Source organism: Lonchura striata, chromosome 9 (genome assembly GCF_046129695.1).
Source record: "Lonchura striata isolate bLonStr1 chromosome 9, bLonStr1.mat, whole genome shotgun sequence".
Lineage (NCBI taxonomy): Eukaryota > Metazoa > Chordata > Aves > Passeriformes > Estrildidae > Lonchura > Lonchura striata.
This window is the reverse complement of record NC_134611.1, coordinates 608,907-743,286: the sequence shown is the minus strand read 5'-3', so window position 1 is coordinate 743,286 and position 134,380 is coordinate 608,907. Positions and strand designations below refer to the sequence as shown.

General features: G+C 47.1%; 5 protein-coding genes across 15 annotated transcripts; 4 read left to right on the top strand and 1 right to left on the bottom strand.

Moving 5' to 3' along the window:
- The first annotated feature begins 30,707 nt into the window (after nucleotides 1–30,707).
- Nucleotides 30,708–38,343, top strand: LOC110479013 (flavin containing dimethylaniline monoxygenase 1). The gene is made up of 9 exons (XM_021546033.3): nucleotides 30,708–30,740; nucleotides 32,178–32,342; nucleotides 32,946–33,134; nucleotides 33,218–33,380; nucleotides 33,734–33,876; nucleotides 34,502–34,701; nucleotides 35,206–35,561; nucleotides 36,126–36,198; nucleotides 37,362–38,343. The coding sequence occupies exons 2-9, from the start codon at nucleotides 32,217–32,219 to the stop codon at nucleotides 37,702–37,704; spliced, it is 1,593 nt and encodes a 530-aa protein (XP_021401708.2). The 5' UTR covers nucleotides 30,708–30,740; nucleotides 32,178–32,216; the 3' UTR covers nucleotides 37,705–38,343.
- Nucleotides 38,344–38,853: 510 nt separating this feature from the next.
- On the top strand, nucleotides 38,854–46,983 carry LOC110478982 (dimethylaniline monooxygenase [N-oxide-forming] 4-like). Its single transcript, XM_031505498.2, has 9 exons — nucleotides 38,854–38,911; nucleotides 40,060–40,229; nucleotides 41,888–42,076; nucleotides 42,409–42,571; nucleotides 42,911–43,056; nucleotides 43,908–44,107; nucleotides 44,290–44,642; nucleotides 44,849–44,918; nucleotides 46,244–46,983. The coding sequence occupies exons 2-9, from the start codon at nucleotides 40,098–40,100 to the stop codon at nucleotides 46,629–46,631; spliced, it is 1,641 nt and encodes a 546-aa protein (XP_031361358.2). The 5' UTR covers nucleotides 38,854–38,911; nucleotides 40,060–40,097; the 3' UTR covers nucleotides 46,632–46,983.
- Nucleotides 46,984–48,234: 1,251 nt separating this feature from the next.
- On the top strand, nucleotides 48,235–117,171 carry PRRC2C (proline rich coiled-coil 2C). 11 transcript variants are annotated; one of them, XM_021545882.2, is made up of 35 exons: nucleotides 48,235–48,365; nucleotides 64,243–64,410; nucleotides 65,529–65,706; nucleotides 69,086–69,192; nucleotides 72,098–72,229; nucleotides 74,136–74,308; nucleotides 74,663–74,742; nucleotides 75,346–75,479; nucleotides 75,561–75,648; nucleotides 75,903–76,044; nucleotides 77,007–77,081; nucleotides 77,665–78,280; nucleotides 79,094–79,263; nucleotides 79,861–80,107; nucleotides 81,168–81,381; nucleotides 81,988–84,351; nucleotides 84,984–85,192; nucleotides 85,840–85,913; nucleotides 86,385–86,709; nucleotides 87,169–87,254; nucleotides 88,185–88,373; nucleotides 90,563–90,814; nucleotides 95,455–95,544; nucleotides 97,243–97,344; nucleotides 101,311–101,518; nucleotides 102,350–102,553; nucleotides 103,243–103,364; nucleotides 103,902–104,038; nucleotides 105,963–106,197; nucleotides 106,817–106,939; nucleotides 108,423–108,641; nucleotides 109,401–109,475; nucleotides 110,627–110,730; nucleotides 111,957–112,083; nucleotides 115,347–117,171. In XM_021545882.2, exons 2-35 carry the CDS (start codon nucleotides 64,296–64,298, stop codon nucleotides 115,605–115,607), a joined length of 7,977 nt encoding a protein of 2,658 aa, XP_021401557.1. In that variant the 5' UTR covers nucleotides 48,235–48,365; nucleotides 64,243–64,295; the 3' UTR covers nucleotides 115,608–117,171. The 11 variants fall into 11 exon arrangements, with proteins under 11 accessions (XP_021401557.1, XP_021401554.1, XP_021401555.1 ...); XM_021545879.2 differs by having other exon boundaries at nucleotides 85,759–85,913; nucleotides 103,252–103,364; XM_021545880.3 differs by having other exon boundaries at nucleotides 85,759–85,913; nucleotides 106,817–106,924.
- A 2,547-nt stretch (nucleotides 117,172–119,718) lies between these two features.
- MYOC (myocilin) lies at nucleotides 119,719–122,939 on the bottom strand. Its single transcript, XM_031505595.2, has 3 exons — nucleotides 122,438–122,939; nucleotides 121,875–121,994; nucleotides 119,719–121,788 (listed from the first exon to the last, which is right to left on the bottom strand). Exons 1-3 carry the CDS (start codon nucleotides 122,937–122,939, stop codon nucleotides 121,004–121,006), a joined length of 1,407 nt encoding a protein of 468 aa, XP_031361455.1. The 3' UTR covers nucleotides 119,719–121,003.
- Nucleotides 122,940–123,400: 461 nt separating this feature from the next.
- VAMP4 (vesicle associated membrane protein 4) lies at nucleotides 123,401–134,108 on the top strand. Its single transcript, XM_021545872.3, has 7 exons — nucleotides 123,401–123,632; nucleotides 124,813–124,859; nucleotides 125,160–125,210; nucleotides 131,544–131,644; nucleotides 132,151–132,230; nucleotides 132,356–132,407; nucleotides 133,409–134,108. Exons 1-7 carry the CDS (start codon nucleotides 123,567–123,569, stop codon nucleotides 133,435–133,437), a joined length of 426 nt encoding a protein of 141 aa, XP_021401547.2. The 5' UTR covers nucleotides 123,401–123,566; the 3' UTR covers nucleotides 133,438–134,108.
- Nucleotides 134,109–134,380: the final 272 nt, after the last annotated feature.

Here is a 134,380-nt window from a genome sequence, read left to right as displayed (position 1 = left end):
AAAATATAGGTGAAAATTAAACTGGCAGAAGATGAATGGAAATCCAGCCAAAATATTTGAGCTAGCACAAAATAAAAAGCCCTGAATCCAAACTGGAGTAAGTTGTGCCTGTGATTGTATGCATTGTTGCTGGATTTTCTTTTCCCTCCCTGTATGGGTATTTTTGAGGAAAAAAACTCTAATTGTGATCAGGACAAAAAGCTGAAAGTCACAGGCAGAACAGGGAAAGGGAGGCAGGGCGAGTACTGTGCTTTAAGAAATCCATCATGTTCTGTTTGATCCCCTTTTTTGGCCACCTGCAGTCTGGAGAACCTCACACGTGTAAACCAAAATATTTCTATCCTGCACAGTGCAGGTCCAGCTCCTAGAGCCAAGTGATCATGTTGGAAATCTCGGGCTGCACTTAGAAACTCACTCCTGCTTCCTGTGCCTCCACAAGCACACAAACTGTTGAAGAATGTGGTCAGAGAGGACACAGTGCCTTTGAGTAGCACCACTCAAAGGCTGAACTGGTCGTTGAGTACCTTAAGCTGATGCCCTCCACTCCCCTTGCCTTGCTGCCCTCCTCCAGAGCCCACCACCATCCCAGCAGTGCCAGCAGCCTGGGTGAATTCCCCCGTGCTGGCCTGAGAGCTCACCCTGGAGTTTCAGCTCTTCCCCTCAGTCTTTGCTAGGCTTTTCTGCAGTAGAAAAACCACCTTGAGCAGCTTTTGTTGCTGTCTGTGTAGGGACACCACTTTCTGAGGTTATCACGGGGCAGTTCAGGGAGCATGAAGCTCCTGGTGCCCCGTGACCCAGCCGTGGACTCAGATCTCCATCCCCACGCTGTGATGGTCACATCAAGGGGCTCACAAATGCCAGTGCAAGCCCTTGTTCAGCCTCCTCCCTTTATCTGGGTTGTCTGGCATGGGGCTGCTCCTGCAGGGAGGCTCTGGGAGCTTCTGCACCTCCAGTTTGAGCTGGGTCTTGCCTTGGGTCGGGCTGCTTGGTCAGCGGTGCCACCACAGCTGACTGGGTATCAGTCAGCTCTGGTAAAACCTTTACATCCCCTTTGGTGACCCAATATTGCTTTGTTTACATGGATTTACTAACCAGAGTCCAGCTGGATGAACAGACATCTTCTGGTGTTTGTTTCTGAATTGCTGATGACCTCAGCCAAAAGACAGCGACTTGTCGTCGCTCAAGCCAAAGTGAAATTTAAGAACTGTGTATGTTTAATCTGTATTTTATTAAACCATGTAAATATATGTGCAAATCAAGGGCCTTATCCTCAAAGAGTGCAGTTCTCCAGGGTTTCAGTAGATTTCCAGTTGTATTGCTGGGAAGTTGCCATGGTTACCACAGTTATCATTAAGTTTGGGTACCATTCAGGGGAGAAAATGTGTCTTAATGCATTTTCCTCTTGCCTACTCTGTATGAGCACTGTTTTCTCGGGCTCTCCCTTTCTCAGCAGAGAAATAGGTGACTGGTTCCCTCAAAGTGGGAATTCTGTGCATGGCAGGGATGGATGATTAAAGAGGCTGCCATGAAGCCACGGGATTTCCAGATGGAAGTGTATCCTGTAAATTATCTCTTGCTTTCTGATGTAAAATGTACAGTGTTTGCACTAGAATAGAAATGATCATTTTCAATAAAAGGGGGAAGAGACTCCTCAAGCCTTTCTATAAGCTGCCACATGTGTGTCACGAGTTGCTGCCCTGAGGTGTCCTACAGCGCTGGCTGGGGCTGGGAATCCTCTGGAGCCTCAAAGTGGGAACAGGAGCCCGTGGAGCTGGGCTTGGGGTCAGGCAGCTGCAAGTTCAGCAGCAGTGTAAGGCAGGAGACATCCACAAAGCCTTCTCCTAGAAGAGGTGGAGTTCAGGAGTGGAGACACACCCGTGGCTTTGTCCCAGCTCCCTGCGCCCCACCAGGCTGGTGAGACACCAGGTGGGGCTGAACGTGGGGCAGAAGGGGAGCAGAGAAGGGAGGTGAAGGAGGGATGGACATCCCCCTGTGGGTGCTGGGGATGGGTGACCAGCAGGGAAGGAGGGGAGGAGGGAAAGCAACAAACGAAGAGGGGAAAAGTTGAGTCCCCTCCCTGTGCAGCAGTGAACAGAGAGCTCAGCAGGGAGATCCCTCCACTGCACAGCAAGGCAGGTGGGCAGAAAGAGCTCAGAGGGTCATCAGGGCTAATTAGTGAAGCACAGGGGTGGGAGTGGTGCTGTGGTGCTGGTTTTATCTCCTGAAGATGTGGAGCTGGGCTGGAGTTGGTGAGCTGTGCTCCAGTGCTGGGGTCTGTTGGGAGCTGCAGCTGGCTGGGGGGAGATGCTGGGGGGTTTCTGCAGCTTCCCTTCTTGGCCACTGAATGATGAGTTCAGATTCGAGCCAGCTGCTGGGAATCTGGACTGTGTCTGGCTTGGCATCCTGTGTCCCTGCTGATCTGGCTTCTGAGCCTCCTGGGCAGTAAAATTTCAGCAGGGCAGTCCCCAGAGAGAGCCTGTTAAGGGGACATGGGTATCTCTGCAAGGCCCTCAGCGGTCAGCCAAGCTTGCATTCCTTGGAAAGCTGATTATTCCCTCCTCTGAAGCTGAAATAATAATAATATCCCTCTCTTGCTTATTATTTCTTGGTTGCCAAAAGAAGTAGGCTTGTAAATAGCATCACTTCCAAGTTGATTTTGAGACTGGAGTGGTTTGGAGAGAGTTGAAATAAGCCTTGATGTCCATCCAAGCCTGCAGCCAGCTCCTCTCAGCTACATTTGGGCAGGTGTCCATCTCCTGGCCTGGCCCTGCTGTGCTGTGGCTCCTCACCTGATGGCTCCAGCTCTCAGTTGGGCTTGGATTTTCCATCAGAATCCCCAAGAAGTGTGGCCCAAGCAGGGTGTGGCAGCCTCCCCTCAGCCTGTAGGTGTCTGCTGCTGAACATGCACTGCTCACCTGTGGTGTTCCCACTATGGACTTGGGTCCTGCTCTAGAGGAAAGCCACATCTCCTTCTCACCCCTCAGCGACAGGAAAGAGCCTTCATGACTGAGGGTTTGCCCACAGGGGCTTTACTGATCACCCTTCCCCTTCCTGCCCCTCCAGTGAGATCCCAGGTGAGCAGGGACAATACCCAGCAGCTTGTCTGGGTCTCTGCAGCCTGGATTTGGGGCTTAGCATTGCTCCTGGACTCACCTCCTTGCCTGCTTTCCAACCAGTTGTTTTTCTGCCCCTCAGCTGCTTGGAACACCTCTGACTTCGTCATCTTCTCATCTTGACAATTCAGTCAGCTGTGGCACAAGTGGGTTATTCTGTGTCTCTGCCTGCTCATCAGATGGGATGAAGTCCTGTGAAGCAGCAAAATTGAGGAGAACGGGAGTGGGGAAACGCCAGGTCCTTTCACAGGCCAGGAGGGCCTGTATGTCCTACCAGCAGATGTTCACCAGATGCAGAGTGCACTCGAGGGGGTTCAGAAATTAGGTCTTGCAAAAAAACAGTCTGTGGGAGGGAAGGCAGGCAGGCCAGCAGTCACTTTTGGGGGGCTGGAGAGGACCATGTTCTATGTCCAAAGCTTCTTCCATGCCCCTGATGGCTGCTGTGGGGCAGGAGGGCATCTCTGGGGCTGCAGGGACCAGAGTGCCCTGGGTGGAGAGGTCTGGCAAGGCTGGGGCAGCGTCCAAGAGCCACTTGCTGGTTCCAAAATGGCATTGAAAGATCACTGAGAGGAGTGGTCCCTTCCAAGGTGGGGCTGGGAGATGGCTGTGCCTTGTCCTTCCCTGCAGTCTCCCAGTCCACACCTTGGAGTTCTGAGGGCATTGCTGGGATGGGGCCCCAAGGTCTCCAGCTCTGAAGACAAAGCTCAAGTGACTTTGGTGGGGCAGGAATGACATCCCTGTGCCATGGCAGGGAAATGTGCAGTGGGAGTTAACAGCAGCCTGAAGGATGATAAATGGCAACCAGCACTTTATGATGTTTCATTATTATTTTTTTAATAACTTTTTTAGGTCAAAGTTTCTCTTTCCAGCGCCTTGGCCAAATGTTGCTCTCTGTCTGGCTGCAGTCCCTCAGCACAGACACTCTTTTCCTTTGCCTCCTGCCTCTGCCTGTCCCAGCTGTGCCAGATGTTTCAGAGCAGGGCCCAGGTGGAGCCCTCCTTTCAAATGGGAGGTGCTAAAATTAACCAGGCCATAAACCCATCTTGGGACGTCCCCAAGCACCACATTTCAGTGGCCAGACAATGGGCTCGGTGCCACTTGCCCAAAAAGCTGCTGTGGGAAGGAGATGAGTGCTCTCCACGGCCACCCCCAAGGAGCAGAGGAGGTGGTGAGCTTTCCTCAGGGGTGTGAGGGGTTCTCAGTCCCCAGAGGAGGAGTTCTGTCCAGTCTGGGAAGCCCTGCTCAGCACAGACCAGCATTTTCAACCAGGAGAGCAGCCAGGGGGGAAAATGATGCCTCAGGTTTTGGCTTTTCTATTTTTCAGATTCTGTGCTGCTTTAGTGTGTGGGTCTGGGCTTCATATCAGGGCATGGTGAGCTCTCTGCACAAAGCAGGGAGAGAAAACAATTCCTTCTGTAGCTGGGGACCAAGGACAAATGATCCAGATCTCAGGCCCAAGAGCACAAACAATGTGGAATAAAGAGAGAAAAACAAGCAGGATGGGACTGCCTGGGCTAAAACTGGAATTGGACAATTAACTCCAATGTGCAAATGGAGCAGAACTTATGGAAATGAAGAGACCCCATGACGGATTGTGAATTTTGTGACCATTTTGGTTCATTTGGGTGCAGCCCTGGCTGGGCTCTTGTGCTGCCCAAGGTGGATCCATCGAGGCCTTTCTATAAATCCCTACTTTATTCTTTAGCTCTGTGTGGTCTCTGTTCTAGGTCACAAGGCATCAGGTCCATCCCACGCTGGAAGGAGGGGACTCCCAGAGCTCGTGGGACTGCACCCCACAGTCTGTGGGACTGCACCCCACAGAAGGGCCCAGCTGTGGCAGCAGTGCAGGTAGAAATGGTGGCTGGAGCAGCTGTGCTGGGCACTCCTCAGCTGAGGATGGGTTGATGTGCCTGAGCTGGGGCTCATCCTCCTGCAGACCTGGGAGCTGAACAATTTTCCAGCCAGCCCCATCATTTCCTCCCTTGCCTCAGCAGAGATGTGAGTCTTGTAGATACAGAACCCTCGGGGGACTGGGATATCTTGGAGGAGAGCTGAGCTCTTTGCTCATCTCGATGGGACAAGGAGCCAGGGAACTCTGCCACGTGCCCCCTCCTGCTGTTGCCTCCCACCAGCATCTTGTGGGAATATTGAGCCCATCCCTGGAGGGGTGGGACAGCAGCACCTCCCCAAACTGGCTGCAGGACAAAGACTTTCTGGACCATGTTTTAAGTCCTTATCTAAGAGGCTAGTACAGCTCCCCAGGCTGGCAGAAGATTTGTTGCTGTGGCTGAAGGCTGTATCTAAAGCTGGTTGAAAAATGGAGTTTCTTTTCCTGTGGCAGCTTCCAAGATTCACATATTTGACTTCGTCCCAAATCAGGCCGGGGACTGGAAATCTCTAAAAATACTGCAAGGAAAATGCAAATATGCACAGGCATGGCAGAAGAGCTGACACGATAGATTTTTGAAGCTTTGCTGAAGTGGAACATGTTGAGCTTTTGGGAAAAACACTCCAAGAAAACTTTTGTATTTCAGTGATGTCTGTGCCCCCAGTGAAGTGTCCTGAGCTTGGCAGGACCTGGGCTGTTTTCTCTGCTGTGGGCCAGTTCTGGGTGTCTCCTGAGTGCCCAGTGAGCCCTGGTGCAGCCCAGGGGATGGATCTTTACAGGAATGGTGTGCATGGACAAAATATCTTGGCAAATTCAAGGACAGCCCATATCCCTGCTCCACACCCATCACCCGGGTGTTTTAAGGCCATGACCTCCCAGTGCTTCCAGACTGAAACTCAGGGTGGGAAGAGCAGAACTCCTGGAGGATGGGCTGCCCAAAAGCACAGGAACCCAGGCTGGGAGTCATGGTGAATGTGCTAACTGCTTATTTTGGCAATGCATGATACTTCCTTTTTTTTTTTTTTTTTTTTTTTTTTTTTTTTTTTTTTTCCTTTTTCCCTTTCTTTCCTTTCCCTTTGCAAACCATTTATCAAGGTGGGGTTTCACTGATGGAATGCAGATTTCCAAGAAGATTTTCAGAGGTAAATGGGAGAATCCTTCCAATATCCTTCCAATGCAATGGCTTGCCTGTCACAAGAGGCCAGTGGTGAAGGCCCTGGTGCAGCCCTGATGCATCTCCTGCACCACAGGGTGACACCTCCCTCCTCAGTCTACCCCACTGTACCAAGGACAGCTTGCTGGCCAAACGTGGCATCTAGGAATAATAAATAGTAATAATCTGTCTCTGATTTCAGCTCCACTTTTTCAGTGATGAATGGCTGCATGGAGGAGAAGCAGCTGCTGCTGGTGGGGGGAGCAGGGTGGCTTCTCCAGGGTTTGTTGTTTTAATCATGGCCTGAGTGAAAATGACAGCCTGAAGATGAAATATCTGCTGAAAGGAAATTGCAACTCTGAGTGACTCCACTTAGCTCCATGCCTGTTAAGAACTTATTTTTGTTGGACACCAAAGAACACTTTTTCAACCAACTCTGCACTTAAATGCCACTTCTGTCTGTGTTGATGCTATTGGGTTTGCAGTGGCTCTGCTGCCTGTGTTGGGAACTCTTAAACCAACCTGGAGCCTTCTGCTGGGGCCTCCCCAGCCATGCCAGGTGTGGATTTTTTTGGTGGATCTGTGCTGCATGAAGGAATAGAAGCCACATCACTGAAGAGGGCTTTACCATCCCAAAGGAGACAAGGGAAGATGGTGGGCATGAGGCCTGCTCCCTGCTCCAGGGGAAGAACCCTTCCAGTGGGGCAGATGGATGCCAACAAATGGGGGGGATGCACTGGGTGAGCCCTGGGGAGCTCACACCCACATGGTGACCACCCTCACAGACACCTCTTTCTGTGCCCAAGCTCTCAGGTCCTTTCCTGGGTGTCTGTAGTGCTCAGCACAACAGAATCCTGCTCTTCCCTCACTGCTGGCCCAGAGCCAGCACCAAAATATGTATTTTGGGGCACACAGAGTGTCATGTCACATCCTGATGATGATGATGATGATGGTGGTGGTGGTCTTGGTGTGGGGTCCATCACAGCTGTGAAGCTGTGGATGGATGGACAGCAAAGAATTTGGTCTACAATGGGTGTGGTCATCCCACCAGCCTGGGGCTGCTGCACGTCCTCTGCCCACGGCACAGATGGAGTTAAACATTCCATGTTGCTGCAGTGTGCTCCAACTGGTGCATCTCGTATCCAAGCACCAGGAATATGGGGGAGAACGGTTAAAAATAGCATCTTCCAATGTTCCTGCAAAAAAAAAAAAAAATGTTCTCATGTGCTCTGCTGGCTGCAGCTGCTGTTATGAAACAAAACATTTCCCATCAACAATTATTAGCCTTGGAGCCTGGGCTGCGATGCTGTTTATTACTGTAAGAGTGGTTATCAAGAATGGAACAGAAAAATCAGCAAAGTTATGACTCTCCTAATTTAAAAAACCACATTGTATGTTGCTAATGGTGGCAGGAGGGGAGCTCTACTTCCCCTGCCTAAAGTGAATTTTGTTGTATGTGCTGGCTTTATTGAAACTAACAGGGAGGAGATGCTAACTATAATGCTGATTTCTCTCTGTTTTTTTGTTCAACTTTCCTCGTTAAAAAGCAAAAACAAACAAAAAAACCCACAAAACCCCCCAAACAAAAACAACAAACAAGCAGAAAAAATCTGGAGAGAATTGCTAAGAGAAGGGGGAAAAAAAAAGTCTTTCCTGGCCAAAAAATACACTGAACAAAGACATCCAAAATCTTTCAAGAGAAAGCTGAACACGTGAAAATCACCTCCAAAACTCTTATGCACTCAAATCTCACTGTTTCAGTAAGTTCTAACAGTTTATTTGAAGGTGTGATTCTGCCTGTGCTTGTTTTTCCTGGGATATTAAATAGGTGAGGGTCGTTTAAAAAGCAAAGCTTGGAAACACTGGTGTGCTGGCCAGGCTGGCAGCAGGGTTGGCCTTGTCTTGCTGTGCATGAGTGGCACAGGAGCACAGCCTGGGTTATTAGTGGCAATCTCCATGAAAGGAGGAGCTGGGTGGCTGGGCTGTGCCACTTGTGACCCCAGGGAGCCCCTGCTGCTGCCAGAGCCTGCTCAGAGCAGTTGATCTGAGAACTGGGCAGCAGGGAGGGAGATTTTTAACTTCTTGATACCCTTTCACTACTTTTTTTTTTTTTTTTTGGTCATTCACTGGAGGTGTGCATTGCTCTGTTCCATCTCTCGTCATCTCAGGAATGCCTGTGTCCATCCTGATGTTTTATGGATGTACCCACTCATAAAACAGGGGTTTTCCCCTCCCAGCTGAGCTCTGCCCGCTAAGTGAAGGATATATGAGTATCTAGAAATTTCTCCAAGCAGTAAATACTACTCTCAAGCCAAAGAATTGAATAGAGTAGCCAGAGCATGTCCTGGTCTCCTCTTGATGAGGCTGAATTGGTCATGGTGCTGCTTCCTTATAGAAAAACCTGTGCTGTTGTTTGCACAAACAAAGAGCAAACTCATCCTGGCAACAGCCAGGAGTGAAACTTCAAAAGTTAATTTGATTCCCATCAAACCTGCCCTGTTTTATCCAGTCTCAGTGGGAGCTGGAGAGCAAAGGTGATGCTGATCCTTCAGGTCAGCAATTCCAGTGCTCTGCTCTGGAGCCTTGCTTCTCCCTCCAGCACCTGCATCTTGGAATATCAATCACTTTAATATGTTGTTTTAATCACATGGATCTTGTTGATGATGTCTGTCTAGGCTGAGATCCAGGAGGGAACAATTTCAACCCAAAGAAGTTTGTCTTAGGAAGGATATTTTCTGTTGGAGCTTAAAGAAAAGCAATGCTCCAGAGCTCTCCCAGCAGAGAGAAAGATCTCCTGAACTTGCTGGACATGAGGATTTGTTCCTAACCAGCAAAGCCCAGGCACAGGGGACCTGTCAGACTAGGTGAAAAGTCACCTGCAACACTGAATTTATGTTTGTTTGTGATGCAGCTTGTCCCAAACTCCTGCAGCTTGCATTCACTAGCAGAGCTGTGAAATGTTTGGAGCACTTTTGGCCTGGATGATGCTTCTCCACCTCTTGGAAGTGGATGTCCTGTGGCCCCACTGCTATTTCCTGGGTTCCATCCCTACTCCAGGCATCCTGCTGTTCCTTTAGGCTCTCCCTGTGCTGGTTGGGACCCTTTGCAGGGAAGCAGCACAGTCCCCCTGGCATCTTCCCAGAGAGTGCCTGAGGGGATGGGCTCTCCTGGGGCTGGGCCATGGTGGCTCCCAGCCTGCCCTTCCTTGCCTGTCACGGAGCAGGAAGGAGGGGAGCACATTCCAAAACTCTTCCTATCACCAGGCAGCTCCCTTAGCCCTCATGTTTAGTTTTATTAATGAAAAACATTGTCAGGGCAGCATGTCAGCAGGCTGCAGCACCCCAGCACTCTGAGGGATTGTCCTTGGGCAGGAAGGTGCAGTGAGCTCCATGTCCCTGATGGCACCACCTGTAACCCTTCCTCTGGCAGGCCCTGTAAATCCCCCTCTGATTGCTGGGAGGATGTAAATCTACCCCAAACTGTGATGCTTACCAAAGATGATTGCATTACTGAGCCATAAATCCCCCATTAGGGAAATGTCTGGGCGTATTGAGCTAAAGCAGTCGAGACACTTAACTACTCCCAAGCATCAGCCTCAGATGCAGGCAAGGAGCAGCTCAGAGATATCTTCTCAGCAGTCATTTATCACATTTGTACAAGTCATGAACAGGTCCTGCCTTTTGATTTCCAGAAATGGAGATGTGGCCAGGAGGAGCAGACACAGCAGCATCTGTTCAGGTGCAGGGCAGGAGCTGGGGCATCATCCTGGCTGCTGCAGAAAGGACATTTTCGTGCTGCAGCAGGTATTGGCAGCTTCCACTTCTCACAGAAGAGAGAGGGCATTTCAGGTGTCTGCTAAGGGAGGCAGGAGTTTACATTTTCCATTTCCCCTGAAATGGAAAATGTAAACCCCCTCCCTCCAAATGATCATGATTTTGGAATTAAGGGGGGCTCTCAGGCAAAGATATGGGAGCAGGAATAACAGTTCTTAATAGGGAAGAAAATAATAATAAAATAAACAATGCAGTAATACAAAACCCCACTGCCAGAGCCAGAACAAGCCCTGTCCCCTGTGGGTCAGGGAGGTGGCTCAGCCCCATCCCAGGGGGGCTCAGCCCTCCTGCAGTGCCAGCTGTGCTTCTGCTGGAGCAGGATCCTGCACAAGGGGGGAGTTTTCCTCTGGAGCTCCAGGGCTGGGGGAGATGGGCCTGGGCTCCTCTGGGAATGCAGGGGGAAGGAAGCTGCTCCTCTGGGAATGCAGGGGGCAGAAAGCTGCTCCTCTGGGAATGCAGGGGGAAGGAAGCTGCTCCTCTGGGAATGCAGGGGAAGGAAGCTGCTCCTCTGGGAATGCAGGGGGATAAAGCTGCTCCTCTGGGAATGCAGGGGGAAGGAAGCTGCTCCTCTGGGAATGCAGGGGGAAGAAAGCTGCTCCTCTGGGAATGCAGGGGGCAGAGGCTGCTGTGCTGTTCCCAGGTCAGATTGGATCCAGGTAGGAATGCTTGGCTCCTCTCCTGGGCAGAGCATCTCCCCATGGATGATGGAATTTTCTCAGCCATGCAGGGACACTCAGTGGCCATGAACAGCAGAGATCTCCTGCAGGGAGGATGGGCTGTGGGAGAGAGAAAGAAAAGTGCCCCATGAACAGCAGAGAACTGCCCCATCAGATAAGAACAGAATACAGCCCCCATTTCCAGCCTAAGAAGGAGGGCTTCCCAGGAGGGGAGTAGAGATAAATATGCTTGGGAAAGGGGTTGGGACAGCTCCTACAACCCAGTGAGGTACAAGATGAAAAACCACGTACTGATATGATGAAGTAACAAATAATGGAGATTTTGACAGCTTGGGTAGGAAAAAAAAAAATAAAATAAAAGCTTTTCTGTGCCAATATTTTACCATCCCAGGCTGCAAATGAATCCTTGTCTTGAGCTGGAGTACTCATGAATCTGCCCACAGAGCCAAGGGCAAGGATTTCCAGCATCTCCTTCCTGTTACCCTCTCCTCCAGCAGGGTGCCTTTGCTCCCTTGGGAGTCTCCCTTGATTCTCACACTTGGCTTTTTCTTGCAGTGCAGGATGGTTTTTTCCCCTGCTGGAGCAAAGGAGACACTGTTATTCCACAGCAGCTCTTTGACCCACCAGTGGTGGGGAACTCCTGGGAGCTGCTCCTTCTGCAGGCACTGCAATGTGAGCCAGGGCTGCAGATCTTCTTTGTGCAAGGATCCCTGCAGGTCTCCCTCCTGAAAATGAAATGAAAATGAAAATGAATCAAACAACCCCCTTGTGTTGTGTTTGCTGGGGGTCAGGAGAGAGGAAGATTTAAACTCCCTTCCTCCAGGACTGGAAGCGCCACCAAATTAATTACTAATTTTGTTAGTAATTACAATTATTACTTTTTATCTCTCCTACCTACTTGGATTTTTGCAAAAAACCCTGCAAAAATCCTTAACAACTATATTTATAGCTCAAATAGAAAAAGGGGGAAATCTAGATGAGCTTAGCAGCTGGTCTGCAAGCCAAATGACTAAGAAATTGATAAAATATGGGTTTATCCATAGCAAGGAAGAAAGCAAGGCTGTTAGCATGGAAACCAATAAAACAGACACAAAAGGGATATTTACAGTTAGAGAATCCATGCCTTAGTGAGCAGCCTATGCGCCTTAATAATTTGCTGTAAACTCTTCCCAATTAATTGTTGACATTAATTGATTTGTACCAATAAAATGCAATGAGCTATTCCTTTGTCCAATGAATATAATGAGCTGTTTTGATGTAACTAATGCTTTAAGATCAGACTTTGTTAAGGGTATAAAACTTAACAACTTGTAATAAAGAAGAAGCCGTTGTTGGCTTCCTCCGTTGTTGGCAACCTCCAGGGGGATGCTCTTTTTGGGAGTCTCCAGGGATGGATCAGGACTGGCACAAGTACCCACTCAGGATCTCTCACCATCCTATTAGGAGCCAGCTATCCCATCCCATAATTTCCAAGTGAACACTCACACATGTAAGCCATCAAAACTAATAAATGTTTCTCTTTTGTCTGCAGTGAACCTGTGCTTCTCTCAAAAAACATTTTCAGCATTATTGGAAGACCTCAAGAGGTCAACCCATCAATTAACCTGCTCGGTAGCATGTCCAAAATACACAGGACCAGGTAATCAAAACATTTTGTGAGCTCAGTGGGTGCATGCAGCCCCTCTCAATTCCTGAAAGCAAAAAAGGACTTTTTTCCCACAGTTAAAAATAAACACAAGGGCTGCTGATAACTTAATTTGCACATGGGGCCCTATCCACTGCCTCACATCCTTTCCTAAAGGGAAAAGGGCAGACCTGGCATGTGGAAATGCCATCCCTTCAAAGATTGTGGCATAAAAGTGGAACATCTTGCAAATGCCCCAAGAGCTCCAGGAGTCTGATTTCAAAAGGAAGTTTCTCTTGGGAGACAAAGTCCCTTTGAGACAATGTGGTCAAAAATCAATTGGTTTTGAAAGTGGAACTTGGGTGTGTGCAACAGGCTGGCAAATAGCAGCCAGAAAACCACTCCCCAGTGCTGAGAATGTGTTCAGAGGAGACTCACATCATCCTGCCCCTTGCCACAGTGCCAGTCCCTGGGGCTCCTTAGTGCCCAAAATGTTGGCATCCTCTGGGCAAGCAGTGCTTGTGCTCTGTCTGGTAAAACTCCTGACAGTGCTGGGTGGTCTGTACCCAAAATCTGAGCATCACATCCAGGCCTGAGCCCTCTGTGGGGTTGGAAGGAGAGGGACAGCAGCTCCTGCTGAGCGGGATCGAGCTCTAGGTCCAGACCTGTTATCCCAAGCAAAGAAAAAGCCCAGCCTGGAGGATGTCATCAAATTAACAAACTGAGCAGTTTTCCCTCCAAAAAAAACTCTGCTGGCTTCCTCCCATCCAGCTGGGCTTTACCCTGTGGGCTTCACCCCTTTCCTCAGGGCTGGGGTTCAAGCGACCTACATCTGAATTCTCACCTCCCTCTGGTGAGTGTTTTCATAGTGCTTTTCTCCTTCCCAGAGCTGGGCACCTGCCAGAGCTCAAATCCTTCTGCTCTTTGACATCTCATTTGGTTCTCCACAGGATATTTCCTGGAGGGCTCATAGGAGCCTTGAGAGAGGCTGCCTGGCCCTGCAGTGAGAGGAGCTGGTGCTGGAGGGGTCGTGGTGATGCTTTGTGGCCCTATAAAGGGTTGGAAAGCACCTGACCTGACTCAGCCCTTGCCAGGCTTTTTTGTTTTGTTTTGTTTTGTTTTGTTTTTGTAAGGGCGGGGTTGAAAATGCTTGAGACAGTATTTTGTGTTTGGACTTAGATGTTTATTATTTATTTATATTATGGTCTTATAAGCTGTGAGTTTTACAGCATTTTACTAACAAGCTACAAAAATGGTTTTGTATTTATTTTTACAAGGTCTTTTAAGGGAAAACAATTTAATTAATAAATGACATTTAAATTATTTTTACTTTTAACTCAATAACTAATTACTCATGTCTTGTAATGTGGACTTTTTTGCCTAATTATACAATACTACATAAACTCATGAAAAAGAAGGTGAAGAAGAAGGACTAGTTACTGCTTTAAAACTTCTATCTTAGCTTTCTATATATTACTATAGCCTAAAACTTTAAACTCTAAGTTTTCTACTATGTGATATTACACACTTTTATTTAAACTACACACCTCTAATCTTAGTTTTATTATCCAATTTCGGAAGCCTTTTTCATGGCCTCAGGTCAAATGTAGTCTTCTCTTGAGGGTCTGTGCTTAAAAACACAGAAAGTCTAAAATTCTCAGCATCCAGGGTTCTAGCACCTGGGCTTTGGTGCAGGGTCAGGGTCAGTGCCTGCACCTGGGTGCTCAAGGCTGCTCCTGCAGCCCCAGCTCTGCCTTGCCCCAGGAAGGGTCCTGAGAGACTGGGAATCTCTGGAGATGCTTGGGAGGGCTGGAAGGAGAGAGGTCAAACAGCAGCTCCTTGGAGAGCAGATGGGGAATGGGATGGGGATGGAAAGGAGGAAATGGGGACAGGGACGAAGCTGCCTGTCTGGAGGGGGCAGCAGAAGTGGGAACCACAAAACTGTCACCTGCAGCTGGTTGCTGTGGTGGAAACCAGGGGCCAGGGGGGACTGATGGTGTGGGTGGCACCCAGCAGTGCAGGGGAAGCTGTGTGGAGCAGGGGCTCTGCTGTGTCCCCTCTCTGGGCTCTGCTGTGTCCCCTCTCTGGGCTCTGCTGTGTCCTGCTATGAGCACAGGGCTGGCCTCGAGTCCCTGGAAGTGTCATCAGGGTCTCCATGAGAAGATGCTGAATTACCTACAGGAGAAGATGCTGAATTACCTGCAGAAAAACTGATGTCACTATTGATAAATCCCCCTGCATTTTACAGGAAGTGGAATGCTGCTTGTGGAAAAGAGCCCTTTCCCAGCCTTCTGCCCATGCTGCTCTTTGCTTAAGCTATCCATTTTCTTTCCCCGTTTTTGTAGACAAGTGGCCTCCTGACTCTGCCCTCCTGTCCCTGCTGTCTGGCTCCTGGGTGACATTATTTTGGCAGGTCTCTGTAGCTCACAGCAGAAACTTCATCTCCCAGTCTCTGCTTCCCAGGACTCCATGTTTTCCTCCCAAAAATGTGAAATGCCCACATGTCCAGGCTTACTTGACCCAGTCTGGAGCGGTGTGGACTTTTCTCACTTCCACCAGTCCTTGCAGTGTGCTTGGAGGCTTTGTGGATCAGATGGAGCCCTCTGAGCCTGTGGTGCTGTGGGAAGCCTGCTGCTCTGGAGCTGTGGATGAGTTTGGGAGCCCCTTTGGGTTCTTTAGCCCCATGGGCATGGCAGGCACCCACCCCTCCCAGCCTCCTCTGTGAGCAGGGGAGCTGTGGCGTGCTCTGGGCCACGTGTTTGCAAACGCCTCTGGAGAGGAGCCATCTTCTGGTGCCTCTCCTCATTGGACATCCCTGCAGGCTGTGGATGCTCCTCTCACATCCCAGGGCCTGAGCTGGTGCCAGCAGCTCTGCCCTCTGACATGGAAGTGGCCAAACTCCGTTTTTGGTGTCCCTGGCTGCCTTTGATGTGCCGCCTCGCTGCCCCGAGCCTGCACGCCCCAGGCCGTGCTATTCCCTGGGGTGCACCCCTCTTTCCCAACAGCCATGAGAAACATCCTCCCTGCGGTGCTTCCAAAAGGAAAAATATGTCCTTGGGTGCTGTAAATAGCACAGAGGAATGGTTTCTCATGATCCTGCTAGGGCCTGTGTTTCTGCTGCTCAGGCCTCGTGAGCTGGCTGGGCAAATGTCAGCAGAGAGCCCTTCCCAGCCCTTCCCATGCTGCTGCCATGCTGCTGCCATGCTGCTGCCATGCTGCTGCCTGCACAGCCCCAAGGAGCCCTGGGGAGCCTGGCTGGCCCAGGTGCTGTGAGAAACAGCCCTTCCCTCTGGGAAGGCAGAGGGAGGGTCAATGGGCCTGTTCTGCACATGCCAGGTGAATCCCGGACCCCTCATTGACCTCAAGCTGCTGGATAATTAGGTGGAGAATCTGCAGGAATGTCTCTGGGATCCTTTTCCATGGATAGGAACTGACCTGTCTGTGCTAGGACAGGTGTCTCAGAAGGTGCTCAACAAGTGCTGCTGTCAGATTCTGCTCTTTTCTGACTAAGAGATGGGCAACTGAGTGGTGTTTTAAAAACTTTTATTCCATTTTCAGACTCAAGTGAAGGGTGAGACAATACAGATGTTATAATTCTCACTATTACAATCAGAAGCCAATTATTTCTTAATTATGATACACTATCATCTGGCTTATCAACTTTTACAACACCATGCTGTAAATTCCTTAAAGCAAATCATCTAAAATTACCCCTTGTGGGTCCTACTACAGTGCATCTTTCATAGTTCTGTTTCTCCAAAGTATCTAGTCTTATTTGCATAGCCATCTTTTAAAACTTGTTTCTAGTTCCATTTCTCTCTCAACCATGTCTGTCCTGTTCCATGGCATTTCTAAGCCAACATTTCTCACTTCAAAGTTTACATACAAATGCACATTATGTGAGCCTTTTACCCAGCTTCAAGAATTCTCTACAAACTCATTTCTCATACGCTGGCAGCGATCTCTGTGGTGGGGTGAGGGGGTCCCTGTCCCACCAGGGACAGGGCAGCAGTGGCGTGTGGCTGCCTCTCTTCAGCTCCACAGGTTTCTCACACCTCAGGCACACGTCCTGTTCCCAGGCTGGGGAAGGAAAGTAGAGCAAACCCATCTCACCCTTTCTGCCCCTGGTTCTACAGAGCTGCAGCCCAAGAAGGGCTCCCAGCAAGGGTCACAGCTGCTGCCTCACTCCTGGGATGAGCTCCAATGCCATCCCTTCCCTGAAGGTACAGTCACATCTGGCAGAGATGGAGGGAGGCTGCACTGCTGTTGTGACAGTGACAGCACCTTCCAGGCCACCTGTGTGGCCACTGGCAGAACAGGCCATCCCAAATTCACACCCATGAGCTGTGCAGAGATCCAGCAGCAAACCAGCTGGCCTAGCCAAGGAAAGCACAGGGGGCAGTGGAGCCACCACTCCCTCTTCAGGAGGGCATTCATTCCCTTCCAAAGGCACTGGCAGTATGCTCCCAGAGCACCCCAAGTGCAGCCTGGCACCAAACAGGTCCCTTGCAGGGTGTTCCTCGCTTCTGAGGCTGCCCTGGGCACTTCCAGGCTGGCACAAAGAGAAAATTGGCAAGGGGAAAAGGAGGGTACTTCCCATATGGAAATAGGGCCATACACAGGGAGCTCTGCCCCTATGAATCACCCTCTTCCCAGCCCTTGGGGGGAACATGCTACCAGGGGCAGACCTGGCTCTTGGAAATTTCAGCCCTGAAATCAAATATTATTTGGAAGCTAATGACAAACAAAATCTATTTTTGCAGTGGTCTTGTTTAAAATATTTCCCCTTAATCCCCTTGAAATAGCAGTAATTGAAAACGGTTCTGTGCCACGCCAGGGCATACTTCTTTAATTATATCCTGCACTGCCTGTTTCCAATGAAAGGGCCCTATCTGTTTGCACTTACTGGCCTTATGAAAACCAGGCTTGGGCCCAAGTCGGCAGGAACCCAAAATAAAAAAACATTTCCCTTCAGAGGCATCATTTGAGCTAATTAACTTCAATCAGCCCAGAAACATCTCCCTGAGATTTCTTCCCCCACCTCGGAGCTGGGGCTCTTCCAAGCAGCCCTGAGGGTGATGGTGCTGAACCTTGACTTCCCAGACATAGAGGGACTGGGGTGATGCTGTCACCCAGGGGGACGTGGGGTTGTCCCACAGTTTATAGGGTGAAGGGTTCAGGTGCTCAGCCAGGGTGGGAGGGGGACAGTGTCTCATCCCTCTCCTCCCCCCTTGGCACAAGCCCAGGGACAGCAGCTCCCTGCTGGACCACAGTCAGCTCATGAAAAACCTCAGCCCCCCAGACAGGGTTTGGAGCAAGGGGCAGGGGCTGAAGAGCAAACCAAAGTGAATTAGGAGCCATCACATCTCCCCACGTGGCTTGTGGGGGCTGCTGGAGGAGCTGGCACCCAGACAGGGCCTGCAGGTGAAGAAAGGAGGGGACTGCCTGGTGTCTGCTCCATGTGCTTCCCCCTTCCCCAGGTTTGGTGCCTGGGCAGTGCATGGGGTGGGATTTGGGGCAGAATTAACAGGTTTCCCCATAGTCCAAACCTCAGCATCACAGCTGTGGGCACAGAAACCTGGGCATGCCCTGGATCCCTGTGCCCCACGAGCCTGGAGCTGGGGGAGGAAAGGAGAAATCATCCCTGGAGAAATGAGCCTGGGGCTGCTCACCCCTATGCCACGTACATCCCTGGCTGTAGCTGGGCCATTTGGTTATTTCACCAAATAACTTCACCTGCTCTTTACCCTGTGCTGTGATTAATTCACAGAATTCACAGGATCACTGGGGTGGAAGAGACCTTAAAGATCATTGCGTGCAACCCAGCCCCAACACCTCAACTCAACCTGGGCCACATCCAGGCTTTGTTAAACACACCCAGGGATGGTGACTCCACCACCTCCCTGGGCAGAGAATTACAGACCTTTATCACCAAGGGAAGTACAGGTTGGATATTAGGAAAAAATAAAAAACTTTTTCCCAATATCCAGCCTGTATTTCCCTTGGTGCAGCTCGAGGCTGTGTCCCTGGTTCTGTCAGCGCTGCCTGGAGACAGAGCCCAGCCCCAGCTGAGCACAGCCACCTTCCAGGAGCTGTGGAGAGTGACAAGGTCACCCCTGAGTCTCCTTTTCTCCAGGCTGAGCACCCCCAGCTCCCTCAGGGTTCCTCACAGGGTTTGTGTTCCCCTCTCCAGCCTCGTTGCCTCCTCTGGATGTGCTCAAGCATCTCAAGGTCCTTCCCAAACTGAGGGGCCAGAACTGGGCACAGCACTCAGGGTGTGTGTGCCCTCACCAGTGCCAAGGACAGGGGCAGCATGACCTCCCTGCTCCTGCTGGCCACACCATTAGGCCTAAGGGAAGAACTGAATTTGTCAGCCCAGCACTGGGGTTCTGAGGGACTGCTGGGCTTTCATCGCCCCAAGGAGACTCAGCTGGGCCCCCCAAACCACGTTCAGTGCTGGGAGTCCAACTGGAGCTGAGGCTCAGAAACTGGCCTCTTTCCTGAGAATTTTCTCAAGTCAAAAAATTCAATTCTGTACTTAATTTTGAGTAGATGGGTTCAGTTTGACAGACTTTCTACTGCTAGGGTTAGTTTTTTTTTTTCCTTCTTCTTCTCCCCAAGCACGGGTGAGTAATTTTGTGGAGTTTTTTATTTTACCTTGCTTTTTGGGAGGTTTTTGTTTTTTGGTTTTTTTTTTTGTTTTGTTTTGGTTTGGTTTTTTTTTTTTCTGTAGTTTTTTTTTTTTTTCAATGGTTGTTGAGCAGCCAGAGATGTAAAGGATCTGCTGGAAGGGAGCAGAAGATGCTACAGCAGCCCTGTGGGTCCCAGCTCAAACTGGCCCCCAGACATGGCCAGGAGGCAGGGGATGGGTCAGGAGCATTCTGCCACGAGGCTGGGGGGATTTTCTAACTTAGACACCCAAGTATTTTAGGGCTGCATCTGTCAAAGCTCCCAAAGTGCCTGGCTCTTAGTTTCCCAGGCTTGTGATCCAGGGAAATCCACCAGCAGGAGATACTAGCTGTGAATAGAAACCACTGGTACAGAAAATGGGGGGAAATATTCTTGTGGGCTTGTTGGCAGGGCATTTAAAAGTAGTTACAGGAGCAGAAATGAGTGATTGCTCACTTTGCTGTCTGCTCCCTGTGCACTTGGAGAGATTTATTGACTGGTAGCAGAAGATCAGACCCCTTCATTCCAGATTGTGTGTGCAACTGAGCACTAATTATGGTTAATGGTTGTACTGAAGTGGATAATTTTTTTCTAGCATGACAGCAAGAATAATATGATTTAGCAATATCCCTACAGCAAAAAAGGCCAGGAACTGTTCTGAGGTTATTTCTGCAAGCTTTGCACAACAGGCAGAGCAATGGCAAGAAGACAATGGGAAAGGGCACTGGCATGGAAAGAAATCAATCCCAGTCATGTGGGGCTTGGGATGGGCTCAGCCAAGAGAATTGCTCATCCAGAGCTCTTGGGGCACACAAACCACAGAGGAACAGCCCCAGCAGTGGTTTCCCATGCAGAGGGATTTCTCTCCAGCTTCCTGGGCTGCAAGGAGCTGATGTGTTCACAGAGCAGGGAAGGGACTGAGGGAGGAGTGACAGCCACTAGTCCTCTCCACCCAAAAGCTTCCAGGTCCTGCCCAGCAGGAGACAAAAAAAGGGCAGAATTCTGTAAGTGTGTGGAAGTGCAAGTCCCAAACTCAAGGGGTCTGTGTTGCACCTACTGCTGGTCTCAGTGGTTTTTTTGTACCACCAGGAATTTGGTGCTTTTGCCTCAATCCCCATCTGCTCATTGGGACCATGTGGGAATGGGAATTATAAACAGGCTGTGGGTGAGCAGAACAAATAAGACAACGTAAAAACATCCTAACAGTAGGGATGCTGCTTTTGAGGATGTGATTAGGGGAGGTTATAGAATTCATAAGTGCATAAACCAGCTCACAGAGTTATGGGGTAAATGACCAAATACAACTTGGAGCATGCAACCTACAGGGCAAATAAAATGTGTGGTGGGAAAACTCCTCTGGGCTGCCTGTCCTGGGGCAGCAGGGATTTAGCATCCTGCAAAGACAGAACCAGCTGGAATGAAAGTGTGGATGTGAAAACTCAAACGCAAGGTGTGCTTTGGTGTGATAAGATCTGGGCTTTGCAGGGGAAAGGCAGTGGTATTTCACCTGTTGATTCAGAGTTTCTCCCAGGTTTCCTGGCACAGCAGCAGGACAAACTGGATCATATGTGTGATGTCAAGGCCCGTTTAAGTATCTGGACACATTTTATTTTAATTGTGTGTTAAGTACTTCTAATATATGACTGGGAGCTATAAATATTCCCACAGTGACAGTAGGATAGTTTTATCCAAACCAGGATTAGAGCTTGGATACAGGAGTCACAAGAGGGAGCTCGAGGTGAACTTTAGGGTTTTTTTTAAGGTGTTTTTTTTCTTTTTCCCCCTTTACAGTAGGCAAGAGATCCCCGGTGGAGAGAAAGGTGATGTTCCTTTTAAACAGCTTTTCCCCCAGAGTGTGAGGACCAGGCTGGCCATTTCCTTCTTCCTCTGAGGCAGTAGCACAGCACTGAAGGTGTCCAGCTTGCAAGAGCCCATCATCCTGCCAGCTCTCAGTAATGATGTAATGGGGAAGGCTTGGAAGTTCTGGGTTTGCACCAACCTGCACCCTGGGACTCATCTCCACTGGAGGAGAGGAGACCAGAGCTGCCCCCATGGAAATGCAGGCCTGGAGGTGCTGGGCTGCCCTTTTCCTGCAGCCCTCATCCCACAGAATGTCCCAAAGCACTGGAAAACTTCTCTGCTGAAGCAAGGAGGGGATGAGGGGATCCTTGCCTTTGAGGACAGGTGGGGGTCGGTCTCTTCCACCAGGCAGCAACTGGCAGAACAAGAGGACACAGCCTCAAGCTACGTCAGAGAAGATTTAGGTTGGATATTAGGAAAAAAATTTTTACGGAAAGAATAATAAAATACTGGAATTGTCTTCCTAGGGAGGTGGTGGAATCACCATCTCTGGATATGTTTAAAAAAAGACTGGACTTGGTACTTGGTGCTATAGTCTAGTTGAGGTGTTAGGGCATAGGTTGGACTTGATGATCTTAGAGGTCTCTTCCAACCTCATTATTCTGTGATTCTGTGATTCTGTGATTCTGTGATTCTGTGATTCTGTGTTTCTGTGATCCATGAATTAAATGCAGTGGTTCAAGCCATGGATGGCAACTTGTCTGCCACAGGGCTGGAAGGCAGGAGGTGAGGGTGACAGGTTTGCTCTGGGGTTAGTCCCTGCCTTCCTGCTCCAGGGGCTGAAACCAGACCCCTCCTGCTGGGCACCTCTCTCTCAAGGGCAAAAGAGGAAGCACAGGTAATCCCCAGGAAATCTGTGATTGTTAAATCCACAAAGGCTCTTTGGGCAGGTGGGGCCACAAAGCCTCCTGGAGCAGTTCGGTGCTAAAACTTGAGCTGCTGGTGTCCTGTTGCTGAGCAAAGGCTGTTTGTTCCTTATGCAGAAAAAACCAGCTCAAACCTTGAAATGCCAGCCTGGGACCTCACCAAGACCTGAGGCCCCAAGCACATGGGTGACAGAGGACAGCCCTTTCCCTGGGGAGGTCACTGACAAAATCCAGCTGATGCCTCTTTGGGCTACCTAAAAACAGAGGTCGGACAAAATCAGGAGAATAAAAAACCATTCTATTTATTGAGGGGCCTTCAGATACATTTAGGGCAGGCAAAACCCTCCCAGGCCCTACACCCAGAAAGGGACCATGGCTCACAGGTTTTCACACTTCTATAAGTTTGGTCCATTTCCTTATTGGGGGTAAATCTTCCAATTACAGTTTCAGGTAATGAAGTCTTTACCCCAAGTTTGCTCCTCCCAAGTCATTTTTGTTCCCATCTCTCTGGCCTGAGGCAGTGAGGTGTCTTTGATTGCCAGGCCTGGAAAGGAATTGTTGTGTTTGCTCAAAATGGGGAAGCAGCAGCTCACACTGTGTGTGGAGTTTAGAACTAAACACTAAAGAACTGCAGGATTACAAACAGATGAAAAATATACAAGCTAGAATCCTAAGGCATCACTGGCAGGGGATGGGCTGGACAAGCAAGCAGGGGAAGAAAGGTGTTTTATTGAAGGAAGAGTAACCCTTGGCAGGATTTCCTGTATTTGGGAGCAGATCCCATGGCTTCTCCATGAGTACAGCCCCTCTGGCCCCAGGAGAACTGCAAGCAGCCCCCTGCATGGCACATGGATTGCTGGACAGAGCTGTGCTCCAGCAAAGGCATTTCAAACACGAATCCTTGTGGTCTGTGCTCTTCCCAGCTGGGTTTTGTAGGCTCTGGGAACAGAGCCCAAGCCAGCTGAACACCTTTGTGTCTGGTGATTGTCCAAGGAAAGGATTATTCTGAGTGGGATCCTGCAAGGCAGGTACCCTCAAGCAGCTTATGCTGTGACAGGGTGGTTGTGGCATCCTGAGAGGTTTCACCCAATGCTGCTCCTGCCTCTAGAAAACAACACATAGGCAGGAAAAAGGAAAAAAATAGGGAGGACAGAGAGAGGATCTGCCTAAGGACAGATCCCAGAGAAGGGGTGGAAATGGTCTGGAGGCCTGCAGGACACCAAGCTCCAAGGCTGGGTGGCAGTGCAGGGGAAGAGGGTTAAGAGGAGAGATGTCTTTGAGATAGATGCAGTGAGATGTGTTGTCCTGCTGCAGCTGCTGTGTGCAATAGAGATTTCATGAGAGGCAAGGTGGGTTTTTTTTTGATTTGTCCTTGTGAGTGATGCCCTCAGATCTCCTGTCTCCCCTGAAAGGGTGTGGGTCAGAACAGCAAATAGGGAATGGCAAAAACCAACTTCCAAGGTGGATGGAAGCTTAAGGAGGATGAAGAGACACTTCAGCATTTTCTTCCCTATCACGAGGCCTTAGCTTCTCCTTGGGGTGCTCGATTCATCAACCCCAAACCCACTGGGAACAGTCCTGCAGCCCTTTCTTGGAAGGATTTTACTCACCAACAAAAAATGGGGGAGAAGAGTGCAGAAAAGCAAATGAAATACGGACCTTTGACTGTGTTCAAGGAAAACAAGAGCTGGCTGGGGATGCAATTAGAGCAGAGCCAAGGCGAGGGGAATGTTCTTGTGCCTCGCTTTGTGCTGCTCCAGCTGCAGATTTATTGTCCCCTGAGCGGCCTTGGCTGCCGTGGTGCTGCTGGCAGCTGCCAGGGCTGTGCCCAGCCTCCACGCAGGGTGGTTCTCATTTCAGACTTCAGAGATGCTGGAACAATGCAGCTGCACATCAAAGGGCTGAGCCCCAGGGATGCGGGAGCAGAGGATGATCCCTGGCCCCACGGGAGCTGTGGGTGTCACAGAGTCCCAGTGCTCCCAGTGCTCCCAGTGCTCCCAGTGCTCCCAGTGCTCCCAGTGCTCCAGTTCTCCCAGTGCTCCCAGTGCTTCCAGTGCTCCCAGTGCTCCAGTGCTCCCAGCGCTCCCAGTGCTCCAGTGCTCCCAGTGCTCCCAGTGCTCCCAGTGCTCCCAGTGCTCCTAGCTCTCCCAGTGCTCCCAGTGCTCCCAGTGCTCCAGTGCTCCCAGTGTTTCCAGTGCTTCCAGTGCTCCCAGTGCTCTCAGTGCTCCCAGTGTTCCCAGCGCTCCCAGTGCTCCCAGTGCTCCCAGTGCTCCAGTTCTCCCAGTGCTCCTAGCACTCCCAGTGCTCCAGTTCTCCCAGTACTCCCAGTGCTCCCAGTGCTCCCAGTGCTCCCAGTTCGCCAGTGCTCCCAGTGCTCCCAGTGCTCCAGTGCTCCCAGTGCTTCCAGTGCTCCCAGTGCTCCAGTGCTCCCAGTGCTCCCAGTGCTCCTAGCAGTCCCAGTGCTCCCAGTGCTCCCAGTGCTCCTAGCACTCCCAGTGCTCCCAGTGCTCCCAGTGCTCCCAGTGCTCCTAGCAGTCCCAGTGCTCCTAGCACTCCCAGTGCTCCTAGCACTCCCAGCGCTCCCAGTGCTCCCAGTGTTCCCAGCGCTCCCAGTGCTCCCAGTGCTCCAGTGCTCCCAGCGCTCCCAGCTGGGCCAGTGGTGCCTTTGGCCAGTTTGGATCATCCCTGGCTGATGAGTTGGGAGCCCAGCTGCAGCTCTCTGGCCAAGGCACTGTGCTGGGGTTTGTTCCTTTGGGGTGCAGTGAGGAATCCTGTTCCCAGCCTCTGTGGGTGTAGTGCCAATCCAGCTGAGGCATGAGGGGCACAGAACGTGGGCAAGCTGCTGCCCAGCCTTGGGCTGCGTGCTCAGCATCCCTGCAGCCCCTGCCTCAGACAGCCTCTGCAGGCAGCAAAAGGATCCAAACGGGAGGGGTGTGCCTCTCTTTACCTCTCTGCTTTGCTGCTGCTGCCAGTGGGAAGGTTGGGAATGGCCAGCCCCCGCCACCATCTGCCCTCTGTGGAGGAATAACGTGTCCTGGTGCAGCAGCCAGGGCACACAGAGCTGCAGCCACACGAGCTGTGCATGGCCCAGGGTCTTGCACACACCCAGGCAGGCTGTGCCATTGACCTCCTGCAGCTCCTGCCACTGCAGGTTGTCCCTGATGCCTCAGGATGCAGCTTTTATATTTTTAAAATCCTGTACTGCTTTAGTGTATAACTCTAAACTCCATACAGAGTGTTAGCTGCTGTCTCCACGTTCAGGTCACACAAAATAATCCCTCTGGGCCTGAAACTCAAGGACACCCTACAGCCTCAGACCCTGAAAAGTATCAACAAAAGGTGAATTGTGGGAGCAAACTGGGGGTAAATGACTTCATTACCTGAAGGTGAAACTGGAGGATTGTCGGAATCTGAGGTATTGATGATTCCCAGATTGTAGAAAGTCTCTGTCTGTCAGCCCACTGCCAAAGCAGAAGCCATAATTGGTCTGTGCTGGTTCCAAGGTTGTTTATTCTGTTGATCTCTCACATGTTCTGCTGCCCTGCCCAGCTCTGTCCTGCAGGGCAGCGTGTGGGGCTCTGCCCTCAGTGGGATGTGACAAACATTAAATACCAGAAACTCCCTGGGCTGGATTTACAATAACGTGCCAATATCTGTCACCCACGTTGGACAGTGTGTCCCCAGCCTGAACCAACAGAAAAATGCCAACACCACAGTGAGACATGGAGGGCATGAAGAAGGAGAAAAAGGACAAGGCACACCCAATTTCCTCCATCTTGTCCCCTTTGAACCCCTCATCTAGAATCCTAAAATTTTACTTTTGCACCCGTGCCACACTTAATTATTACTTATATCAAACACTCAGAGCTGGTAATTCATCCTGTAAGATTGAAAACTCTTTTCCATGGCCAGAGATCACAGACAGTGTCTCTGGGGGCTCTGTCCAGGGGGGTTCCTGACCCCTGCCAGGGTCCCAGACCTGACAGGAAAGCCAGAGGGAAGCCCTGGATTCCCACAGATGATTAACCCCTGATATGTAAATGGACCAAACTTAAAATTGTCTGAAAAACTCGTGAGCATCATCCATCCTGAGTATAGCCTCTGGGAGACTTCTGGCTGCCCAAGGTGTGCCTGATGAAGGCCTTTAATAAATACCTGCTTTTTCCCTCTTAATCTTGTCTAGCCTCTGTTCTAGGTGGCCACTCCAAGGCACCATCCCCAGCAGGATTCCCACTCTCCTGTTGTGACACCCTCCGAGCATCTCAGGAAGCACCTCCAGCCTCAGCCATGCTGTGGGGCAGCTTCAGTCTGGAGGGTGGCAGGAATTTGTAGGTGAGACTTTCTGTGCTTTTTCCCAATTGTTTGTGCTCTTTTGGATGCTGGGAGCCTTCTCTTCTTGTTTTCTTTTAGCATGTGACAAAAATTCCATCAAAATCTGCAGATGTTGAGCAGAATTACCTCTATTGCCATTAGAAATATGGAAGCCTTTGATTTTATTTTTGTCTCTCTCTGGGGGTATTTGACAACCTTAACTTTTCTTCATTGCTCTGCCTCCCCACACCTGCAGTTCTTCTTTCCTTTGTTTCTCCTTCTTAGATAGGAGAGAAGAACATCCAAAATGCAGATTTTTCTCTTTTGAGGGAAACTGCAGTTGGGAAATGAAGCTTAAAGAGGTCCAAGGCCTTTTCCTGTTTCAGTTGCTTGACATCTGGGTCAATCCAGGTAAATGATTGACTCTTGCTGCAGCTTTGTTCCCCTCCCTCTGTCCTGGGCTGACCTTTCCTGTCCCCATGCCAGGGGCAGGTCTGCTCTCACACTGTGCTTCACTCCTGGCTGTTGGTTTCTGACAAGTCTTTTGTTTCATAGGAGTCCTCCTGCAGGTTACAAATAGGAAACAGCCACTGGGGTTCATTTTCAGTGGTGCTGAGGAATCCAGGAATTTTCAGAGGTCCTAGGAATCCAGGATCACCTGTGGGTGCTCAGCAGCTTCTCACATTAATTAGTAATCCAAGGTATGAGCCAGTCAGAGCTCCTCCATCCCATTAATCAGTTCTCATTTAAAATGAGGGAGGGGTGAGGCTACAAAATGTTCTCAGTTATCCCCAAATGTCAGCCTGGCTTGGATGTGGGGAGAAAAAAATAACTTGATAAACCAAAAAAAAAAAAAAAAAAAAAAAAAAAGAGAGAGAGCAAGTCTGGAGTTGTATGGGAATCTGGGAATCTCCAAAACCAGAAGTTCTTAAAACAGTTAAAACAGGTGATGGAAACAAGGTGGTCCAGGTCAGTTGGAGCTGGGTCAGACATCCCTAAGGTCCCTCTCCATCCTGGTGGAAATAATTGGAGGTGGGAGGTGTGCTAGCTGATGAGCTGAAGAGAGCTCCTGCAGCTCCACAGTGCCTGTGCTGGCTCCACTGAGGGGTCTGAGAGCAGTGCCTTGCTCTGTGCTGGGGGTTGGTCCTCTTAAAACCCCTAATTTTGGGGAAGAAATGCACAGAGGTGCTCCTGGCTGGGAGGCTGGAGGTGTTCAGGGGCATATCTCTGCCTGAATTAGGAGTCCTGCTGTGTCTCTGTGCTGGGCTGGGAATGCCCAGCCACAGCATCTCAGCTGGAGACACTCTGGGAGAGGCAGCAGGAATTGGAAGCCTGGGAGTTCAGTCAGTATTTATGGGAAGGGTCAGCACTGAGTGGAATTTTGGAAAGCACTCAAAGGCTGATGGATGGCTTCAGCTGCTGGTGGTAGGCAGGCACCCCCTGCTCAGGCTGTGCCTGCCTTAACCTTGTGCTCTCCAGACAGCTCCTCCTTAGGTTTATTCTGCTTAGGAGTTACCTTAAGTCCTGTTTGCTCTGACAGTCTCTCCAGGAGCTTTATTGCCTGTGAAATGACAGGCACAGACCTCTTGACACTGAGGAATGGCTCAGAAGAGCTGAGGAGGGTCTGAGATCCCTCCTAGTGATGTGTGCCATCTGGGGGCATCTCCCAGGGAACCTGTGTGTTTATCCACTCTGAGTCCTGGCTCAAGCATGTGGTGCTATAGGGAGGGTGGAAATGTCCATCAGGGTTGGGAAGCTGTAAAATGTACATTTGAAAAGCTCCAAAGCCAAGAAGTTAAACCTGCACCTCTGCAGGATTTATTAACACAATAGGTTTAACAACAGCAGCAGCCTTCTCTTGAAAAATTCCACAGCTTACGTGCCTGGAAAACATGGTGACTTATTAAATCAGGTTAAATTTTGCCAAGAATGTTGGAGTAAAACACTTCTGCTCTCCTTGCAGAGACCTCCATGCTTAAGAAGTAAATCCCTCTCCCAAAGTCTCTCTACAGCCCATGTCTGCTCCAGTACATCCTTTGGATGTCCTTAAAAGTGGTGTCTTTTGAAAGGTTTCGGGAAGAGTTCAAGATATTGAACATATCCAGCTCAGTTTAAGCAGAAACAGAAGTGTCCTGCTCGTGTTTGTCACTGGAATTATCCTCTATGTACTGGGAATAGTAAACAGGACAACTCCCTGCTTGGGGAGGGGTTTTCTGTGGTTTTGAGCAGGAAAATGCCTTTTGGTCTTGGAAGTGAGGGAAAAGCTTCTTTTTTTTTTTTTTTTTCTTAATTTAAAGATCAAAATCCAGGCTCCAAGAAATTGAGGGGGTGGGGGAAAATACATTTTTCCATCATGCTGCTTGCAGCCTTCTTCACTCACTTTGTGGATGGCCTTGTCCTGCAGCTCTGCAGGAAGCAGAGGGAGGCAGCAGCCACCTTTGGGGCAGTAATGTCAATTAAAGCCTCTGGACAGCGAGGGGAGGCAGTGAGAACATTGGAGAGGGGACAATGAAGTGCTTCACTGAAGAGCCCAAAGCTCACATCCCACCAGGTCCTGAGCAGCTGCCTGGTGCTGGGTCCCCTGCCTTGCTCCGAGACCTGCTTAACAAGAAACTCCACTTTTGTTTTCCTTTTCCCCCTCCAGCATGGCACATGCTGAAAGCTGCTGGAACAAACCTAGAAAACAGCAAAGTGGGCTGTGCTGAGACTTGTTTGTGCAGAGATTTGCCCCTCCTTGGCCTGAAGTGTCATTTTAAACAGAAATTGTAAAACTGGTGCCAGAGTTTTGCAGAGAAGGTGAGTTTCCCATCTGATTCAGACTAAATGGATATATTTTGTTTCTCCTTCCTTCTACTTTAAGGATTAAAAAGGCTATTGCAGAGCCCAGGCTTGTGCCACAGTGCTGGGGAGCTTTGCTTCTCAAGGGGACGAGGGGCTTACCCGTGGACAGGCACATGAATATCCCATTCCTGGTTCTCATCCTCAGCCACCTCTGGATATTCACTGCTCTGGCTCCTCCTGAGCTGTGCCAGGGCTGCCATGCCCAGCAGAGGTGAGTAAAGGAACAAGAATTCCTCTGTGTTCCCCGACAAGGGGCCCCGGGCTGGTGTGTGCATAATTACAGTAATTGCCTCCCTGCTATCTCATCTCCATCTGCTCTAGTATTTTGTGCTGCACACCTGGCCCAGACCCTGGCCATTTGTGGAGGGGAACACCACAGCCCTAAGGCAGATTACTGAGGCTTTGGAGGTGTTTCTACCCTGTACTCACATGGTATCACTCACTGCATCTAGCCCTGCACCTCTGAACTGGATTCCTCACCAGAATCAGGGCCAGCCTTACAGGCAGCAGCTGCAGCAAAGGCACCTGGTCCCATTTCTGTACCAGGAGCTCATCTTTGCCAAAAATAACTTGTTCTCTTAGAAAGCTTCCCTGAACTGCCCTCCTAAAAGCACTAACACCACTCCTGGAATGCTGCCACAGTATCCCTGTAAGTGCAAGCCACTTGAGCGCCTGCTGGGGAACTCAAAAAATGCAGAAACATATAAAGAACATCATATTTACCTTAGTGGATTCTTGACTCTTTTTTGCTGAGTGCTGGTGAGCATCATTGAAGGAGCAAGGTTCTATGCACTGGGGAAGGGTCCAGTTTTTGGTAAACACGTCCCTTCAGCCTCTGCAAATCAAAATACAGGGCCAAAGCAGACACCTCTGTTGGATACTTTATTTACCACCCTCCCTCTCTTCTGCAGACCTTGGATGGGTTTTTCTCCTCCTCCCTTGTGGACTCCGTGGTTATTTAAACTGCTAAAAGAGCTGGTACCAAATCTGGGGCCATTGCCCTGGAAGTGTCTTTATCAGTGACAAGGTGAGGCCTTAATGGGGCTGGCAGCTCTGACTGTGTCCCCTGCTCTCACTCTGGGAGTTTTGCTGTCACCCCCAGGGCACAAATATCTTTGTCTTTTTCTAAACACTGGTTATCCTAAAGACCCAATCCTCCAAAAACTGTCTCTCCATGGCTTCTATATTCTTCATGCCCAGCTGGATTCATTTGCAGGCATTTCATACTTTCTCACCAGCCACCCCTAAATATATGGAATATCCAAAGCCACTCTTAGGGTCTCCACAATCATTTACTCCTGGGAGACACCTGGATGGGCTCTATGTCCTGCACTGATGTTTCAGCCAAGAGTTGCCCTTTCTGTGTGCCTGGGCCCTTGGCACACTGGTTTTGTGGCCATTTCATGCCCTCTCAGGTGGCATGGGCAGCTCCTGCCCAGCTCTGGCACTGTTGGTGTGGCTGGTGGCACAGAGGCCACCATGAGCAGTGGCCACCAACCCAGCTCTCTGTCCTCGAAGGTGCCTCGGGTGCAAAGCCCTGACAAACCCCTGCTGTTTGTCTGCAGCTTCAGCCCCTTTTTGGCAAGTAGCCACCGGGCAAGTGAAAACATTGCACAGCTGGAGCTGCCCCCTGACCCACGGGTGCCCCTGGCACGACTGTGGGGCACAGCTGGAGCACTCCACTCCCTGCCACCCATTCAGGGATCAGCAGCTGGGCTGTCCAGGGACACCAGGACACTCCAGCCACTCCTCCCACAGCGAGTTGTGTAACTGCTCTGGGAGTGGGGTGGCTGCCTGCCCTCCCTGCCCTGCCAAGCTCCAGGTCTCGCCTATAAATCCCGAGGGAGAGGGACCCTCCCTTCCCACAGCAGAGGTGACACAGAGCACAGCTGCCTGGGGCTGCAGGTAAGTGTTCCCAGAGGGCTGAAAGCCTTTCCTTCCCTCCCTGTGCCACACCTGGGCTCTTCTGAGTTTGGCTGCTTGCAGGGTTAGTGTGGAAAGCGTGGCAGGAGCAGGCACAGGGTGGCAGAATTGATATTTCTTGGGTGTTATTTGTAGCTTCTCTACAAGAAGGTAGGGAATCAAATATCAAATGTAGGTGGGAGGTGTTTGTGATATAAGTTAGCTCCCACCATGTAAAAATAAAAGCCTCCCCCAAAAGAGTGAGCAGCTCATGCTAGTGGTTTCTTGATTTACAAAGGAAAAAGTCCAGGTGTTTTTCCCAACCTAGGAAAGGAGAATATTCATTAGATGTTGCTTTGTGACTGAAAATTGAAATAGTTCTGGACAGTTTGGTGGGTTTTAGAAAATACTGTGTCCAAGACTTTTTTTTCTTTTTGCTGATCATTTCACCACCCTCTGTGTCTCTGGTGGGAGCTGAAAGCACTTCTCAGACTAGAGGAACTGGTACCACCCATAGTGACATCCTGCCATGCTGAATTAATAACTCACTGGAGCAGGGTGCTCCATCCAGCCCTGGGGTTAAACCACAGATTTAACACGCAGCACCCCCAGGGCACCTGTGTGGGGGTCCTGGCTCTGGAACTGTCCAGCCCAAGCCAAGGGATGGGCCTGGCCATCATCCCTTGTTTTATTGCCTGGCACTACCAGGGATGAGGATCCATCATCCTCGCTGGGAGTTTTGTAGGGCTGGATGTCAACCCAGGGGCTGTTGCCTTTCAAGCTCTGGAGTGGAGCTGCTTTCAGCCCTGGAAGAGACACAAAATCACCCTCAATCCAAGGTGTGTCCCACCTGCAGCCCCCCTCTCAGCCTCAATGGCCATGTCAAAGCCAGCATCATCTTCTCTGGGGATGGGGACAGAGCTCTGTCAGAGAGGCACAAACTGAAGAGTTCCAGTGCATTTTTTTATTTTTTCTTCTGAGACAGGCAGGCGCAGATACCCAAAGATAAAATACAGTGCATTTTCAGTTCCAGTGCATTTTTTATTTTTTTCTTCCGAGAGAGGCAGGGGCAGATATCCAAAGATAAAATACAAATATTTGCAAGTCTGATAAAGCAGGATAATGTAAACCCAGCTTGTAAATGAAAACTGGCAGTGAATTGTGGCTCAACTACATTCTTTCAAAGCCAGTTTCCAGGGCAGCTGCAGGGGTTTGAAAGCAGCCCAGGGAACACAGTGGAAAAGTGGAGAGATTTTTAAAATAAAAGGGGAAACACAAGAAAATTATTAATGAAGACCTTTAATCTAACTTGTAGAGGAAGAGCCCAGAATGCTGGTAAATGGGATGACGTTTGGGGGTAGCACATAGAGAAATTCCCAATGCAGGGCATGCCAGGAGCTGCCCCGAGAGGGTGATGGTCATGTGTGGGGTTTCTTCCAGCCCTGCCGACAGCCTGGGAGCCCGGCAGAGCCCGCAGGGATGAGAGTGGCCGTGGTGGGCGCGGGGGTCAGCGGGCTGGCAGCCACCAAGTGCTGCCTGGCTGAGGGGCTGGAGCCCACCTGCTTCGAGCAGAGCCAGGACATCGGGGGGCTCTGGCGCTACACGGTGAGCCAGGGGCCCTGCTCTCCTCCTGCCACTGCGGGGATGGACACACCACACACACTGTGCAGAGACAGCAATGGCTTCCTCTTTATTACAAGTTGTTCTTAAGTTTTATACCCTTAACAAAGTGTGATCTTAAGGCATTAGTTACATCATTATAGTCACTGGACAAAGGAATAGATCATTGTATTTTATTGGTACAAAGCAATTAACGTCAACAATTAATTGGGAAGAGTTTACAGCGAATTATTAAGGCACATAGGCTGCTCACTAAGGCATGGATTCTCTAACTGTAAATATCCCTTTTGTGTCTGTTTTATGGGTTTCCATGCTAACAGCCTTGCTTTCTTCCTTGTTATGGATAAACCCATATTTTATCAATTTCTTCTTCTGTTAGCTCAGTCGTTTGGCCTGCAGACCAGCTGCTAAGCCAGTCCACACCTCCCCTCCACAGCTGCAGCTGTGCAGGGTTATGGGATGGTTTGAGTGGGTGTGGAGGGCTGTGAGGGCTTGCTGGGCACTGGGCTGCACCCCCTGAGGCCAGGGCAGCAGGGGACAGTCCCCAGCCCGGGCACAGGGCTGATGCACCCCGGGGTGCCGTGGCAGGAGCACATCGAGGCCGGCCGGCCAAGCCTTTATCCGTCACTCATCAGCAACACCTCCAAGGAGATGTCTGCCTTCTCCGACTTCCCCTTCCCTGAGCACTTCCCGGTGTTCATGCCCAATGCCCTGCTCCTGGACTACCTCCGGCACTACGCTGAGCGCTTCAGCCTGCGGGAGCACATCAGATTTGGGGTGAGTGATGGGTGCCCTGCCCTGCCCGGCTCCCCACCCGTGCTGGGTGCCCGCGCTGACTTTGCCTCACTCCCACGTTTCAGACCACCGTTGTCAGCATCCGTAAGCACCCCGACTTTGCCACCACGGGCCAGTGGAATGTGGTCACAGAAGAGGAGGGGAAGCAGACATCACATGTCTTTGATGCTGTTATGGTTTGCAGCGGCAGTTTCTCGGAGCCATCCCTCCCCCTGCAGTGTTTTCCTGGTATGGTATAGGGCTGCCTGTGGTTACCTGCTTCAGGGGCTGGGGAGGGAAGATTTAGGGGTTCTTTGGGGAAAATCCTCCTTTTCTTTTCTTGCTTCTGCTCCCCAAACCTGCTGGCATCAACAGCAATACTTTCCCATTCTTCAGCAGCTTTTTCTCTGAGACCCCATTTGGAGAGGAAGCATCAATTAATTCTGTGACATGGGATGGAGGGCTGGACCTCCCCAAGACCCTGGTGGCCAGAGACTGCATTTCCTGCTCTTGCCATGTAGATAGTTTTTTTTACACCAGTTCTCCCAACCAAATCCACAAATGCTCCAGTACTTCAAAGCTCTGCTCCTTTTTCCCCCGAGGCATCGAGAGGTTTCGAGGGCAGTACTTCCACAGCCGGCAGTACAAGCATCCTGACGTGTTCCAGGGCAGGCGTGTCCTCGTGGTGGGCATGGGCAACTCAGGAGTGGACATCGCGGTGGAGGCCAGTCGTGTCGCTGCAAAGGTGCCACCCCCTGCCACCCCAGGGCTGTGGGGAGAGGGACACTGGGGACAGTAGCTCAGTGTGCTGTCATTGCAGGGATGTGGTGTACAGTCTTTCTGAGCCTGGATTTTTAGGTCAAAAACCTACCTTGAAAGCAAGCTGGTTTTCTTCTTTTCTCCTGTTTCACCTCCATCACCAGCAGCCAGGAGAAATTAAAGATGCTGTTGCTGCTTTTCCATTGCACGGCTGTCTGTGCCATGCCCTGATGCTGTTGAGGCAGGACGGGAATGAATAGACTTTGTTCAGAAGGCTGAGAGTATAACTCTGATTTATTTTAAAATACATCACTCTTTTATACAGAGCTTTGTGCAGACTAATTCCATTGGTCCTGAAGTGAAAACATCTCACCCTATTTGTGTGCAGTGAATGACATACAGTAGTAAAACTTAACTATAAACAATGTGAACAACAAGAGAGATAAAGAACTTATTTACATTCTTTCTCAGCACTTCCTCGGGCTTCTGCCTGGTTAGAAATTTTCCGTTTTCTCTTTGACTGAATCTGAGGCCTACAATGCCCCTCTGAGTTTCTTTACAAAGGAGAATCAGCAAACTCACCACCTGAACCATTGGTTCTTCTCTTCCAGGTGACCATTAGCACCACTCGAGGAGCCTGGCTGCTCAGCCGTGTGTTTGAGCGCGGCCACCCGTGGGATATGATTTTAAACACTCGCCTTATGAGCCTGATCAAAACCAACCTCCCCGGACCCCTTTCATGGTGGTTGATTAATTACAAGGTGAACCAGTGGTTCAACCATGAAAACTATGGCCTTCAGCCAGAGAACAGGTACTTCTTGGTGGTCCCCATCCCATGCAGATGGGCTTGTGGTGTGGGCAGGGGAAGATATTCAGCAACCAGCATCAACCAATGCCCAGACTGGGGTCTGGGATCTCCAGTGGGGAGGAGCAAATAGCTGTAGCTCCCTTAAGTGGTGAAAGATTGGGCATGCTGGAAAAGCCCAGGAAGGCTAAGAGGAGTTTTCCTTGTGAGGGTCTCTGGGTACAGAGGAGAAGGAAGGCCTAAAGCATGGATCAGTTCTGGAAAGAGATGATTTAAAGAGTAACTGAGTGGAGGGAATAAGGCGGCAGGAGATGTCTGTGAATCACTCACGCTGTGGGACAGGGTGACATTGGTGACACGTGTCATTGTTCGGAGGTGCAGGGCGGAGCTGTGTGCTCAGAGAAAATGACACCAGGAGGTGTGAGTTGGTGGGCCTGGGGGCAGGAGGAGCAGGGGACCAGCAAGGCTTGTTGGTGGTGCCCCACTCTCAGAGCCCCTGGCTCTCCACAGCTGGCTGGTGCGGGAGCCCCTGCTGAACGATGACCTCCCAAGCTACATCCTGACAGGCAGGATCACCATCAGGCCGGGCGTGAAGGAGTTCAAGGACAACTCAGTCCTTTTCCACAACTGCCCTGAGGAGGAGCCCATCGATATTGTTGTCTTCTGCACGGGCTACACCATCTCCTTCCCCTTCCTGGAAGAATCCGTCGTCAGGGTGGAAAACAAGCACGCGTCCCTCTACAAATACGTGTTCCCAACCCACCTGCAGAAGCCCACCCTGGCTGTCCTTGGGCTGATTAAGCCCCTTGGATCCATCCTGCCCGTGTCAGAGATGCAGGCACGCTGGGTGAGCCGTGTCTTCAAAGGTAGGGGAGCAAATGGGAGTCCTCCTGTGCCCCAAAATGCAGCTCAGACAAAACTGGACACGTTCTATCCCTCCAGCCAGGGAGATCCCAGACCTAAGGAGTTCAGAGCAGACAAGGGACATTTCCAAGGGTCAGATTTCCCAAGTCATTTCACTTCAGTTAACCTACAGCAACATGAGTGAGGAAAGAAACCTACTGGTGTTTTGTTTGAGGTTTTTAACAAAAATACTAAGAATAACCTCGTGAAGGGCTGGGTCAGGACTATTCCACAGAAATGAGAAGCTCTGGGGTTCCTCTCTGGGGCTTGCACAGTCCATCTGACCCCACATCACCTGCCTGTGCCCTGTCAGCACACATCTGTAAGAGCAGGAGGAGGAGGTGTCGGTCCATTTGGAGTACTGGAGAGCTGGTTTAAGGCAGGACTCCCACTGCCAAATAAACTGCCAGCAATGAGACTTTCCTGCCCTTCCAGGGAAGGGATTCCCACATTTTGCATCCCTGAATGAGTTCACAGTTCCTCCCCCAGGAGTTAAACCTGGCAGGGTGCTCTCCTCTCTCTTCCAGGCTTGTGTCAGTTGCCTCCCCAGTCTGTCATGGAGAAGGAAATAAATGAGAAGAAGAAAAACCAAATCCAATGGTAAGTCATTCCTCAGAGCCCCAAAGGTTTTTTGGCGGATTGAAAAACCTCTGGAGTTTTTGGGGCAGCAACACACGGGCTCTCACTCTGTGCCTGTTCCCAGCATGGCAGAGGAGAGGAGAGGATTCCTGGATCCAGCTTCCCCTTTGCTGACTTGCAAAGAGCCAATGTAACCTTTGATTTAACATTGATGTTTTGCATGTTGGTGACAGGAAGAAATTAATTTGGGGTACTCGAGGCTAAGGTTTGCTTGGGAGTTGGGGAAGAACACCAGGATCCCCAGGGACTGAGAGATAAAACGGAAGAGAAATTAATGGTAATAAATGCAAACTAATTCAGCTGGTGGGGGGAGGAAAAGCCAACACACAAGCAGTGAGGTGCACACACAGATTGTCTCATCTCACAGCATGGAGACCTGACTCACTGTGAGCAGGTGTCTGAGCACACTGGTGTGTGCTTCACAGGCAGGCAAAAGGCTGGAAAGGATTAGGGAATGAACGAGCCAATCCCAGGAATCTGGGTGGTCTATAAATCCCTGGTTCACTTAAATAGCTACAGAAGAAAAGGTATTAAGAGTGAAGTACAGAATTGCACAGAACAACTGCTGTACAATACAAGGCTAGGTGGATATGGGCTTTGTCAGACCTCTGCAGGTGGGACATGAAGCTGTGAATTCTGCAGAGAAGGTGAACTGGAAGCAGTTCTCCAAGTCACTGTGTGTCCTTGCAATATTTGGTGGAAATGAACGTGAGGGATACTAAAGGGTGCCACCTTTCTCATGCTGCGCATGACTTTTCTGCAAAAAGCAGAGAGATTTGGGTTTGAGGGTTTTTTTTGTTTGTTTGTTTTGAAAAAGACCCAAAGCTGCTTTGCCAAAACCTGTGAACAAATATTCACCAAGGGGAAGGGGGGAAACAGGTGCAACTTGTGAGTGAGGAAGAGAAAGACTGAACGAGCCAGCATCACTTTACAGGTGCTGTGTCGTGGGCAGGATCTGTGTCACAGGTTCCCACTGCACCTACATCCAGTCCTTTCCTAAAAAGAGCCCAGTTGCATTCCAGATACAGCAACACCAAGGATTCAGAGGACCTCCACCCCAGTTCCTCTAAGCCCTGCTGATACCCATCTTCCTCCTGCCTCTTTCTCTTCTCTGGTTCATTCAGGTTTGGTCTGACCTTTGACGAAGTCCTGAAAACTGAGTGGCTGGTGTACCTGGACACGCTGGCCTCCTTCATCGGTGCCAAGCCCAGCGTGCTGGGGCTGCTCTGCACAGACCCTTGGCTGGCCCTCACCATCTTCTTCGGCCCCTGCTCCCCCTACCAGTACCGTCTGGGGGGTCCTGGGCGCTGGGAGGGGGCACGCCAGGCCATCCTCACCCAGTGGGACCGCGTCCTAAAGCCCACAAGAACACGAGTCCCTGCTGGCTCCTCCAGCTCTTTCCCTTCTCTCCTGACTGTGGTGGGATTCCTTCTGCTCCTGGCAGCTGTGATTTTTGGTTTCCAATAGCTTTTAGAGCGTGCTTGTTTGTTTGCTTGGGTTTGTTTTTTTGGGTTTTTTTTATTTTTGTCCTGAGGGATTTTATCTCAGGTCAGACAGCTCCTCAGCGTGCCATGGTATGGAGGAAAAGGATTTCAGTAGATGGCAACAAACTTTAATCTGCAACGTGCAGCATAAAACTCCCTCTGCTCCAGCTCAGCCCCAAGCCCAGCTTTGCAGGCCTCATTAGCCAGGGATGGCAGCCTTGCCCAAGTGTCTGCTGCCCCTCTGCTCTCCTGCCTGCTGCCAGAACAGAGCAGAGCAACATTGTGCTGGATCACACAAGGCAGGATGCAGAGAGGACAAGACCAGCAAAAGTGGTGGTGTGTCACAGGAGCAAGACTGCCCAGGAATTACCTGGGCTGTGTACACAGGTCAAGTTGTCCCCCTTCTCCAAACCTAAACACTGACCCCAAAACCCCAGCTGGGGTTGAATTGGTGCTTCTTTCCAGTTGTGGTGGTTTGTCACACGGGAGCCTTGTGGGGCTGAGCACTCCTGGCTTTGCTTCCCTGTGTGCCCCACCACTGGGCAACCCTGAGGCTTTGTTTTGTGCGTGAAGAGACCTCAAATGAATAAAATCTCAGTGGCTGTGGCAGGAGTGTGCTGCAGATGCCTCCCTCTCCTTTCCTTGTGTGCATGGGAAGAGCAGGGAGGGAGAGCCCGTGTCCGAGTTGGGGCTGTGCCACCAAAGGCCGTGGGCAGCTCACAGGGCTGGGGCTCGCAGGGCTTTCCCTGACCCCCCGAAATGAGGCTGCACAGTGCTCCACGTCCCACATCCACACTGTCTGCTGCCGAGGGAGCGGGTTCTGCTGATCTGCTGGCGATGCCAAGGGAACACGAGCCCAGCACTGGCACCACAAAAGGGGACAGATCAGGACAGCCCCACGCTGCTGCCTGGGCTGGAGCAATGACAAGTTACAGCGTGGGAGTCCTCGCAAGCGTGCTCCCTTTGGGATTATCTCTGAATTTTCACCTGGCACTGCCACGGGGAGGTTGAGAACTTTCTTCCAGTGCATTTAAGCCCACAGGGCGGGGGAATGCAGGTGTAAAGGTCAGTGGTGCAAGAGCTGAGGCGAGCTGCCTGGACTTCAGCCTTCCCTTCAATCCACGGCCAGAGAAACTCCAGGGAAATTCGGCCGAGGGCAGAGCAGCGGAGGCGCAGTGCTGTCCTGCAAGGTTTGCTCCTCGCTTCTCCTGGGGGGGGTTGGCAGGGTTTAAAAGTGGGCAGACAGCTCTCCAGGGTTTTGGCATTCACTGCTGGCTTTGCCTTGCCGCTGGTGGGGGGAGAGGGGTGTTGCAGGGACCCTCTGGAGTAAAACCATCTGCAGGCAGCATTGGAAAAGTGGGGTGACTGGAGCACCCTGAGCTTGCCTGCCCTTTCCTGAAGCCAAAGAAGGCTCCAGGAACGAGGCAGGTGGCTGTGGGCATGTCCTGCCCTGTTCCTGCAGATCAAGGAGTGGCTCAGGTCAGGCTTGTAGATGCCAAAGGGGCTGTTTTACACCTCCCTCGTTTTTCCCTAGCTTTCTTCAATTTCTTTCAGTTTTTATTTATGTTAATTTACTTTTTGACACAAAACTCATAGAAAAAGTTATAAATTACTCTTTTTGCAGACCCTGCAGTAGCAGTATTTCTTATCTAATCAAAGTTCCTGTGGGTTCATTTTTTCCTAGTTTCTTTGCTTTCCAGTCAAGCTTGGTGCAGCTCAGTTTACACACCCCAGCTTTGAGTTCCTCCCATTTATATCCAGCGTTTCCCGGGTTTCTTACCTTTTGTATATCCTGTAATCCCAGCCTTGCTTTCACAGAGCTGGCTAACTTCTGAATGGCTGCGCCGTGCTCCTGCTCAGTCAGGCATTGCTTTGCTTTTTTTCCTTCTTTTTAAACCCTTTTTGTTTTCAAGAGATTGCTCTTTAATGGGAAGTTAAAAAGGAAAGCATGAAAACGAGCCAGCTTAGCTGGAGTTGCTTTTCCCAAACGTTTCAGGATGGTCGCTTTGTGCAGGCAGAAGAAGATAGCTGCAGTTTCTTTGCATGCCCTGGTTTGGGCTGGAAAAGAGAATAAATTGAAGCGGCAGAACAGCGAGGTTTAAAAGTGCCTCCTTTTCCCGTGGAGAAGGGAGATTCCTGGAGCCCCAACGTGGGTTTAGCACAGCAGGAAGGGCAATGAGCAGGATCTGTGCACAGCACTTGCACCAGCAGCTGGCCACGGCTTTCTCCCAGGACAGTTTTCCTTCCTGGACACCTGCAGCCAGAGCAGACCAGGGGGGTTTTGCTGGGGATGGGAAGGAGGGACTGGCGTTTCTGCTGATGCCTGTTGTGTTTCCAGCTGCTCTCACAGCAGCCTGTCACCTGCTGCAGGCCAGCATGGTCCGGCGCGTGGCCGTGATCGGGGCCGGGGCTGGGGGCTTGGCCTCTGTCAAGTGCTGCCTGGATGAGGGGCTGGAGCCCACCTGCTTCGAGAGCAGCGAAGACATCGGCGGCATCTGGCGCTACACGGTCAGTGCCCTCGGGTTTGTCCTCGGGTTTGTCCCCTTCCTTGGATGCTCTTGGACAGCAGGAAAGAGGAAAGGGTGGCCACGCCCTCAGGGACTGTCCCTGTCCCACTCATGGGGCTCCTCCTGACTGGAGGATGGATGTGAGAACCCCGGGTTTGGCTGGGGTTCTCGTGTGGTGGTAAAGCTTCTCCTCCAACCTGTGTTCCCAAAGGAAAACTCCACAGTCTCTTCTTGTTCGGTCTCAAGATGTTTTATTGCTAGTTATCTAACAGATTAAGTTCTCGGGCTGCGGCCCTTTGGTCAGCGGCCCAGGCAGAGAGGCACACACTCCTGACACCCTGACTGTCCGGTGTCTTCTTCTCCTCTCTCCCCGCCCAGGGCTGCTGCTATCTTTTATAAGATATATTACGTATAACATGTTTACAATTATTCCCCAATACCTATTACCTACGTTACCAAGTGTTTTTCTACTCTAAACCAATCTGTGAGTGCCAACATCACCAAGAACATGGAGGTAAGGAAGAAGAAGGAAGAAGGATGGGTTCAGCCCACTTTCCTCCATCTTAGAACTTCTGATCCCCATGTACAAAGTAAAAACCCCCCTGTACATGCACTAAAACCCCCCTGTACACTACCAAAAAATATTTCCCTCTACTTTGTGACTACATTTACTATACTATCTAGCACTTTGTGACTGCTTGTTCCACCTTCAAAGTTGGCAATTCATTCCATGGTTCAAACTCGAAATCACAGCTAAATCCAGCTGCCTGCTGGGGTCCAGACTGCGTCTGACCACGGCCTGGAACCTCCAAAAATGTCTGAGAGACATTTTGAGTTCCCACAGATGGAGAAGGAAATGGAGGGTGTGGGAAATGGATGAAGTTTTGCACGTTAGCTAAAGGAGCTTTGCAAAATAGGTTTATCTGCATTGATGGTTGTAGTGACAATGTCAATGATTGTGCCTTGCGGACTTCACTGTGCACGGCAAACGATAAACAAAGCCATCAAAAAAGTTTTTTTTCCCGTTCAGGAGAGAGGGGGAAATGTGGGAAATGGATTTGTAGAGAATTCTTGAAACTGGCAGAAGGCTCACATAGTGTGCATCTGTAGGCAAACTTTGAGATAAGAGAAGCTGACTTAGAAATGCCATGGAACAGGACAGACATTGTTGAGAGAGAAATGGAGCTAGAAACAAATTTCAAAAGATGGCCTTGCAAATAAAAATAAATACTTTGGAGGAGTAGAACTATGAAAGATGCATTTTAGTAGGATTTATGAGGGGTAATGCTAGATGATTGGCTTTAAGACATCTACAGCATGGTGTAGCTAAAACTGATAGGCCAAGAAATGCTTATAATGTATTGTAATTAAGAAATAATTGGTTTCTGATTGTAATAGTGAAAATTATATCATCTGTATTGTCTCACCCTTCACATGAGACTGAAAAAGGAATAAAAGTTTTTAAAACACCTCTTGGCTGCCCCATCTCTGGGTCAGAAAAGGGCTTAATCCAACAGAGGGAGAAGTAATGATTGTCTCCAGGTCCTAGTCCTGGCTTATTCCTTGTACCAAAACATGAGGAAGAAAAATGCTCATATACTTGATGGGGAGAAAGTCTTCCCCTGAACACCTGGAAACATCGCCACTGGCTTCACACAGGACTCCACAGACAGCAGGAGGGTCACTGTGTACCGCTCAGTCATCACCAACACCTCTAAGGAGATGTCTTGCTTCAGTGACTTCCCCTTCCCCGAGGATTTTCCCAACTACCTGCCCCACAGCCTGGTCCTGGAATACTTCAGGATGTACGCCCGGCACTTCAACCTCCTGCGGCACATACGCTTCCAGGTGAGCAGGGAGCCCAAAGCCACGGGGAGAAGAGCCATGGGTAGCTGCAGATTGGAGGTGGGACGGGACAAGGCAGGTGCCAGCCCGCAGGGACCATGTGCCTTTTGCATCCTGCCTTTAAGCCCCACATTTTAAATAAGGCTGGTTTAACACAGGCTTGCCCCCCAGTGCCATCACCAGGGGAAAGGTGCAGGGTGGGGTTTAACACCTTCAGAAGTGACACGTGCCTCCCCAGGGACCCAGCCTGCTCCCAACAGCCCCAGCCTTTCACAGGCACGTCTCCAAAACACGGCGTGATCCCTGACCGCTGTTCTGTTGGGCTTCTGTGCAAGACAACAGTTCTCAGCGTGAGGAAGCGCCCAGATTTCGGCACCTCAGGCCAGTGGGAGGTGGTCACCGAGACCCATGGTGTCCGTGAGTCCCACGTCTTCGACGCTGTCATGGTTTGCACCGGCCACTACCAGGAGCCCTACTTGCCATTGGCTTCTTTCCCAGGTAAGCCCTGTCCCAGCAGTGGCTTCCCCCAGCACCCATGGGTCCCCTGGTTGGATTTTGCTCTGCGAACCTGCCTGCTCCATGAAGCCCCCATGCTGGAGCAGGCAGGACCCTGACCCCATAGAAATGATGAGGAGCACTGCAGGGAATGGGAAAAACATCTTGTAAAGGTGAATCCAGGCTTTTCCTGAGCTGAGGAGGTACAGGGGACTTCCATGGGCTTCTCAGCTGCCAGGGGAGAGGGAGCAGGGAGAGTTGGAGGCTGCAGAGGATCTGGGTACGTGGCTGAGGCGAGTAAATGTATCTGGCAGTAGGAGATGCTCCCTGCTCTCTGCCTAGGCATTGAAAGTCACTTCAAAGGCCGGTGCCTGCACAGCCGGGAGTACAGAGATGTGCAGGATTTCCGAGGAAAACGCGTCCTGGTGGTTGGCATCGGCAACACCGGCGGTGACCTCTCCGTGGAGCTGAGCCATGTGGCTGCCAAGGTACAGCTCCAAGGTGGTACCAGGATCTCTGGCTGCCAAGGTACAGCTCCGGGGACAGCTCCATGGTGGTCCAGACAGGATCTCTGAGAGCCAGTGGCTCTGATGCATTCTGAAGGCTGACCTAGAACAGAGGCTGGACAGAGTCAAAGAATAAAGTAGGGATTTATTAGGAGGTCTCCGTGGATCCACCTTGGGCAGCACAAGAGCCCAGCCAGGGCTGCACCCAAGATGAACCAAAATGGCCACAAAGTTCACAATCGGTCATGGGGTCTCTCACTTTTATAAGTTCTGGTCCATTTGCACATTGGAGTTAATTGTCTGATTCCAGCTTTAGCCCGTGAAGTCCCATCCTGCTTGTTTTTCTCTCTTCAGCCCACGTTGTTCGTGCTCTTGGGCCTGAGATCTGGATCATTTGTCCTTGGTCCCCAGCTAGAGAAGGAATTATTTTGTCTCCCTGCTCTGTGCAGAGAGCTCACCATCCCCTAATATGAAGCCCAGACCCACACACTAAAGCAGCCCAGAATCTGAAAAATAGAAAAGCTAAAACCTGAGGCATCAGCTCAAGGTACCACAGGGACCTTTGCCCCCAGGTTCCTCAATAAATTCCACTTCTCACTGAGGGCACTTGAAGAAGCTTTGCAACTCCTGGAGAGTTTGGGCTACCTGAGGACTGGCAACTGAGCAGCTGTGGGAACTGCATCAAAGCCACCCAAGCTGTTTGGTTCATCTGGATGTCCTCTCCTTCTCTTGGATTAACTGTGTTGGCTCAAGTGCAGGAGATGGGATTTGACACTCAGGGCAAAACCAATGAAATGCCTGGGCAGGAGGCTGAGACCTGCTTTTCCCCCCAGGTGTTCCTCAGCACCAGGAGCCACACGTGGGTCGTCAGCCGGGTCTCAGACCATGGCTTCCCCTTGGACATGGTCGGCACCACCCGTCTCAACTCCCTCCTGGAGTGGCTTCTCCCATCAGCCCTCACAAGGAGGATCAAGTTTCGGAAGTTCAATTCATGGTTCAACCACACAAACTATGGCTTGGCTTCCAGCAAAAGGTGTTTTTTCTGATTGATTTGTTGGGTGCTCAGGGTGTCTTTATAATATGAAATGCTTAATTTTCAGTCTTGGGAGATATTTGTGGAATAGCAAACCATTGGAGGGTAATTTTGACCATAAAAAAGTCATTTTAAGTCCCTCCCAGACGCTAACACTGCTGCCCTCTTTTCCCCGCTGCAAGCTCCAAATTTAAGGTGATTATCAATGAAGAGCTGCCATTCTGCCTCCTCTCTGGGACTGTGGTGTTGAAGCCAAACGTGAAGGAGTTCACTGAAAGCTCTGCTGTTTTCGAAGATGGGACAACTGAAGAAAACATTGACGTGGTGCTCTTTGCCACGGGCTACAACTTTGCCTTCCCCTTCCTTGAGGAGCCTGTTCGCAGCACCATCAAGGACAACCGTTCCCTCTACAACTGCATCTTCCCTCCCCAGCTGGAGAAGCCCACGCTGGCCATCATTGGCTTGATCCAGCTGACAGGCTCCATTATGGTGGGATCAGAAATGCAGGCTCGCTGGGTGACAGGGGTCTTTGCAGGTAGGGGATGGGGGAGATCCTCTGGCTGGGAGGCTTGGGGCAGCCTGAGCTGCTGCCCACAGAGCTTAGGGCATTTTTCAGCTCCATGGGTAGCCTCTGCCCACCAGCTGCATCCCACACCTCAGGAAAGGTGCTGGGACCTCGGGAAGGGGCTGACCATTTTCTCTTAAGGTGCTGCTGGAGCTCGCTGGTTTCTCTGTTCTCAGGCTGGAACAAGCTGCCTCCCCCCCACAGGATGATGGCTGAGGTTTTGAAGAGGAAGCCACCAGTCAAAAGGTGTGTGATGCACCTGCACTTGGGATGAGACAGGTTCTGTGTGCCAGGATAAGCTCGGGGAAGGGGGGGACTCGATGGCAGACATGGGAGGAACCTGCTCAGGACACCCAACTCTGCATTTATTACCTCACCACCCGCAGTGGGAAAATTGGGAAAACATTTTCCCATTTTCAGCTGGGAAAATGCTTCCTTTATGGAACAAGACACCATAAGCTTCTCTGGAGCAATTTATGACAAGACCAGGACCTGCAGCTCCCCTTCCCTCTCTTTCCATCTCCTTTTCTTCATCCCTTTCTCTGCTGTTCTCTGGAGATCCCCCTGTGCCAGGCCTCCAAGCCATGTCCTTGTTCCCAGTCAAGATGAAGGTTTGGTTTCCTCCAGACTGAGGGTGCCATCTCGTGGCTTCTCCCTCCCAAATCCGGGCAGAGGGGAGAGCTGGGTTCCATCCGGAGCCCCACCATGGATGGGCGGTGTGGGTGTCACTTTTTGTGTCACTTTTTGGCAGGTCCAGGTGAGTGTCCCACCAGTGTGTGTGGGAGCTGACAGCCTCGTTGGCACTGGGATTTTGCAGCAGGTGGAGATGTGTCCACGAGGATGTGGGATGGATGATGATGAAGCAAGGAGAGGACCCCAGGGTTGGGTCTGCCAGCAGGGCAGGGCTGGCTCTGGGGGACACTGGGGAAAAGCTGGGACAAAACAGAGCCACAGGGATTATGACCAGGAGCCCCAATGACTGCACCACGGTGCTGTTACACAGAAATAGGGAAATTTCTGTTACACACAAATATGGAAGCCTGAGGTGCAAGGGAAACAAACTTGAGGCTGTCTCAATTTTTTCTGAAGCAGATATCTCCCTTCTGTGAGCGAGATAAGGTTTCAAGCAGAGAAATCCTGGAGGTCCCTCTTAGCATGGGAAGCTTTCTGCATTTCCCAGGTTTCCCCAGTCCTCTTGGCATCCTTATCTCTGAAAGTCTACATCTCTACTTTCCAAAATCAGCCAAATCCACAGCCCTGAACCTCAGGGAAGGACGTAGCAGCATTGTGGCATTACAACGATGCTGCTGTTAAGTTAGAGCTGATTTTGAAGCCACAACTATGCTGCAGAGACAAAACAAGCTCCTGCTTATCCCTTGCCCCCGGGAGCTGCTGGCACTAACCCCACAGAGGCTCTCTCAGCGTCTTTGGCTTTGTCTGGGGCTAAGAGAGCTCTGCCCCAGAGACTGGGGCTCACCTGGTGTCTGAGCCCGAGGCCTTTGCTTTCCACGGAGCTGGGAACTGAGCCAGGATGATGCCATCTGACTTTTATTTCTCATGTCCCATCGAAGGAATCCGCCTGAGAGGGAGAACCTGAAGATGAGTTTTATCAGCTACGTGGACAAAATCGCTGCGTGTGCTGGCGTCAAGCCCAGCGTGTGGAGGCTGCTGCTGACAGACCCCCAGCTGGCCCTGGCCATCTTTTTTGGGCCCTGCTCCCCCTACCAGTACCGGCTGGTGGGACGGGGCAGGTGGAGCGGGGCCAGAGCTGCCATCCTGACCCAGTGGCAGCGCTCGCTGAAGCCCTTGGGAACGCGGCTGCTGGATGAGAGCTCCAGCAGCTCCTGGGGCTGGTGCTGGATGTGCCTCCTGGCTCTGCCAGCAGCTCTCACAGCAGCTCGGCTCTTCTCTAAATCCCCCCAGCCAGGCTGGAGCCCCCAGGCAGGTCCCCAGCTGTAGAAGGACCTGGAGAGACATGATGCCAGGTGACGTGGGGATGGTGCAAAGCTGTGCCAGGTGCTGCCAGAGGGCTGGAGCTGGCACCAGCAGCAGCCTGGACCCTGGGGCTGAGTGTGTCCAGCCACCTCCTGCTGATGTTTCACCAAAAGTGACAGGGAGTGTTCACCCTGAACCATTCTGGGATGAACTGCTGAGCATGAGGCCAGCCTTCCTCCCCACTGCTCCCTGAAATCTGGGCAAGGCCCACACCCCCTTGAGATTTCATGAAACATGAACTGTCGAGAGCCACTTCTTTGTCTTATAACTTTCAGGACGTGAAGGAGGGAGCCACAAATAAACCTCACAGATCTGGTCTTTGTTGATGGTTTTATTAATGGTTTATTATCAGGGTGTGTGAGGTGGATCCCGAGCTGTGGCAGAGGGGAGAGTCTTGCCCTTGTATATATAATCTATCCATTGTATAGACAGAAATATCAACAAATAAGGTATAGCAGAGATGTTATATATGTTAATGTCATGGTATCTAATAATAAATTATACATACAGCGACAAATCCAAGTAAGCAGGCATCCCTGATATTGCCTGAGCAGCCTTAGGATTATAGGGAACCATGAATTCCTGGGATGGGGCCAGGGATGGGACCGGGATAGGACAGGGATGAGAACAGGGAAGAACTGGGATGGGGCCAGGATTTGACCAGGATGGGGCTGGGATGAGAATAGGAATAGGAACAGGGATGGGGATGGGGTGCGACCAGGATGGGGCCAGGATGGGAACTGGGATAGGACTGGGATGGGGCTGGGATAGGACCAGGATCGGACCAGGGTAGAACCGGGAGAGAACCAGGATAGGAACTGGGATAGAACTGGGATAAGACCAGCATAGGAACCGGGGTAGAACTGGGATGGAACTGGGATAGGAACAGGGATAGAACTGGGATAGGAACAGGGATAGAACTGGGAACAGGGATAGAACCAGGATAGTAACAGAGATAGAAGCAGGGTAGGAACCAGGATGGGATCAGGATAGGACTGAGATAGAACAGGGACAGAAGCGGGATAGGAACCGGGATGGGACCGGGACAGGACCGGGACGGGGCCGGGATAGGAACTGGGACGGGACCGGGACAGGACCGGGATGGGGCCGGGACGGGGCCGGGACAGGACTGGGACGGGACCGGGATAGGAACTGGGACGGGGCCGGGACAGGCACAGGACCGGGACGGGACCGAGACGGGACCGAGACGGGACCGAGACAGGATCGGGACGGGACCGGGACCGGGACCGGGACAGGACCGGGACGGGACCGGGACGGGACCGGGACAGGATCGGGACGGGACCGGGACGGGACCGGGACGGGACAGGGACGGGACCGGGACAGGACCGGGACCGGGACCGGGACCGGGACAGGACCGGGACCGGGACCGGGATCGGGACGGGAGCGGGACGGGACCGGCTCGGCGCGGCCCCGCCCTGCGCCCCGCGCCGCCAGGGGGCGCACCCGTCCCCGGGAGCCCGCGCGACTGCGGCACGGCGCTGTCACGTGACCGGCGGCGCGGGGGCGGGGCCGGCGGCTCGCGCTGTGCGCGGTGACGTCAGACGTCGTTGGCGCCCGGCTTGGCCGCCCGCCATCTTGGCCCCTGTGTGCGAGCGGCCGAGGCGGCGGCGCCGGGAGAGGCAGCGGCCCCGCCGGCACCGGGACCCGCGGGCAGCCGAGCGCCGCCCTGCGCGCCCGGTAAGCGCCGGGGCTCCTCCGCTTCACCGCGGCGGAGCGCGGGCTCGCGTGGCGGCACGGCGCCGGCAGGAGCGGGCGGGCGGCCTGCGCCGCATGGCCCCGGGCGGGGGCGGCTTCCGCCCGGGCGGGCCCGCGGCCGGCGGATGAGGGGCGCCCCGGGCCGGCCCCGCCGCCGGGCCCACGGGGCGGGCAGCGGCGCCGGGCGGCCGGCCCGGGGTGCGCCGGGCCGCCCCGCATTGGCGCTCGGCGCCGGCCGCGCCCCGCCGGGAACAGCCCGGGCCGCGCCCGGGGCCGGCGGGAGAGGCGGCTCGGCTCGGCCGGGAGAGGCTCGGCCGGGAGAGGCGGCTCGGCTCGGCCGGGAGAGGCGGCTCGGCTCGGCTCGGCCGGGAGAGGCGGCTCGCCGGGGCCGCTCCTGCGGGGGTGCTGCTTCCTGCTCCCGCTCTCTTTTTTGCCCCTCGCTCTTCTCCTTGGCGCTTGGTCTCCTCCTTCCTCTCTTCCCCTCTTCTCTTCCTCCCTTTCGCTCTGCTCCGGAGGTTTCTCGGGGAACGCGCCCTGCGTGCATTGGCGCTCATTTCGCGGCTCTGATTCTTCCCGCAGGAACGCGCGGGGCGAGCAGCCTTGTCTTGGGGCTGCTGGAGGCGAGGCGCCTCGCTTCTCCAACTCTGAAATTCGCATCCGGGGTTCTTTGACTCTTCGCCTACGGTAAAAGGCAGTTCTTGGGTGGTTTGGTGCGGGACTGAGTGAAGGAAGGCATTGTTTGTGCTCCCGGGGTTTGTAGGGCTGGGGTGGTCGGATCCAGGGATGTTCTCGTGTATAGATAGCGCTTCAAGGATGGTGAGAGCGTGGTGAGATGACACGGCTGAAATTCAGGCGGTTGGTCTGCAGTGGGCATAATCCAGGGATGCAGGAATTGAAAATTTTGAGGCAGAAAGAAAATTTGCAGTTCAAGCCCTCTTCCTGAGGAAGGGGACATGCACGAGAGCATGATGCTGAGCCCTGAATGGAACAGCGTGGGTTTTCTTCCTTTTTGTCTTTCGCGTGGTCTTCTGCAAATGTATTGTTTAGTGGAACGTCTTGAAGTCAGTATTTTCAAGGAAGGACCGTTTCTCCTTGTTGCCCTGATTATTGAGGTTAAATAGTATATTACTGGAAATGAGCAATATTTCCGACAGAAGTAATGGGGCTGTGATTTTTAATAGTTCTGTTTCTTATGCAGTGAGGCACCTGGCCTACTTGGTGTCTCATCTTAGTGAGCTCTGCTCAGGCAAGAAACTGCTTGTGAAGGGGCAGGAAACAGGACATGATCTCATTTGTCCATGTATGAGAAACAAAAGGATTGTCCTTTGATACTGACTGTCAGCAGCTGTGTGGCTATCAGAGTGTTTTGGGGTTTTTTTAATTTTATAGTCTAGAGAATTTTGCTTCTGCATTAATTTTGTGGTGTTTTGCTGCAACTCTGCCACCGTTTTCTTGAGAATAAAGAACCTCAAAGTCTTGGGAGTTGCTTGAACCGGAGGAATGTTGCGTGGAAAGGTGGTTTGGTGATGTGGGCTTGAGAGGTTGCTCTTTAAGCTGAAGTGAGAGCTTGGTTCTCTCTTAGGCCACTGCTTGGAGATAGGATTGAGGCTCTGTCTGCCACCTCAAGCTCGGCCTTGCTGAGTGGATACGTTGCCTATATGAACTTCTTGGCTTTTGTAGATAATAACCCATGAAATATGTATAACTCAATATACAGTTGCTTCTGTGAGTCTTGGTAATATAAATATTCTATGTCTTGGCAGTTTAGTAGCAATTTATAATATCTTTGCTCTTATTTAGACTTTCCATAATGGGAGCCCTGGTTTTTTGTAGAGCAGAACAGTTACATCAGTCTCCAGTTTTAACTTGGGCTCTTCCCCCAATGCTACAGGTTTATGGGATGTATCTTCCATAGGTCCTGTGTCCCTAGGGAAAGTGCAACAGGCCTCAGTCAGCAAGGGAGAGATGATGCAATTCCAAAGGGAGCTCCCTGTGGGTTTGGGGCTGTCTGAATGAATGCTGAGACTGGCAATTAAGAGAAAGAATGGAAGTCAAAGCAGGATTCTGTTCTGTGGGGCCAGTTTCAGCCAGGTGTCCTTGCAGGACTGGGAATACAATTCCTTTGTTCCAGGCTGATTTCCAGGCTAAGCAGCAGCAGGGATGTGAGAGTGGAGAGAGGGTAGGATAAATGCCATATAAGGGATTGTGTGGCTAAAATGAGGAGATAAAAATCTTGCAGAAGAGTTCAGGCCTTGCACAGTGTGCTCTTTCAGAGGAGTAAACCCTTGTGTAGTGGATTTGGGGGTGTGAGAGAAGGAAAGACGCTTCTCTTCAGAGGCTCCTGCAGTAGTGCAGGGTTTGAGGAGGAAAAACTCCACCACATGAAAATGCAGCACCTTCCCACTAGCTGAGGATGGATGCTGGGCTTGTAATGACAGCACTGCTGGTGGTGTTTTACTGGTAGAACCAGTTCATCTTCTGCAGGAAATTTTTCCTTTGCTCAGCCTCACGCTCTCATTGGCATTTGGGTTTTACAAAACCCAGTAGAAGCTTACGGGTGAAAGTAGTGTAAAAATAAAAGCTGAAATTGAGGTGAGGACATGGGAGAAAATAATACTGAGTATTGGTGAAATGAAAATGCAGTACACAGGAGTCTTAAAAAATGCGTCAAGAGGAGAGGAAGATGAAGTCCTAATAAAAATCAGATGAAGACAGCTTTTATGTCTATGAAGAACAGGCTAACAGAAATAGACTGTTTTTATTACAAATACCTCAGCCATTACATAACATTCTAAGTCAATGCTAACGAGCTCGTCTGTTACAGATTGCAAACACATACTAAAGGGAGAAACTGTTTAATATTTGCATTGTTCGTGGTTTAAATTATCTGACACTGTCTTGATTAATGGGAAAATTAGAGTGCAGAATCAGCCTCACAGGTCTTCAGTCTGAAGGATGATGGTGATAAATTTTAACTGATGTTTATTTGAAAATAACGTGGGCTTCATTTTCAGGGTCTTCCAGCATCAGAGACAGGAGTGGCTGCACTTCATGTTTAGCTACAACAAATGCACAAGTACTGCCTGAAGAACTGGGGCATCACCCAGTCCTGGGTAGCTGAGAGGAGTCTCTTAAATACCAATTTAATCCGTGTACAGCTGATTCCTAAGTGAAATGGCAGCCTTACTGAGATTTGACAGAGTTGGGCTGTAAATTGTAGTTTGACAGTGATCAGGCTGCCCATTTTTTGCTGCACCGCTTGCTTAAGTTAGCAAACCAAGTTAGCTGCTTAGAAAAGCAACCCTTTTCAGGCTGTCCTCATGAAATTGAATAAACCTCTACACCTTGGTTTAAAAGTCATCATTTGTAAACATGTGACTTGCTAGATTTTATTGTCTATAAATTTTAACTTATAGTTTGAATCTACAGTTACAATTTTAAGGAATGTTTGCAGCAGTAATGATTTAAGATGTACTTAAAATGATTTGAACCTTCAGCTAAGGTGGAAGTGCAGCAACATTGGCTTTTTGTTTGAGAACCCAATAATTTTCTCTCAATTAAAGACCTGATAGTGCTTTAGGACTTCTGTTTCAAACTCAACAGATATTCCACTGAAGTGCTTCAGTCTTAATATCAATGAATTGATGCTTTCATTTTGAAATAAAATACATACTGATTTACAGGGCTTGTTTTTTAGTTATGTTTAGGACAGTCTGTGCTTTGTGTAGGTGCACAGCAGAAGTCTTCTAATGAAAAGGAACAAGAACATTTTTCCTTAACAATGGAAATAAGAAAGATATGTTTTAGCAAGAAAAGCTTGCCTTTGGCTTGTGGCATTTCTAAGTGGTTGCTTTGCTGGAGTCACCTTGGTTAAGAGATATTTTTCGTGCCACAGATCAAGCCACCAGCATGGACAGAGCTTTGTAGGACACACAGAGCTTTGGACAGCAAAAAGTTCCTTGATAAGTATTTTGATAATGTGTTGAGTCTGAATTATTTACTGCATCTTGAAAGTAAAGTGTCAAGGGATGTGTGGGTTGTTTGTTTTTTTTCTGAACAGAATAAACAGAGAACCAAGAGCAAGTGAAGATGTTAAAGCTCATCTGGAGCCATTTGGCAGATACAAGTTAACTTCCATGGAAAATGGATTCTGGAGTGCTGAGAGACAGATGCATAAAGCTGCCTATGCTGATAAGGCTTTTTAAATTTATCTTCTCATCTTTTTTTCCTTTTTTTTAATTTTTTTTTTTTTTTGTGGTCAAACCCAGTCTAAAGCAGAGGTCTGAAGTTGACCCTTACTGTAGTTAAATGGTGTTATCCAGAGCTGTTGTCAGTGTGGTGTTGGCAACTGCATCTCTTCCATGCTGAGCATTCCTCAGTGAACAAGGAGATGTGTCTGTTCCAAGAAATGAGTGAGTCACAGGGCAAAGCATGTAACCAGAGATCCAGAGGATAATGGGCAGCAGGTAGAAGAGGCTGTGAGCTCTCTCCAAGCTGGACCAGGCCAAGGAACAAAATTCTACCACCTTTACATGCATTGCAGTGAGATTTTTTTACTGATACTGACAGTGTGCTACAAGCTGGAGCATTTGGCACTCCTGGCTCTCACTATCACAGTGGGAGTATCTTAAAAACCTTCAAATGCTGTAACATCTCTTTAATACAGAGAAGAAATTATATTTATTTTTTATGTATATGAGTCAGGTTAGGAATGTGATGGAGTAATGGGCAGCAAAGAATTTGGGCAAGGTGGGAAGTTTTGAACATGGTGACAAGTAGCTTAAATCATTACATAACTGATTAGAGTAACTGTTTTGAACTTTTTTATATAATGCTGAGGTTGTACAAGACTTCAAAACTTTTTTCCGTAGGTTCCCATTGTTGAGTGCTTCCACCTTCAGGTTGGACCCTTCAACAACAAAAGTAACTTGAAAAGATGAAAAGAAAAGAATTGGCAGGGAAAAGGTGGCAAAGAGGGGTTTAATTTTGGCATGTGTGTTGTAAAGAAGAGGGGAAATCCTTAAGGATGAGCCCTAGAGTGGTTCTTGTGCACTGTCAGAATATTCTGTAGGAGCTCATAAACAGAGTGGCTTAACATTATTTCAAAGCAACTTCTAACAAATTTCCAAAATAAAACCCCATAGATGTAATTATTTCTTATTTAAGGATTAACTTATGAATAGCGGCTTTGGAAAAACTAGTTATGTTTAAAAATTTTTACTTACTTGCAGTTGAGGTCAGAGATACTTGGAAGATACAGAAAAGTGTGATGAGAAATCTACTGCTTAACATTGTTGTTCCTGGGGGAGAACACTGAAAAAGGTGTCACTTCTTTGTGAAAAGACATCAGTTATTTCACTGGGGCTTAGAAGGTGGGGTAAAGGAACAGGAAATTGAAGTTTTTTAAGAGATTCCTTGAGTTACTCCCATCAAATGAGTGGTTTAACTTTTTTCTCCTAATCTGTCCTCCTCTCTTCCAGTGTCCAAGCCTACATGGGGGGGGTGGGAAGGGTTGAAAATGTGCCACCAGCTCAGTGAGGGTTTGTAATAGAGAGGCTTCTGCAGTAAGTATTAAAGTGAAAGGGAAAAATGAAACAGTTGAAAGATGGGCATTGGCTGTAAATGGCTGCAGCTTCTGCTCATCTGTTGGGAATCTGGTCTTCTTTCATGTACTCATTGATTTTCTTTCATCACCTTCCTAGAAGGAAGTGTTCTGCACCAGCTTATCACTGGGGCTGCCTTAGGAGCTGACTCCTGCTCAGCTGTTCTGCTAACTTCCCCCAGGCAGCACCTGCAGAGGAGCAGACAGCTCACCACAGAGACTTGTGAGGCTGCTGCTGTAGCCCCACTGTGGATTTGTCTTTTGTCCTCCTTTCTCAACCTGACAGAGCAGCCAGTACTCAGCATGCCACCAAGGAGGGCACTCCCCATGTCACTGTGTGTGGGGAGAAGGGCTTTGCTGATATTCTTGCCTTTCCAGGCTTCTTCTGGGTGGTGTAGTTCAGCTGAGCAAGAAACAAAGTGGTGCTTGTGACAGTCTGCTGAGTGTGTTTGTAATTTTTTATGGGATTGTTTGTGATCCTAACCATTAACAGATGCCTTTACAGAGAGCTGCTGTGGTCTGGATAAACTGATCTAAATTAGCTGTTAAGAAGTCGGTGAATAGTTGTAATTTTTTCAGTTAAAAATCCTTCTGACAGGTAAGACAGGTCATGGTAGTCTTCTGTATTCAGAGAAAATGCTGCCTACCAGGCTGCTGTTTGAATCCTGCACTTTGATAGCAGGTACACAGCTTGTTTGTGCAAGAATTTGCCTTAATTTATTCCCTTATCTTGTGCTTAAATAGGCAACGATTCAGTTTTGTGAGCTTTGAAGTTTTCTCATTCTTCCAAATAATGGAAATTTCTTTAATAAATGGTTTTGCAAATCTTAAAAATAAGTCTCATTTGGCATCTGCAAGTTGAAAAGCTAATTGGGCGAAAGCACTTGCATTGTTCTGTTTCCAGAAATAATGAGAATGCTTATCATTATGATGCTCTCTGTGATTCTATAGAAACTCTTTGGTTTTTTGGTTTTTTTCTGGCCTTGGCTTTCTTCCAGAACTTCAAAACTCTTGCCTCAATTAAAAATTTACTATTTATGAAAGTTTCTTAACCAGCTGCATGAAACTGGAAAATCAAAGATCTGTCTTGCAAAAGATTTGCTTAATGCTTGGTGTCAAAGAAATCAGAATAGACTTGTAAAAACATTGTCAGGCTAAGAAGCAGTGAAATAGCCTGCTCTAAAAGTGACCTGCAGAGAAACCTGGGATGTTAGGTTTTCAGAGAAAAATAGATTTTTAGTTACATCATGTTCGATAATTTTCTGAAACACCTGAATTGTATTTTGTGTCTGAGGATTGTCAGCACGTGGCCAGAGTAGCTGTGTTGGGTTGGTGCATTGCCTTTGTCCAGTGCTGGTTCTGACCTAGGTGAGACACTCGCTGTCACTCTCTTTGCTGGAATGTCTTTAAAAATCCTTTCTGGCAAAGAAACTCGGCTAATTTGAAAAGGGCCGACACTAGAAGGAATGCTCTAGGTATTGGTAGTTAACTCCTCATTTGCACTTGAGCTGTGGTTGTGGTATTGAGTTTCTCTCCACTGGTCTGGTCGTGTAGAAGGAATGAGAAAATGAACTGGACACTTGGGGTACCAGTGAGGGCTGTGCTGTGTTTACCTGGTCACCATATTCCACTGTGGTGTTCTCATCCTGCAGTTAGGAGTTTTTTTGGCCTCTGGCAGCTTTTTATTCATGTGTCAGTGAGCAATAAGGTTTGTTTTGCATTGCTGCCTTGCTGTGCCTCAACCCAAACTGGGAATTGTGCTGAAAAGAACTGGACAAGTCTGATGGTCGATGCTCTTGGAATCTGCAAGCAGTCAAGTGGAGAACTGTTTAATTACACATGATTCCACATCACCTCCATCAGCAGTGGGAAGCTCTCTGGGACAAGTGCAGCCTTACAAAGCTGACTGTACAGGTAGAATAAGATGTGCTGCAGTGTTGAGGCTGGTGTGCCTCTGCCAGGATCAGACTGGGCCATTCCAGTAGAGGGGAATGCTGAACCCAGGTGCATTTGGCACATCCAGGGTTTCTGATCCTCATGACTTTGTGGTGCCTGTGCAGTCAGGTTCACAACTTCAGCCTTTAAGTCCCTTCTCTGTAGTATTTGATTGTATGCAAATTCCATCAGTCTGTTAGCCTAAAGAACTATTCCTCATGTTGCAAAGAAGTTTGAAAAAAATGGCCAAAGTAAATTTCCTGAACTCAGAAGCCAAATTAAAATCACTTCTATCTAGATCTTTTAAACCAGTCATCATTTTTTTTTTGGCTAAGGACTTGAAGCCTTAAGTCTGAGTATGGACATCAGATTATTTCACTTTTTCAAGGTACTTGACCACCAGAGTAGGATTTCTGTAGGAGTCTTACTTGCTTAAAAGTGCTGCTGCTTGAGGTGGTGGATGTTTGGCTTTCAGTTCAGAATAGTAGAAGAGCTTTAGTTCAAACTCTCTGGTGATACTTGTACGATTTTTTGATTATCTAACCTCTGAAAATTTAAAGAATTACTAGACACAACATTCACTGAAGGGAGTTTCCTAATTTCAGCATTTTGTTTTAAGAATTTATATAGTATTGAAATATATTTATATAAATACAAAATTTATGCTTGAGTGCATCTCTAAATTATCTCCTCAGCTCCATGTAAAAGGCAGAAGTAAATATAAGAAGTGTCTTGATGAACAGCTTCCCTTACTCAGTAAAAAGCTGAAGACCATACTTGGGCCATTGGTGTAAAACATGGAAGAAAGACACAAACATAGAAAGCATTGAGTTCCTGGATAACTGCATTGTTCTACGTAATATTTAGATAGTATATGTGAGGATGCTGAACAGATTTATATGATGCTCTGAATACAAACATGCAAAAAAATTGACTAAATGAAAACTGCTTTATTTCTCCCCAGACTTCCTAAATAAGTGCACTGGCATAATTTCTGCCTGTGAGGGGAGGGGATGGGACCAGAATCTCTCAATTACTGGAGGCCACCTAAAAAGGAGAAAATTTCATAAGCAGTAGAAATACCTGAAATCATCTTAGCTGAAAGAAAGCAGCTGCGTGACACATGAAAATATTCAGTGCATTTTTGACAGTTTTATTGCCAGTGTGAGTTTAACCTGTCTGTGGCTTTTTAATCCCTTGTTATGTGGACACATTTAAGTCATGCTGATTCTGATTGAGCCTGCTGATCAAGCTTCTTTTGTCAGGGCTGTTCCACAGGAGTATGGTTTTGTTGAAATACTCATGCACATACAGCTAAATAGATATTAAAATCTATGGATAGAGACAAATTTGAGGTTTGCTGTACTTGGAACTGCGAGGTTTTTAATTATTTTTTCTTTTGTTCTAAAGGAAAAAAAATGAATAGAACTGACAGATAATTTTTTTTTCTAGAATATGCATCCTAAAAGTTTGGTTAGTGCCATGTTAGTCTTAAAATGCTCCCAACAAAAATACCCTGAGCTGTTGTGGTTTGTTGCTGCTTTTCCTGTTGGAAAGCCAGGGTTTAGGTGACCAGTATTTCTCCTAGAAAATGGATGCCTTGCAGGCTTTCTAAGGCAGCAGATCTGCTTGCTCCCATAGATTGCTGGTTCAAAGTAACATATGCTTTGTGGTGATGTTAGATTCTGAGTAGAGTTTTTTTTGTGGGTGGCTAATTTGGGTTGTTTTTCATTGCTTAGCTTAGTAGCTCTATTTAGACTGTTGTTGCATGTCTGTTAGAATTGATGCAGACATATTTGTGGGTGCCCATTTCTGCATCCACAAACTCCATATTTATAGATGCATCTGTGGGGATGATGCCCTAAAATGGCTGCCTTGTGTCATGGTGTGTTTCCCACCTGACATACTCCGTTTTGGAAAGACTTCCTTAGGCTTTAAAGAGGAGCTATTAGAGGAACGATTGAACTAGCAAAGCCTTCTTTGCTCCAGCTTTGTCTCAGGATGGAGTGTCTTGGTTCTGAGAGCCAAATTAATTTTGATATTTTTTCCATTTGGTGGCTGTTAACTCCTCTGTAGATTGTGCCTGTACTAGTTCTCCCGCTGAGGTGATGGGTACAGAGGTGATGGTGATTAAAGGGTTTTCTTGTCCTATTTGGCTGCCAATCTCTTTATAGAGTCCATACAATCAGTGCTTTGTGCCCTCTATGAAGCTGTGCTGGAAACCAGTGAGCCCAAAATCTAGAGATGGAAGAGTTTATTAGTGAGACTTTCTAAAGAAGTAAAACTTGTGTGGGTCTTGTTCAAGAATGAACTGTACTGAGATCTACCCAAGAACTCTTTAAAGATTTGAAGAGCTTCTCTTCTTGTATGTCATAGAGCTGTGATGGAGGTACATGAAGAAAAAGCTTGGAGTCCCCACAATTTTCCTGCAGTTTTCAGCCTGCTTAGCAGCAATCTGCTTGGTAATGAACCTTGCTGCAAGTGGCTGTTGGAGGGAAGGGAAATCCTGATTTGAGAGGCTTTATTAAATACTTAGATTTCTCTGAGACACCTTTGCTATCCAAGTCTTACCAGAGGTTCTCCAAGCTTGTTTCTGTGTCATATTAAGCTGATAGTGCAGAAGTTCTTAAGAATCCTTAATACTGGGATAAATGGCCAGAACTTTTGTGTATATGTTTGGTTGTTATGTTTTTGTAGATAAAAATTGGGCTAAAAATGTAGGTTCCAGAGTTGAAAGTATAAGGCCATCAAGAAGAGATTGTTGATAAACATCCCTATCAGAGAAATGAAGTTGGGATGTTTAACTGTAATTCCATTTTTTATCTGTATGCAACCTTCCCTATACAAAACCACATCCAAACCTCATGTATTCAGTAATTGCACAGTATTTTGGAGTGACATTTTAAAATAATAGGATTCCTTGAGACTGGGTTACAAAAAGCACAAAAAAGGTTTTTTTGGGTTCCAAGTACTTTGACTCCAGTATCCTCTGTTTCTTTGTTTTAAATTGGCATTCTGTTTCTGTAATTGATTTAAATTGGTCTCTTTTTGAAGATCTCACAGTTGTTTTTCAAAACAACTTTTTTTCAAAAATTCATATCTAGCTGGAGGTTATGCTTAGATTTTACATTAGTGGACAGTTTCTTCAGTTCTAGAATCTAAATTTGCCAGACATACAGTTCAAATGAAAACTCTGAAATTTTTAATGCCACATTTTTGCATGCAGTGAATAATTTTTTTCATTACTAACACAGATTTGGGAGCATCTGACTCTTAAAACCAATGGAATATGTGAGAAAAAAGTTTCATTTTATATTTTTTTTAATAATTTTTTTTAGTCTTTGTATTTGGTTCCAGGATTTACCTGAGCCACATTGTTCAGTGTCCCAGAAACAAAGCTGTTCTTAGAAAAGTGAAGTTATGGCTGGATACAAATAACAGATTTCTATATGATGTTTTTTTACCCTTTCACTACTTGTTATGTGCTTAAAATAGTGTATGGAAGTTCTTTCTGCATTGGTTTCTTGGTTTCTGTGTTGAGAGAGCTGCTAATGTGTCCCAGTTATGGATAAACTTTCATGTACTGTTTTTTTGTGCTATTTCCCACTTCACAGATGGGCATTTGAGGCACTGAGAGTTCAGATCTTCAGCTGGTTTGTCTTGAATGGTGCTCTTTGCCTTAACAGGCAATTCCAGTACATCTTTCTCCAAATGTGGCCAAAACACAGCCCTTGGAGTAGAGGTGACAGGGGCTGGAGATCTGCTGTATTGAATAGGAATTGTGAGAATTATTCCAGTATTTTTAATGTTTTACGACTTAAATCCTGGGAAACTCCTGTCTAGGTTGCCTGTTCTGATTGAGTGCTTGTAGGCTGAAGAGGTGTGGGGTGGCAGGTTAAGATGAAGGGACTGTATTAAAGCTAATGGTAATAGTGCTGAAGAAGTCTCTTGACATGTTGCAGTAAAACCCAGACCTTTTTTGTCTAGGTAGGGGTTTAACAGTGCAGTGTATAAAATAGGGATTGAGAGAGTTTGTCATCTGGCCTGACAAGAATTCAGGAGTTAAGTTGTTAAATGTTTTATACTTCTTGCCACTCAGTCCTCAAAAGTGATCTCAAAATATGTAATATTTTTACCTTGTTTAAGTAAAACTTTTTCTGAAGCAGAGGTGACACCTTTTCGATGCTGCAGTTGGCCCTAATGCAATACTATGCCAAGTTTACAGGAGTAATAAATAGTATGATTAAATTCTAAACAAGTCATAGAGATGAGTTCTAAAATTATTAGGAGAACTAGGAATTTAGTGGAATATGTGTGATATGTATGGGGTTTTGTTTGCTGGGGTTTTACTATTAAAAACATGTTTTTGCAGTCTGGAATCGCTGCATTCAGTTTGTTTTTGTACCAGCTCTAAATGTCTAAGAGAGCACAAGTAAATGTTCCTTACCAGAGACCAGGATATTTAGAATTTATGGCAGCTCCTTTGTGTGCTATTTTCTGTACATAAGCTTCTGAGTTCCTTGCAGTATCTAAAACAGTCGACCAGTTGGAGTCTGAAAAAATAGTCTGGTACGGAAATTAGAGTAATAATTTTTACCCTAAAATCTTCAAGCCACAGTGAAATTCAGTTAACTTAATAACATTTCAGAGCAGCAGAAAGGTAAATGTTTGCTCCAGAATTTTGGGAGCATTGTGCTCTCTGTTGTGCCTAATAGTAACTAATCATTCAGAATGAACAGCTGACTTGCTTAAATTTCTTAATGGTGCAGTGAACCCTGCCAAGTGCCATTATGGCTCATGCTGTTCCTGTCCTTCTGGTGGCTGTCACCGTGCTTCCTCAGCTAGGAAAGTGCTCCTGGCATCTTGTGTGGGTTCTCAGGGCTGCTCACAGGTGCCTCGTGGTACAGCACACAGCCCAAACCTAGTGTACAACAGCACTTCACTGTAAGGATTTGACTAATAATAATAAAATATGGAAATGCTGGGCAAATTGGGAATCACTTGGGGAGGAAAGTGCTTGATGTGTCCTATGTTGAAACACCTCAAGTTTCCTATACAGAGGGAATGATTCCACTGCTCAGGTATAGGAATGTAGCACACACAGCTGAAGTTTGGATGAAAATTCAGAGGTCTTGGAGCTGGATAGTTTCACATGGCTCTAAGTCATGCAGCTGTCTCTTTGTAACTTGTCAGATGGCACTGAGTGCTCGTTTAATGTGCGACCCTACAGGAAGTTTGTGGAAGGCCACATGGGCTCTGAGGGAGGGTTTGTCATCCCTGGCTTGAGTACCTTACCTAAAGTCTAATTTTGTAGGAATATCTTCTGTGGCAACCAGTACCTGTCTAAATGCACTTAAATATATATATATATATATATATAATATTGTTGAATATATTGACCTGCCTAATTGAAATTATTTATTTTGTGCAAGTCAGATTACTGAGGAATGTGCAGCTTTAGTCATTGTAAAACAGTTTATTTTTCTATGCAGTATAAGTTGGGGAAAACTTGTCAAACAATATGAATTTTAACACTACAAAAGGCTTAGAGCTCAGTTGTAATGAGCAGACTAGTTTTTCTAAATTAAACATAAAAAGGGGTATTCAGGGAATGTGTTCACTGTCCTCTTTTCTTGAAGCTGTCAAACATTCTAGAAAGAGCAGTTGTTACAATGAAGGTCTGCCCAAGTATGAAATCTGTATTGCTCTGTAAAAAAGTGTTATTAGGATTAAGATTTTCCATGTTTAATCTCTACCAGAGGTGCAGGCTTTGGAAAAATACAGCAAAATATTATCTTAAACCACCCTCACACTGCTTTCTGCTCTGTCTATATCTGTGAGGGCTTTGCTGCTGTTGACAAAAAATTACCCAAGCTGTCTTTTTAAAATTTGTTTGCTAGTTTCTTGATTATTCACCATTATGAAGCTACTTCTTGTTTACAAACTCCTTGGCTGGGATGAGTCTTGGGCCAAAAATTAAAACTCTGTATGAGCTCTTTGCACTTGAAAGAATGTGTGAGCATAGTGATTGTAGGGTATGACTTGATACAGTTATGGGCTCACCTGAAAGCTGGTTTGCCACGTGTGTCCCTGGCAGTTACTGCCCAGCACCTCCTCTGATGCCCCAGGATGACTGTGCTGGACTCTTCATCATAAATACATGATCTACACTCCAGCCAAAGGCTTGGCTGCTAGACTATCCTTCATCTATCAAAAAAAAAACTACACTGAGGCTGCAAGGTTCCACTGGAAGCCAAAGCTCAATACTCAAATATCTTTACAGAAGAGAACTCACCCAGTGTGAGTGCAAGCTTATCTTTGGAGTTATCAGCTGAGCAGATTTCAAGCACTCTTCGGGCTGCCCCAATACTTACTTGCAATTCAACATGTCAGGCTTTGCCCATCAGTATTATTCATGGCCAGACTACTGCTTTCAGCTTGTCTGGAGACCTGAATCCAGGCAGACTTGTTTATCAGGCTGAGTCTAGATCAGACGTGAGGCTCTGCATTGGCCTTTTCTTGTGGAAGGAGATTGAGTTTACCAGAAGGTGTTCTGTGGAAGAACCTGGCAGTCTGTGTCCCTTCAATTCTTCTGTGCCTCTCTGTTCCCAGCCTCTTACTTATGATGAGGAGTCTGCCACAATCATCCTGGGGCATCAGAGGAGGTGCTGGGCAGTAACTGCCAGGAGCACAGGGTGGCAAACCAGCCTTCAGGTGAGCCCATAACTGTAAAATTGTACACGAAATCACTGTGCTCACATGTTCCTTCTAGTGCAAACAGCTCATCCAGAGTTCTGATTTCCTGAGAGTTCTGGTTTGCTCGCTGGGCTGGGTTCATCCTGCTCCCATCCTGCATTTCATATTTTTGGATGACACACAGAATAACTGTTGGTGTAACACTTGCTGTTGAAATAGCCAAATGCTGACTAATCTGGAAGGAGAATCTGAGAGTTGCTCCCTTTTTCTGAGGGGAGAATATATTTCTTTGCTGTGTATGTGGCCCCATACAATGCTGGAGGTTGTCCTCTTTGCAGCAGTCTGCATGGATTGTAATAGAACAGCTTCTGCCTCAAGTTATGCTGAAGCTGAGCCATCCCAAGGTTATTTGCCATCTTAATTTCTTTTCAATCATGGCTTGTAAATTGAGGTAGAAGGCAGAGGAGGATGGGAATGTTATCATACCTATATAAATTAAATTTCCATGGTCTTTTGACATTGCTGAGTGTCTGTCATGACCAAGTAGGTGCTTTGTTCTTGAGGTTGCTTGTCCTTGCAGACTGTTCTTAATCCATGAGCACCGTACATGGGAATCACGTTCCCTTTGAAGATCTGCAGCTCTGAGTTTGACATGGGAGTTTGATCACTGAAGGGTTTGAACAGAATGTCTTGCTTCTTGCTGCCTGATTTTAGAATGAAACACAACCCTTTGAGCATATATAACTCTTTTTGAATTCATATAGAAATAGATAAAAAATTGTTGTAAAGAGGGTAGCAAGATTTTTGACTGTTAAGATAAATCAACTTGAATAATAATGTTCTGATTGAGTGAATGCTCACTTGTGTTCCTGCCTGGTGATGAGCAGCAACTCTGCAACTTCCTTCCAAGAATTCTAGAGAAGTATCACAGTTAATTGCTGGGTTCTTTTTGTCAAGGCCTGTTATTCTGGGGGAAGGAGGGAGGAGAGGAATGACCTGCTCCAAGAGCCCTGTAATTTACTGCTGCAGGAAGAATAGTGTAACTCTTGGTTTAAGGGATTCTCACTCTCCCCCTCTGAGCATACTGTGTTCTGGTTTTGACAAAAAATTCTTACTCTGTGTATTTAGTGTCTCTGGCTGCTGTGTTCATCATGGTTTTAATTGGAGAAAAAAGAAGCAAATTCCAGAAATACTGAACTGCAGTAACTTAATTGTGTCTCAGTACTTGGCTTTGGGAGTGGGTGAGGTCATTGAGCTTCCCCAGTGGGGAAAGAGCTGCTGGTGGAAATTTTGTGTGTTTGTGGAGTTTGGGATTGGGTTTTTATTATTCATTTTCTAGTATAATCATGGATGATATTTACCATTTTAAGTGTTTGATGTTAATTAAATGCTGACCCTCTGGGTTTTGTGACATTCATATTGAAGAGACAGAAATACTTAAAAATTCCTGATGTTGTATAAGGATAAGGTTTCTGGAGTTAATGCATTCCTTGGCATCGTGAAGGATGCTTAAATGAAACAGTGCTAATGGTGTGAAATATGCTGTCCACTTCTGCCCTGTGAACTCTGACTTAAGACTTGGCTTTTATTCAGATTGCTTTGCTTTCCTGTTCTTTTTTTTTACAGGCAGATTTTGAGGAGCAAACAGAAGGTACCAGACTCGATGAGTTTCCAGCGAAATGTCGGAAAAGTCAGGCCAGAGTACAAAAGCAAAGGATGGAAAAACAAAGTATGCAACACTCAGTCTGTTTAATACCTACAAGGGAAAGTCACTGGAAACTCAGAAAACCACAGGTGAGTAAGCTCTCTTTAGAGTTGCATTCTTTCAGTTTCATCATTACTGCAGTGCTAATTATATGAGCACTTAACCACAGCATGGGTTTTCATAACTGCTTGGTGCAGCAGTGAAGTGGAAGGATTGTGGAAGGCAGCATTCATTACAGTTTCTGCTTAGCTGTAAACTGGAGTGTCAGTTAAGACAGACAGCATTTGCAGTCTAGTAGGAAGTAGAATGTGGGTAAATAAAGACATGCCATTCCCCAGCTGTGCATTTTACTGCATTAACATTTGCCACACTGCAAGTGTGAAATTGAGGGAAAGGCAATGCTCACTTACAGCTCTGGGACGTAGATTTTTTTTTTTTTTGACAAACACTGGATAAAACTTACACTGATACCTCAAATAAGGTGACTGTGAGCTTGCTTTTTCATGAGTCATTGAATGGAGAACCAGGGGGAAGGGATGTTGATGTTCTGAAGGTTTTGAACTTGGCAAAGTTGCCTAAATTATTTGTAAAATAGAAGTGTGCCCAAACTTGTTGAAGGTTGCCACAATATTGTTTTTAAAAGTTGAAACTGAGCTGTTTGTTGTGATACACCTTACCCACGGTGGTAACTTGTGCTTGTTCCCTGAGTTGGTTACTTGGTAGGTTGAATGTCCGGTGGGGTACATTAGCTTTGTACTTGTGGTCTGGACTAAATACAATTTATAGGAATGTTTTTGCAAGGGCAGCATCTGCCAGCTGAAATTTGCAGCAATAAAGAAATGGGCTAGACCCATAGGGGTATTCCTGAACATTAAGCTCCAGAAGAACCAGAGAATAATACTTGACATTAACATCATGTTGTAAATGCCTTCTTTAGCTTTTTGTCACTGAATGTTGTGTATAAATGTGGGGCTGTACATCCTTTTTAATCTCTGTAATAGTCCTGCCATAATTGACTCACAGCTCAAAAAGTAGTCAAATTTTCCCAGACCAATTGTTTTCAATTCCGTTTTAAAAATACTAAATTCTGAAGCATTTTAAAATTCTAATTCTTAACACTCTTACATTTTTTTTACTTTCTTACAAAACATTTTTATGTAGCTCTGTCTAAACAGTGTTAACGTGCACTTTCTGTTCTGGCACGCAGTTGCTGCACGCCATGGATTACAGAGTCTTGGAAAAGTTGCTATTTCCAGGAGGATGCCTCCCCCAGCTAATCTGCCCAGCCTCAAAGCAGAGAACAAAGGCAACGACCCCAATGTGAACATTGTGCCTAAGGATGGCACAGGATGGGCTTCAAAACAAGAACAGCACGAAGAAGAGAAGTAAGTTTTTACCTTTTTCATACTGAGAATTAGAAGTGACAATTCTAGATACTCCATTTCTTGCTGCCTAATGTTCAGTGTCCTTCAGTCAAATATAGGCACTTTTCTCCTTTAAGCTTTTAAAGAATTTCTGTGGAATTAAAAAAAAAGAATTATCACTGGCTTGGTTTGCAGGGCCATTTCTCTCCGGTTTGCCCAGATCTTGGGATTGGCAGGACTGCGAAGAAATTTGCTACATTGGAGTATTCTCAGCATAGCTACCTACCAGAGAGGAAATAGCACCACTATTAATTTCTGTGAGGAAGAATCTTGTTAGTAGAGAGTTGAAAAAAAACCTTGCACCAAAAAAGCCTCCTCACGTTTAAGTTGAAAATGGTCTGCTTATAAATTCCATATTAAGGGAAGAATATTTCACTGGACATGTAAGTTTTGATGTCTGCTGACAGGAAATACTACAGTACATTTTTGTAAGATCAGTGTCATCACCTTAAATAAAATTCTCTCTAAACCCCAAGGAATATAGCAGGAAAATTAGAGAATAGCTTGCAAGTTCATGAGAGTATGCAAAAATCAGCTTAACTGTCCTTGTGGTGAGGTATGACAGAGAAAACTCAAAAATTCTTGCTTTGCATGTTTGTTTAAATCTTTATTTTCCTAATGGTTAATGTTTGCCCTTTAATTTTTTTTGTTAGAATGCCATAAATTCTACAGATTTTCAATTTTTTTTTATCTTAAGCTCTACACTATTGTTCCAGACTCCTCCAGTATGTGATACAAACAAGACAGAAGTTGTGGCATTGTTGATGCACTGTTGTATACCTTGTATGATAAAAATTTCCCATGCTTAGTGCAGTTTCATGTGCTAGATTTGTTTCACACTTGTACAGCTAAACAGGATGAAAGGACCATAGAATATTATCCTGAGTTGGGAGAGACCCATCAGGGTCATAGAATCCAACTGCTGGTCCTGCACAGGAAGAAACTAAATAGAAACTGAAACTTCTCGGTTTCTAATTGGAAAGTATTTTAAAGCAGTTCTTTTTTTCCATGTAAACTTAGAATAGGATGTGATTCTCATTGCATAAGTAGAAGGAAGGTTTAAATGTTAATTCTTTTCATACAAATTGCTCTGGAAAACACTAGAATTTAGGGACAGTGGTTGTATGTTCCTAGTGCTTGTGAAAGCAAAAGATGAGGTTTAATGGTTTCTTTCCTCATCTTTCTCTCCCTTTATTTTTCTTTTTATACATTCCTACATTTCAATACCAATTTTTGACATCTCTCTAAAAAGATGATAGACTTCAGGAATATAGTGTTGTGTTTAGCCTTTTATTTTAAACTTTTGAAACTGCAGAGTCACAGTTTTCTGCCCTGTGTTTTGTTTGGTATTTTAACATCTCCCTGTGACCCTGTAAATTCACTTACACTTTGCCCTGTTAAATCTGTGTTGAGCTGTAGCTTGTTTGATTAAACAGGCCTTTGCATGGCCATGTGTTAGGACACACCAGTAGTTGATATTCTGTTTACAAACAAATAAATGTCCCTTATCTGCAGCTGGAAGTTGTTTGTATTTATGTATGTATTACTCTGATAAAGGCCTCAGAAGCCAGATAAAAGTAAAATTAGTGAGGCAGAGATTTGTTCCCAGGAGCAGGTGTGTATGCCCAGGCCATGATGAAATTCTCCTAAATTTGGACCATCTGATGTGTTTGCTCAGATCTTAAAAACATTTGTTTGATTACTGCTGTGTTTGTGATATTTCAATATGCTTGAAATGCTGCAGTTTACATGTGAAGTGTTTTATTGTTCCTCTCACAAGTGTTGCAGGTAAAGGTTACATCTTAATAACAGCTTGCTTCAGTTTCATTTATTTTTTCTTGTATCATTGTATTGGAGTTCACAGGAATTCCCTGTGTTATTCCCTGTAATTATGAAAATTAATTACTTTACTGCTTTCTCGAGTTGTCACTCATTCTGTGGGTATTGCCTCACTCTCTTTCCTGGATGTTGCAGGCTGTTGTGTAGTGATTTGATTAATTCAGCTGGATTCTTTCATTCATCCGTATTTGCAGGGCAGTGCTTAGATAATTAAAATTTTAAATGGGCTTGTATTTTAAACAGGAGCAATGCAAGGTGAGTTTCTTTAACAGTCTTGTTCCTTGTGTCACAAAGTTCAGCAATGTATGTGATAAACTTCCCAAAGTCTGCTTAGAAAATGTGCAGCTGTAAGAAATACAAGTGGAAAACAAAAACAAATGAGAATTTTTTTTCATAGGCTGTAATACTCTCATGAAATGTGAAAATTGCATTTTGTTATTACTTTGAGAAGCTTGTGTATTTCTGCCCAGCAGTGATATTTTTCATGGTATTTGCTTCTCTGTCAGTTCTGAGAGTCCTGTGTAGTACTTTGGGTTGATCACTGCAGAACCCAAATGGAACTGATTTTTTAGTGGTAGTTCTCAGAAATTTAGGGTCACTTTAGGATCTACTTGAAGCATTTACAGTTGTTTTTTGTCAGTGAAGTGACATGATACCACCCTGCTGCTGTCTTCACTGGTGTAATAAAGTGATTCTAGACTACAGGATTTGCCCCACAGTTCCTGTTTTATCAAAAGTTCCTACCAGGGAGCTGGAGGGTTAGTGTTAGTTGATTTTAGACACTAATGCTTTGAGTCTTAAGTTACCTGAATATGCAGATTTCAGAAATAGCCTTTATTGAAAGAAGTTGAACAATGTGACTAAATCTGCAGATTAGAAAGGGCTCGTGTCTGGGTTTTTTACACTGGACAAAATGAGTGCTTGTGCCTCTTCATTGGTAAGATGGTGGGACTGAGCCCATTTCTTAAGACTTAAGGTTCTGAGCTCCAGTTCATGGTACCCATAGAGTTTTTCATGATATCTTTAGCTATGCTTATCAATTCCTTTTATTTGGGAATTTCTGACATGCATTTGCCTTCTTCCTCTCAGTTCATGGTGGTCTTGAAGTGCTTTCCTGTGTTAACTCCCGGGGCAAGAGAACATTAATCCAAATTATTCCCTTTGATGGCTGTAGATGGATTGTTTTTTTGATTGTCCAATACACTTCTTTAAAAGCTGTAATTCAGTTTATGCCTGGCTGCATTTTCTGCCCAGCCATTTTCATTGATTCCTCTCCTCTTTGGGAAGTGGAATCTTGAAATAATTAGCTGATTTATTCCATTTTTAAACTGTTACTATAACAACTCATTTTATGTAAGAAAACGCCTTTTCTGAGGAAAAGTAGTTACTGGTTCTTCAGCTGCACAGCTCCCTTATTTTATTCCCTTGTTTGCAGTAGCTATCCTGACACTTACTCTGTGCTCACCCTCTTGTATTCACAAGTGCTTTTCCTCTCATTCAGACAGCCAGACGTGCCGCAGACACAGCCAAAACCTGCTGTTCCTGCTCCTCCAGAAGCAGCTCCTGTTGCCAAATCCTGGGCCAACACCAAACCAGGAGGACAAGATGGTGAGTGCTGCTCAGGGTGGAGGGGTTCTGGGATGGGCTGGGAGAGACCCCCACACTCTGCAGTCCCTTGAGGCTTGGCCAGACCACTTGGGACTGGGCAAAGTCATGGAAGCAACATTCCAGACTGGGAAATGAGCCCATCCTCAGTCCCTGGCTTTATCAGCGGGTCTGGCTGACTTTTACAAGCTTGGTGGAGTCACCTCTTTGGAATTGACAGGGAAGTGATGGTGGCAGCATAAAATCTTCAGTGTGGCTGTGGTGAGGAGGGTCACAGTTCTTATATTGCAAACAATTTTGGCATGGGAAGGAGAGATGGAAAGAGTTGGTGGTCATTCTGATCATAGTTTTGGATGATATTGTGCAAAATATGTGTAATTTTGCTTCTGTTTAAACATGTGAAACAGCAATACTTTTCCCTTCATTTTATAAATTCCTTGGTTGTTTTAGTATCAAAGTGATAGTGTTTAAGTAGTTTTCTTTCTGGGAAAAACATTAAAGGTGTGTTTCAAGGGTTATTTAACGTAATTGGATGAAAGGATGGAAAATTGTTTCCATCAGTGTGACTCTCAGCTTGAGTGTTCATTACGGATGTAAGTTCAGAACTAAATCTTTAGGAGATGTTTTTAAAATGCTTGTAGAGTGAGAGATTACTTTAAATTCCTCTGTCTCCATTATGATAAATAACCTGCAACATGTTTTATTCCTTAAGTTTGAGACTTGCAAACTTTCCAAGGCTATAAAATGGAGTTAAGAATTGAGTTCTTAAAATAATAAAATATTAATAGCATGGAGGTAATTTCTTAGATACCACATGGAGTTTAACATCACCTATCTAATGATTTTTGTGCACTGAGAATTAGAAGTGACAATTCTAGATATTTCATTTCTTGCTGCTTAATTCTCAGTGTTTTGCTATCAAAAATAGAAACTTTAATCCTTCAAGCTTTTGTAGGATTTCTGTGGAATTAAAAAAAAAATAAATGAACACTGATGCAAAGTGATCTGCATAGCAGCTTTCCTGCAGAAGCTGGTAAGATCATCTCCGTGACACAGGAAATAGTGATTCGCCTCAGTAGCTTCAAAATGCATTTAGCTAATTATTTCATAGTTACCATGGCAGCTTGTGTGCCAAGCCCAGATGGCACCCTCATTTCATTCAATTAATGCAGCACTGGGTTTGCAGTTTCAGGAAGCAGCACTGGATGTGAATTGGCAGCAGCTGCTTGCTGTCCTGGGTTTGAAATGCAGAATCCACTTGTTGTGCTCCTGCTTTCTTGAGCTGCAGTTGGCTCTCAGAACTTGCAGTTTCTCCACCTGCCTTGTGCATGTTCCTGCAGCACTCAGCCTCATGCTCTTGTAAAACTTGAATGAGGCAAGGTTAAACCTTTCTCTGATCCTCTGGGTGGCCATGGGGAAGGGAAGAACTAAATGTAACAGCAGCATGTATTTTTCAGCTCATGCTTCAGCTAAAATTTGGAGTAAATTACTACTAGAATATCTTTGAATTTTTTAACTTCTTTCTGAAACATCTTTCTGAGCTGCTTGTTGCCAGTCTGGCTTCTTCAGGTTTGTAGCTTAAACACAGTCAAAGAGATTTCTGCTGTTGTTACTTTGCCACTAAAATGTTCACTGTGTAGGCTTGAGCAGAAAGCATTTTTCCAGATTGATAAAACTCATGAATGTTGCATGCCACAGGATCTCAGAAGGGGCTCCCTTGCCTGGCAGGTCATCTGGTTAGTGGGACTGGTTTTCTACAGCAACAGTCCAGTGTCCTTTAAGAAAAAACAAATTAATGTGGTCTGTAGTATGCAAAGTCAGAATGAAAATTGAAAGAGTTCAAGGAAATATGTAGACACAGGTATAAATACCGTTGTTTTGTGGCATGCCTTTACACAGCGCAGAGTAAGGAATTTATTCTGTGTTCAACTCTTAAAAACACCCAACCAAATAAAAGCTCACTGGGATCCCTGCATTTTATCTTTGTGAATGATTCTTTCAGAGACTGGAGAGAACAGAAATTTTTCTAGTTGTTAAAAATAACTAGATTGGGATTGGGGGGTTTTGGACACCATATATTCAGATATCTGTTTGTGAGCTTGCCCTTTCCCATAATCCATGTAGCCTAATACCACATCCCTTAGTAGTCAGTGGTAGAGACAGGTACAGGAACAGGCTGTAATTCAGGCTCTTGGAATGGAAATCTGTACTCAGTCAGATTATTGGTGATTTGGCACAGGAATGCTGCTGATCTAATAGGTCGCTATACATTATGTGTATGGGGAGGAAATTGATGCAAAGCAGATGTCAATAAAACCTTCTAACAAGGGAGACAACGTTTATATGTTGCTTCCATACTATGTACAACAGAAGTCTTAAATTCCAATCTTGAGTATGATGTCAAGGGTTTTAGAAATCAAAGAATGTTGTTCTAATATTTTTCTCATAATGTAGAAGCTGTGGCCTTTTAAAGTCCTGGAGATTTCTTAGTAGAACAATAATTAATCATAAACATGTTTGCAATTACATAGTTTCCTATTCTTGGGTGGACTACAGCTTTAGAGTGAAAAGAAGGAAGTCTTTGTCTGGAAGGAGTGGGGAAAAGTGTTTACAGAGCTGAGGAACTCCAGGTACTCCCTGGGCTCAGTCTTGTTCCATTGTCCATTGTTGCTCTGTAGTGCTTCTGGATTTTTCTCAGCCTCAACAGCTGTCACAGTTGGTCCAATAAATTCAGCAACTTTGGAACCCTTTATATTGCCAGTAAATGACTGTGGCTTTAACATTTAATGTTTAACTTTTTCTTTTAAAAATTTAATGTTCACTTCTAGGGGATGATCAGGCTTCTGTTAATTTTCTGAACTATTTTGTCTACAGCAAGTTGTGACTTTCTGAATATCTTGCTCTGTAGGTCCACCTATTCCAATCAATAGTTATTTCCAGCAAGAATTCCCCAGTCTGCCGGCAGCTGGGGATCAGGAAAAGTCAGGCAAAGATAAGGAAGCAACTGAAGATGGATCAGGAGCCAACTTACGACCACAGAGTAAGTGTGAGCTACAAATTGTGAAATTGGTTTATGTGGAACTTACTGCTTGTACCCTGTAAAAAATAAATAGATTAATATGTTGTTTCAATCAACACACTCCTACATGGAGGAAGTGGATATTTAGGGTTTTATTCTGTTTTTCTGTGTTCCTGGTGTGTGGAAAATAGTGTGTTTAATCCCATCACTTGCCATTTTCCCAGTGTCTGCAGTACTGTGGTTGTGATCTGAGGAACATTTGTTAGTAGCACAATACTGGCATTTTCTTACTTCAGCCACTGATGTCACAGCAGATGAGATACCTCTTCAAAGAACTTTCCTAGAGTTAACTAATTGCACAAATGATCAGGCTGGCCTTAAGTTGTTAATACTCCTAAGAGTAGGGCCTGAAAATTCCTGAAGAGGAAGTTCAGTCTACAGATGCCAAAAGAGTGGGTTGTGCCTTTAAAGGCATTAGCATCTTCAGCTCCTGGATGCAGTGCTTTGACCAGCTGGATCTGTTTCAGCAGTGGGGGATTAGATCTGGTGAAAACAACTATAACAGTGCTGGGTTTGCATCTCTCAGGAAAGAAATGTGTATTTCTTCCCCAGATCACTTTAATTGGGAGGGTGTTTGGGACTGTGCTTGTTACCAGTGGAAGACAAGGTTCCTTTCTCCCTCAAAAGTTTGGTTTTGATGAGATTTGATGGACTAGAGGTCCTGTCTTGCACTGTGGCTGGCGCTGTCCCATGCCAGTGATAGGCACTTTAGAGGGCTTGGGCTCTCAGGAAATGTGTTACAGGTCTTAGTTTTCCTTGGATTTGTTTGTCAGGTCCTGCAGACCCAAGGCCATGTTCATGTCTTGTCTTGATCTAAAGAATAAATTGTCAGGAAATGGGAGAGTTGTCCAGCACCCAATGAGAGCAGCTATGTGTTTGTTCAGCCTCCTGCAGGCAGTTAGTTTTGGTCAGCACTGTACATGCTATATTAAGCCCTTCTTTCCTGTCTGACAGCAGAAAGCTAAATGAACTTGGCAAGTAATCAGTCCCCCTTTAGCAACTGTGCTTCTCAGCAAAGATAAGTGCAAGAACTGTAATGGATACTTAGGAGCAGAGTTTAACTCTGCTTAAAGGTTTGTGTCCCTAAAGAAACATCATTTACAGCATGTGTCTCTGAATTTTTGTTTATCTCCATTGATCTGAGCACTGTTGCTAAGTTTACCATAGTGGGCTTTTTGTCTTAACCTGTGCTCTGCAGGCAGAAACTCCTAAAAGAATGGAGTCCCTGGCACAAATGATAAGTCATTAAAATCCCTGGCTTTTCCTGGACAATTTACTAGACATTCACACCAGAAGTACAGCCTTTATCACTTCTATTCCATCTTTGTCAGGCAGAGATGCAAACCAGACTGTATCTGTCTTCACTTGGACCTGTATTGTGCTTTACCTTTCTTTCTCAGCTGCTTGAGAATTTCGTGGTAGGCCTTTGCTGCTTAGGAACCTTGATCTTCACACTGAGTCAACAGTGGCCCACTTAGCACAGCTAAATCTGTTTTCTTTCTTGTGCTATAATCATTATCGTTCCAACATTGCTCTGTGTTTTGGAAGGTAGAATGGGACAACTTGAGCAGTCCATAAGTTTAGCTCTGACCCTTCAGAAACACAGCTGGACCTAGGGCTGAAGAGGATCAGGGAGCAGCTTCTGTTGATTCTCGAGTGGCCAATGCATGTTTCAGTAGCAGATAGGAACATGTGTCTGCTGTGTCACTGAGGACTGCGTGGGAACAGTGTGTTCTTCACAATCCCTGGCTGGAAATCTGCAATTTAAAGTCTATTTCTGGCTTTTCGTGTGCTGATTCTGTCCATGCAGATGCTACTAGTTGGAGGGATGAGGGTAATAAGAACAATTCTCCTGGTTCTCCAACAGATCAAGAAGCTAAGGGACAAGAAGATGGCAGCACTACACCAGCAGAAAACAATGATGGCCAGAAGGCAGGAGACAAGAGGGATGTGCGGTTGCCCCAGATCCCTCAGCCCAAGCTGAATGGCCAGCAGCAGCCACCCATCTCATCCCAGTACAGAGCAATGATGCCTCCTTACGTGAGTGATAGTTGCATTAACTGTTTTTAAGCAGCAGGGATTGGTTTTTGGCTAGTGGGATTTTCTTAGGCCCCTTTCTCTCCCCTCCATGGAATTCTTATCAGTTCTGCTGGAAGGGCAGGGTTGAAACCCAGCACAGGATGTGGCTACCTGTTACTACATGGAGTTTGAATTTGTCAGGAGTTAACACTTCCAGTCACTTCCCCTTGGGGACTTGATGTCACCCACTTGTGATATTAAGCAAACTTGAGTGAAGAGTCTCACTTTATTTCCATTACTGTCTTTGATGGTCTCAGTGTACTTAATGCAGTAATACTTTTTAATGAGTGGCTCCTGTTTTTAATCCTTTTCTAGATGTTTAATCAGTATCCCAGAATGGCATATCCTCCCTCCATGCAAGGTCCAACAAGATTTCCTAATTCTGAGCCTAGCAGGTAAGAAACTTAAAAATGGTTGTGGTTTTTGTCTGGGTATGAATTCTGTGACTTAATTTAAAAAAGAAATCACTTGAACTGAATTTGTCAGTGGTGATTAAACACTGTGTAAGAACTGACACTGGTCAGCCCCCAAGTTTTGCTTGTGTGGAGCCGTGTCATAGGGTGCCTGGAGTTTGAGAGCTCAACTGGAAAACTTGAGGCAATTCTGCATATTACAGGGATTTTGATTGTGAAGAGCAGGAGTCACTTGTAGGAACATCTTTGAAACTTAAACCAGTATTTTGCCCATAAAAGGACTTTTCCATTGTTACAGTGAAAACAGTCAATTTCTTGTTCACAACTTTGATTTCCAATTAAAGTTGAGCTCTAATGCACTAAAAACTGGTTTTCCACTTCTCTGTGTGTTTTTCCATAGTGTAGGATAGCTGTGCACATGGAAGAGTAATTATTTGAATTCTGGTAGTCACACATGTAGATGAGAGTTCAGTGTGCTTGAAACAACAGTGCTGTATATTTCAAATAATGGTCATATAAGTTGACCTTTTCTCTGTCATTTGTGGATAAGTAGTGACAGTGGCTTTTGTTTCTCTCATTTTTTAGAGGCCCAAGGGGAAGAGGCCCACCCTCATGGTGCTCAGAACCTATTGAGCGCCCATCCATTCTTAGTGCTAGTGAACTCAAAGAGCTTGATAAATTTGATAATCTGGATGCTGAGGCTGATGAAGGCTGGGCAGGTAAGAACATCAGATTAATGGTCTGTTACTTGTATGCTGAATGTTTCTGAAAGGTTAATTGAACATTTGTTTATGCGTCAGGTGCTCAGAGTGAAGTGGATTACACTGAGCAGTTGAATTTCAGTGATGATGATGAGCAAGGAAGCAGTCAGAAAGAGAAGGAAAGTGGGTGAGTTGCTGTTGCCAATTAGATGGGAAATGTCACTAACTAGATTTTGGAAAGATTAATGAAATGAGTGCAAGTACTCATTCCAGTAGCACTAATTCCAGTAATTTAATACTGTATTCAGTTGCATAACTGCCTGCAGACTCCAGTCAGCTGGGTGGGTAGAAATTATTCTAAGAAACACTGAGGCTAGGAGATACTCCACACAGGTACTTGGTGATTTATGCATTCTGTTTTTCTCATTTCTTTGCACATAGTGATGAACAAACACCAGCAAAAGATTCCCAGAGTCCTGATGGCCAGAAGGAAACCGAAGAACAGACAAATGCCAAGTCTACGTCCCAGGCTTCCACAGCAGCAGGCAAAGGGTCTTATAGCAAAAGCTCTCAGCTTGATCAGGTTTGTGTGCTCTTCTCTTCAGCTCCTGTGGCAGCAGCCTTGTCAGGAGAGCTCCGACTCAGGTGTCTTTCCAAACTGTCAGGTCAATTAAGGTTATGAACATGAGGGAAGGCATTAGCTGCTGAAAGCATTATCTGAGCTGTGCTAACTGATCAGGTGCTGCTCAGACAACTTAGCTGCCTCTGGTCGTGGCATAAAAATAGCATGGCTTTATGTAGTGTGTCCTGCTCCACACTCCTGAGGGGTGAGAGCTCTTCACCAGGCATTGGGGCTCAGCTCACAGGCTCCATACTCTTGTGTGTCCATCCCTGGAGCTGAATGAAGCCATTCTGGTGTTTATCAGGTTTTCCAGTGGATAAAATAGCCCACACATTTTTTCATGGGTTTGGGGACTTTTTTCTAGTATTGTGGTCCACTTTCTGCAGTGCAGCTTAGCTGTAATGTGAGTTCATTTCTCAGGCTAATGGGTTTTATATAGACCATGTAGAATTCATCAACTCAGCCATTTTTGTTTCCTCTAGTAGAGGAATATTGATATTCACCTCAATTTATGTCTGCTACAGCCCCATTTCCCATCCCCCCCGCCCCCCCAAGGAAAAGCTACTTTTGGTTTTGAAAATTTCCCAGACATGTTTTCTCTTGACACCAGTCAAGATGGGAAACCTGAGAATGGTTTTGCTTGCACTTTTTCTCTGTTTTAAAGATCACACTGTTCTTTAAGGTTTGATGCTCCATTGAATTTAAAGAAAAATGGTGCAGGAACATAAACTTAAATTGTTCAGCTCTCAGTACATAAAAGTGAAAATGTTTTTGCCCTTGTTTCACATGCAGATTTGTGTTGAATGCAGATGCCTTATTAGATGTAGTATATTAATGCAGTAGAAAACAGTAAATCTAAAACTTTTCCAGCTTGGCTGTGGTTAGAAGCTTGCTTAACTGTGGTACTGTGTTTGACTCAACAGGATCGAGGTCCACCACAGCCTTCTATACATGAAAGAGGTGGCCCTGCTCTTCCTCCAAAATCTATTCTACCACCGGTAAGAAAGATTAGAATTGTCCTTATTTCCTTGAGTTAAATTCTTTAATGCTGTGGTGGAGGGATTTAGACTAAGAAAAGTAAAAATATGTTTCACATAATGATAAACCTGTCCTTTAACAAGTAAAATGGTAGTGCCTGGGGCTGGTAGGAATAGGACACCAACACAGCCACGCTGCAATTGTGTAAAGCTGCTCCATCTTGTAAAAAGCACAGGAATTTCAGGAGCTTTTAGTTACCCAGCCCCACTTGGGAACTGGAGAGGACAGGAGCAGGGGAACAGTGCTGGAGGGATGGCTGCCAACACATCTAAAATATGTTTGTGATCTTTGCTGTCACTTCACCTTGATGGTGATGGGGAGGAGAGCAGACATGAGCCCAAGCAATTCTGTACCTCTCCTTTCTGAGTTCAGGCTGTGAGAGTTTGAACCAGATCAGGAAGGTGGGGGCTGACTTGTTCTTCCAAGTCTTGCTTTTTAAAGATGCCGTGCAGATACACGTGTGTTGACAAATAGTTAAAATGTAATATTTCAGCTGGCTGCTTACATAACACATGTTCAATCTGGTTGATTTTCTTCTTGCAGCACCCTCCTCCCCCTGATCGGCAGATGGGAAGGCAGGGACCCTTTCCTCCTAAACCAGTACCGGATGAAGATGAAATTTGGAAGCAGAGGAGATGGCAGCAGTCAGAGATATCGGCTGCGGTGGAGCGAGCCCGTAAGCGGCGAGAAGAGGAAGAGAGGAGAATGGAAGAGCAGCGAAAAGCAGCTTGTGCTGAAAAGCTCAAACGGTTAAACGAGAAATTCGGCTGCGTGACAAAACCCTCCCGAGAAGACCCTCTGAAAGACAGAGAGAGGGAGAGAGAGAGAGAAAGGGAGAGGGAGAGAGAACGGGAACGGGAGAGGGAAAAGGAGCGGGAGCGGGAGAGGGAGCGAGAAAAAGAGAGGGAGAAGGAAAAGGAGAAAGAGAGGGAAAGGGAGAAGGAAAAGGAAAAAGAAGAAAAAGAAAAACTGGAGAAAGCAAAAGAACAAGAAGTGGAGAAAGAGAAAGAAAAAGAGGTGGAGAAAGAAGAGAAGGAGAATGAGAAAGAGAAAGAAGAGGAGAAACCAGCACATGAGGTTCCTGAGCCTGTAGAACGTGTGGCAACACCTGTAGTGGAAAAACAAGAAAGTGAAACCAAGAATAACAAGGAAGAAAAAGGTAATGCTTGCACACAAGTAGGAGTTATCCTTCTTAAAGCTGAGTCACAGAGCATAGCTGTTGTCTAGCAGTTTCATTTGCATACCTAATTAACCTAATGCATCTAGACCAATTATTTTCCTGTGAATTACAGTTGATAACTGGCTTTTGAGCTAGGCCTGTTTGCCCAGTTCATCAAAAGATATGGGGGGAGAATGGCTTCTGTGATTTAGGCTGGACTTTGAGGAATACAGAAAGAAAAGCAAGCTTTCTTCTCTTCCTAAAGAAGGGTCAGCCACCCATGTTGTTTAAAAAGCAATGCAAATTATTTCAGCTATTCTGTTCTTTCAGCAAGCCTAGAGAAGCAGACACAAAGGGCGCCTATTTAAATGGGGTGCGTTTTTTGTACTGAAACTTGAATGCCACATGAAAACTGTTAGACTGTGCTTGGTAAGATTATATTAGATTTAAGTGGATAAAATTGATTGTAAAACCAAACCTTACTTAATGAAGAAAAGTTGATCCAAATGTGATACAGTGTCATCGATACAGCACTTCTTAAATCACATAATAGCTGCAACCTGAATGCCAGTGGTTGATTTCCCAATGTATCTAAGTTTAAAAAATACAGAGGTGTATCAACAGCAGTTGTTCTGTTTTGAAGGGTTGTCCTTGACTTTTTGTGCCTTTTCTGGTTTTGGAATTATGAACTTAGAGAAGGCAGGCATTTTGGAACATTCTTCAGCTGATACTCTGGTAAAATTGTCAGTTTAAAGATTGACTGTTTCTCACATAGGTGGTGGGGGTTTTGTTGTTTTGTTTTTTTTTTTGTAGAAGATCAAGCAGTCTTTACTCGACAAGACAGTGGTCGGAATGAGAAAGAGGTTTCACAGGTGACTCATGAGAATGAGCCAGACTCGGGATCCCAACCTCGTCCTGCTGTTTCCTCAGGCTATTCTAAGCAGTTCCAGAAGTCATTACCACCAAGATTTCAGAGGCAGCAGGTAAAAAAAACCAGTTCATTAAAAGGAGGCTCATTTAAAGAATGCTGTATTCTGCCTCATTCTGAAGAAGAAAGTGACCACAGGAGATTCAGAAATCCTAAGTTTTTGCTTCCCAGCTTCTAGAAAATCATATTGGCAGGAATTGCTCTGCCTGAAACACTTCTTGTCACTTGCAAGGTCTGTAAGTGAGCAGAAGGCAAGAGAGGCTTTGAAACTGGCCCACACTGGCATTGGCCTGGGCTTGCCTGCAGAACCTGAAGTCTGATGATTGATTATTTCTGCAGCATTTCCTAAAAGGGTGTGACACAGTTAAACATGGGTCCTGTAGTCTGAGAAGCACTTTGCATTAATGACATGTACAAAGTATAGATTGTTCTGTGTCTCAGCTGCGCAGCAGTTAAACTGTAGCTCTTGTAAGTTGTCCAGTCTGGTTTTCTCCCTTTTCTCCTACATCATCCTGATGCATGTTAACAATTAACTTTCAGAATACTTGGTGTCCTGGAGATAATTATACTTGTTGTTTTCAAGGAGTATTAGAACTGTGCTCAAGTCTTCATCTTATCAAAAAGTCCTGTAATACTGGTTTTTCATCTGCAGGAGCAAATGAAACAGCAGCAGTGGCAGCAACAGCAGCAAGGTGTCCTTCCACAGTCTGCTCCCTCCCAGCCTTCAAGTGGCCCTGTCCCACCACCCCAGCACAGACCCCTTTACCAGCCCATGCAGCCCCATCCCCAGCATTTGGCTTCCATGGGCTTTGACCCCCGCTGGCTCATGATGCAATCCTACATGGACCCACGGATGATGTCAGGAAGACCTGCTATGGATATGCCTCCTATTCATCCAGGTAAACCTTTTGTAAATACTTTTTTGTGTTGAACTTATTTGATTGTGAGCTAGAAGTCTTTCCTTAACCACACCTTGTTTAGTGAATTGGTGCATTTTTAAGAAGAAATCCACATTATTTTAATGTTGGAGACAGATTGTAGTCATATGTGACTAAAATTGTGGTCATCTGAGAATGTAGACGTGTGACTATAAAGTAAAATCTTAGCTGTCACACTGCAAGGCATATGAGTGACAGTTATGATGATTGAGAATGTCATCATAAGCCTTTCTTTGTTAGAGACAGAAAGCTGGCAAGAGTTAGGTTGAACCGAGAAAAAGGGTATTTACCATTTGTGCTTCATTACATCTTAGCACTTGGCACTACATTGCTTCTTTAAAAATCCCATGAAACTTTGCTATTTTTATATTACATATTAACAGCTCCAGAGTCTTAATAAATCTATGGTTTCAGATTCTTGACCCTAAAAAGTCCTTTTTAATTTGTGGCATGGCCATCTGATTTGCAGTTAGGAAAGCTGTTGGGCATAAATAATGGAAGTTTGTCATGTAACGTAATGGAGATACCTGCCCAGCTAAAGAGCAGGGGAAAGGGTATCCTCAGTGAGTGCAAGGAATGAATTGAGGAAATAGCAGGCTAAGCAGAGATAGTGAAAACTACAGAATTTCTTTGTAATGGTACAAAGGAAAAAGCTGGAATAATAGAGTATAAAAACCTGCCTGTGTGTGCATTCTCCTTGCCTTTTACCATTCAGATGTTACAGCACAGTCTTCATGAGTTTACAGGTCCACAGGCTTGGTTCTTCCCATTGTAGTGAAAGCAGACAGCTTTTTTCTTTTCTTGGGACATGGGATACAAGTGTTGTGTGTGATTTAGTCAGTCTGAGATTGGCTGGCAGGGAATAGACACTTGGTTTCAACACAGACAGTCAAAGGGGAAGGAGATTGGAGGGGAGAGAACAGCATTCCTTGGTACCTCCTGACAAGCTTTGTTTGTATTGAGATCGGTTTCTTTGCTAATGTTAAATTTGTTTCAATTGTTGAACTTCACTCTGCCACAGGAATTATGCCTCCCAAACCACTGATGAGAAGAGAGCAGCTGGAGGGCTCAGCAGCTGGTTCAGATTCGTTTGAGCACATGGCTCGCTCTGCGAGGGAGCACAGCGTGCCTCTGTCAGAGCCACGCATGATGTGGGGCTCAGAGCCCTACCCCCACACAGAATCTCAGCAGTCCACTTCTCCTCCCAAGGTCTTAGAAGAGCCTGATGATTTGAGGTAAGCCTGAGTTGTGCCAGTCTCCAAGTTCACACAGGTTGTAAAATGTACTCTTGAACTGACTGGGTTGTAGCTTCACACAAAACTTGAAAGGAGGAGTTGTGACTGGGGGATGCAAAGTGCTGATGTACAAAACAGAAGACCCTGCTCTGTAGCAGGGTGTAGAAGTACAATTTATTCCTTGTTCAGTATCATTAGCCTAGGTGAATGGTGATTGCCAGAATATTTTGAATTTGCAGTTTTGTGGAACATTCATACAGTGTTCTCCTCCATTTTCTCTCTGTTCTCCTTGTTTTAGAGAACTTTTGTCTGATGTGTATTTGTTCCAGAAGTAGTGTGTTAAGTACAAGTGGTATAAAACAAAAGTCCCTTTTAGCCTTTGATTCATGGTGAATTGTCAGGATTTTCCTCTGCTTCTTAGAAATTCTTGAAATCCTTTTTGTTCTGCTGCCATCTGGATAATAGTTGGTGGCTCCATTAAAAATTATTTCCTGTTACTTCCTAGAGCTGACATGGATCCTTAATAGAAAATTATTTGATTTGAGAAATTATGTATTAATAAATTTTGCCTCCACATGCTAATACTCTTAATTGCTTTTTGCTTAGGTCTGAGGCACACTTGGAGCAAGAACGAGTTGCTGTCCCTGCCAGTGCTTATCCTGTAGAACACAACCAGTTGGACTCTCATCCAAAGACAGAATTTTTCAGAGAATCAGGAGAGGTAGAGATACAGAAGTTCCCAAGCAGGCCTTTGGAAGATGTACAACCTCTCCAAACTGACACAGCTAACACAGCAGTTAATTTTGAAGGAGTGACTGAGAAGGTGACACGTAGTTCTCCAGAAGAATTGGTGCCTGTGGCGGAAAGTCACTCTTCATTGAAGAGAAGCATTTCCCATGGCTCTAGTCATTCTCTAAAATCAGAAGACCAGAGGAGTGACACAGCAGCAAATATCCCTAAATTAAGTAACAGACCTATTGAGACAAAGGAGACAATTGAGAGACTTGAGATTAAACCAAAAAAAGAAATTTTGATCACAAATAGAACATCGGAAGGACCAAAACCTGAGAAAACTTTCAAACCTAAGTCTGAAACAAGATGGGGTCCTAGGCCAGGTTATGGCAGGCGAGATGAAGGTGGGGACAGACCAGTGAGAAGATCAGGTCCCATTAAGAAACCTGTACTTAGGGATATGAAGGAAGAGCGTGAACAGAGAGAAGAGCGCGAGCAGAGAAAGGAGAAGGAAGGAGAAAAGACAGCTACTGAAAAACCAGGCAAGCCTGAAAAAAGTGACAAAAAGGAGTCGCCTCAAGTGCCGCAGTCTCAGGCTGAGCCCGAGAGATCCACCTCCAGCAGCACTCCTCTGGCTAAGAAGATAACCCAGGATGCTGCCCCAGCACCAGCAAGCCAGGAGAGCAGTCAGCCCGAGGCAGCAGCTAAAGCTGTGGTGCAGCCCCCTGCCCCTACAGTCCAGCAGCAGCTCCCAGCTGCCCAGCCAGCCACTGCCCAGCTGCCCCCAGCCATCCCACAGCCCCCAGCCGCCCCACCGGCCGCTCAGCCCCCGCCCCACACACAGCCCCCTGCTCCTGCCAGCAAGGAGGACAAACAGGCTGAGAAGGTGGTGAGCAAGGAGGTGGTGGAGAAACCACGCCTAGAAACCAGGCCAGTGAAAAGAGAGCCTGGCTTACCACCTAGGACATACTGGAAGGAGGCCAGGGATAGGGACTGGTTCCCAGATCAGGGATACAGAGGCAGAGGTCGTGGTGAGTATTATTCTAGGGGCCGTAGCTACAGGGGCTCTTACGGAGGACGTGGTCGGGGCAGTAGAGGCCATAATAGAGAGTACCCACACTACAGAGATCCTAAGCCTAGATCAGAGCATGTGCCTTCAGGGCCTGTTAGGCAAAGAGAAGAGAGTGAAACTCGTAGTGAGAGTTCTGACTTTGAAGTAATCCCGAAACGGCGGCGCCAGCATGGCTCGGAGACAGATTCTGACAGCGAAGTGCATGAGAGCGCAAGTGACACCCTACTCTCAGACAAAGACAGCATCATCAAGGGCAAGCACCCAAAAAGAGAAGAAAGAGCTGATGGCAAGAAGCCTCCAAAGCCCCTGTCATTCAAACCTGAGAACAGTATCAGAGTAGACAACAGATCCCTAGAAAAAACATACATCAGAGATTATGAGAACAAGCCCAAACCAGGATTTCTTCCTAAAGGAGAGCCTTCTAGACGAGGCAGAGGGGGAATGTATAGGCGTGGTGGCAGGGATCCCGGGGGACGTCCTCCACGTCCATCCACAATAAGGAGACCAGCCTACAGGGACAATCAGTGGAACCCCAGGCAAACAGAGATCATTAAACCAGAAGATGGGGAGCCTCCCAGAAGAAACGAGCATTATGGTCCCATACCAATTGATAAAAGACCTCCGAAATTTGAGAGAAAGTTTGATCCAAACAGAGAGAGGCCACGACGACAGAGGCCTGCCCGGCCTCCAAGGCAGGATAAGCCACCACGCTTCAGGCGCCTAAAGGAGAGAGAGGCCGCATCGAAGATCAGTGAGGTGGTGACCAGCTCCACAACAAGTGCCACGGTTAATAATGCAGTTAATGAGCCCTCCAACCCTGCTCTGGATGTGTCAGGAAGTAAGACACCAGACTTGTCCAACCAGAATTCTTCAGACCAGGCAAACGAGGAGTGGGAAACAGCCTCGGAAAGCAGCGACTTCAATGAGAGACGGGAAAGGGATGAGAAGAAAACAGCAGATGCAGCAGCACAGGTTGCTGCAAAGGCAGGAGAAAACGCTGGAGCTCCAAAAAGGGAAATAGCCAAGAGAAGCTTCTCTAGTCAGAGGCCTGGAATAGACCGTCAGAACCGACGTGGCAACAATGGGCCAGCTAAGCCAGGGAGGAATTTCTCAGGGCCCCGGAGTGAAAGGCGGAGTGGTCCTCCTCCCAGAAGTGGAAAAAGAGGGTGAGTACCCAGCCTCTGTGGGGAAGCACACAGGGTGGTGACCTTCTGTCATCCTCTTGTGGTTTGAAACCATAAGCAGCTAGTTCAGAGCCATAGAGTGGTAGAAAAGACACTGATACATGCACCCATGGCTCTATACCTTCTATTTTTTCTGTTTATATACAGACACCTGGAACCTGAAGCTGAGAGTGGAGTGTTCTTGTATGCACAATGCTAAAAAAGCCTAATTTTAAAAGACTGCAGTACTATTTCTGAGTTGAGCTATGTTTCTCGAGATTTGGATGCAAACAGAAATGCTCATGTGAGCAGTTTTGCAGTTATTATATAAATTGCTGCATTTTAGATCAATCACCTGACATGGACAGACAGGTTGAGAAATGCTTACCATTTAGATTAAACTTTATTTTTCCGTATGCTGAATTTGATGGAAGATTCAGCAGGGCATTTGACATTTTCCCCAAACAGCTTTTGCTGTTGAGCTTCTCATTAGGAGCTGAAAGTAAAAACTCTGGACCCTACTAAGAAAGAAGTCAGTAAACACTTACAGCCCTACATTGGGATATGAATTAAATTGTTGATTCCCTCCTGAGGGGTTCTCTTTGGCATAATTTTCAAATGTTTTTTTCTAACAGGCCATTTGAAGAGCAGGCAGCACCTGTGCCTGGTGTTGATCCCACCAATGGCAACTCTGTACATCAGGAGGATGGAGGTGTCACTGCTGCAGGACAGAAGACCACCAAGGATGCAAGTGGCAAAAAGAGAGAAGAACCAAAGGCTGGTCCAAAGAAGCCTAAGGAAAAAGTGGATGCCTTGTCTCAATTTGATCTTAATAATTATGCAAGTATGTATTGATAATATCTTAATAAGTTCTCTTAGTTTTGTTGCATATAGAGCTAGATGTTTGAAAACATTAAAAAAATGAATTTTTTAAAACAGTAAAATAGTTGTATGCATCTTTGTGATACCTAATAATGTATGTGCCTTTAAAAGGTGGCAAACTAATTGTTACATGTAGATGAGAACAATTTTGTGCAATCATAACCTTTCATTCCTACCATTCTCCATCACATTCACATAATTTAGTTAATTTTCAAAAATAAAGGCAGTGGTTATCCCTGCTGAGCTTAGACGTGGTATCTAGGAGGGCTGTTCATAATTCATTACTGTGTTTTAGTAAATTCCTGGAGAATCTGGTACAGGAAGCTCCAGTTTTAAAGTTCTTAAAATATGAACTCCTTGCCTTTGAGCCCAGCAGCAAAAAACATGGCAAGCAGAAGCTTGCCATTGATCAGGGCCCCCATCTCTGTCTGTGGGGAAGTAACTTCCACTCCAAAGCCAATTCTGGCTTGGTGCATTGCACCTGAAGCTGTTGAAGCAGCAGCATCTATACCTTTCCTTTTCCTATAGGTGTTGTGATCATTGATGATCACCCTGAAGTGACAGTAGTTGAAGACTCCCAATCTAACTTGAATGATGATGGTTTCACAGAAGTGGTGTCTAAGAAGCAGCAAAAACGCTTGCAAGATGAAGAGCGCAGAAAGAAGGAAGAACAAACAGTGCAGGTACAAGACCAGCATTTATAGTGGGGAAAAAGCTGCTTGCAGTACTGGGAATGTTGTCAGGGGTGCAGAAACTTCCTTCCAAAAAAGCTGTATTTTCTCCTTCTAAATATAACAGCTTAGTAATGCTTAATATTAAAGTTGTTCCTATTTAGTAAATAAAATTAATTTTTATTTAGTCACCTTGGGATTCATCGCTTCTCAATTGGGCACTGTCAGGAAGGTGAAATTGGCAAACTGATAAAAACACCATTTTTCATACTGTGATAAAGATTTACATTATTGCTTGTATTAACAGTTGATTTCCAAGAAAAAAAAGAGTGAGAAATCCTTGTTCCTGTTGTTAAATAACCCCCAAAACAATAGATGTCCTGTAAGGCTGGGTTAATCAGTTTGCTTTTTGCATTTTGCACTCTGCAATTGCTGTCTGTACATATTGTCACCTGGAAGAATAAAATTGGCTTCTCCTTACAGGTTTGGACCAAAAAAGGATCAAGCGAAAAAGGCCGAGGTCAGAATTCCAAGCTGCCCCCCAGATTTGCCAAAAAGCAGCAGCAGGCAGCGGCTGCAGCTGCTCAGCAGGCACAGGCTCAGGCTCAGCCTCCCTGCCCAGCCCAGTCTCCAGCCCAGCCCCAGGCTCCTGTTGCAGCACAAAGCCAGGCTGCAGGGACAGCCAGCACAGACTACACCGTGTCAGGCAAAGTCCTGCAGAACAGCCAGCCTCACAACAGCCTGGGAGCTGAACTGTGGGACAACAAAGTGCCTCCTACAGCAGTTCTGAATGACATCTCCAAAAAATGTGAGTGCTGGTTTGTGGATTTGAGGTGGGGGGAAGCAATCGTATTTAGAGAAAGCTGATGGCCAGCTGGCTCTCTGGTTGTATTTTTACCTGCAGATGGATTCTGCACAGGGAATGAAGGCAGCATACCCGAATGCAGCATAGTAACCTCCAAAATGCGGGGCTTGCAGTATAGTATTATTCAGTAATTAATGTTACTGTATTCTTCACTCACAAGAAATGAGCAACTGTGACTCCCTTGAGGAGTCTGTTTTGTCAGACTTGGTCATTGTTCCAGACATGTTAATTGCCCCACTTGAAAGCAACTGAAAAGGTAGCACATTTTTAACCACTGAATAGGTTAATTAAAGCTTATTTACTCAAGACATCTGTAATTTACTTCTCAGTCAGTCAGTACATTGATCTGAATACCTCTAGCAACATTGAGGAGTTTTAAAACTTTCTTTTCTTAATTGCCAGTGGGACCCATTAGCCCACCTCAGCCACCTTCAGTCAGTGCCTGGAACAAGCCTCTGACATCTTTTGGTTCAGCTCCATCTCCAGAGGTAAGAATGAGGGGAAGAAGAGCAGCTGTGTTTGAAGCTTACCCAAATTGTATCTCACTGGGGTTGGGCACAGATTATCTATTTATCCAGGAATGCAGGTAATGTGTGTAGAATTCCATGAAGTCAGGAGATGGCACAGAAGCATGGGATATAGGCTGGTGGTTTTAGAATTGCATCAGAGAAAAGCTGTTCTATTGATAATAATTCAGCCATTCACAGATTCTGTTGATAGCTGTTACTGTTATTCATTGCATTTCCAAAGGAAAGATATTGCCCAGTTTGCCTGTTTGTGTAGGGATCAGTAATATAGACAGAAACAGGATGTCTCCAAGGAACTAAAGGGAATTTTGTGTTTCTTAAATAGGAGATACAAAAAGCAGTCAGTGCTTTATAATGATATTATCTGTGGATATTCCCATGGAATTTGCATAGCCTTAGATTTTACGTTTAAAGTGCTGTGGTTTTACTTTCCTGGTACTTTTTTTGGTCTTAATTGTTTTAAACATCAAGGATATTGAGACAGCTGTTGTAGGAGACCATTTGAACTGCACAAGAGATCTGGGAATACTTTTATATTTTTTATTGTTTCTGTTTAATTAAGTATCAAATTTTGAACTTCCCATAGAATCTTGTGCCTGAATCTGAATTGCACTTGTTCCTCTTGATCTTGGTGATGTTTACATATTTCCTCACTGTTTTTTTTTTTTTTTGAGCTCCTTTAACAATTAGAGACTTGAGGAGGAAGTGTACATTCAGATATTGTTTATTCTTGCAAATCTGTTGCAGTCACGAATGGGTACTTCTGCAGAAGATAAAAGTACCCTTCTAGTGGTTTTCAGCTGAGAATGTTTTGTGCTCTTTTCTGAACTATTGTCATTGTATTGACACAGAAGTTTTTGAGAATGGGTTAAGTGTTTGCTTTTTGACCAGGGGACAAAGCCTGGACAAGAAGGTGGAGTCGATCTTGGTATAGAAACCATTCAGTTTGGAGCCCCAGCTTCCAGTGGCAGTGACAATGAAGTTGGTCCTGTGCTGTCTGAGAAGTCCACTGACAAATTACCAGAACCCAAAGAGCAGAGACAGAAACAGCCTCGGGCTGGACCCATCAAAGCACAAAAGGTAAAAGGTCATAATTGTAATACAAGCTTGTAAACTTAAAGAAGTTCAGTCAAAAAAGGGTTACAGATAACAGAATCAAATACTCTGAGTTAGGACCATAAAAATTGCATCCTGTTTTATGTTTCCTAATATAATCAGCAAAGTGGTTCTTGCAGAGAAGATGTGCAAGGTAATTAAAAAACATCTTAGCCCAGCAGAGGCTGCACATTGGTTATGTGTTTGGAGCCAGGGATGGGAGTATGGATTTGTTACAGCTTTGTTGGGAAACTGTGGATGTGGTGGAGTGCTTTGATTTTAGTTGAAGTTTTCTGGTTTTTCTTGAGCTTGCTTCACTCAGGCCTTGAGAGCTTGAGGTCTCCAATTCAAATGCACAGATGTCTGAATAATTACATTTTTTACAACTAAAACTAAATGGTTAATCAAACTTATATCAGCTTAAAAACTAAGCGTGTTGATTTCCTTCCAGAGATTTTCTGGTATTTCCACCTCCAGTGCACACTAATCTGTGCATCATTAGCACTCAGCACCAGCTTGTAATTCTCAGAAAGAGAAGGTTATAGCAGATAAACTTGTCTGGTGACTTAGAGCATCAGCTATTCCAGTCCCTCTTGATGTCTTGAGATTTGGCAGCAGTCCTGATGTAGTTAAAGCCCTTTTGTCTTTGTAAAAGAGTGGGTGTTTCTTTGTTTTGGTTGTTTAGGTTTTAGTTGTTTATCTCCCCCCCTCCAAAAAAAGAGCTGAAATCTTAAAGTTCAGTCACACACAGAATTTAACTTCTGCTGTATGAGACACTGAGTGGATGTGTTGCAGTTCATAGCTTTCACTGCATAAAACCTGTTCAGCAGAGAAATAGGCACTGATTAAAACTGCTGGTGATTTGCAGTACCCCATGTCTCAGATACACTGCAGCATGCCCAAAACTGCCCAGTAAAATCACTTTCAGGTACTGAACTCTGAAGTTAAATATATAGAGAGACAGTCTACTTGACACTGTGTAGGAAGTTCCTTGTTTCTACTTGGTTAGAGCTCAAGACTTCTGCAGATTTTGTTGACAGACACATGTGACTAAATAGTAAATGCATTGGCGGGTAATACTTTTCACACTGCTTTGAGTGAGGCAGCTGTAAATATAATTCCCTTGATGACAAAAACTAAATCTCAACAAACAATTCTTACACACCCACCCACCCCTGTGGTGATACTGTTTGCTGTGAAGCCTAAATGCAAGCTTATGTTCAAGATTGGAGGTTGGTATTGTTGAATTAATATGGGCAACGTAAGAGGACTTTACCTGAAACAAAGCAATCTACCTTTCCAGTGTAAAGTGTGAAGGTTTAAGTGACTTTCAAGTGTCTGGAGGAATTTCAGCCTCTAGAAACTATTAGGGAAAAAATTATTTGGGATATTTTAGAGAGTCTTCATCCACTCCTGAAGTACCTGGTTTGTATTGAGAAAAACAATTACCAGCAGCTTCTATCTTTCTGCCATCAAAGCTTAAGGAATTGGATTTTCAGGACTGCCTTGAAGGGATTTTAGTGCTGCTCAGTAGTGAAGTGGGCTGAGAGCCTCAGCCAGAAAGGAGGTGGCTGTTGAAACAGCAGAGCATTCAGGTTCCCTAGGGCCCTTCGTTCTGCTGGAACTCAGCTGCACAGAAAGGAACTGCTGAATTGCAGCAGTGATCCAGCCATGGTGTCTGCAGTATGAGACAACACTTGTGTGTAGGTGTTTTATTTTTTCTGGATTCCTTTAGTGATCAGTTTCCAGGGGAAAATGCTCCCAATATCCATATGTCAATATAATTTCAAATAATTCTGTTCTAGTTTACTGGGGCCCCGTAAAATCTTGAATCTGAAAATTAAAATAACCCGTAGGTATACAAAGTCATGTGGTTTGTGTATTTTTTTGTGCCTTTTTTGTAAGGACAAACTGACATTATTTTGTATTTTATTTGAACTCTGCCACTTCACGTAAAAAAATCATTGCTTGAAAACAATGATTTATATTTCTATTGTTCCAAATCAATGCATTTCATGTGCCTATTACTAACTTAGTCTCAAATTCTTTACCTGCTAGAAAATGCTTCCCCTTGAAAAGCTTTGTTATGTTTAAAGAATGACTTTTAGCATGTTAAAGTATGTTGGATAGGACACAGAGAGGAAGGCATGACTGACACGTTAACACTAACTTAGCTTCCAGACTTGAGCCCGGTAGAAAACAAAGAGTATAAACCTGGTCCTATTGGGAAAGAGCGTTCTTTAAAGAACAGGAAGGTGAAGGATGCCCAGCAGGGAGAGCCTGAGGGACAGGAGAAGCCATCTCCCACCTCTGTGAGAAGCCCAGAACCTGTCACTACAAAGGAGACCAAGGCAGCGAGCGAGCTGAGCACGGAGATAGGAACGATGATATCTGTGTCTGCTCCAGAGTTTGGGACAAACACAAAGGTAAGAAAAATACTGCCAGAATACTGAGCACTGTATGTAAAATGTGATTACAGTGAGGTGGGTGACACTTGGTTGCCTGCTGGTGGTGCTTGGACAGCAGAGCCCACTGAGTAGCAGATAGGTAACATTGGTGCTGCTTGAATTTAAAAGTGCTGCAGAGATGTGGTGTCTTGTCCCTGAGCACAGATAAGCTTGGAAGTCTGTTCTGCTGAATGGCAAAAGTCATTGCTGAGCACTGCTGTGGAGAGTGGCACTGGAGCCTGGTGTAGGCAGAGTCTGTAGACTCAGATCAATGCAGGATGATTTCCAGCAGAGAAGTGACGTCGTGCGTGATTGCTGGATGAGCGTATGGATAACCTCCAGCTGTGAATTAAGTGCTGTTCTGTGAAAAAAAGAAATCTCTAAACTAGGAATGTGCTAAAGCATTAGATGAGGCTTGTTCTGTGTCCCTAGATGGTCATGTGTATCCTCTTGGCTTGGATATTTTCTAGATATTCCTCGCAGAACTTGACAATATTTAGGACTCATCATAGTCCCCTGGTTTTTTTATAACTGCTCAGCAGTGAGAGGTGATCTGGCGTTGGGATTCATTGTTCTGCAGGTTAGTTCTTAGATGTGGCTGAAAAACATCCCCTGAGGCATCTCCTTTCTGCCTGTGTCTTGAGCAAGTAGTCTGATTGTCATCTCTCAGATGTAAAGAAGTCATACAGCTTGAGTAGCTACTGCTTAATAGTTGCACCCGCTTTGGTAAAGGAAAGATGCTCCCTGTAGGCTTGAAAATCAGTTTTCTAAGCATAGACTCAGGTTGCTTGCCTGCTGTCTCAACCATCCTGGTCTTAAGCAGAAATCTTCTGATGCCATTTAGGAAAACTGATCCTCTTTAAGAGTTTCATTAATAGTTGAAGAATATGAAATATAGATCACCTCCAATTCATCTTTGTCACCCACAGCTAGGAAAAGAACCTCAAAACAAAGGACAGCTTAGGCAGCTCTTTTCCATAAGAGATGCTGTCTCCATGAAGTGTTGCTACAGAGTAAGTAGAAGGATATTTGTGTCCAAGATGGAAGCTGCAGGCTTAAGAAAATTCAGTGCAGGGATTTCTCATCCATCCTGCCATTTTCCATCATGTAGGTAGGTGTGAATGTTTATGTTCATATCAGAAATTGAAAACGTATGAGAATCAGAAGTGCAGAGCAGTAAACAAACACCTTGCTCATGTGTTTTGTGAGCCTGTTTGGATCCTGTGCTTGCCAAGGTCCCAAACTCCTGTGGCCAGAGCTCAGGACAGGAAACAGACTTCTTATAAGTCACAAACAGAATAGGAAACACAGTTTTGATTACTGCAGGCTGGCTCAGTGTAGTCAAGCAGCTCTGCTAAAATCACAAAATTTCCTCTCTGCAATTGTATTTTTGAAGTATGAGTTTTTCAAAAGGGATGTCTGGACTTTGTGCCAGTCTAGGTTTAGTTTAACATGGGTTGCCAAGGTTCTTTGAACTACCACAGTACTAAAGCATCGAGGTTCTGTCTTCTGGAGGAAAACCAGAGTGGAAAGTTCCCAGTAATTCCTTATGGAGTGGTTGCTTAAAGAAGCCTTTAATAATAGGCCTAAATACTCCTGTCTTAACAGCACCAGGTTTGCTTTTAAATTCTTTTGTTAGGAATAGTTTCAGAGGCAATAGTAAGTCTCTTTTTCTAGGAAAGAAGTGGAAGTTAAACCAACAGAGTTACATCTCTAGAAGTTAAACCAGCAATGTGCAAATTTATTGGATAAGATAACCTTCATGCAGGTTTTGCAGGAATAAATCTGCCATAAATGTCCCTTCTTTTTTAAGAGGCTTTAAAAAGGGGTTCAAATACTGCTCCAGCCTTGGAGTTCTTGTACTGATGTACATTGCAATTGCTTTTTCTTGGTACTCTTTCCATTGCTTGTTCATGAGGGAAGAGGTGTTGACATCTTTAACCTGTTGTTTCAATGTCAAATGCTGAAGTTTTGGCAAACCTAAATGCCTTTTCTTTTGATAGTTTTGAACATCCCTCTCAAAAATTACTGCTCAGCTTCCAGGAATGCACACTTGTGGTGTATCTGATGTAAATGTCTGTAGAAGACAGCTGTCCTTCTTCAGAAGCTTTGTAAGGGTACTCATAGATTCCAAAACAAACATCTTGATAAGAGCATATGCATTTAATCATACAAGACTGCTTAGAAACTGTATAAATATAAATGAACTCCTACAGTGAGATGTTTTAGTCCATAAGCATGATGCTCAGATGCCATTGCAGCTGTTTCTTTTGGATTTTGCAGTATTTTTGTAGTGAAGGCAGTCTGATGTGTTAGTTTCTGAATTGAGTAAGACATCTTAGCCCTTGCCTTTCCCAGCCTTCCATTTGAACCTGTCAAATCCCAGGAAGATCAGTACCTGGTTGTGGACACCAGTGAAGTATTTGTACAGGTAGCAACAGCCGTGTCTTAAAGATCATGGCTAAGAGGACACGCTGACTGGTTTTCAGAAGATTTTGAGTATCTTTCAAGCTCTAATTGGAGTGATCTGTGTAAATCAGGAACAAATCAAATAGCTAATTCATCCCATGAAGTACCCTGATCCTTTACAGCAAGGTCAGCTCTGAGGTCTGCCACGTGCTTTGTTCATCAGGTCACTGGAGGTTTTGTGATCTCTTCTTTTTGAAGGAGGTAGTTACAAGAAGTTTGCTTGTTCTTTTTCTTCAGGTACTAACAATTTGTGGAGAATTCCAAAAAAAGCATAAACATAAGCTTTTTGCTCTAGCTGTTACTAGTTTATAATAAAGTAATCAGATTTTCTTCAGTCAAATAGTTGTACGGGAGAATCACTTTAACTGAATTACAAAAAACTTACGTGATAAGACGTATCTAACAGAATCCTGGACTTAATATACCAGGAAATGAAGGATGGAAATTAATCTACAGTTTATGGGGTGGTGTTCATGTGGTTAAAGCATTGTCTTGTCTGCATGTTCAGCCTGTAAACCACCCTTGTCCTTCAGCATTGCACATGCACTTGTAAGGGCAACAGAGCTGATACAGTGGTTTGGGTTTAGTTCTAGTGAAAAAGCTCTTTTTGTGCTGTGAGTTTGCAAAGTAAGAAAGTTAGCAGTAGTCTTGGTCCATCTTATTTGATAAGGAATTTCACTGCTCAAACCCTGAAAAAATTGCATCTAGATCTTGAAAGAAATTTAATAAAAACACTTCCTCGTTCTTATGCAGTAGTGCATCCTTAAAAAAATATGGAGCCATTTAATTACTTCATTAGAAGGTTTTTGTGATTAAAGCAGCCTTGCATGCTTGCCTTGTTTTACCCAGATTAAATTTGCCTGTTGGAATCCAGTGCAAACGTGCAACTTGCAGTTTGGTGGCTGGGATTGTGGGAAGCGCCATATATCATGTATTTCTCCAGTTTAACAAGTCAAGGAAGTAAATAAATAGAGAAAAGAGTTATCTGTTTTCTTCATAAGCTATAAAAACAAATCACTGTGCACTTTGTCCTCCCTCACCCCGTTATGGTTTAGCTTGTTCTGGTCTTTCACCAAAATGAGCTCATCCTTTTAAGGAGGATTCTTTGTCATCTGTCAGTTACTATCTCAGTGCTCTAACTGCTTTTTTAGAGGCATTGCCACAGGCCTGAGGAGTAAATGGAGTGTGCACTTTTTTAATACTACTGGTTGGATGGAATTAAACAAGCATTATATCGTTTGTGTCCTCACAATCATTATGAGTTGGCAAGTCCATACACTCAGTAACAGTTGTGCTGCTGATTTGTCCTTCAGTTCTTTTGTGGTACTTGTCTCTGTCAAGATGGTGGAGCCTTTCCTGGGCTTCAGGCATGTAAAACTTCAGACATTTAAACTTTGCTCAGACCATTTCTATCTACAGCTGCCGGAGTCACTGCCTACAGCCAGCACTGAAAGGACATTGTTTGCTGAGCACATGAAGGGCCACTTAACTGTGACAAATGAGCTTCAAGGAAAGCCTCTGAGCAGACTGGAAACCTCAGTCCTTTTCTTCCTTTAAGTCATTAAGCGTTGCAGAAATCAGAAGGTAGCCTGCACCATCCAGAGACTCTGGGTTTCGTGACTTTCAGAGACAAAAGTTACAGGAAAGAAAATTGGTTTGCAAATTGCAACCATCCCTTTGTGTTCCTTTTAATCTGGAGGGCCTTTCTTGTCACACTAAGACATTTCTGTATTTATTAAAAGCTACAGAAAGCTAAGATATTTGACCTTTTAAGTAGATTGAAAGGGCCTGCAGGTGGCTGAAGCATCTTGGGTGACAAATGATAATTGGTTGCACCACCACAGTCCAGTTTTACAGTGCCCAGGAAATACATTGCTCTGTATGTTCTTGCCTTACAGACTCTATTTTGACTTTTCTCCAGATGTACATTGTGAGGTCATGAGGCAAACTGTAATCTTCTAAGAATCCTCCTAACCTCAGTGGCAATTCTGCAGTAAGGATTGCTAGACATGACTTGTAAGAAAAAACGGTGTGAATTTCTAATCTGTTGCTTGGTAAACTCCTCCTGTAGAAAGGCTGACATCTGTCCAAAAAATTGAAATGGAATTTAGGTAAGGGAGATATTTTAATGGAATTGTTTTTCTTCACAGGAGTCTGTAACAGACTACACTACACCTTCTTCTCATCCTAACACAGTGGCTACTAGCAGTACAAAAATGGAGGAGACTTTGGTGACGAACGTAAGTCCATTGCAGTGATCATCTTGACTTTGAAGACAAGAAAATATTTTCACACTTCTTTTAAAGCACCAAATAGTGCCTTCAGTGAACAAGTCCACAGAGTTCCTTTCATGTGAACTAGCTGGGCTTTTTCCAGTGATCTTATTCTGAAGGACATTTGGTTTGATTAGTACCCACTCTGGAATTCTTCAGGTATTTTCTTGTCTTTTGAACAATCACAGTGAGCTAAAGAGCACAGAAAGTGGAAATGTTTTAGGGACAATTCTAAAAAAAGCAAAGATAGGCATAATGAGGGAGTATGTTCTTGGCAGTAGCTGGGACTTGAGCCTGGTACCAGTAGCAAAGCTCTCTAGGCTGAGTTTGAAGAAAGGCTCTTACAAACAAAGAAGTTTTGAACTGTAGCCTGAAATCACGGCAGCTGCATGCAGAGGGAGCAGGTGAATGGTTGTGAGAGCAGACAGCAGGCTTCCAGGTGTTCAGTTGCTATGGAGATGAGATCTTTGCAGCCCTCAAAGCCAGTGCAGTGGTCCTGACTTGTGAGCATGGCATAGTGAATGAGAGAACCAGCTGGGTTGTGACTTGGAGCAAAATCAAGTTTGTCTTGAGTGTGCTGGGGCATCAGGGAGCTTGGATCTTGTGATTCTTGTTGACAGAATTAGCTCAGGGTTGAGTCACTTGTTGGTGGGGGAAGGAAGAATCATACAGTAGGATCTGTTTTTTTATGAAGATGTCTTGTGAATTCCATCTAAATATGCTTTTCAGCTTACTGCAGCACCGTTTTGAAGCAGTACTCATTGAACTTCTTACTCTTCTGCTGGCTTTTCTGGTAGCGTTGTGGTTTTTGACTTTGGTTAGTGTGGAAGACTGAATTCTTTTGTTAATGATGTCCAATCCTTGTGGATGTTAGAGTTTAATTTCTAACACGGGAATTAGGGGTTCCTGGCCACAAAGGATCTGTGCCATCCCCTGCTTCAAAGCTTCAGGGTCTATCTTTTGGATTAGCCTTATCTCATCCAGTGGAAGTCCATTAGCTAAGCTATGAATAGAGAAAAGAATAGTTAGGAGTAACAGACTGGACACCGCAGTATTTTTGATTCATTTCCTTTAAAACTTCTAGGAAATCCATTGGAGTTTTCATAGGCAAATATTGCAATAGCATTACCTCAGGTTTATTTCCCCAAGTATCCCATCTTTCATCTTCTGAAAGAGAAAATAACTGAATTCAATTATTGGATGGCAAAATCTGTTGTAGTTTGTTTCATGGTCCTGTGATTTTGCAGGTCTATCAAAGCTTCTTCTTTTCAGAAACTGCATCTCAGAACTCAAGGTCATGAAGCCCCCTGTACTGTATTGGTACAAAAAGGGACAAACCTGGCTTGGGAAGAATTTTTGCATATCAGTAAACTGATATGGTACTTGAAATTAAATCCCCAAACAGACAATTGGTGTTTGTTTATGCAGAGGACATGGACACCTTAAAACCTTAATCGTCAGCATCTTTGAGAGATGAGAAGCATCTTGGCACCTGCTGAGTGGCCTTTCTTTGCCTACCAAATTTTCACCTTATTTTATCAGTCTCCCTGCCAAATGCTCAAGCCTTGAAGAAATTGTAGCTCACTTGATAAAGCTTGAGCTTTGCTTTCTGGGGCTTTTCTAGTAGACGTAGTTAGAATGTGATGTGTGTTGCCTGCCTTTCAGGTGCCCCTGCCCCACACCCTTCCCCTCCCTAGGAGGGAGACTTTACAACAGAGCTCCAGCCTAACTCCAGTTTCTCCCGCTACCGTCGACCTCACCCTCAAGGTATGTACCACATCCCTCTAAGGGTCGTTTTCTTGCATGCAGGGGAAAAAAGTTATTGGAGAACTTGCTGGTGAACCTTTTTTTAGAGTCTTCCTTTGTTTCCTCTGCTGAACTGCTTTTGCATATAAATGGATGGCTGAAACACGAGACTCTGTCGAAGGATGCATTTAAACCATAAATTTCTAACCCCGTTTTGCATTAACACTTGGCATCTCAACCAATCTTGGCTCCCACTGCCCTGAAAAACCAAGATCCTAGAGTTTTAGCATTGAACCACAGTGCTCATGGCAAACCATCAGAATCTGGCTAAGGTTTTTTGAGTGTTGAGCTTAAAATAAGTTGCCTGGTTTGGTGTAAAGGCTTGAAGGATTTGCTTGATAAGCAGAGCTTGATTTCTTCTTAGTTCTAAGATTTTGGTGCAGTGATAATGTGGTTTTGAGTTGGATGGCTGACGTTCCAAGTAGTGACATGTAGTTGGTGTGTTGGTGTCTCTGAAAGGCAGTTAGATCAGCAATTCAGAATGTGTTTTGTAGTGTTGTAAATGTTCTGTTGTTTCCTGCTTTCCAGTGCAGAGCAAGTATGGCGAGTATTTTGAGTGCTGTTTTCCCATTTTGTTGGATTTTGAACTGTGTGTCTTGTATAACTCACTAACACATAGTTGGGCTTTGCTAATGTATTTTTAGAAGTTGTTGGATTTTTTCTTCTTTTGGTATCCTAGATCTGCTTTGTCATTGTTACTGCAGGTGACTGAGCCAGTAGAAGTGTTATTGCTGCTTGGTATTAAGGAATAATTGTGTTTGACCTTAGTTTGCCTTAAGTTTTTAAAAGAAATGAAACTTGACTGGATGCGGAATTAATGCTTTGGAGGAGCTTGCTTGTCAATCCCAATGAGACTTGTCTCACTGGCTTGATTTGACAACTGCTTGCTTGTGTTCTCTACAGATAAGAAATACTCATATTCTCTTGTTGAATCTCTGCTTTTCTTTTGTTAACACTTTATTTCCTAAAAGAAGTATAACACCTCTTTTAAACAGCAAACCTATAGAAACAGGGAGAGCACTGTGGAGGGAAAAGTAGTTTAAAGAAACCTGGGTTTCTGCTGCTTTCATGTGTAATGAGTTATCCTAATGTGACTTTCTGGCGTCTGAAAGTGTTGTTCTGAAATAGTCTCTGACTGTTTAGCAGGTGGAGATGGAATCCTGTGTCATACAGGTAGGGCTCAAAGTTACCTGAAAGTTACCTTAAAGTCTGGGACACGGAGCAAACTGGTGGTGTCTGTGTCATTCATCCTGCATTTCTTTTCCTGCTCTTGTGGTTTCGGTGATTTCTCAGTGGATGATAGATTTTTGGATGTGTGGTAATAAAATAGGTCAAAGATCCATGTTTTGGGGCTGTCTTGAAGAACCCTCTGACCAAAATCTGGATGGAAAGCTATTTGGAAGCAGCTTTGTCCCTGATTTCTTCATTCCAGCCACTGGAGCTCTACCTCCTTTTCACAAATGCAGGAGGCAGCAGGCTTGTTCTGAAGCACACACCAAGACTGTCACAGCAGGCACAGTTCTGCTCTTTGTCATCCTCTTCCAGTACAGCCCTTGCATCTTTCAAAAGATACTTCTGGAGCAGGAGAGAGGAAAGCATTTCCTTCCTTTTCTTAAGAGAACAAAATGTCCAGGCACTGCCTGCATAAAGGATTAATCCTTGCACCTGCTCTTCCCTCCAGCCCCTGTCACAGAAAGCTGTCTGTGAAGAGACTTGTAGGGAACTTGGCCACAATTGTTCCCACTGCTTGGCATCATTCTTCAGTGGAGGTATAAGGTGCTTGTTTGGGAAGCTATGTTGAGATCTTGTTTTCTTGGAGTAACTTTGCTAAGGACACCTTTACTCAGTCATTCTCTTAAGGACTTGGCTCATAGGGCTGTTGTAGGTAAGGAGCTGAGCAGAAGAAAGTCTAAAGCAATCTCAAACTGAGCTGCTTGGCCCTCTTCATGTCCGAGGTTTCATCTGAAATTCCTCTGTAGGCATCTGGTCGAGAAACAGACATGTTTGAACTTCCTTTTTCTAACCATTTAAGGAAAGGCACATTGGGGTTTGTCTCCAGTGGAGGTTTTGGGTAATATGGGCAGGACTGTTCTGCAGTGTCACAGCTCCAGTGGATCGATGATGAAGAGAAGCCTCAAGCAGGCACGATCTCCTCCTTGTTGCCCTCCTTTTCCCCTAACAGTGAAACTACAACACTGTCCCCAGTCTCACTTAATTTGGAACCTCTTATTCCTCCTCATCTGGTTGTAGATGGTGCTGAATAGGCATTCCTAGAAGATCGATCTCTCTTGCGTCTTTTTCTCTACCTTGTAAAAGCTGGAGGTTGCTAAGAAGCTTTTCAAAAGCAAAGCTGTTTTCCAAAAGAAAACTGCAGGACTCTCTGATATGCTCTAGATGTGCCAAAATGCAGCGTGTAGCATTTGCTATCAATAGTTTCTCTAGGACATCATGAAAAACCAGTGAACGTAGAACTTCTGCACCTTCTCTAGTCTGACAGTCACGTGTACTTACTTTCTCTCAGTGCCAGTGCAATACACCTAAACAAAATAACTTCCAGCATATCAGTGATGAGTGAAGTTTGCCTTGTCTGTAAGAATCAGAACCAGTTTGGAAGAAAGTGTTGTGGAGGGGAAACAGTGAATGATTGCTGGGGAAGATGATCTCAAAAAGGAAAACAGGTGACTTGTTTCTAGAGGACTTAGTGTATAACTAAGTTTCCCTCCTCCCCCTTTATTCTCTTCAGTAATCCACAGTAATCCAGAATATCATTTTCCACGTGGGTATGTGTGTTGATCACCTGTGACCCACTTCTTTCAGTATTGTTCTGCTTTTTTATCATTTCTGAAGTATCTAGACAACTTAAGCCATGTTTGGTCTGTCCAGACTGTGCCTAACTATGTAAAGCAGGGCAGGTTGACAAGTGTGGCTTTGAGAGACTGAGCTAGGGGGGCTCTCTGGAGGAAGCAGTGAGGGCAGATGTGTAGTGAGTATATATTTGCCCCTTAGTATCCACCACTAAAGAGAGCACCTGGCCTCAAGAAACATACAGTGAGCAATTTCAGCTCTGCTAGCTAAACTTGTGTTTCCACTGGAGACACCTGAAGGTTTTGCAGTATCCATAGACCATGTTTGAGCTTTTATATTAGTGAGTGCAGTATAAACATTAATATTTCCTGTTTGTTGGACCCTCAGAAATGTCTCAATTTAGATTTCACATTGCGCAGCTAACATAGCAAGAATTAGATTTTATTCGCTGCAGTAAAACAATGGTTGTTTCCACTTCTGGGGGAAGGTAACTGTGTCTGTAATAAAGTTTTATCTCCCTTGCTGTGCAAGCTCATAATTACAGAATTAGAGGAGCATGAAGCATTTTTTAGCTTTAACATAAAGCAGCACACGCAAGCTGTGTCAGCTTGTGGTTGCTTCTTGAGCAGTAGTTGCTTTGGAAATCTAAACTTGATGCTGTCATGTTCACTGAAGTGTGCAGTAGGTATCTTTGAGAGTCACTCAAAGTGGATTATTGACCAAGAAAGCAAAGGGCTGCTTCATTTAAAATGGCCCAAGTAACTTGGAAGTAAAGTATTTGATGGAAATGTTTAGAGGGGGTTTTCCCTTTCTTTTGCTCACTGTGTCTTTGCTCTTCATGTGAAACAAAACCAAGGCAAATTAGTGTGAGTGAATTCCCTTTTGAGCATTGGCTGTTAAGATGATGAACTGTGCACATGTGCAGTTGGAACAGATGAGCAGCTCCAACCTGAGGCTGTTTGCTTTTTGCATGAACAGAGTTGCACGATGACAGCGACTTCCAAAAGAGGCTCGCATGAAGCCCCAATTGCCTTTTAACTAAAAAGAACTGTTAAAAGAGGAACAAGGACTGCTTGAAACTTCCTAATAGATGAGGATTTTTTTGTTTTTTCTTTTAAATAGATGGAGTCTGCACGCAAAGCATGGGAGAATTCCCCAACCATGGGGGAGAAGAGTTCACCAGTGACCTCAGCAGCATCTCCCATTGCTGGTGGTGGTGGCAGCAGCAGCAGCAACACTGGGCCAAGCAGTGGCACTTACAGCTCTTTCTCAAGTGCATCAATGCCTCCTATTCCTGTGGCCTCAGTTACCCCCACAACGTCCCTCTCAGGTACCACGTGTCAAAGCAGTAGTGTCCCCTTGTGTTGTTCCTTGCTTATGCTTTTCGATTGGATTCCCTTTGGAATTGTGTAATGCAAAGCTAACAGAAAGTTTGTGCTAGAAATGGAATGTCAGAGCTGAGCAGCAACTTCCCAAATAACCTGTTAACTGATTTCACCTGTTTCACTTCAGTCAGCTGAAAATATTAAACTACTCTCTGCCTGAGTTACTTATGTGGACTTGAAGGAGGAAGCAAACTTCTCTTGTCTGCTGGTTTCATTTTGTTCAGCCAAATGGAGGCAAGCATGTAGATTTTGGGGCAGAGGATAATTCTGATGTTTTACTTCTATTTTTACTCTTGCTTTTTAAGTTAAAGCTTCAAGAACTCATATCAAAACCTATTTGCAAAAGGTAGAGCAAATGCCCAGCTGCTCTTCACAACCAGTGGTTGGTTTCCACCTTGGTTCTTAACAGCAAACAAAAGATGGTAAATCTGGTTAAATCTTCATGCCTTAGAATATTAAAATTTATCTCCATGAGAGGCACAACCACTGTGGTTTGGAAAGTTTTGTTGAATAACTGACCAAGCTGCCTCCTTTAGTACCTCTGTGTGCTCCTGTGCCTGAGAAGGGAGATGTATCAGGGCTGCAGCACTCCCACAGTGAACTCAACAGAATTGGCTCCATGTTTTTCTTGAATTGGATTGAAACAGCTGAATTAGGTTTCAGTGTTCTTTACCAGTTGTGGCTGTGCTCACAGAGCTGTCCCAAAACTTTGACCTCTGAATGATGAGGCTCTGGAATGTCTTTGATTGTTGCATCCCTTGCTTCTGTCCTTCTAGGAGCTGGAACATACACGACCTCTTCACTGAGTACGAAGACTGCAAGCACCTCAGACCCTCCTAACATCTGCAAAGTGAAACCCCAGCAGCTGCAGACAAGCAGCCTGGCTTCTGCCAGCCATTTCTCCCAGCTGAGCTGCATGCCATCCCTCATTGCCCAGCAGCAACAAAGTCCCCAGGTCTACGTGTCTCAGTCTGCAGCAGGTAATGGTGTTTCTGGCTGAGAAGCCACACATCATCTTTTTTTTTTTTTTTATCTTGAAGCTGGAGAGTTCAATTTGGTTCTAGTTTTGCTCTGCAGTAAAGACAGAATGATAAAGAGTGTTCTGTACTCAGATTCACTAATTGTCTTACTCTAAATCTGCACTGCTTTATCAGGAAGCACAAAGCTGTATAATTTGTTGAAGAAAGTAAGTTGTGAGTTGCTTAATGTACCAACTTTCTGTTGCAGAATAGTAAATTGCTATTTAAGAGCAGGAATGATTCAGTTTTCTTTTTAAAATGCTACAGTAGTTGATAGTTGTAACATTTTTTCTTTAAGGAAAATCCTATATCTAGTTAACAATCTAGTTAAATTAATTACATGACAGTGTGACACATTCTTACCCTTCCTTCACCCAAATACCTTCTTTGCCCAGAATCTGTTGTTCAACCCTCCAAAATTTTGTGGGATTAATGATACCTGTGCAAGACTGATAAATTTCTGGGGGTGAATTGGAAGACACCAAAGCTTTTGAGGCACCCAGCTCTCCAGTGCTGCTCCTTCTCCCAGGCTCTCTGGTAGCTGTTACAATGGGAAGGACTGACAGTAGCTGCATCTCTAATTCTTGATGAAAACCTTTCTGGAGGGGTGGTGTTGGGAATCAGGTACTAATTGTATTGCTCTTCCTGAGGTACTGCAGCTCAAATCCCAGCATTTTACATGGATACAAGTCACCTGTTCAATACCCAGCACGCACGTTTGGCACCGCCTTCTCTGGCCCAACAACAAGGCTTTCAGCCAGGGCTCTCTCAGGTATTTGGGGATTCCTAATTCACTTTGTTTCCCTCCCTCTCCATATTGCTTTTAAAGTTCTACTAATGATTTGATGGGGGCAGGGGAGAGTGAGACTAAAGACTGCAAAAAATTAGGTCATGCCTGCCCTTGCTGTCTGTTCTGGTGCATGCAGGCAGTGTTTCATTGTTTGCCATGGAAGTTGAGAGAATAAGCTTCCACTCACAAATATATGGGCAAGTTTATATTCCTGGGAGGTGCTTTTGTGGCCATGTTAGTGTAGGCTTACTCAACTTCTGTCATACAAAATGACATGCAGTCTCAGGCAGTTGTTTTATGTGCAGATCTGAATATTTCCCTTTGTTTCTGCTGGTTGGTTGTAAGGAAAAGTATAAAATTCAACTAGCAAGTACTTTTCATGAGGGCAGCATTACTAGCTCCGCATGCAGCCTTGGGATTTGACATTCTTATTTTACTTTTCATAATGCTACACAAATCCTCACACACGTTCAGCTGTAGCTTTTCTAACTTAATTCTAATGTTTTCTCTTCTATGCAGCCTGCTTCAGTTCAACAGATCCCCATCCCCATCTATGCACCTCTGCAAGGACAGCATCAAGCTCAGCTGAGTTTAGGAGCAGCACCAGCTGTTTCACAAGCCCAAGAGTTGTTCAATTCCTCCTTACAACCTTACAGGTAGGCAGCATAAACCCCAAAGTTCCAAAGAATTATTGAAATTCATTCCCTGCAGACTTGTGTTCTGTGCTCCATAGCTGCTTCATCTTCGTGTCTTCCCCAAAATCTCTTCTGAGACCTCTGTATGCCGATTGTCTGCCTTGTATAGATGTAGCTGTGAAATCATGGGTTAAAAAATGATGCATGATAGTTGTATCTTTAGGAACCCAGGCTAAAGAGCTGAAAGCATCAGTCTGTCATACTAAGAACAGAAAATGTCTGTCCCTTTAATTCAGCAGGTTTTTTTTTTACTAATCAAACAACACCAGAGTCTTGAAACTCTGTGAAGGTCCAGTTTGAACTCCTGGGTAGTAAAAACCCGATTACAGATATGTGAGGGGCTGCATGTATGTTTTAGAATGTTTTCTCTTTGCTGCTAAAGGTAACAGTAAGACCAGTATCTCTCCAATGGCACTGATAGCCAGACAGATTTCCACTGTAAGCCTTTCAAAGCTTCCTTGCACTTCCTATGAAAACTGCTTCACAGCAGTATAATTCTGACAAATGCTGTTAGTTCCACTTGGAGGAAGCTGCTTTGGAAGTTTAATTAGAGGGTTTTGCATGGGCTGTAGTTAAATCTGCTTGTTGCAATGTAGAAGGCTGAGGCCACAGTAGGTTTAATTAACCACATTTGTATCCTGACTTTGGTGCTTGGCTGACTTTGTGGGACCAACTTGTCCAGCTACAGCTGACAAAAGCTGTTGCAGACAGTTGGTTAATTGCAGAAACACAATCAGGCTGGCAAGTGGTCCAGATAAAATAAATATGATCACACACAAACATGGCATTAATGGAGTTCTAACAGTGTGAGTGCTTCTCTCACATAGAAAATGTGCAGAGGAGGGTAAGATTGGAGATGTACAGGTTGCTGGTTTAAAACATTACAACCAAAAGTTAAAAGTGAGCTAAAAAAAAACTGGGGAAAAAAATTCTGGCTCCATTGAAGCCAGTTGTCTGCATCCAGTCTGGAAGAGTTTTTCTAGTGCTCAGAGGATGGCTGTAAGAGTGTTCTGCAGTGAAGGGATGGTGCAGAGGAAAGTTCACCCAGGTGTGGGGACAAGCAAAACCCACCACCACACCAGCAGATGAGCAGGAGCAGTGCTGTGCTCACACAGGACCAGCACCAGGTAAAGCAAAAAAGTGTTTTCACATCAAAAACACTCTCCTCTGAGCTCAAAAGCTTTGAGAGGAGCACTTAGTTAAAAACTCTTCATTATTCAGTCTGAAGGTGGCTACTCACCAAGTTCCTAATGGGGATGTTCAGATAAATATTTCTGGTGGACTAAACCTGTCTGTGGTGCTTTGCTGTACTGGCTTCAGTCCTCTTTAAACAAACTGCAACTTCCCCATGCAGCTGACAAAGGAATTGAATAGATGATTAAAATTAAAGGCTATGAGGTCTTTTGAAATCAAAACATTTATTTGGAAGCTGGCATGGTCAGCATCCAGTGATTTAAGCTGTATTAGAAGCTGGACTGTGGAGTTCTGTGGAATCGACAGAACAAAGCAGTTCGCCTAATGACTAAGTGGAGTTACTCACATGTGCTTTCCCATCCCACCTTGTAGCACAGGAACTAAGAACTTTTCTGTGTTACAGTTAATTATCCAAGAATTATTGCAGCATGAATATCTAAATAGCTAATTGTGATTTAAGATTTTAGTAAGAAGCCTCACTGTTTTTTTTCCTGTGGCCTTTAGTAGTAGCTGTTACTTTGTTGTATGCAGAGTAAATTGAAAAAAATCTACCTTTCTCAAATGAAAAGGTGTGTAATAGAGCTAAGCATCCTAATTCTGTTTAAAGAATATAAGCTGTGCTCTTCATTTTTGGTGGCTCATTGTTGAGCTCTGTCAGAATTGTTATGAATGACACTTGAATCTCTTGCAGATCCCAGCAAGCTTTCATGCAGAGTGGTTTGTCTCAGCCATCACCAGTGGTTCTGTCTGGCACAGCCTTACACAACTTCCCAGCAGTGCAGCACCAGGAGCTGGCTAAGGCACAGTCCAGCCTGGCATTCCAGCAGACCTCCAATACTCAGCCTATTCCCATCCTGTACGAGCATCAGCTTGGGCAGGCTTCAGGACTGGGAGGCTCTCAGCTGATTGATACACACATCCTGCAGGTAGGAAAGGCTCCACATGCAGACCTTCTGCACTGGGCTGATACAGGACATCAAGTCTTGCTCAGCTTGGGTGGCAGGAAACTTCAAACACTTGGAGGAGAATGGTGTTTTAATTTCATAAATGTACATTAGCGTAATCTCTGAATTGAGATTTGTTCCCCAAATTACAGGGCTCCTTGTTCTTCTGTCATTAATTTGAGCTTCAGGTTTAATTTCTCTTAATGGTGATAAACAGACTCCTCTGAGCTTACAAAATACTGGTGTGTGGAGCTTAGCTGGTGTCCTGCCACTGGTGCCCCTCTGCTCATTTTGCCAGGAGTGCATCACCCACACCCTCTGCACAGGAACTCTGCAAGGCAAGCTCTGTTTCCTGAAGGAGGCTGTTCACTCTTGCTACTTTTTCTGTTCACTCTTCTGTTTGAGGGCTGTTTGCTGCCCTTCCTCCAGATAATGGGTGATGAATGGGCTGTTTCACCACCTGCAAATGAGAGCTTTATCACAAAGAGAAACCTTTGCATTTGTCAGCTTCCCTTGCTGGGGTTTCTCTGGCACTGGTTGCTGCACCACAGAGCTGCTCTCCTGAATGCTCCTGATGGCATGGTGTTTCTTCTCTTCCTAGGCCAGAGCTACCCTCACTCAGGCTTCAAATCTCTACTCTGGGCAAGTTCAGCAGCCTGGCCAGAGCAATTTCTACAACACTGCACAGTCTCCCAGTGCTCTCCAGCAGGTAAACTATGGCATGGTAAATCTCCTACATTGTATTCTTCCTAAAAGCATGTCATGGTTAGTGGTGTCTGTGGGGTAGGAATAGAGGGGAGGCCTGAGACAACTTGTAATTCTTCCAAAATAAAATTGGAATGTTAATAGTGAAGGAAGGCAGCACTGCACAAACAGAATGGCTCAGAAGTTGGATGCCCTGCAGTTCATGTTGATCATTGTCCCTGGCACCCCTCTCTTGAATACTTCATTTTGCAGTGATGGGCAGATACTTAATTGGCACAGTGCTGTTGCTAATTGATTAAAGCCATGATGCCTTTATGAAGCAGATACCAGGAGTGGTGGAGCGAGAAAGAGAGGGGCAAAGTCCAGGTGCTCAGTGCAGCTTATTTGTTAATACCAGTTCTCACTGAGCTGGAACCCAGGAGTGCTCATAGAAAATAACTGAGAAGTTAGCAGATAGGTGATCATGCAGGACAGCCAGGTGAGTAAAATAACTCCACTGATTTGAAAGTTCTTCATTCTTTCGTGAAAGAACTGCTAAATGGCTCTGTGCAGGCATTCTCTCATATTTACAGGATACTGTCTAGTAGTTTCCATCTTCTGGTTCCTTTTTTTTTAATTTAAATGGCTTCCAAAAAAAAAAAAAAACCTTGTGATGGATTGATTTGTTTTAATAGCCTACCTCCTATGCAGGAAAAGCTGCCAAGACAGAAATCTAGAAGAGTTGTAAAAGATTGGATGTTCTCTGTTGGAAATCTAGCACAGTTTTAATGACCTTTTAGAAGAGTTGGTACTTTCAATGTGTTCAGTTCTGGCTGTATTTCTGATTTTAATCTGTCACCCTTCAGAGCAGAATCCTTGTAAGCCTTTCACATCTGGGAATCTCTAATCATTCTCCTCATCACACTTAGAGTATAATTTTGCAGGTAGTGGATTGTCAGACCAAGACATGCAGCAACTCCTGCCAGTCAGGCCATGCTGTTTATCACTACCACACTCTGCTGTTTTCAGCCCACAGCACTCATAAAAGCAAGCAAGGGACAAGGCTGTGTGGTTTTTGCATTGTTTTTAAGCTCAAACTGCTGGTTGTTGGAACTCCTGGAAAGTAAAATCGAATTATTTCCCAGTGCCCTTTGACTAGAATTGTTTGAAGTAAACATAATCCTGTCCTCTTCCCCCCCACCCCCAAATTGGTTATTTTGTCTGCTTTTGTTTTCCAAGTTGAATTAAATTTTCCTGTCACACAGTGAAATAATGTTGAATGATGCTGGAGGTAGGAGATCTCATGCACCTTTGTTTCTGAAAAGAAAATACTCAAATGTCATTACAACTATTTATAATGGCAAACTGAGCAATAAATTCACTTATTTGCTTGCAGCTCTCTGGTTAAATAAATGAACTCATTAAGCCATTTGCTTGGGATAAAGCTGCAACAGAGCTAGTAATGACAGTGACATAATGGCCTTTGTGTCTCTGTTACTGGTGATTTTGTGCTTTCTCTCCAGGTGACAGTACCTTTGCCAGGATCACAGATTTCCCTGCCCAACTTTGGATCCACAGCACAGCCACTGATAGCCCTGCCCCAGTCCTTGCAGCCACCACTACAGCACACCCCACCACAGGCTCAGGCTCAAAACCTGAGCAGGCCTGCCCAAGTGACCCAGCCCTTCAGAGGATTGATCCCAGCAGGAACTCAGCACAGCATGATTGCTGCAACTGGGAAGGTAACAACATTGCCACAGCTCCAGGAGAGAAATGAACGTGAAATAGCTGGTTTTTGGTTTATGTAACCAGCACAGCAGTTCATCCTGACGTCCTGCATCTTTAAAATCTGCCTCAGCTTTGAAAGATAAAAACGCCAGTCAGGGTTAATGCCTGAGTGACTGGGTCTGTGCATTTAGCTGAGGTTTTGTAGCTAACTTGGTGCTGGTGCATTTGCACTGCGGGAATACCTGGTTTGATAGTGGCAGCATGGACTAGTAGGGGACTTCATGCAGAAGCCATGTGGAAAGCAGTACTGAGATGTTGTTAGAGCAGCAGGGGAGCAACAGGACTCTGCTTGAGTTTGTTGCTTTGCTTCTGGACTCAAACCCAGAACAAGCTGTTTGGGTTCAAGGGTTTCCAGTGCAAAATGGGGAGTTTAGGGGCTTCAGTGGACTCTGTATCAGCCACGACCTTAAGCCAGAATTTAACTGGTATTATTGCTGGGGGTCTGCCTTTCTGAGCAGCACAGCATGGTGCATATTAAGAATGTAGGATATATTCAAGACATGATCTTTCTGTAATGAAAAAAGAAAAGGCTGGTCTTGCTGCTCAGGAAAACTGAGCAACAGGTCTAGTAAGGAAATAACACTAAAACAGTGCAAGAAGCTTGTGTATCATGGGGGGGAAGTCTCTCCTCACCTTTATGTGAAGCTGCTAAGGTAATTGCTAATGAGGGGATGTGTGGAGCTGGCTTCCAATCACAAGGTCTCTTGTCTTAGATGGAATCCCAGCTTTACAGGCACCGGGGAATTTCGGATAGTGTGCAGCACTCGGCAGTTGCAGTCCGCTTCCAGGTGAGCAGTGGGTGACACCCTGGACATGGACACAGCTCAGCTGACTGGCAGGAACAGCAAGGTCCTCCCACCTGAGGGACTGACCCATCTCTGCACCTGAAATCCCTGCACCTTCTGGCCTAGATTTTAGGGTGCTTTTGAATATAAAATAGCCCCACAGTCCCAGTGATTTACAGCTGCAATAAGAAACATCTTAGGTGTTAATTGCATGTCTTGGACAGTAATGGCAACCAGAATTTCAGACCACCTAGCTGAAGTTTGCATCTCCTCACCCCCAGGGTGTGTACAGGGGTTTCTGCACTGTGCAGTTCTCCAGTTCCATGGGATCTGGCCAAATCTTTTCAGCTTGGCAGTTGTTAGGAGCCCATTTTGCAAGCAGCAGCATGTTTCTTGCTGCAGTTGTCGCTGCATGTGATCACTCATTTCAGCAAAAAATAAGGGAAGAGCTGCAGTGGCATCCTGGCCTTGGATGACTTTCCTGCCCTGCTCTAAGATTCCCATCATGTTGCTGCTAAAGAAAGTCAACTTAAAACAACCTCTCATTTTTAAGTGATTTATTGTTGCTGTTATGCTTCGTTGCCATCTGTGGCAATACACTGTTCCAAAGGCTAATTTATTCTGTTGAGTGTATCTGCAGAATAGCATTCAGGAGTTATTGCTCCAGTTAGTCTGGAGATTGTTTTGCATGAATGACAACTCCATTTTTGCTGTGATTTGGGTTTGTTTATTTTTATAGACCTGAACTATACCTTGGTGGTATTCTTCTTCTCAGCATTTTTCAGGCTTATTTCTAAATATTTTCATGTGGTACCTGAGATGGGAGTCTTGGATAAGGAGATCTCAACTCCAAAACATACCTTTTTTCTCTTTTTTTAGGGCCAAATAGATGAAATGAATCTCAAACCCCCTGTCATTATGCAGGAGGAGCAAATTAGAAAGCCAAAACCATTGCTGCAAGTGCCAGATAGGGCAGGAAAATTGTACACAGAGGTGCTTGTGGTGCTGGGCCTGTCCTAATTATAAGAGGCTGTTCTGCAGTCAGGCTTTCATCTCCACTTAAGTGACCTCTTTTAATTGAGGTAAGCTAACAGCTGCTTAGCAAATGTAATTTTTTTAATTAGAATTAACGTGTCAGTTGCTGTGTTTTTCAGATATCAGAAATGGACCTGAAGGCCTTTGGAGGTGGCATTGATGTTAAACCTGGAACACCACCAGTTACTGGCAGGAGTACTACCCCAACCTCCAGTCCCTTTCGGTAAATCTCCCTTAAGCTCAAAATTCCTTAAAACCAGAGCTAGAAAATGTATCTAGTCATGCATGAGCAGCCTTTTCTGGAAGGTATGAGGTGAGGGGCCACTGATACATGAGATACTGCTTAATCTGAGCTCTTGAGCAGCATTCCAGTAGGTCATCACATCTGCCGTAGTTAAACAGAAAGAAATGGATCTGAAATAAAAGGTGAAAAATTCTTTTTTGGGTAAATGAAGCTAAACAAGAAGGGGCAGGGAAGATGTAGTTTATGATAAAACTGTAAGACAGTTTATCTGAATTGCGGTGTTCAAAGTAAAAACACTTAAAGGCTTAGACAGCGATTGTGGCAACAGTTCTGTTAGAGGAGTAAGTGTTGCCAGGTCTGTAAGCTGCTCACAAGTGAAGTTAGTAAACAAAACAGACTCCTTTGAGCTTACAAAATACTGGTGTGTGGAGCTTAGCTGGTGTCCCTGCCCCTGGTGCCCCTCTGCTCCAGGAGTGCATCACCCACACCCTCTGCACAGGATATCTCTGTAAGGCAAGATGTGTTTCCTGAAGGAGGCTGTTCACTCTTGTTTCTTTTTCTGTTCACTCTCTTCTGTTTGAGGGCTGTTTGCTGCCCTTCCCCCAGATAATCAGTCAAGCTTCATGTAATTCATGGTGATTCAACACCTTGGAAGTGTTAGTGGAGGGTCACATTCCTAGCCAGATAAAAAAAGGGAGAGCATTTTCTGTGAATTCTTGAAATCTGTTCAAGTGCATTTTAAAACACAGGACAGCAGGTCGGAGTAGAAGCAGCTGCATGTTCACTGCCTGTTGGGACAAGCTCTGAACTTGCCATGGTAGAGCAGAGTAACTACAAAGGAGCAGAACTGAACATAAGATAGCAAGGATGTAAACTACATCTCACATCACAAACATCACAAACATCACAAATCTAACATCAGTGTTTGTGTCATGAGTGCTTGGGGGAAAGGGCTCTTTCATACAGACATGCCCTGGAACCTCTTCATAGCCTAAATATTTCTGATTTTGCTTTCTCTTTGAATTCTGAAGTTCTGAGGTTTTTTGCACATAGGAACTTCTCTATAGGAAAAGTTTCACACTTTTTTTTGAATTCAGAGATTGTCTTCCCCCCTCCAGTGCTGAATTTCTAGTTAAGTTGTAACTAGGGGCAGAAACATCCTCTGAATGAAAGCGGTTGATTTTAACTGCAGTTCTTTCTTTTAGGGCCAGTTCTACAAGTCCTAACAATCAGTCCAATAAAATGAACAGCATTGTCTACCAGAAGCAGTTCCAGTCAGCAGCTGCAGCTGTGAGAATGACACAGCCCTTTCCTGCACAATTTGCACCACAGGTAGGTGCTGGGTGGCTTCCTGCAAACAGATTTGTTCTTCTTTATGACCTGTGGCTCTGACTCAACTCTGTCTCCTCAGGCTTTATCATGGGGAGATAGAAAATGGAATCCTTATAATGAAATGGCATAAGAAACCAAATTTCAAGATCAGAGCAAAAAAATTGTCTCTCTGAGCTTGCTTACAAGTAATGCTGAGTTTGTGGTGGTTAATTTTGAGTTCTGTGCACACTGAAGAGTTTAATGTGAGTTGAGAATGATGTAGAGCAGATGGTGGTGTGGCTTCCCCAGGCAGCTGTAATGCACGTCGTCCTGCAGAGCCAGGGAGAAGCTTTGTGCTTCAGAAGGGTCCCAGTGCATATTTTACATGTGTAAAGACAAAGCAGATTTGCAGCTCTGAAGTATGGAAGGAGCAGTTCAGGTTGGAAAGGGTCTCTGAGGTCACACAGTCTGTACAAGGCAGGGCTGATGGCAGAGGGGTTGTTCTGCTTTGGCATTCCAGGGAGCACAGCTTGTTACAAGGGTGGTGCATCTCTGTTGCAGGTGACTGGAGCCAGGCTGCTAGGGAAATGTAGCCTCTCTAAAAGAGTAGGGTATTTGTCTTCCTTTTAGCATTTGGAGTGTTTGACTGCAGGACTTGAGCTTTGATTTCTGGATTGTCACTGGCAGAAACTGCCTCACCTTCCTGGGACTGCCTTTCACCAGTGGCTGCTCCACTGCCTTTGTGAGGGTCTTCTCCCTGGTCACAAGCTGGGTTGAAGTTGTTGTGCTGCTTTCAGGCACAGCAGCACTGCAGGGCTGTTTTGCTTTTGCAGTTCAAGCCTGTTTCCTTGACGTTCATTTCATAGCAGAGTAGCAGCTTTTTCCCCTCCAAGATAATGCCAACGTGCAGTCGAGTTGGCAATTTTCTAATTGAAAAATGTCTCTTTTTGTTGTTTTTCCCCCACTTAGATCCTCTCTCAGCCTAACCTGCTCCCTCCATTGGTAAGAGCCCCATTTACTAACACCTTCCCAGCGCCTGTTGAGAGGCTGCCGGTAGTTCTGCATAGTCAGATGCCGTCTCAGATGAGCACAGGCCTTATGAGCCACCCTCAGTTACCACGTGTGGCCAGAGGTCCCTGTGGATCAGTACCTGGAGCCAGAGGCACTCAGGCCCAGGCTGCGCTGAAGGCTGAACGAGATGTGAAGGTCAGTATGTGAACAGCAGTGCTGTTACCAGCAGTTCAGTCTGACAGCTCCCAGGGCAGGCGTGTGTCTGCAAGTCATGGCTTCAGAAAGTGCCTCTGGACCCCAAGCCAGCAGCCAGGCCCTTAACTGACCTTCTCTAAGCCCTGGTGATTTTTAATAAGAATTCTAGACTAAAATATTTATAGGAAGTTCCATTCTCAAGTGGTCTCGTGCTCAACAGCTGTGGAGGAGCCACTGCTGTCCAAAGCAAAAGGAGGTGTCAGGAACCTGGTTATCTTTGAATGAGCAGTGAGGCTGCACACCTGGCTGTTAGCTGTCCCTTCATCCCCAGCTCCTCCTGTTCCAGCCAGCCTCACTCCTTGGGGACTCTGGAGAGTCTTCCCCCGTGGTTTGAAGTGCCTGTGGTGAATGCAGTACCTGGAGCACTGCAGAATGGAGGGCTGCATTTCAGTAGCAGGTGATGATAGTCACCCTAACTTGTTAGAGCACTTCGGGACCCTTCAGTTCGAGGCAAACTCTTCTTCCAAGGCAAGACTGCAGGGTGGGACATCTGTGTAGGGACACTCCTGGACTCTGAGCCTGTCTGCTGCAGAAAAGAGGTTGCTTGAACAGAGGGTGCTTAGGGGTTCCTTTGTCTGCTGCCATTCCTGTAACACGTGCCCTGAGGTGTCAGAGCAGGAGATTTGTTCTGCTTATTCACAGCTGGGAGAGGGCTGATTAACCCTTCAGTTCCAGGTGCTGGTCCATTTCCTACTGCCAGCTTATGCAGGCTGTAGATGCTTACCAGGTGATGCTTACCAGATTGTCCTGAGTGTGCACTGGATTGAATGTAGCCAGTCTGAGCAAATACTGACACAGTTGTGGTGTCTTTAATCTCCTGCAAACACTGCTGAGAGCAGTGAGAGTTACTCTGTCATGTTTGGTTACTGGTGATCAAGTCATCCAGCCTTAACCTCAGGGGATGGCTGAAATTTGGGCAAAAGGTTTCAGGTGTCCGTCTGGCTCCAGTGAAATCAGGCTGTTGCTGCAGTCCTGCAAATGAGAGCTCACAGATTTGTTTTCTGTTCTGTTGCTGCTTGACTTACTTGGAGCAGCTACAGAGTACGAGAGCCAAGGCCTCCTGTTCCAGACTTCTGCTGTTTTGTCTTTCCCTTTGTTGTGTGTGTGTCTCAGTCCTGTTTTCTGTGAAAAGGCAGAAAATATTCAGAGAGGTACATGGGAGTTTAGTGCCTGTATTGTAGTTGAGGTTCCTTGTGTTAAGGTACTCCTTTCCAATTTAAAATAAAAAGGTGTTTGCACTGGGCTTTATTCAACTTCTGAATGATTGAACTCTTAATGGAGTCTCTGCAGTCTGGGCAGGACAGCCACGTGCTTGCTCTGAGGTGTCTGATCAGTATCAAAACTGTAACTGGAAGGTGTCACAGCAGGAATTCCACAGGTGCAGGCCAGGGTTGCAGGATTCAGAGGAGGGGACGAAGGCAGGCAGTTTGTGCTGCCTGGGATGAGAGCAGGAGGCAGATCAGGCTTCAGCTGACACAGAAAACAGCTCTGACCCCGGTTCATTTCCATCCCAGCTGCCGGCCCAGCATGTGCCCAGAGCCACGGGAGGGAATGGGGTGCTCAGCCCGTGCTCCAGAGGGCAGCAGGAGCAGTGACAGCTGCAGCGGCCCTCGGGCCCAGGCAGGGTCACGCAGGCACAGCTGCCTCTGCTCGTGTCTGACCTGTGCTCAGGGGAAGCCACAGCTCGAGCTGCTGTCAGCAGTGTTCATACTTGTACAGCTCTGCAATAGTAGTGGCATAAGAATACGTTGGGTAATACTTCAAACTTTTGTCCTTGATCCTCTTTTTTGGGGATTAGGAAGAGCAAGAGAAGCCTAGGCATGATGTTAAACTGCTGCTGAGGAGTCAAGCACCCAGATGTGGTGACATCAGGGAAGCAGCAGGATGGACACTGCCTGTCTAGGAAACTAATCTGGCCACTGTGGTCAATCCTTCCCCTTTCATATAGGAAATACTTGTGAAGTCACTCCAATTCCAATGCCCTCTCTTCAGTAAACTTACTTTCTCCCTCTCTTAAGGCAAAGCAAAGAGCAGAGGTCCTTCAGTCAACCCAGAGATTCTTTTCTGAGCAGCAGCAGCAGAACAAACCCATAGGAGGCAAAGCCCCCAAAGTGGAGGAGAACGGGAGCAAACCCAGCGAGGCAATTGCTGACTCTGCAGGAGTCTGCCAGGACAAAGCCGAGGAAAAGGCCACCCCTGCTCCTGCTGCCACACCGAAACCTGTTAGAACTGGACCAATCAAACCTCAGGCAATCAAAACCGAGGAGACAAAATCTTAGAGGCTGTGTTCCCGTGGATGGGGGAGAGGGGAGGGTGGGTGAGGTGTCAGCAGCGTCAATTGGTGGCCCGAAGGATGAAGAGCAGCCTGCTCTCCCTGCCGGGCTCTGAGCAGCCCCACGGGGCATAGAAGCCAGCAGCACCCGTGGTGCCAGCTGCACCCGTGGTGCCAGCTGCTGTGTGCCCAGCTGAGCCCCGGGCTCACATCTGCTCTAACAGCATGAAGGCTGCTTTGGGGTGTGCACGTCCCACACGTGTGTGCCCCATTTGGCTCCCACCCACCTGCTTCCCAAAGCCACAGCATGGAGAAGTAGCAACGGTGGGGAGGCATTTCCTAGCTGACACAATGACTTATTTTCTTCAGGCTCTGATCTTCAGCTGCTATTTATCTTTTTATAAACACGTGAGTATGAGAACATGCAGATCTGAAGATGGTGCTGGGCCAAGTAACATGTGTTAAGTTTTTAGTGACATAAGAAGCTTCTATCTTGTATAAACAGAGGGATCCATGTATTTGCCACGCGGGGCTTAACCTAACACTGAGTAACACTGGCAGTGTTGGATTTCCCTCTGAAGGCAGTGCTTTGCTGGCTGCTGCTGCTTGGATGACAATTTACTGCATTAGATCACCATATGAAAATGCTACTTGGCCACCTGTGTCCTCTCCACCTGCTGCCCCCTCAGTGGCTCTCACCCTTGGAGCTGAAGGTTCATTGCATCAATAGTCAGATTTGTTCCGTTCACCCCTGTCCAGCTGTCTTTATATGATGCGAGTGGTCCCTAAACGGTTTCCAGTTTGTAACACAGCAACGAGCACTTAAACTGTGCCACAAGAATAAAAGAAACCTTATCAGATTAACAAGAGTTCTATCTCAAAGGTGCATTCTTTATATCAGAGCTGCGTCGCACCACCTCCTTGCCCACAGTGTGCTGGAAAGTAGAATCAAGTCAAATAAATGCCTTTTTAATTGTATCCTCTAGTATTCTAGCTGTAGGACAGTACTGTATGATACTTCTGTGAATGTAAGATATCCTGTACCTGCTTATGATATGTAGTAGTGACTGTGCTATACTGGAGCTGTTTTTAATAATGTTATTCTAGAGGTTTTTTTCCAGACAATGATTGAAAAAGCTAATAAAAAGCACCAGGTACCACATCAGTAGCAGAATTTGCTGGTTTTTTTCTGGGATTTTTTTTTCTTTTTTTTACTTTTTTTGGAAGGAAGAGTTGAAAGTCTAATGTGTATAATTTTGTTCAAATGACTGCAGAAGCTGGAAAGGCTGTTGCTGCTATTGATGCCTAGTGAATCGCTATTGGTTATCTTTTTATATAAATATATATATAATTTGAATTTTTGGAAACTAGCTGTGATGTCAACTTTGGAAAAAAGTATCCCACTTGTAGTGTGAGTTGGCATTGTACAGAAATTAACAGCCATATTGGTCTAGAAATGTTAAACTTAATTTTTTTTCCATTTGTACAGGGGTAACGCACTGTATGAAATATGTACGGTCTTATTTACATGGGTTTGATTACAGAAACTAATAAAGTATTCTCTAAATAAAGCCCCTGGCTGCTCTCGTGATTGCTGCAGGAGGCGAGCGGCGCTCCCAGGGAAAGGCTCCCGAAGGAAAGTGCTCCCAGAAGCTCCTCTGTGCATCCTGGCACTTTCCCAGCCCTGCTCCAGCCAAGGGCTCGCAGAGCGTGGCCACCACTTGCCCCGGCAGGAGCCTGGTGGTGTTTGCTGGGAATTCCATCTCCAGCTGATGGAGCTGGGGGTGTTCCAGGCAGGAGCTGGGATGATGCCGCATCAGCCAGTGAGTGACAGTGATGCCTTTGGGCTTTCATATTTTCCATGTTCTGTACTGCATTAGTGTGTAACTGAGCTTCAGGTAACGTGTTGGCAAGTTCTCCTCACAGCTCAGTCACACAAAACAATCCTTTTCCAGCCCCAGAACCAAGGACACGTTGCAGCTTCAGGCCCAAAAAGTGCAAACAACAGGAAATTGAGGAGAGCAGTCTGGGAGGATGGGACTGCATAACCTGGAGCTGGAATTGGGCAAAGGTCGTGACCTGCCATCCATCTTGAGTGTATCCTGTGAAGGCCTTTAATAATTCCCTACTTTATTCCTTTAACTCTGCCCAGCCTCCATTCCAGGGAGCCTCTCAAGGCATCAGCAGCACTGGGAGAAAGGCACAAGTTCAGGGAACTCTGGCCTGAGCCTTCCCTGTCCCCTGCCCTGGGCTGGGGCTCAGGACAGGCAGGACACAGCTGGCCACCAGAGGGAACTTGCTTCCCACAAACACCAGGAGCTTCTGGTGTCGGTCTCTGGCAGTAATTCCTGCCTGGGGAGAAGGTGCTGGCTGCCTCTGCACCTCTGAGCAAGGAGGGTGTAGCCAGGAGTGCTGGGCTGGCTCTGCAAGCACCACCAGGAGTTGGGCAGGTTGGCCTTTGGTTGGAGGTGTTGCTGCCAGCCCTGGGGAGGAGTGGGAAGCAGCAGCTTTGGACCACCAGAGGAGCTGGAGTCCTTTCCTGCCCCGGTTGGTTTTGTTCAGGGTAAAACTGCAACAATATGGAGTAAATCAAAGGTGCTGGAATCCAGGAATGCAGCTGTGGGCAGAGAGAACCTCGGAGCAGGTCCCACTCAGGATAAATCACCTTTTCCACAAGGATCTGTATGAGCACAGCTGCAGTCAATGCTTGGGAAGGAGGGTTGACATGGCTTCCATCTAGAAATGTGCCATAAAAGTAACTCAGTTGTGGTGATGTTTCCCTGCTTTGAGGTTGTCTTCAGCCTGTTTAATCTTAAAAGGACACTCCAAAAATGGCAACTCATTCACCAGACTTCTGTTTTTAAGGAAATGCTGCTGAAAGCCATTGGGAAGTCAGAGGAATGTCCCACAGTCGGCTGTGGGAATGTACCAGCGTTTGGACCATTTTGTCCTCAGAGCAGAACAAGGAGAGTATTTCTGTAGAAGTTTAATTAAAAGTAAATGCTTGGGTATTTTGTGTCTCCAAATAACCCAGGTTTGATGTGTGTCTCTCCAAAACCCCAAACCACACCAGCTGCCTTTGAGGCCAGGTAGAATTTTCAGTTACTGACCCTGGTTGATTGAATATTTTATGACATTTAAGCAGATAACTTGCTCCTGGCTATTTACACTGGAGTATGTCTTGCTTTTTTTTTTTTTAATTGAGTGGGATTTGGTTTGTAATATCTTTTCTAGGACTCTGGTAATCAGAAATAATTGTGCTGAACCTTCCAGGAGTTAGGGAACAATTTTGTATGGGGAATTTAATTTCTGTCTCCTTAATAATGTTGAGGCTGTGAAAAGGTTGTAACTTTTCTCCAGGGCAAGAGCCAGAGAGGGGTTAAATGTGACTGGGGCCAGATCCAGCAACCCCCCTGGGCTCAGGCTGGCTTCTTGCTGGGATGTGGGCAGGGAGAGCTTGTTTTCCCAAAGCCTGTTAAGTAAAGCAGTGTATTGAGCGCTGTTCAGCTGCAGCCCAGCTTTCTGGAAATCCTGTGTACATTGGCTTGTCCTCCTTTATTTTCCCAATTAAGAGATGCACTTCCCGGCCTGAAAAGGCCCCGCTGTGGGGAGGGGTGGGAGCTGTCTGCCCTCGCTGGCTGGGCTCACCAGGTGCTGCTGCTCCCCGGGGCTCTGCACAAACCCTGCCTCACCCCGGGGCTCGGCTGGCCCCCGGCAGCTGCCGGGTGAAGGGGGACTCCAGCCCCGCCTCCCATCCTCTTTTGGGACAGAAATGCCTTTCTCCCATCCTTGGTGGCAGGTTTGCCGGGCACTGCTGGCCCTGGCTGCTGCCTGCTTGGCTCTCCCCTGCCCTGGCCCCAGGGCTCCCCAGCTCTGTGTGTGACAGTGACAGGGGTGATGTGCCCCTGACCCTCCTGGGCTGAGCCTTGCTGTGGAACCTGGGGCCAGCACTGGCCACAGGGACACCTTCACTGGCCCTGGCTCAGGTGAGATTCCCAGCCTGGCTCTGGGCCTGCCCAGGAGCAGGAATGGGTCTTTCAGCTTCCTCCCTCTTCATGCTGGGCACCAACTTGCTGCCCCCCCCTGCAGCTTACCAGAAATATCTTACCCATATTGTCTCACTTTTTAAAACCATCTTGTATTTTTCCAAAATAAAGCATGGGGAAGATGGATAAACCAAATACTTCATTGTGATATGCAAACATACAGTGCTGCTACACTTACAAGTGTTAGTGTCAGGAGAACAGCGGTGGGGTGAAGCATCCAACTGAAAATCCCTGTAGCTGCTGGTGATCATCACAAATGTCACACTGCATTCTCTGTCCTTTTCCACTGCTCAGTACCTGTTGTGTTGCTGTCAGAAGCTGCCTTCCAAAATGTGGCATTTTCCTGCTCAAGGCTTTTACAGGTCCCCTCACCAGCACCTTCAGCCTGTCGGTGCATCAAGAGGGGTACCAGCCCACCACACTCCTTGGAAAACAGGCTTGGAAAGATGAGGTGTGAGGCAGCAGAGGTGCTGGGTGATGTTTATTGGGCCAGGACCCTATGCAGCCCCTGGGGAATGTGGTTGCTTCTGCCCCAAGCGCCACAGGGAGAAAGAAGCCTCCCCTCCTATAATAAATAGATAAAGCAGCGTGTTTTGGACTGGTGTGGGGAGAGCTGCTGGCCTGGGGTGGCCTGTAAAGCTGAAGCACATGGCTGGAAGGGCTGGGTACCAAGAGACCACCCGGCTGCAGGATGCTCTCCCAGCACTCCTCACCCCTGCTCTCTTGGCAGCTTTTTTCCTCAATAAAACAAGGCTTGTGCAATGTGTGTCTGTATTTTCTGTTGCTTTTGAGCCTACTCGATGATTTTTGGAGGTGGCTGAGCTCCAGGATGCCCTTGGGCACTGGGAGTGTGGGATATCAGTGGAGCTTGTGGGATCTCTGCATGAGAGCTCTGCAGGCTGAAGCCTGGAAACAACAAACCCTGACCCCACAGAGGGGATCGCTGCTCACAACTAGGGAAAAACGCTTATTTTAAGGCAGGAACCTCCTGCACAACCCTTCTACCACCTGCTCTGCCCAGCCCTCACCGTGCCCGAGCCCTCCGTGCTCCACATTCAGGGTGGGTAGGCTGGGTGCTCAGAGAGGTGCTGGAGCAGCTCAGGGCTGGGTACAGCTGTGACCCACCCGAAACGCCCCGAGGCCGGTGAGAGGCATTGCCCTGGCTCGGCCAGGCTCTGGAGCCGTGCTTCATCTCTCTGCTGCGCTTGGGCACAATGCGATGTGGCTGGGCAGCGTGTGGCCCCCAGCACCACCGAGGCTGTGTGAGGCGGCGCTCCCGGCCGTGCCGGGGGCCATGGGGAGGGAAGCAGGGTGCCAAGGCCCGCACGAAGGTCCCGGGGGCTGCGCCAGCCTCGGCTCACGCCCGGGAGAGGCGGACGGGGTAGGTGACCATGTTGAAGCTGTCCCAGGCGAAGAGCCGCCGCTCGGCAGGGTTGTAGTCCAGCATGCTGAGGTAGCGGAAGCGGTTCTCGAAGGGGATGCCGAGGGCCCGGCTGGTGCCCGTGGCAGTGTCGTAGGCAAAGTTGACGGTGGCGTTGGGCGCCGAGTAGCTGCTGACGGTGTAGAGGGTGCCGCAGATGAGGAAGGAATTGGCCACCCCCCGCTTGCGGATGTTGGTCTCCCAGGTGCGACGGATCTCCAGCGTCTCGGGGTCCAGCTTGGACAGGACGATGGCTCCCCGGGCCTTCTCGGTGCTGTAGATGACCCAGAGCCCGGTCTCATCCACCGCCAGGTCGATGTCGGTGTAGCCCCCCCAGGAGTAGGGGTACTGCCCGTGGTAGCCGGCGCCGGGGATCTCCCTCTCGGCCGTGATGGTCTCTCCCCGCAGGTCGTAGCGGGCCACGGAGCGGGACTGGCGGGGCTGGAAGAAGAGCCCGCCGCGGTAGATGACGGCGCCCGTGCTCTCCAGGGGCCGCGGCAGGATGTGCACCTTGGCGGGGTAGCCCCGGGCCAGCTGCTCGGCCTCCTCGTACTGGAAGAGCTGGCGCACCTCGGTGCCCACGGTGTCCACACGCCAGGTGTTGTCCCGCGTGAAGGGCGGCACGGGCTCGGGGTCCTTCATCCACACGCCGTACTTGCCCGCGATGGAGTCCGCCCGGCCGAGCACCACGGGCTCTCCCACCCACACCAGCTGGCCGCAGCCTGCCCGGGGACAGGACGGGACAGACAGGGGTCACCGCCAGCCCCTCGTCAGCCGCGGGACGTGGGGCCGGCCCGGCAGCCCGTACCTGCGTCCTCCTTGCCCGGGCGGCCGAGCGCCGTCTCCTCCAGCAGCCGGGACACGGGAACTTCGGTCCTCTCCGACTGCAGCTCCTGGAAGCTGAGCGGCTGCGGCTCCCAGCGCGGCGCTGCAGCGGGGTCGGGCACAGCGTGAGCGGGGCTCAGCCGCCCCCTCACCGCCTGCCTGCTGCCGCCGCCCTCGGGGGGCTCCGTGCCGGGCTGCTGCTCGCAGAAATGCCCATGCTTTGGGCAGGAGCCCGGTGCCCCCTCCCACTGCAGCAGGGCACATCTGTGACCGTTCTCTTTGGGGGAAACTGCTAATAGCCCAGATCAGCACGGTACCCTACCTCCCCCCTCTGCTGCGGGGCAGGCGATGGGATGAGGGATGGGATGAGGCGGGGTGGGGAGAGAGCTATGGGGCGATGGGCTGCGACCTCCCGGGCAGGGCTGAACCCGGCGGGGTCCCCAGGAGTGGGGGGCAGCAGTGGCGCACAGCACGGGGCCGCAGAGGGACTCGGCCGGAGGGGAGGAGGCAGGCAGGGACGCACAGGGCTGCCGGCCCGGCACTTACCCTTGGCGGGGGCGCGCAGCGCGTCCCGCCCGGGCCCCTCTCTGCCGGGGGGGCAGCGGGCGGCCCGCAGCCGGCTGATCTCCTGGGCGCTGCTCTCCAGCCGCCTGCCCAGCTCCTCTTTCTCCCTCTCCAGCCGCCCCTTCTCCTCCTCCAGCCGGGACTTGGCCCGCAGCAGCTCAGCGTACGCAGCCTCCAGGCGGGAGGCCGCGGCCGCTCGCTGCGGGTCCCGTGCGCCCCCCGGCTCGGCTCCCCGCGGCCCCGAGCCCCCCGCCGCTCGCTCCCGGCTCTCCAGCCGGCTCAGGCGGGCGGCCAGGGCGGCCAGCTCGGCGCGCAGCTCGGGCGCGCCGCCGGCAGCCTCGGGGCAGGCGGCCTCCACGGGGCTGGCGACCGTGAAGGAGTAGGTGCAGTGCCCGGAGCCGTCATGGGCGCGGCGGAGGAAGGCGGTGTCCGCTCGGCCGCCCAGGGCCACGGAGCCCCAAAGCAGCAGCCAGGCCCCCAGCATGGCCCCGGCGCCGCCGCTCTCAGCGCGCCGGCCCCCGGCGTCCGCATTTATAGAGCGAGAGGCTCGGGGCGGCGGGGGGCGGGCGACCCGGAGCCTTCCAGCTGCCCGCGGGGCACCGGCACTGCCGCGCCGCCTCCCCGGAGCCGCTGAGGCCGTGTGCCAGCGGTGACGCCGGGGCGGGCGGGCCCGGGGCCGAACCCCGCGGGGGCCGCTCGGGGCCGGGGCCCGAACCGAACCCAGCGGCCGAGGGCGGCCCGGCCCCGCCCCGCCCCGCCCCGGCCCGCCCCGCCCCGCCCCGGCCCGGCCCCGCCCCGGCCCGGCCCCGCCCCGGCCCGGCCCCGCCCCGCCCCGGCCCCGCCCCGCCCCGGCCCCGCCCCGCCCCGCCCCGGCCCCGCCCCGCCCCGGCCCCGCCCCGCCCCGGCCCGCCCGCCATCGGTAGCTCGGCGCTCGGCGCGGCGGGCGGGGCGGCGGCGGTGACGGGGCTCTCCGGCACCGGCCATTTCCCGCCGGCCCGGCCCGGCCCGCTGAGCGCGGGGGCGGCGGGTCCCGTCCTGGGCCTGCCCGGCGCTCCCTGCTCTCCCCTCCAGGCTTCTCCCCGCGGGCACAGCCCCGCGGCACGGACCGGCCATGCCTCCCAAATTCAAGCGGCACCTGAACGACGACGAGGTGACGGGCTCGGTGAAGAGCGAGCGGGTGAGTGCCCGCGGCGGGGCTGCCCCGGCCGCGTTTCTGTGCCGCCGCACCGCGGGCCCCGCAGCCCGGAGCGCGGTGACAGCGCTGTTCCGCCGGCGAGGGGCTGCCCGAGCGCCGGCCCCGCTCCGTGTGTCACTCCGGCCTCGGCGCGGCTGCTCTGGGAACCTGTTGCGGCTCCCTCAGGCCGCATCCGTGGCCAGGAGATGCCGGTGTGCTCCGGCCTCCTGCCCTTCCGCAGAGCCTGGCAGGGACACGGCCTGGCTCTGCTGCCCACGTTGGCTGAAGGAGCTGAGTGAAGTCACCCTGTGCGTTACAGCTGACTTTTTTTCTCCCGTCATCACGGTCCCCTCACATGTCATGCTTTGAGTACAGGTCCCGGCAGTTGCCTGGTTTGGACAAAGTGGATTTAACCTGCCTAGGTCAGGCTGTGCTACAGTTCGCTTTAGGCTGTGGTCGGAAATGCTGCTGCAGCTCCCGACAGCTGCCACGAGCTGGCTGCTTCTCCCTTGAGGGAAGCAGTGACTGGAATTATTGCATGGTGTTGCATGTTCATTAATTGAGCAAATGTGCCAGGATGGAAATGTAGGTGAGCTGCAACATCAGAGTATCAGGCTTGCAGGTGGGAGCCCAGCAGCAACTGTTGGCACCCCAAGGACCATCTGCTGCTCCCTGGGCCTACACCTTTACTGTGTCACCTCCCCCTCTAGATTGTTTTTCACCCTAAGCAAAAATGTGTTTGTCTGCAACATTCAGACTTCTGTGGGATTGTGGGGTTCCTCTTAAAAAACAGGTTTTGGATCCTCTCATGGAGTGCAGTGGATCAGCAAAGGGGAGCCCCAAGTAGCCCTTTGGGGTGAAACAGAGGAGCTGCCAGACTGCTCTGCCCTCCAGCCCAAGGAAGCCAGTGTGTTCCCTTGTGGTCATTCCTCTTACACCTGCTGCCATCAGATACAGGAGAAACCTTGTCCTCCAAATCCAGTAGATCCAATTTCCCGTGTGGATGGGACAGCCCAGAGTGTCTGTGGGTGATCTAATGATTTTGGGTGCAGGGCTGGGGATTGTCCCTTGAGCAGAGAGGGCCTTCCTTCAGTCAGGGGATGCTGATTGCATCCTAAGAGCTGGAAATATGGGTATGAATTGGTGGTTGCTTATTGATGAAATGTTTTTTCTGTGTTTGCAGAGGAACCTGTTGGAGGAAGACTCAGATGAAGAGGAAGACTTTTTCTTGTGAGTTGGAGTGCAGTGTCATACCTGCCTGCAGCTCTGAGGCTGGGGGCTTGGGAATGAAAACCTTTGACTCCTTTGGGATGTTCTTCCAGAGCTTTGGCCTTGAACATGAATTAATAGGTGTGACCTTTTGTAAGAGGGAGAGATCCCACGGATCCTAAGATCTGTGGGAGGGACTGATGGGAGGTATGAAAACAATACACTGTGCACAAGGCGTTGGTTCTCTCCTCAGATCATTTGGGTCTGGTCTAAAAACATGTTTTCATTGTACCTGACCTGCTTGCTCTTTTCTGCCTGCAGGAGGGGGCCTTCTGGACCCAGGTTTGGACCCAGGAATGACAAGATCAGGCAGTAAGTTGCTGTTGCTTAGTGTCACAGAGATAATAATTTATTGTGGCACTGTGAGCTCCTGCTGCTGTCTTGTCAGAGTATTTCTGTGTAGGTCATCTTATGAACATTCCTTGTGCCTGTGTTCTTCTAAATAGTATGTCCTATCCACATATCCACAGCTAAAGGAAATCTTAGTTTTGATGCAGCCTGTCAAGAAATTGTGTTTTGACAGAGGGAAGGGGATCAGGTTACACCACAGTAGCTTATTGGAGTTTCTGAAGCCCTTGCTGTTTTCTGGTGGTGACCTGTTCAATGTTTTTGTGAGGCTCTTTCTCTACATCATTAACCCTGAATTTTAACCTTTCCTAGTAACATTTTTTTATTTTTGAGGCTTTTTTTTTACCTCATCCTGTAACATGCTCCTTAACGTTTCAAGAAAGTAAGTGGTCAGGAACACACCGGGACCATGAGGTTCAGGCAGCAGCTGGTCCTCTGGCATCCCCTTCTGCAGGTAAAAACCTGATATAGGTGACCTGGAGATGAGCCGTGACTCACTGGGGTCAAAGCAGCAGGAAAACAGGAAACCAGTACAGCTGGAGGAGGAGTGGGGCATGAAGGAAGGAGTGAACACTCTGAATCCTTCTGCCATCGAGTCATTTCCTGGATGAAGCTTGTTCAGGGCTCCAGTTTTTCCTGTGAAGGATGCGGTGGTGGTACTTAATCAGAAGTGTGGGGTTAACTCACAGACCTCTGGTCTGTGTTGCCCTGTTCCTTTGCTGATCTCTGTGGAGGCAGGACAGAGATCTGTGTGGGTACTGCTGCCTGGACATTGTTCAGACTATTCTTTGTTTGCAGCCTGTGTGTGGCTCTTGGTTAGGGATTTTTTTTCCATGCCAGGAAGAAGCCAGCACAGCTCTGGGATGACTCATGCTACCATCAGCATTAGGCTTTGCTTGTTATCTTGAGGGGTGAAGGGCACTTGAGCTCCACAAGAGGCAGAGGGCAGGGGCTGCACCCTGAGTTTTCAGGGCATCTCTGTTCCCTCCAGAGTGTGAGGATGCTGTTGGTAGAGAGGAACTGCTCTTTGGAGGAAGTCAGTCCTCCCTTCTAGGGCATGATCTGGAGGGAGTGAGAAAGCTGAGAATTGGGTTTAGGAGTGGGGTCTCACCTCCATAGAAAGGTAGAGATGGGGTAGTGTCCATCCCTTCATCCTCCTCTGCTGGACAGCACCTACAGTGTGTGCTGTGTTCCCTGTTGGGAGAAAACAGGAGCTCTTCTCTTGCCTGTCTCGGCCTGGTAGCAGGGAGCAGTGGCATAGGTAGAGGAGGACACTGCACCTGTGAAAAGGAAGAAAAGTGAAAGGAGCATTTAGCCAGGAGCTGGTGGATCCATAGGTGTGATGTGACTATGGCCCACACATGAGGCTTGCCCATTGCCAGAGATTGCTTGGATGCAGTGGATGTGGCATGGAATATGTCCCTTGGGCTAACAAGGAGCTACATCTATGGAGCATCTAGAGCATCTGTTACAAAACAGAATTTTTCTGCTCTCATCAGCTTTGATTGCTTTCTTTAATAAGCACTTACACCATGCAATCATCACTTCTTGTCATGAAGATCACTGTAAAGTTTTTGATCAGTTCAGCCTTTGTGCTGTAGGGATCAATGCCTGGCCTCATAGTGACTCAGTTTTCTTTGTTTCAACAAAGAAGAGGTTGGGTAGCTGCTGAAAAACTGTAAGGAAAAGAGGAGGAATTTGAGCATTGGGAGAGCTGAGGCATAGCTGGGCAAAGCTAGAGAGGCCACGGTAGTATGGGGCTGGAGGAACGAGGTGTGAAGATGGGCATAAAAGGAAACTGGGTAGAGGAAAAAGTGATGGGATTTTGGGAGCAAAGGTGTGGAACATGTTAAACATGAGGGGCAAGACTGGAAAGTTTTCCTCGTGCTTGGCAGGAAAGGGGAATGGATTGGGTCAGGGTGGAGCTTGGCATCAGAGACCCTCAAAGCTGGCTCAGCTGTGGGGGGAGCACTGCAAACCTTGTAGGGGAAGGAGGTGAGTGACAGTCAGCAATGGTGACAGGAAGAAGTGTCAGTCCCCTTCAAGCTGAGCTTTGTCCTGATGTGTCTGGAAGCTGCTTGGTTGGAGTGGACTGTCCTCTGGTAGTTGAGAGGCCACATGGAGTCCCTTTGAGGCCTCCCATCCCCAGGGTGGGCTGGAGCTGAAACACAGCTTTTAAAGGGACATCCTTTAAACATCATTTTCCCCAAAGGCACAAAGAACTTTCTCTGCCTTTGCTTTGAGGCTTTGGAAGAAGTGCTGAATGTGTGCATGAGAGCCTTTTCAAGGGGGGCTGGGATGTTCAGCTTCCAGCTGGATTTCTTTAATTTGGAAAAGGGGCTTCTCATCACAGACCATCTTTTCAAAAATTCTGCTATAATCAGCCCCGTTTCTGCACTGATTGACTCACTTTACTGCTGATGTTTGTGCTTTCAGGGAACTGTGCCATTGGGTTCTCGTTCATGCTTCTGCTGAGGCTTAGCACATTGCTGGGGTTCCTCAGGAGCCTCTTGGTCTCTGTGAACCCCCCATTGTGCAGCTTTGGGGGTCAGCGTTCCCAGCCCCAGTGGCTCTGGCTGGCTGCAGGCTCAGAGCAGGGGAAGGTTTGGGGAATGATTTGAACTCTTGAGGCAAGAGCTGACTGCAGCTTCCCAGGGCACATTGCAGGTTGTACAGTGAACCCCAACCACAGTCCAGGCTTTCATCTGAAGGTGATACCAAGGCCACACTGACAGGTATCCTAGTTGGATATAATCCTTTCAATGACTGAATGGCTTCAGGGAGGCAGAGACTGCTCTTTTCCTCCCAGCTGGGACTAAGCAGCAACTTCAGTCCAGGCTTTGTGGCGTGGTTCAGCACTGTTACCCCGTTGTTTGGAACAGCAGGGCTCTCTGCAGTGAGCTGGGGAGTGCTGTGCAGCCTCCTGCCTCTGCACCCTCCATCTGCCTTGGCTCTTCCTGCTGTTCCCTCTTCCCTGGGTGGCTGCCACAACCAGGGGTGTTTGGGTGGAATGTGCACCAAAGTACACACTGTTAATGTCACTGGGGTGGAAAACGGGAGTGTCATGCTGGCTGCAAACAGCCAGCTTGGAGACAAGCAGCAGCCTTGGGCAGAACATCCCATGGTGTGTGCACAGGCTGTTTACAGTATCTGGAGAATGCAGCACTGTTGTTAGCCCAGCACCCTGACCAGCCCAGGCAGGTTTTCAGTACCCAACCCAGAGTGGCCAAAATGGAAAGGTTTATTCCTCCCACTTTGGAACAGCAGAGCGCAAGAGAGGAGTCTAAAGCAAGCTGAGTGCCACTGGATCTCGTTGCTTTGATGGTGTACGCTTGTGTCCATGCTAAAAGCATCAGACTTGCAGTAATTAGCAAGAAAGAAGGTTGTGGGAGACATATTCCATATTTTTGTCTTGCTCCCTTTTCTGGCAGGTATTTATTCCACGTTATTTCTCTTGGAAATCTGGCAGGAGTAAAGCACATGAAGTGTATGTGTCAAAAGCCCGTAGCTCCCCAACAGGAAATACACTTTGTATTAGAGGACTAATTCCCTGTTGCCAAATAAAACAAGAAAATATTTTCTTCTTGATGTGACTTGAGTTTCCTACCTGAAACATGCCAGACTAATGGGAATTTTTGAATTTGTTCTGAAGCTGCTGGGCTAATATATAGGCTGAGCATTTTTCAGCCCCCTCCTGGAGAGGCAGCAGTGAAGGGTGGGAGAGAGCAGAAAGAAAGGGCTGGCTTAAGGTCTGGTTAAGGTGCTGTGTGGAGGTCTGAATTTCTCTGACTTGGCCTCTTCCTTCCTGTTCTTTGCTTTGTTGTTTTGTTGGGTTTTTTTTCCCCAGATGGCATACTGTGCTACCCAAATGCATTTGTGTTCCATAGGAGTCAACACCTCAACATCTGTGGGAGTTTATAAGCCTTGACTTCTTTGTGCTTCCATTCTTCATCTGTGAAATGTTTCGTTCTCTTGGGGACAGGTGACAGCTTGCCACGGGTTTGGGCAGGTAACAAGGGCCCTTAGCATTTTGCTAGCAGCTCAAGTGAGAACAGACAGGATGCTGAGAAGCATCTTAAGGCAGTAAGGGTCTGTGCTCCATAGCTGTGCCCCAAATACTGTTAAGCACCACAGCAGCTTGAAGTTACCAGCTTGTTTTGCCTCCAGTACTTTGGGGTGTCCCAGGACTGCAGCAGCACCCCTCAGGGCTCTGACCTGCACTGGCAGGGATGAAGGTGATGTTGCATGGCTCTGCAAGTTCCTAGATGCACTGTAACCTGGTGTGCTCCCGCTTGTTAGTTGTACCAGGATTACTTGGTGACAAATCTGTTGTGGGAGGAAATCTCTCTATTTTCAAGCCAGAACAAGATTTTAGAAACATTTACATACTGCAAATGTAGACTTCTGCGTGTGAAGCCGATGTTTGAGGCTTAGAGGTTTTGCCAAGTTGGCTCATCTGGGGTAGCAGATGTTGGTGCTTTTCCTCTCGCCCCAAGCTGTAGCTGCACTGCTGGCAGCTCCAAGCTGGGGCTTGTTGTGCCAAGGTAAGGAAAGCCCCTTGCAGAACGTGCCTGCTTGTCACCCAGTGCCCAGGGACGGGCTAGGGGCTGTGTGTCCTGTGTGGGGTGGACACTTGGCTGCCCAGGGCACTGCCGTGTATTTCCTGTCCCCATCCTCAGTGCCACCTGCCGAGCTTTGCCAACAGCGGCAGCTCTGCCACTCACCTTAGAGTTTGTAAAATAAACAGTGGATCAGAGCAGGTTCCTGGGCACGGGGCAGTTCCTGCTGAGAGGTCTTTGGGGATTATCTGTCCCCTTCCCCTCCAGATAAGAAGCTCCTGGCAGTGTGGAAGGCGGGAGCTGCCCCACCACATGGTGTAGGTGGGTTCAGAGAGATGCTGTTCCCACAGACTCTGTGATGCACAGAGAAGGCAGGTTCCTTTCTTAAGATGTCCTAAGTAAAGCAAATTTTTACATGTGCTGCTGGTGTCCAGCATGTGCCTTTATCTTTATCATAGCTGTTGACTCAGAAATTTCAGAGGAGTTGCCTGGCTGTTCTAGCTCTGGAAGCCACAGTGCAGTGGTGCTGGAGAGCTCAGCCTGAAAAGCTAAGATGGGAAGCCCCTTCATATTTAGTGATGTGGAATTCTTTCTAGAGCTTTTTGGGAAGGAAAATGCCTTTTAATGACTATTCTAACCTGTATTTGGAACAAAAAGTAAATGTGAGCAAGTATTGTGACCACAATTACTGGTTGCAGCTGCTCATTGTCAGCATAGGTGTCTGCTTGGTGAGAGGCACCTCGCTGGTAGGAGACGTAGGTCAGTGTGAACCTATGTCTCTAATTAATTAATTAGAAGCATGGTGGTGAGGACAGAGCCCTGTTTCTGGTCCTGCAGTGCCCCATTGACTGGCCTTGAGTCTGTGTTGGCCCCAGTTTCATGGGCCTTGGGGGAGGATATGCTGTTTCTCTCTGGAGCTATTTCTGTTTTGTTGCCTCCAAGATCCTGCTGTTGCCCTTGCCTTTCTGGGAACGGTATGTCTCAAACAATGTATTATCCCCCAGGCCTCAAGAAAATCCTCATTTCTATCTCCAGGAAAATAAACATGTATTAGCTCCAAAATACAAACCAGAATGGAGCAGTACTTTTCCACCAGGAAAATTTTTCTGTCTTGCCAGTGTAGGTTTGTTTTTTTTTCTGGAGCAAATAAATGCATTTTTAATAACCCTACGGGTGTGATTTAGGCTGCTGTTCAGTGAAGGCTACCCACAGAGTTGCATAACCTAGGAGAAGATGAATTATAACTTGGTTTAATTCATATCAGCCATTTATTTGCTATCCTCTTGATGCCCCTGGCAGAGTGGGTTTAATTTAGTAACTCAGTTCCTGGAGGAGGGAACTGATTTAATTTCACCCCAAATTACTGAGCAGAGGTGTGATGTGGAGTTCTATGAAATGTAGAAAGATAAAGTATGCTTTTCGTACTTTCCCCATTTTGAGCTCTTCTGTAGCAGAGATGCCCACCAACAGCAATTGTTTGTTTGTTAAAGGTGTTAGAGAGGATGTCCCACTTCTGCTGACTTCCCAGTCAGCTTCTCTGAGCCCCTTATTATTCCCTTGCCCTTCCTGGGATTGCCAGAGATCCATCCCATGCCATGTCTCTGGCTTTCTCTGCATCTCATCAACCTCTTCCCACTGTTGTGCCCTTTCATTTCTGTGGGTGAGCTCTCAGATCCCAGCAGGCTGGGCAGCTCTGGTACTCACTTCTGCCTCTCACGCTGCCTTTGCCCTGCCCCAGTGTCCAGAACCAGGTGGATGAAGTCATCGATGTCATGCAGGAGAACATCACCAAGGTGATCGAAAGGGGCGAGCGGCTGGACGACCTGCAGGATAAATCAGGTGTGATGTCAAACACAGCTCTGCTGGCCTGCTCTCCTGGCTGCTGGGCCAGGTTAACATGGTTCAGTTCTGAAAGCCCCTCATGTCAGACCTGGGCTTACATTTCTGTCCTTCCTCAGAGTGGTGTTGCTCAGCCTCAGGCTGCAGATCTGGCTTTCTGCTGACTTTTCTCTCCACCTTTACCTGCTGCTCTGTGCAGAGGCATTAGTTTGGAGGTGTCTGGGTGCTGGGATCTAGTTGGCCTTTCAAGCAAAGGTAGATTGGTCTGTCTCCTGGCACGGTCCACTGGCTTGCAGAGCACATTCCTGTCCTCAGAGAGCAGCCAGTACAGAAGGAGCACAGTGGAACTTGTGTGCTCAGGTGAAGGGTGTCACATTGACCCTGCTGTGGCTTTGGTGAATCATGCTGTGCTTGGGTCTTTTACTGCATAGAACTTAGTGCAGTTAGAACAGGGTGCTGTGACAGTGTGTACACCACTGAACTGACTCTTTTCTTTCCTTTAATAGACAGTTTATCAGACAACGCAGCAGCTTTTAGCAAAAGAGCCAAGCATCTCCGGAGACAGATGTGGTGGCGAGACTGTAAGGTGAGCAAGAAGGGGAACAGGCAGGGCTGGGGTTGTGGAAGGGTGGTGACCTGCCTGCCCCTGGGAGGAGGGGGAGCAGCTGCCCCTGGCCCCCTGTGTAAGGTGCCTGTGTGCTCCTCTTGCAGTTGAAGGCGATCATAGCGATGGTGGTGGTCATTCTCCTGCTCGTGATCATCGGTGAGTAGCTCCACATCAGCCCAGCCATGTCTGGCATGGACACCTTGGTGGCACTCCGTGCTGGGAGTGACACCGTGGTGCTGTTGTCCCTGAGGGACAGCACCTGAGCCACCCCACGGGCTCCACTCTGCCCATTAGGGGTGCCTGCAGAGCATTCTGTACTTCTGTTCCACACAGAGGAGCAGGCTCAAACCACGTCCTGCTGACTGTGATGAGAGAACACCAGCAGTGCCCTGCCAACCTTGTACTGACCCAGGGTTGGCACTGACTGATCCCAGGACGGGTGGGAGTACATGGAAGAGTTTCAGGCTAGAGCAGTGTCTTCCAGAAACATCTCTACGTGTATCAGCCACCTTGGAATGAACCTGCTGTGTACAAATGCTCCTCTCCAAAGTTGATGTGCTGCTTAATTTTCACTGAGTAGCTGTTATGGCTTTGCCATTGGTCCCTTCTCATGGTCTCTGCCCTTCCTGGAGCCCCCCAGAGCAGAGATGTCACTGCTTTTTTCTACCAAACAGCTCAGAATTACCAGAGCACGTTTCTTCCAGGCAGAAATAATTTATCCCTCTGCCTGCAGAATGACATGCTCCAGGGATCCAGGCAGTCCAGAATGGCAGTGCAGCTCTTCTGGGTCTGGAGGGTTTTCCTCCCACTGAAGTGTCCAGGGGCAGCTCTGTAACAGTTCTTGTTCCTTCAGCAAAGCCCTTGTGGTCTGATGTCCTTCTAACACACAGCCTGCAGTGGGAGAGGCAAAGCTGGCAGCAGGGTTGAGAGAGAGACTGATGGAAAATCCCATCTGGTTTAGTTTTGGGAAGCTGGAAGGAGATGAAGGTAGCAGGATATGTTGTCTAGCATGTGTGCAGACAGCAGATTGCTTTAGCTTGGGGCTGGGAACACAACACTTCTGCTCGCAGCTGCTGGGGTTTGTCACTGCAGAAATGGGGGGGACTCCCTGACAGGGATGGGTGTGTGGTGAGAGCCTCTTTCTTTGTATTTTGCAGTGCCCATAGTCCTGAAGTACCGATCCTGACAGGGCAACTGGAGGCTTCGGTGGAGCTGCCTCTGGGATAAGCAATCTGCTGTGTAATTTAAGTGAGATATCTGTATATAGCTTGGAAGTCGTTTTTTTTCTCCTGGGAGCAGGAGGTGGTGGCAAGCAGCCAGCTCTAAGAGAGCTTTTCAAGAACTACCAAACAACCCTTTTCCAGTCGAGTACCTGTTCCTGCTGTAAGACTTTTTTTTGTGTAACACAAGATTCAGATCCCAAACCGCCTGTTTTGTGGAATTCTGGGTCTCTGGTTTGGAGCTGGCTACTTGCCCCTACGGTCTATCTGTATATATGGTTGAGTTGTAATATTATTAATAATAATAATAATAATATGGTTTGAGCAGCTCTCTGCTGCCTGCTGTGGAAGGCAGAGGGGACTCTGTCTTTGAATCAGAGAAAAGAAGGAGATAAATGTCTGAAGGGAAATACACCATTATAGGGAACTGATACTTTTGAGAACAACTGCAGGGGTGTTGTTTTTCTCTTGTTCAAAAAAAAAAAAAAAAAAAGAAAAGAGAAAAAGTGAAATTAGGTTTTACAATCCAGAAAACTTTCTGGTCCTGCCATGGGAATGCACAACAAGCTCAGTGTTTTCAGTATTGCTGCTTACAGCTGTGACTAAAGACATTCCAGTAAACCTATTTTTGACTCTACATGTGGAGTTTTTGCACGTCTTCATAAAGTTTTGGAGGACATTCAGGCCTCTCCAAGGCTGGGAGTCCCTGTTTCTGTGTGTTCTTAACCAAAAGTAAGAAATGTGTGTAAAACTCAGCAAGCAGCACAAAATTCTATAAAGACACAGCTGGAGAACAATTCTCCTGATACCCATCCACAGTGAAGAAGCCCAGTTCATATTCAGAGCCCTTCAGCATGGTGTGGTGGTGGTCGTGGTCCTGAATGGCAGTCAATTTTGCTTCCTTGTGAT

Coding starts and splice junctions, on each gene's coding strand:
- PRRC2C (XM_021545877.2), top strand. CDS start 64,296: ATGTCGGAAAAGTCAGGCCAGAGTACAAAAGCAAAGGATGGAAAAACA. Junction 74,743..75,345: donor CCTAATTCTGAGCCTAGCAG/GTAAGAAACTTA, acceptor CTCATTTTTTAG/AGGCCCAAGGGGAAGAGGCC. Junction 102,554..103,242: donor CGTGTCTCAGTCTGCAGCAG/GTAATGGTGTTT, acceptor GCTCTTCCTGAG/GTACTGCAGCTCAAATCCCA.
- LOC110479013 (XM_021546033.3), top strand. CDS start 32,217: ATGAGAGTGGCCGTGGTGGGCGCGGGGGTCAGCGGGCTGGCAGCCACC. Junction 33,877..34,501: donor CCAGTCGTGTCGCTGCAAAG/GTGCCACCCCCT, acceptor CTTCTCTTCCAG/GTGACCATTAGCACCACTCG. Junction 36,199..37,361: donor AAGAAAAACCAAATCCAATG/GTAAGTCATTCC, acceptor TGGTTCATTCAG/GTTTGGTCTGACCTTTGACG.
- LOC110478982 (XM_031505498.2), top strand. CDS start 40,098: ATGGTCCGGCGCGTGGCCGTGATCGGGGCCGGGGCTGGGGGCTTGGCC. Junction 40,230..41,887: donor GCGGCATCTGGCGCTACACG/GTCAGTGCCCTC, acceptor GGCTTCACACAG/GACTCCACAGACAGCAGGAG. Junction 44,919..46,243: donor AGGAAGCCACCAGTCAAAAG/GTGTGTGATGCA, acceptor GTCCCATCGAAG/GAATCCGCCTGAGAGGGAGA.
- MYOC (XM_031505595.2), bottom strand. CDS start 122,939: ATGCTGGGGGCCTGGCTGCTGCTTTGGGGCTCCGTGGCCCTGGGCGGC. Junction 121,995..122,437: donor GCTGCGCGCCCCCGCCAAGG/GTAAGTGCCGGG, acceptor ACCCCGCTGCAG/CGCCGCGCTGGGAGCCGCAG. Junction 121,789..121,874: donor CCCGGGCAAGGAGGACGCAG/GTACGGGCTGCC, acceptor GTCCCCGGGCAG/GCTGCGGCCAGCTGGTGTGG.
- VAMP4 (XM_021545872.3), top strand. CDS start 123,567: ATGCCTCCCAAATTCAAGCGGCACCTGAACGACGACGAGGTGACGGGC. Junction 131,645..132,150: donor CGACCTGCAGGATAAATCAG/GTGTGATGTCAA, acceptor TTCCTTTAATAG/ACAGTTTATCAGACAACGCA. Junction 132,408..133,408: donor TCTCCTGCTCGTGATCATCG/GTGAGTAGCTCC, acceptor TGTATTTTGCAG/TGCCCATAGTCCTGAAGTAC.